We start from the raw sequence: 144,179 nt of genomic DNA on the forward strand, positions 1-144,179 counted from the left end.
TTATCTGAGTCTAGTCTCAAATGACAAAACTATAGTCCCTTTAAGATTCTCCTAATTCTACTTCTAAAGAACCCCAAACCTGGCATTTATTATGTTAAAGGTGATTTGAATCTCTTCGGTTTTTATATATAAAGACTAGAGGCCCGGTGCACAGATTCATGCACCGGTGGGGTCCCTTGGCCTGGCCTGTGGGGATCCCGCCGAAACCGGTTCTCCAACATCCCCAGAGGGGTCCCAGATTGTGAGAGGGCGGTTCTTGGGTGACATACCCTGGAATCAGGCTGCCTCTTCTCTGGTTCCGGATGCGTCACCCGAGAACCACTCCTGTGTTGAGCATCTGCCCCTTGGTAGTCAGTGTCCGTCATAGCTACCAGTCGGAGCATCTGCCCCCTGATGGTCAGTGCGCGTCATAGCTACCAGCCGGTCAGCCTGTCGTTAGGCTTTTATATATATACTAGAGGCCCGGTGCACAAAAATTTGTGCACTCGGGGGGAAGGGGGGTCCCTAAGCCCGGCCTGTGCCCTCTCGCAGTCTGGGACCCCTCGGGAGATAACGACCTGCTGGCTTAGGCCTGCTCCCGGGTGGCAGAGGGCAGGCCCAATCCCTAGGTGCAGCCCCTGGTTGGGCTCAGAGCAGGGCTGATTGGGGAGTTGGGGTGTCGCCCGTCATGCACAGAGCAGGGCAGATCGGGAGGTTGCGATGCCACCCTCAGTCACGCTCAGGGTAGGGCCGATTGGGGGTTTGGGGCACCACCCCCTGTCACACTCAAGGCAGGGTCGATGGGCAGATTTCGGCGCCACCATCACGCACAGAGCAGGGCCAATCATGGGGGTTGGGGCCCTGTACCCTGTCACGCACAGAGCAGGGTTGATCAGGGGGTTGGGGAGCTCCCCCCTGTCACTCACAGAGCAGGGCCCATCAGGGGGGTTGGGGCTCCGTACCCTGTCACACAGAGCAGGGTCGATCAGGGGGTTGGGGAGCTCCCCCTTGTCACTCACAGAGTAGGGCCGATAGGGGAGTTGGGGCACCGCCCCGTCACACACAGAGCAGGGTGGATCAGGGGGTTGGGGCACCACCACTGTCACACTCAGGGCAGGGCCGATGGGGAGGTTATGGCTCTACCCTGTCACACACAGAGCAGGGCCCGTTGGGGGGAGGGGGGGGTTGGGGCACCGCATCCTGTCACACACAGAGCCGCAGGGCGATCAGGGGGTTGGGGAGCTCCCCCCATCAGGCACAGAGGAGGGCTGATCAGGGGGTTGTGGCGCTTTCCTCTGTCACGAACAGAGCAGGGCAGATAGGGAGGTTGTAGCCCCGCCCCGTCACACACACAGCCGCAGGGCAATCAGGGGGTTTGGGCGCTGCCCCCTGTCACACTGATCCCGGTGCTGGGAGGTATATTACCCTTTTACTATATAGGATAGAGGCCTGGTGCATGGGTGGGGCTGGCTGGTTTGCCCTGAAGGGTGTCCTGGATCAGGGTGGGGGTCCCCACTGGGGTGCCTGGCCAGTCTGGGTGAGGGGCTGAGGGCTGTTTTCAGGCTGGCAGGTGACTGAAGCTCCCAACAGCTCCTTTTTTTCTTTTTTTTTTTATTCTGGGCCAGCTTTAGCTCTGAGGCTCCAGCTCTTAGGCCTCCGCTGCTGAAAGCAGGTTTCTGGCCTTTGTTTACCTTCTGTATTTGAAACAATGTTGCGATCCTCCTGGCTGAAGCCCGGCGACTAAAGCAGGTTTCTGGGGTTTTGTTTAGCTTCTATATTTGTAACATAGTTGCTTAGAGTTGCAGCTCAGAGACCAGCAGCGGCAGGCGCGAAACGTTGGAGTCCTCCGTCACTGAAGCAAGCAAGCCTCATGTTCGCTTTAAGCTGCCTGGCTGCCGGCCTCCATCTTGGCTGGCAGTTAATTTGCATATCGCCCTGATTAGCCAATGAGAAGGGTAGCGGTCGTATGCTAATTACCATGGTTCTCTTTTATTAGATAGGATAGAGCCCCAAATTTTAAGCTTTTTCTTAAAAGAAGTACATGTGTGTTCATGTTTTCCATTAATCCTTATATACTGAAAACCTTTCATGACTGTGCATCATATATAAAATAAAAACTAGTTCAAAAATTTTAATGTGGCCTTTGTTTGCCTAATTTAGCCTAACTTCATACCCCTGTGACCTTTTGACCTTAAGATCCCAGCGTGTCCTTACCTCAGAACATCCCACAATCTATTATGTTGGCCTGGATGTTCTTGTCTTTCATTTCATGCTGGGGTCCAACCCCAGCAGGTCCAGGGGTTCCCAAAGGTGTAGATGGAGTTGGCGAAGAAGGAATGACACAGAGACAGCGTTCAGTTGATCAGCAGCCTAGCCAGGATCTCTAGCCAAGTTCTGTTCAGGATCTCCAGCGAAGTTCTGGTTAGGATCTCCAGCCAGGTTCTGTGTCCATGTTCTCTTGCTAGGTTCTCCAGCCAGGTTCTCCAGGTTCTCCAGCCAGGTTCTGTCCAGATTCTCCAGCCAGGTTCAGTCACCAGGTTCTAGTCAGGCTCTCTTGCCATGTTCTATCCAGGTTCTGTAGCCAGGTTCTGTCTCTAGGATCTTCAGCCAGGTTCTCTCACTAGGTTCTGTCTCCAGGTTCTGTGGCCAGTTTCTGTCCAGGATCTTTTGCCATGTTCTCTCGCTAGGTTCTGACTCTAGGTTCTGTCTCCAGTTTCTGTGTCCTGTTGTCTCGTTACATCTGTATTTATACCAGTTGATTCCAATCCTATCAATCTCTATTCCAAAGGTTAGGGCGTTTCTTATCTCCATTCCAGGGAGTAAAGATTATGTAGCTTAAGCATGATTGTTCGTAGTTAAAGTGATTAATTACCCACCTGGCACTTAGTTAAGGGGTTTTATTCCCTCCCTAACTTCAGGGGAAAATCCCTACCTGGGGAAACAACCTTTCTCAGAGAGGTGACCTTGGTTAAAACACATAGTTCCAAGAAGGTGAGCAAACATATTAAGAACAGTATGCCATATATGCCAGGTCCCTTGAAACAGCAAGGATGGACCGGCTCCTGGCAATTTCACATGGCTAACTTCTACTTATTACTTACTCTTCTTAATTATTTAAATATCATATCCTTAAAGAAGCCATGCTTGGACCTTTCTAGTCTAAATTATTACAAAGATTCATATTTTCCTCTATTTTCTTTCAAAATACCTGTAATTATACATTTTTTCCTATATGATTATTTGTTAAATGTCCTTCTTGTATATTATGCTGTAAGTTCCATGGCAGACATGTCTTTTTTTGTCCACCACTGTATTCTCAGCAAGTATGTCTGAAATAGAGGAGAACTTCAGTAAACATTTGTTGAACAATGAATTGGAAAGACTGAATAAAGTGCAAGAGTTGAAAACATAAGGGAGTAACTATGAAAGGAGGCCATAGGGGATTAAATTCAGAGCATTAAATAGAAGATAAAGTGTATGTATATTAAAAAAGTAAAATGATAGGTGATTACATCATAGCCATAGAAAGTCAAAGGCTTGTTAGAATGTATGTCTTGAGAGCATATTAAATTGAGGTGGCTAAGAATGATTTCAAAGAAGTTCAGTAATTGATGTGTGGCTGGTTAATTCAGTGGTTAGAGTGCTGGCCCATTGACCTAGGAGTCGTGGGTTCAATTCCTGGTCAAGAGCACATGCCTCGGTTGTGGGGTTGTGGCTTTGATCCCGGCCCCAGTTGGGGCGAGTGCATTGATATTTCTCTCTCTCTCTCCCCCTCCACCCTCCCTTCCATGCTCTCTACAAATGAATGGAAAAAATATCCTTAGGTGAGGATTAAAATAATAAGTAATTGAGCCAGAAGGGATGGCTAAATTTTACTATTAACTATAATTTTTTAAATTCATAAACATAGAAAGAATCATGATTTAACTTGTGCTATAGGTGGGGAGCAGATGTTGAGATAGAGTTAGAATTACAAAAGATTTACTGGAGAGTAACACTTGTGAAAGGAAAAGGGAGAAAGAAGTATTAAGTAGGGGAGCCATCAGTTTGCAGGTTTGACAAAGCTTCTATCATTCCAGTGTTAAGTAGATCCTTATATCATTCCTTGCTCATTCTTGGCTGAGGAAGGACATGGGGGGTGGGGGCGGGGGGAGAGATTGCCCTGAAAATAGTCTAACTTTAGCTTGAAAGCTGAGAGAGCCCAGAAGGAGTTTACAGCTAAAGGCTGTCAACTAACTACATGCCTTGCAGTTGAGCAGTGAGTTATTTCTTGAAGGTATGTCTGAGCAGTGCACCTTGGTGACTGCCATACATTATAGGATGTCAACTTAATCCAAATTAACCTATAAATTTAATGAAGGATTTTTTGACAAGCTCAACAAGCTTTTTCTAATTATTTGGATAACGAAAGTTTCACATTTAGCTAAGTTAAGGATTTGCTCTATTATATATTAGAGGGCTAGTGCACAGATACGTGCATGGGTGGGGTCCCTAGGCCTGGCAGGTGATCAGGGCCAATCAGGGCCAATCAGGGCCGTCTTGCCCAGTCCTGATAGGGGCTGGCCGCCGGCCAGGGAGGGGTTGGGGGGGATTGGCCGCCAGCCCGGGAGGGACCACGGGAGGGCTCCAGGATGTGTCTGGCCCTTTCACCCAGTCCTGATTGGCCGGACCCCAGCAGCAAGCTAACCTACTGGTTGGAGTGTCTGCCCCCTGGTGGTCAATGCATATCACAGCGACTGGTCAAGTGATCAACCGGTCCGATACTTAGCATATTACGCTTTTACTAGTATTATATAGGATTAAGACAGTCTATAAGATGATGGTATATAAAAACATGGCACTGGTGTAGTCATAGACAGAGACCAATTGAAGAGGTCAGAACTAGAGCCACATATAAATGAAAATATGAAGATATGATAATGGTGACACCCATCAAATATCAATGGGGGACGGAAGTAGAATTATAGAGAAAAATTAGTTTGTCACTTGGAGAAAAAGTAAGCTAGACTCCCACCTTACAACATAAATATGAATGTATTCCAAAGAAAATAAAGACCTAAATGTGATTCTCTGGAGAGAATAATAAACTGAAAAACAAAGAGAAGAAAACATAAGAGTATCTTTGTGATGTTGAAATACAAACTGAATTTTTAAACAAGACCCCCAAAGCACCATTGAGAGTAACCCATAAGGTTTGGCTCAGTGGATAGAGTATCAGCCTGTGGACTGATGGGTCCTGGGTTTGGGTTCTATTCTGGTCAAGGGCACATGCCTGGGTTGCGGGCTCGATCCCCAGTAGGGAATGTGCAGTAGGCAGCCGATCTATGATTCTCCTTCATCATTGATGTTTCTATCTCTCCCTCTCCCTTCCTCTCTGAAATCAATAAAAATATATTTAAAAGAGAGAGAGAGAGAAACAAGATTATATCCATCAGCTAGGAGAGATAAATGGAAGAACCTGAGGAATTAAGTACACTCTGAAGAATATTTCTAGGTCAGGGCAGCTAAGTAAACCATAAGGATATATATAGGTTTGTTAGGAGATATATCATTATAACTTACCTATTCAAAATATTTTCTCCTGTGTCTACTTTCCTTCATTTAAAATGAAGTACATATCTTTCAATAAATATTTTTTTAGTTCCAGACATTGTACTCAGTGAAGGAAGTATAAAGAGAAATAAGCTTGGGTCCTGGTCTTTAAAGAACTCATAATCTAGGTAGAGAGACAGATGAGAAAACTAAATAAAATGTTTTAATTCCTATTCTACAGGTAGTAGCCAAGAGGCAACTACCTTCATTGCTCAGGTATTTGAGCAATGAAGAAAGTCATTCCAGGCCAAGGGAACAGCACTAACAAAGTCACAGGGTTTTAAAGAGTATGGTGTGTTGGAAAATGTTAAGTCAGTGACCTAATACGGGACATTCTGAAATGTTTGTTACTGAATAGAGAAAGTAGCCTATTGGGTTTATTTTAGTCTTTCCTTAATAGCACTGATTATATTAACTAATTATCACCCTTGAAGATAAAACCAAAGAAGATGAAGCACTGAAATGATGAGGGATACATGTTAATGGTTAAGGAAGAGAAGCGTGCTAGGCAGCACTGACTAACTTTGGAGCGATAACAAACACTGACAGTATCATCGATAGAGGAAGAGGTTGCAATCAGCTACATTGGTCAGGGAAGATTTCATGGAAGTGGTAGGGCTCCACGTGGTCATTCAAAAAATAGAGAACTGAGAACTGACTCTACACATCAGGGCTGTGCTTGGAGCAGGAGATTCAAAACTATTGTCTACTAAGGAACAGATAATTAGGTAATTGCAAAAATAAAGTAATGGATGCTATAATAGAAGCTAGCACAGGCTGATATGAGAAAACCTCAGAGAGACTTTTGCTTTAGAGCAGGGAGGTCAGGGATGGACTTCCAAAGGTACTGCACTGACTTTGATGGATTAGTAAGATTCCGTCAAGTGAAAGGGAGGGAAACACATTTTGCAATGCCTCACTTTAAAGAGAACACAGCTCTTCTAAGGAACATGAAATAGTTCAGGATGCTGGATCAAAGGCTGGGAGGCACTGAAAGAAGTCTCTAAGGCAAATAGGAAGGGGTGATTGTGAAAAGTCTTTTACAGGATGTTAAAGAATTTGGATTTTTATCCTGAAGACAACGTGGAAGTTAATGAAGATTTTAAGCAGGGATGCGACATGATTTAGATTCAAGTTTTGCAAAGATGTTAAAGGCAACGATGATGGCCCTGGCTGGTGTGGCTCAGTTGGTTTAGCACTGTTCCGTGCATGCATTAAAAGGTCACCGGTTCAGCCTCCCGTATGCAGCCCGACCAGATATGGAACCTGAAACGCTTTAGTATAAGAGTTGATGCTCCAACGAACTGAACCACCTGATGAGCTCACTCTCAATTTTTAACTGTAAACTATCTATATATATAAAAGCCTAAGTGGCCGTCCGACCAGTAGCTATGATGTACAATGACCATCAGCGGGCAGATGCCCCAACCAGTAGAGGAGGGAGCCCGATTCCTCATGGATTAGACTGTGGGTCAGGTTGCTGCTGTGGCACTGTTGGCCCTGAATCTGCTTCACCTGCACCCCAGACCCAGAGATCAGTTTTGGCCCGATCCCCGCAGGCCAGGCCGAGGGACCGCCAGTTAAAGATATTTAAGAAGGTACAAAACAAAACAAAATAAAAATATAAAATAAAAGGTTACCGGTTCAATTCCCAGTCAGGACACATGCTGGGGTTGGTTCGGGTCCCTGGTCAGGGTGCATACAGGAGGCAAATGAACGACGTTTCTTCCCCCCCCCCCCCCTTTATCTCTCTCCCTCTCCCTTTATCTCTCTCTAAAATAAATAAAAACATATTTTTTAAAAAAAGGCAATGATGATGAAGGTAACTGAATATGAACTGATATGGGTGCAACCTAAGAGGCAGAGAGATTAAAAGGCTGTTGCTGCTGTTTAGAGAAAATAAGAGAAGATTTCCAACCAACACTAGTAGTGGTATTAAGAGAGAAGTATGTGTAAGGTTTGAGCTACCAGAGAAAGAAGTAAGTAAAAACATTTCCTGTGGAAATGATGTGAATAAATATTTGGAAAAGTGGAGGATAAGCATACCTGTTTACCTGGAGTATACAGTATTTGACAGTAGAATGAGTAGCTTTGGCCGTAGGGAATGAATGGCCAGAGCTATGGAACAGTGAAGTGATGAGGTTGAAAACATTGGTGGAGTCCGCCAATGACAAGGCTATTACACAAATAGGATATTACTTTTTCCCTAATAACATTAAATGTATAAATTATTTTTATTGCAGTAAAATATTCATATAAAATGTGTCATTTTAACTATGTTTGAGTGTGCAGTTCAACGGCATTAAGTACATTCACATTGTTGTGAACCGTCAACACAGCCTATCTCCAGATCCTTCTCATTAACCCAAACGAAACTTTTTACCAATTAAAAAACAACTCCCCGATTCCTCCCCACACCCCACACCCCACGCAACTACTCTTCTTGTTGTCTCTAGGAGTCTGGCTACGCTCGGTGGCACCTCGCAGAAGTGGAGTCCTACACTGTTTGTTCTTCGGTGCTTGGCTTACTTCACCGAGCTAAACTGCTTTACTCAACACCCTGGTTATTCCGTAGCTGGGTTTTAATGTGTATCCCATACTATATGCTGTATTTGAAAACAAATATCCAGCTTTTCTTACTTGATAATTTTTTCCACTTACTGCTTTGGGGCACTTCACTGCAGGAAATTACAAACTGAGCATTCTTAACGACAACTTAGGGTCTGTCATAAATAACTTTTTACTGGTCTACTTACTCCAAGTGTCTATATTGTGGATTGTTTTCATTGTTTACGGGCACCTGACCTTTTGTAGAATCCCACCCAGCACATTAATGGTAATATGCAATAGCACAGAACAACTCGGGCAGAAATGAAACTTACTTAAACTCAGGAGACAGGGACGTTTATTCGGGATGCTGACATGAAGGCTCTGTCTTCTGAAGCTATGCAATTTCCCTATCTGGGACTGAATCGCTCTCCATGAAAAGCATTAAAGACGCACACACTTTTCTTATCGTCAGCTAGGGATAAGCCCCGACGTTTCGGATGGCGGGAAACTATTTGCGAACTGTCAGGGTTGTCTCACCTTTCCTTTGAAGCATCCCTAGGTTATCAGTGCTCTGCCAACGAGTCGAGTAATTTTGGACAAGACACTAATCCTCTGGAGGTCTCAGTGGGTGAGATCAGACCAGCCTGTGCTTCCCAAACCACAGCACAGCACACGGAGAACGTGGTCGTGCAGGGCACAGGTGCCCCGAGGAGACACCCGCGCAGCACAGGGGGAACCCCGCACACACCGGCGGGGAGGCTCCCGCGGAGCGCTCCAGGCCCCGCGTTAGTTCCAGCGGACGCGCCACGGCCGTTTCAGAAGACGAGCTCCCCGCTCCTGCTGTTTCTGAAATCATCGATCTTTCCCTCCCAGTAAAAAAATAAAATAAAATCTTTATTCCTTAAGAGGGCCGAAGTGTAAAAAGGCACAAAAGCCTCAAACACGCAAAAGCTCGAACTACGGCACTCCCTACAGTTCGCTCTCCGCGAATCCTACGTGTCTTCCCAGCAGGCTCCGGGTCATCGCGAGACTTTCTTAATTCTCGCGAGAGTTGCCGGCAGCCATCTTCTTGGGGGTGCTGGGAGCCGGGAAGACCCCCCGAATCGTTCCCATTGAGCTGCTCTTCGTCTTCGCTTTCTTCATTTTGCCTCTTCTGCGTTACCGACAAGCAACTGGTCCCGCGGCCGAGAGAAAGCCCGGGTCTAGGCGCGTGTCGCGTTCCCGGTTCCGAACGATTGGCTGGGGTGGAGGGAAGGGGGAGGGCTCAGGCAAGCCGTTGCTGCCTCAGCCCGGGCCGGGGTCCGGGGAGGGGGAAGCTCCTGGCACCCCGTGGACTCGCGGCCTGCGGCGGTCCCCGCGGAGCTGTTCACCGAGCCGGCTCGCGGGAACCTGCCACCGGCGCCTCCCACCGCGGCCCACGCGGGCGGCGCGCGGAGGAGGGGGCGGGGGCAGCGGCGGCTGTAGCGGCCGCGACCTGGGCGGGCGGAGGAGAGTGACGGGCCTGGGGGCCGCGGTGGATGGTTTCTAAAATGATCATTGAAAACTTCGAGGCACTGAAGTCCTGGCTCAGCAAGACTCTCGAGCCCATGTGAGTACCCGGGGCTTTCTCCTTGCAGGGAGGGAGGTGGGCGATTGGCGGGCGCCGATCAATGCAGTTGCCCAGATGCATGCGGTGGAGGCCGAAGCGGTGGACGGAGGTCTCGGGGCTCTTGTATTTTCTCCTCCGCTTCTGTCCTCGTCCCCAGGTTTTGCATATCCTGGAGGGCCTTCATCTTACCGCTGAGTTGGTCCTTGAACCGCTGTCTCCTGTTCTTGTCTTCACGTTATAGGTAGACTGATCCCCAACCTACACACATACACACACTTTGTGTGTTTCCTGAAGGTCCCCAAATCGGCTTCTTTCTCTTTTCTTTTTCTTTCTTTCTTTTTTTTTTTTTTTTTTTTTTTTTTTAGCGAATCCGAGCATAATCTTCTGCCTACAGACTATCATGCTTATTTAAACGAACTGAATGGCCCTTATTAAAGATTTGGATAGTTCTAAGCCACTCAGGTTTTACCTAAATGCTATCCCTGCAGGAAAAGCCACGTCTCCCATGTGCCGGCTAGCTCAGCGGCCCCTCTCTTAGCTGGTTGAAGATGTAACAGGTGCTGAGATGCTCAGTAAAATTCCCCTTTTGCCACCTACACGGTCGTTGGCTTGTAGAGGAGGAAGAAATGCAGTCCATCCATATGGAATTTTTAGCAGTTTTAAGTGGGGTGTTGTAGATGGGCTGTGTGTTTTGGGGGAGGGGGTTCAGAGTGCTGAAACGCTTTGGATTGGAAAAAATGAGTGTTTTAAGGATTTATCTCTGACTACATAAAAATATATAACGGGCCAAGTGCTTTATAAAGTTGGTTGATTTACAATAAACTTAAAGTGCATTGGGGAAAATTCACTCATTCAATAAATTTATTAAGCACCTACTTGGTACTATGGGAAGTGTTGGGGATGGAGCTTTCAAGTTCCAAAATTGACAAGGCATAGTAAGCAAATACGATACCTTCAGGCAATAATAAGAATAGTGACGGTTGTAATAATGGATGTAAAAGACTGATTAGAAGGCCTCTCAGAGGAGGTGGCATTTGAGCAACATCATGGGGGAAGAAGGAACCATCTGTGAAAGTCTGAAAAAGAATGTTTCTTGTGGCAGGAACAGCAAGTGCAATGGCTCTTAGCAGAAGTGATCATAGTGTGTTCTCTGGAGAGAAAGAAGATAGTTACGGCTCCAAGGAACCCAAGGAACCCTGTGGTGGGGGAGAGAATGGAAGGACATGAAGTTGTAGAAATAGGGGCCAAGTCATGGAGCATCTTGGAGGACATGTTCAAGAGCTAGGATTTTATTTAAATTATAATGGAATACGTTAGATGATTTAAAGCAAGCAAAGACTGATTTGATTTTGTTTTTAACTTAGTTAGGCTGCTTTGTAGAGATTAAGGGGGCAAAAATGGAAGCAAGGAGACCATTGTGAAGGGCATTGTAGGCAGAGATGTAGGTAATTTGCATTAGAGTGATAATGGAGACAGAACTAAATATATTTTATAAGTTAGATTTGATAGGACTTGCTGATGGATTTTATGTGGGAGATGTGGGAAAGTCAAGTCAAGGATGATGACTAAGAAGTTAGCCTAAGCAACTGGATGGGTGATGGTAGAGAAGGATGGAAGAAAAAAGGTTGAGGGAAAGAGGGTAAGATGGTTGGTTACATCTAAGTGAGATGTCAAGTAGGTAGTTGGGTCTGTGACTAGAGCTTAGGCCAGGACTAGAGAAATTTGGAGTCACGTAGATGATATTTAAAGCCATGGAACTGTGAGAGATTTCCTAGAAAAATGGGTAGATATGCAAGAGAAGAGAGCCCCGGTCTGTGGTAGGGAGAAAATGGGATATATGTCACTAAGGGGATATATGACAAGAGGCAAGTTGTGAACTTAATGGGATGCTGCAGAATGGGTGAAAAAGATGGCAGTAGATATGTGACGCTTTGATCTGGCAAGGTAGATGTCATTGGTGACCTTAGCAAAAATAGTTTTACTGAAGAGGGATGGTACAGATTGAAGCCCTATTTCAGGGATTTGGGAAGACAGTGAGCATCAGTGTTGTATCGTAATTGAGAGGGAGAACTCGGGAGCTAGAATGGCTGGATTTGAGTTCTGCCTCTGGCACTTACCAGCTGTATAATATTGAGCAAGTTGCTTAATTCAGTGCCTCTTTCTTCACCTCTAAATTGGAGAAAATAATGAATATGTGTTAAGCAAATCTTTGAGTGCTGCCTGGTTTATAATTAACACTGTTTTAGATGAACAGAAAACTTTAAAAAATGTTATGAGTCAAAATAAAATAGTATTCTTCTTTTTAAGCCTCCAATTTTTGAATTACTTATCAACTTTACTGCCATTTCTCTTTTTTCCCCACTAAGCTAAAATTATATATAGTTACTTAGTGTTTATGCTTATAATTTTTCTTTTTAAAAAATATTTTTTATTGATTTCAGAGAGAAAGGGAGAGGGAGAGAGAGAAATATCAATGATGAGAGAATTGATCGGCTGCCTCCTGCACGCCCCCCTACTGGGCATGTGCCCTTGCCCAGAATTGAACCTGGGACCCTTCAGTCCACAGTCCGACGCTCTGTCTATTGAGCCAAACCAGCCAAGGCTATAATTTTTCTTTAGTTTTAACAAAGCATATTCCAGGTATCATGTAGCCTACTCAGATAACTAGCCCTGCAGTCATTACTTTTGGGATAAATAAGGCACTACATTAGTAGTAGGAATTGGGATTGGTCCTTCTATAATGTACATTGGTGTGGTAAAATTAATGGGATGCTGCAGAATGGGTGAGACTTATCCAAGTTTCTGCTCCTTTAATTGCATTTCAGGTGAATTCTTTTAGATGATGAGTTTTAAAGCTCCAATTATTTAAGATCTGTGGTTTCTAACCTTGGTTTTGTGAAACTTTAGAATGGGCTCATTATCTGGAGGAATTTTTTTTGCTTTACTTTAAAGTTGTATAATTGCCAAATAGCACCTATTTGAGGGAGGAACATCTGAAGAAGAGCTAAGAGTAAGATATAACTCAAATTTGTATAGAACTTTTTAGGTACTTGTACTAGTAAGGCATCTCATGGTTTTGGACTTTGCCCCACATTTTGAATGTATTCATCCAGGAAACATTTATTGATTATTTAATCTCCTCTGTGCTAAACAGTGTGTTAGATATTGGGAAAATAGTAGGAAACAAGACATGAAATGACCATCTTCATATTGTTTACCAGTTAGCAGAGAAGACAAGTGTTAAACAAGTAATTACAAGTGTTGTGAAGTCCAGAATGTTGTCAAAATATATGTCTGGGAGGTCAGGAAAGGCTTTCCTGGCATAACATTTGATCTCAGTCTGCAAGAATGAAAGGCAGTTTGCTGGGGCAAAAGGATGGGAATGGAGATGTATGAGAGCATTCTAGGTTTTGGAGAGCAGATTGGATGAGGCCCTAAAGCAGTGGTTGTCCACCTTCCTAATGCCGATACCCTTTAATACAGTTTCTCATGTTGTGGTGACCCCCAATTTCATTGTTACAAATTGAACATAATTAAAGCATAGTGATTAATCACAAAAACAATATGTAATTATATATGTGTTTTCCGATGGTCTTAGGCGACCCCTGTGAAAGGGTCATTCGACACCCCCCCCTCGCCCCCCCCCCCCACGCCCAAAGGGGTCGAGACCCACAGGTTGAGAACCGCTGCCCTAAAGTGAAAGAAAATGTGTCTTGGAGGAAATTGAAAAAAGAGCAAGAATAGCAGCATTGGATAGCACCAGAGAGAGGAGCCAGATCACATGACTTTGTTGAGTCATGTTAAGGATTTTGGATGTCACTGAAGGATAATAGGAAACCAGTGGTGGGTTTTAGGGCAGGAGAGTTTTCAGATTGATATTTAAAACAAAAATAGCCTGGTTGCAGTTTCAGCATGAAATAAAATTCAGTAAAGCTGTATTTTATTTGATTATAGTTCTGTAGGTATATCAGAAATCTGAGTTAATTTTTCATTATTGAAAGTGTAGGTGTTAAAATTGACCTTGAAATACTTAAAATTGATGTTTTGTTCTCTCAAACATTTGCTTAATTATACTTGCTAATAACATAAAATTAGATATTGGTCTTTCCTTTGATAATGTGAAGAAAAATCTGTGTTCTTTTTTTCAAGTTTTCTCTTTTAGTTTTTAAACAGAAAAGGTTTTCTGCTGTTTTAAAACTTTTGTGAGTTTACATATCACTAAATGTGGCACTTTTATAAAATCATGAACTTTTTTGGCTGAAGGGAAACCTCAAGATCTAATCAAACTCAATTTTTCAGAAAATAAAGTTGAAAGGCATTTAATGATGTACCCAGATTTTGCGAGTTTAGTAGTAAAGAACAGAATGCCTAAATTTGTGCTCCTGCTGCTAATGCTAAGTACTCCTCTGAAGATAGTGTGTTGTGTGGTGAAAAGAAAATAAGTTTTGAGTCCACATACACCAGTGTTCAAATCTTAGTTCTGCCACTTACTAACTGATTTCCTTATTAGTATAATAGGGAGAATTATACTTGTTTCCTTCTGTAGTTGAAAGGATTGAAGGAGGCACATTTTTTTAGAGCCTACTCCTTTCTTCCTTCCTTAAGTACTGGTTGATTAAACACAAATAGGTTACATTTCTATTGTTACTGTTACTATTATCACTATCATTGCTACTGCCACTACCACCTAACATTTGTATTCATTGATATGTTTTCTATTACTACCCAGTTCTATGAGGTAAGCATTGTTACCTCCATTTTGCAAGTGATGGCACTCAGGCCCTGAAGCATAAAGTCAAGATAACTTGCCTAGAGTCACAGAGTTAGCTATAGCTTGTAACTAAACAATGATTTAAACAAAAGCTTTTAGACTTGGGAGTCGTGTGTGTGTGTGTGTGTGTGTGTGTGTGTGTGTGTGTGTGTGTGTTTGAGTCATGTTTTTAAATTACTACTATACTTTCCTATTACTGTTTTCTCTTTTTTATTATAACATTTTCATAGTGATAGCTGCTATTGTAAGGGAACAGGTTCTGAGGCGTCATGGTTATCAGTGCTTTACAGTTTTAAGAAATAAACCTTTTAGGAATTTTTGTAATCTTTCCACCTTCACCCACACTTGTTACGGTACCTTTCTCACCACATTAAAATACATTTTTGTTCCTGTTTTACAGGAAGAACTGAAAGGTGATCATTTTACTCCTGAACTTTACCCCTGTTTCCTTCCTTTGATCTTTTCCTTTCTACAGACTCTTCTGGGCATAGAAAATCTAATCTTTCATTCTTTAAGGAAGAAAAACTCAGCAACAATAGCAGCAAAAACAAAACAAAATATAAATCATATTTTTCCTCTAGTCACTTGCATCCTCGCTTTCTTTTCTTTTTAGAGGTGAATCTTGAGAAATAGTAGTCTTTAATTTTTCACACTTTTGCCTCCAACCATTTATTTCTTAATGCTTTACAATATAGCTTCTTTCTGCTTATGTTCAACCAGAATTGCTTACTTCAGTGTTACCAATGATTTATGTTTACTAAATATAAAGATCTTATATAAACTTTATGTTCTTTGACCTGTATTTATAACATTAGACAATGTTGATGCTGCCCTTTTTTTTTTTTTTTTAACTTTTGAGGTATTGATTCCCTAATACTTTGGTTCTCTTTTTTCTCAAATCCATTCTAGTCCCTTTAGTTCTTTTCTTGCCTTTTAATTGTATTTTGTAAGTTCTGTTTTCATGACTTTTTTTTCCTCAACCATTTCTCCTGCTACCTCATTCACATTCATTTCCATGGATGGTTTCTATTATAATTTGTGCCGGTGGTTCTTAAAGTTTTTTTGTGTGTATTGTACATTCTTTGAAAGTTAAAGAGTTCCTTCTTAGGATGTTGCATATCTTTCATACATATTTACTTTGAATTTCAGAGCTTTTCAAAGAGAGCCTCTACTTTATGCAATTATTTCTCATATTTATGTTTTACTTAACCACTGACCACTCTTCAAAGCCTTAAGCTCTTATTTCCAATTTTAGCTGCTTATCTACCTAGTTCTCTTATCTGAACTTCAAACTATATTTCTGAAAATAAATGTTATCTGAATTCAATTATTTTCATTTCATTTTTCCAAATTATTCAAGTGTTAACATAAGGAACATCCAAACCTCTGGATAATTTTTATTTTTAAAAGAGTTTGAGTCAAACCAATGACATTGCCAGGAAGCAAGATCTGAAATGCTCTGAGGATAACAGTTTTGCAGTTTCTTTTATACATGAGGAATAAGAGAGAGAATGGAAGGACGATCACATAAAAGTGGGTAAAAGCAAGGTGTGAGGTAGTCAAGATTCTGTGCTCCCTTGAGGGTGGTTTTTCAGGAGCCTGGAAAAGAGGACTAAGGTGTGTTAACCTAGATCAGTGGTTCTCAACCTTCCTAATGCCTTGACCCTTTAATACAGTTCCTCATGTTGTGGTGACCCCAATTTCATTGTTACAAATTGAACATAATTAAAGCATAGTGATTAATCACAAAAACAATATGTAATTATATATGTGTTTTCCGATGGTCTTAGGCGACCCCTGTGAAAGGGTCGTTCAACCCCCAAAGGGGTTGCGACCCATAGGTTGAGAACCGCTGACTTAGATGCACAAGAATAATGAACAGGGCTTGCTTAAAAACTTTTTACTAATGAAGTTCTATGGACAGATGTGACTACCCACCATGACCTGCCCAGTTAGGAATTTATGATTAGATAAATCTGTGAATTTACTTTTCATCACTGAACTTGTCCGTTTTATTTTAGAACCCCCCTTTTGTCCACAGTTTCCCAATTTGGTTATCAGTCCAAAGGATGCATTGATGACCAGCCTTTTGGTCAGATTGTGTACTAGGAAGGCTCATTCCTAAGGAAGTCTCAGTACCTATGTCATCTTGTTGAAATGGTGAATTGTTGGGGATGGGACAATATTCTAAGCATGGGATATGAGCTGAGGCTGTGTTTTCTCAAAAGAGAAGAGTAGGTAAATGGAAGGCAGTCAGGTCTTATGGCCTTTGTTGTGAAAAACACCCTGCAATATTTTTGTCCTGTGTAATAACATGATCTGAATTTTTGCCATCTGTCTCATTTTTCTGTATTTTGCATCTAGTATAACATTTACATAAGCCATAAAAAGACTATTAAAAATTATCTTCTACATCTTTGGTAATCATGAACAGTTGGAGTATATAGAAAAAGCCAAAGGACAACTATAACTATTATTATGATTAATGTTATTAGCAGACAGGTAAAGACAGTCAAACAAAATGGTTTCAGAGTTCAATATCAGTCTGTAGGTATATATGCCTGTTGATATCTTGGGATAGCTGTCTACCTCTAATGTCAGTGGCTTGCATCTTAGAGGAGTTTTTGATATTCATTGTAGGCAGAGATGAGTGTTAGAGACAGGGATAGATGTACATTCATGATTAGGTACCTGATAAGGTCCCATCCAAAGGTTAGAGAGTCTTTGATGTCCTTTCCAATAAATAAAATCTCCAGGTGGTAGAAAATGACTTTTTGTGTGTATATGTGTGTGTTAATCCTATCTATTGATTTTTAGAAGGAGTGGGGGAGAGACAGAGAGAGAAACATTGATGTGAGAGAGACACATCAATTGGTTGCTTCTCACATATGCCCTTGACCAAGGCCGGGGATTGAACCTGCAACTGAGGTATGTGCCATTTACTAAAATCAAACCTGCAATCCTTTGGTTCGTGGGCTGACACTCTAACCACTGAGCAAAACTGGCCAGGGCTCCAATAAGTTTTTGATTTCTTCCTCTCTTCTCCTTCGAGCACTCCCATGATGCCAATGTTGGTACCCTTGAAATTGATACCCAGAAGCTCCTTACACTACCTTCATTTTTAAAAAAAATATTTTATTGATTTTTTTACAGAGAGGGATAGAAAGTTAGAAACATCAATGAGAGAGAAACAGATCAGCTGCCTCCTGCACACCCCCTAGTTGGGATGTGCCAGCAACCAAGGTACATGCCCTTGACCAGAATCAAACCTGGGACCCTTCACTCCCCAGGCCAACACTCTTTCCACTGAGCCAAACCGATTAGGGCTACCTTCATATTTTTATATTCTTTTTTTTTTGCTGCTGTTATGATTGGATGTTTTTTGCTTCCTTATAGTCCAAATTCTTGATTTGGTTCTTCACATCCTCTATTCTGCTGTTAATCCCCTGTAATTATTTATTTCAGTTAGTATATGTTTCATTTCTGACTGGTCCTTTTTTATGTTAATGTTATCACTATAGGAAGTTCTCATTAAGTTCCTTGAGCATCCTTATAACCATTGCTTTGAACTCCTGTATCTGGTAGTTTTCTTGCGTCTATTTCATTTAGTTCTTTTTCTGGAGATTTCTCCTCTTCTTTGATTTGTGACATGTGTCTTTGTCTCTGCATTTTGACTACTTCCCTGTATTTGTTTCTATGTATTAGGTAGATTTGCTATGTCTCCTGGACTTGGTAGAGTTGCCTTGTGTATGTAGTAGGTGTCCTGTAGGGCTCAGTGGCTCAGCCTCCCCAGCCACCTGAGCTGGGCATTCCCGTTGTGTCCTTGTGTGAGCTGTGTGTGCTGTCCTATTGTAGTTGAGCTTTGATTTATGCTGGCGTCTTTGGGAGGGCTTAACTCCCAAGTCAGTTGGTTGCTAGGATCAGCTGCAGCTATAACTGAAGAGCAGGAGCCCACCCTATAGAGCTCCTTGGTACCCTTGAAATTGGTACCCAGAGGCTCCTTACACTTACTTCAGTGGCGCTTTGGGGCTCAACGAATCCTCCTCGTGAGTGTGTCACTCATGGAGGTGGTAGTATTGTAATCCAACGTGATTGAAGTTGACCACTTGGTACCCTGGAGAGGATGGTGCAAGGTCAGCTTTTACCTGTGCCCTTGCCTGGGACTACCCAGCATGAGCTACAAGCAATCTGCACATGGCTGCTGCTTGTGTTGAGCTTGAAGGTACTGAGGAGAGGCCAACCTGTGAACCAAGGCTGCCTGCTGCTAGTGCTGGGCCTGGGGCCACCTATTGAGAGGTATGGGGTATGTAGATACTAGCTGTTGCTTGAGAGATTGCAGTGTTTTTATCTGCTATTGGAATCAGGATAATGCTGGCTTCATAAAGTGAACTTGGGAGTGTTTTCTGCTCTTGGGTTTTTTGAAATAGTTTAGAATAGGTGTTCTTCTTTGAATGTTTGGTAAAATTCACCTCTGAAGCCATCCAGGCCAGGACTTCTGTTTTTGGGGAAATTTTTTTTTTTTTAGATACAGCCTTAATTTTATTAGTTGTAATCTGTCTATTCAGATTTTCTGATTCTTCCTGATTTATTTCTGGAAGATTGTATGGTTTCTGGGAATTTATTTAATCCATATTGTCTAATTTGTTGGCATTAGTTCTTTGTAATATTTTTAATCCTCACCTGAGGATATTTTTCCATTGATTTTATTTTTAGAGAGAGTGGAAGAGAGGGAGAGACAGAGAGAAATGTCAATGTGAAAGAAACACATAGATTGGTTGCCTCCTGCACGTGCCCTGACCAGGGCCCAGGCTGGGAGGAGCCTACAACCGAGGTAAGTGCCCTTAACCGAATGGAACCCAGAACCCTTTGGTCTGTAGGCCGATGCTCTATCCACTGAGCCAAACCAAATAGGGCTATACTCTGTTTCAATTATTTCTGCTCTGATCTTTATTTCCTTTCTTCTGTTCACTTTGAGCTTGGTTTTTAGTTCTTTTTCTTATTTTAAATGTAAAGTTAGATTGTTTTAGTTTTTTCTAGTTTTTTAGAAATGCTATGAATTTCCCTCTTAGGACTGCTTTTGCCATGTCCCATAGATTTTGGGTGGTTGTGTTCTTATTTTTATTAGTTTCAAGGTATCTTTTTATTTCTTCCTTAATCTCATTGTTAACTCTTTCAGTGTTTACTAACATTTATTTACTTCCATGCCTTGTGTGTTTTTCAGTTTTTTTCTCATGATTGATTTTTAGTTTCATACAATTATGGTCAGAGAAGATGTATGCTTGATGTGATTTCATTCTTGTTTTTGTTGAGAAATCAGCTGTTGGAATTATGGTAGTTACCCTTGTAGGTAACTGTCTCTCTCTTGTTGCTTTTACGATTCTCTGTCTTTAACTTGTGCCATTTTAATTATGGTGTGGGCCTCTTTGAGTTCTTCTTTGGGGCTCTCTATGGTTCCTGAACTTGTGTGACTTTTTCCTTCACTAGGTTAGGGAAGTTTTCAGTCATTATTTCTTCAAATGCGTGGTTGATCCCTTGTTCTTGCTCTTCCCCTATGTTGAGGATGTTGTTATGCTGTATGTTGTCCCAAAGGTCCCTTAAACTATCCTCATTTATTTAAATACTTTTTAATTTTTGTTGCTCTGAATAGGTGTTTTCTGCTTCCATTTCTTCTAAAGAGCTGATATGATTTTCTTCTTCATCCAACCTACTGTTTAGTTCTTCTAGTCTATTGTTCATTTCAGATATTGTATTCTTGATTTCTCACTGGTTCTTTTTTATTATTTCCATGTGTGGTTTTTTTTTTTCATTCTGTTGTTCTCACTAAGTTCCTTGAGCATCCTTATAACCATATTTTTGAACTCTATATCTCATAAATTGCTTGCCTTCATTTCATTTCTTTTTCTAGAGATTTCTCCTGTTTTTCACTAGGCATGTTACTTTGTTTTCCCATTTTGGCTGCCTCTTTGTGTTTTATTCTGTGTATTAGGTGGATCTGCTGTGACTCCCAGTTTTGATAGGCTGTCCTTATGTAGTAGGGATGCAGTGGCACAGTCTCTTTGATCACCTGAATTAAGTGCTCTTCCCCTTTCATATTTTTGATGTGACAAAATGCTGTGATTTTGTTACTAAGTTGTAGTAGCTGTAGCTATGTTTTTGTGTGTGTGTGTGTTGTTGATCCTCACCTGAAGATATTTTTCCATTGATTTTTAGAGAGTGGGAGAGGGAGAGACAGAAACTTTGATGTGAGAGAGACAACACGGATTGGTTGCCTCCCGCATGCACCCTGACCAGGGCCAGGGATAGCGCCTATACCGAGGTATGTGCCCTTGACTGGAGTCAAACCTGGGACCCTTCAGTCCACAGGCCAATGTTTTTTATCCACTGAGCCAAACTGGCTAGGGCAACTGTAACTGTTTTTACTACTCTTTAACATTTATGCTATAGTTAATAGATTAATATGCTATTTTAAAACAATTACCATATTCTTATTCGGTTAATCAGAGTTATGTGTACTTTTGTCTTTTTATTTCAGCTTGAAAATCTCCTTTTTATCATTTTTTTTTTTGTAAGGCAGTTCTAGTGGTGGTGAACTCCTTCAGCTCTTGTTTGTCTAGGAAAGCCTTTATTTCTCCTTCAAATCTAAAGGATAACTTTGCGAGAGAGCATATTAGAGGCTGGAAGTTTTACCTTTCAATAATTTCAGTACAGTCATGTGTTGCTTAATAATGGAGATATGTTCTAGAAATGCATCATTAAGAGATTTTGTCATCAAGTGAACATCATGAGAGTACATTTATACAAACCTAGATGGTATAGCCTTCTATACAACTTGACTCATGGTAGCCTATCACTCTGGCTACAGCTTGTTACTGTACTGAATACTTAGGCAATTATAACAATGATATTTGTGTATCTACACATATCTAAATAAATATTAAAAAGGTACAATAAAAATACACAATAAAAGGTAAAAAATGGTAAACTTTATAGGGCCCTTATGAATAGAGCTTGCAGGACTGGAAGTTGCCTTGCATGAGTCAGTGAATGAGTGGTGAAGTGAATGCGAAGGTCTAGGATAATACTATACATTACTGTAGACTTTATAAACATTGTACACTTAAGTTACATTAAACTTCTAAAAAATACATTTTTTTCTATGATAAATCTTACCTTACTGTATCTTTTTCACTATATAAACTTCAATTTTTTTTTAACTTATTGGCTTCTATCTAATAATACTTAGCATAATACACTAATACAATTTATAGAATTCTTTCTTTATATCTATGTTTTATTATTATTATTGTTATTATTGCATTTTAAGCTTTTTTGTTAAAAACTAAGACACGGATACACATATTAGTCTAGGCCAGGGGTGGGTAACCCCTGGCATGCGTGCCAAACATGGCACACCAGTAACTTTTGCTGGCATGAGAAACCTTCTCTTACAATCTTCCATTTACAATTTTTTTCTTAATACTGACTTTTTTATTTTTCAAATAAATTCAGTGTAGGTGCATCTTAGGTAAATAAATAATTTTACATAACAAGTTATCTTAAAGACCATAGACAGGGATTGACGAGAGAGGGGAAGAGCAATTTCTATGCCTCTGCCTTAACTCTCCCTGCCTTCCTAGATCCAACCAGTGTTTTGGTTTCATCCACATACACTTGGGAATCTTTGTTCTCAGTGATGAATTTTGTTAAGTGTCGCAATAGGAGTAGCCTGACGGATGAAAGTAGTAGCTCGTGCATATCTCTGAAGGTCACGAAATATAAACCTGATGTAAAATCTCTGTCATCAGTGATGCAGCAGCAAAAGTCCCACTGATAATATCAAACAGAGTCATAAAGTTTTCTGTTGGAGTATCAGTGTACATGTATACATTAAAAAATAAATGTATTTTTCATCATCATATACTGTGTTTTTGTCGCTCGAATGAATTTTATTATTTCTTCAAGGTTCTTCACATACGTACACCTTAAAAGATATCAAGTAGGCATAACATGGTCTCAAAAAATAAGGGTTGGCACGCAGAAGAATTTTGAGTCAGAGATTTTGCTGGTTTTGGCATGCACTCACAAAAAGGTTGCCCACCCCTGGCCTAGGCCTACACATGGTTTGGATCATCAGTACCACTGTCTTCCACCTCTACTTATTATCCCACTAAAAGGTCTTCAGGGGAAATAATCATGGAGCTGTCATCTCTATTATAGCAATGCCTTCTTCTGGAATACCTCCTGAAGATCCTGCCTAAATCGTGTTGAGGAGGTCTTACTGTTTTCAGAAATGTTTGTGATGGTTTGCTTGCTTTTTGTTGTTTTCCATCATAGATTTGCTTGTAAGCAAATAATGTGCCATGAACATTCCTTTCTATTAATGATAACCTTTCACTGTTGGGGCTCCATAAGGAGCTTGTAGGGGTCTGGAAAAACTTATGCTAAACCCTTCACTGAATTTTCTTGAGGGTTCATCTTTTTGTTTTTGAAGTTTTTCTATTCTCTTGCCTCTTTATGCATTCCTGTTCAATTTCCAGTAATTCCTCTTTAGTCAGTTCTTCAGGAACCACTTCTAGGAACGCCTTAATGCCATCCTCTTTCACATCTAAGTTAAAGTTGTTTGCCATCTCAAAAACAGCCTTGTTGAATTTTGCAAACTTTTTTTTTTTTTTTTTTTAAACTAGAGGGCTGATGCACGAAATTCGTGCAAGGGGCTTGGCCCTCATAGCCCCTTGCAGCCCCAGCCGGCCCTTGTAGCCTCTTGCAGGCCCAACTTCGTCCGGAAGGTCATCCGGCTGTTTGGTCTAATTAGCATATTAGCTTTTTATTATATAGGAAGGATTATATAGGATAATAGGAAGCTTATTTAGAAAGTTACAGAAGTAGAAATGAGCTGTTGAAGAAATGGGCTCAAGAAACAAGTGACAGAGGCAAAAGGAGGAACCCTTGGAATTTAACAGAAAGATGGGGATGGGGGGTGTGGAGAAGGAGCTGGCATGCTTCCAAGAGGGAGAGCTGAATTTTGCAACCTTTGTCCTTTGATGTTATAGCTACAGTGTCACTAGGCAATAGACATTTTTCAGCTCTGTTACAATCTTATGGGGTTACCATTGTATATGTAGTTCATCACTGACCAGACATTATTGTGGTGGCTGACTGTGTGTCATTCTACCCTCTCCTGGCCTGTAGAGTTTCTGCTGAGAAATCTGCTAATAGCCTAGTTGCAGTGCCTTTGTAGGTTATTATCTTTTTTTCCCCTGACTGCCTTTAAAATTCATCTGTATCATTGGCTTTTGACAGTTTTAATATGATGTGTCTTGCAGAAGTTCTTTTTGTGTTGAGATAATAAGGTGTTCTTTTACCTTCGTGGACTTGTATATCCAATTTCTTCCTCAGGTTTGGAAGTTCTCAATTATTATTTCTTTATTTTCTTTTCATTATTATTTCTTTAAGTATACTGTCTGCTCTCTTCTCCTTCTGGGGTACCTATTAGTCTTATGTTGGCTTTTCTAATGGAGTGATATTTCTCAAAGTTTCTTCACTTAAAAAATGTTCTCTCTCCTCTTTCACATGAATCATTCCTATATTTCTATCCTCCAGCTTACTAATTCTCTTTTCCATATGATATGTCCTATTTCTAATGCATTCTAATGTATTTTTAAATCTCATTCATTTGAGTTCTTCAGCTCCAGAAACAAATTTCTGTTTGTTTCTCAGAATTTCAATCTCTTTGTTAAAGTACTTCTTCTGTGCATTACTTTTATTCCTGAGATCATTGTATTGCCTTTTGGAGTTTTCTTTTAGCTAGTTGAATTTCTTCAAACAGCTAATGTCTTTCTTTTTATTTTTTTGTAACAGCTTTCTTTTATCAGTTAGATTGCAGTATTTCATGTCTTTGGGTTTGCTTGCTGGAAAAATATTTTCTTTATGTGAATACCGTATTACCGTGACTTACGGTGTTTGATGGGAAGCGCCTTTGTTGCTGCATTTGAACTAGTGAACACTTTTCTTGTTTAGGCACGACCTGTGTAGTTTGATTCTAACAGTTCAAACAGGTTGGTGCTTAGGAGCCTTCCTTTTGTTTTCTAGAGAGTGGCGCTATAAGAAGTTAGTATTTTTTTTCTCACTGGAGCTGACTTGCTTCTAAGTTTGGGAGTGGGTACATTTAAAAAAAAAAAAGGGTGGTGGCAAACCCCAGGGGAGGAGTGTCTTTAGCACTTGGGGCTTCTAATGTACCTACAACTCAGTAGGGGGATCATCAAGTGGAGGGGTCCCAGAGATCCGTGAATAGTCTTCTTGCTTCTTGGGGCAGATAATGGGGAGACAGTTTCCTTCAGTTCTCTTTGTCTGCCTACTTTCCTTTCCCTCCCCTGTCACTGCAGTCTTCCTTCAGGGAGAGCAACTGGTCCCTCCAGCTATAGTGCTCATGGCCATGCAGCTTTTACCCTCCACTTCTCTGCCAGAAAGGTTATTGTGGCTCACAGCTGTACTGGCCAGCACCTTCCCTGCTATCAGTGACGGGTTGGGCCTGAGCTGGCAGTCAGACATCTGTCTTGCAGTCTGGGGCTCTCGCAGTCCCGCACCACTTGCTCCTTATCGCTGTCCTGCAGTGGAGGAGGAAGAGGCTCCCACCACTGCCACTGCGCTCGCCAGCTGTGAGCCTGGCTTCTGGCTGAGCAGTGCTCCCCCTCTGGGAGTGCACTGACCACAGGGGGCAGCTCCTGCATTGAGTGTCTGCCCATAGTGGTCAGCACGCGTCATAGCTAGCAGTTGTTCTGCCATTTGGTCAATTTGCATGTTAGGGTTTTATTATATAGGATAGGATTATGGTTAGGAAGAGGTTTTTAAATCCAGCTAGCTTTTGTTGGATTATGACGTTAAAAGAGGTTTTATTGTCATGCCGAAGTATTTGGACATTTTGTGGAGTAAGTTATGGACAGCGGGGAAGATCATTAAAGCAAGGAAGCAACTTGATCAGATCTCTAAGAATGATACTATGGTATGCAGAGGTTTGGTTAGATAGCATTTTGGAGACAAGGAAGATTAGTGGTGTTTATTTGTTTGTTTTAACCCTCAATTTGTTTCCTAGATCATCTGAGGTTCTGTGTTCCTTATCCATTCTGATCCTTTTCAAAGGCTAGACAGGCAGGCAGGCCTCTATGGTCACCATTTTGGCTTCTGTTGTGCATGTCTCAGAGTAGAAGCACCTTTCTCTGCACCATCTTGACTTATATTGCACATGTGCTTACCTCCCCTTTCTTGTTCTCTCTCTTCTCCCAGTAATTTGTGGCAAAGGACTGGTGATTCCCTGGGGAGTTTGTGAAGCTGTAGCTTTCTAGTGAAGTAAGCAGGCTTATTAGATTCAGCTCCCTGGTTTATTAGGCTTAACAATATCAGATTCCCTTTGCTCCCTTCCTTTATTAATATCTTACTACCTATGCTAATGTGTTTCTCCCCTAAAGAACTTTGGGCTTTATAATCTTACAAGGGTAAATGAATGAAGGTCTCATTTTCTGTAGCTTCTTGCTATCAAGTGGCATAGTCCTTCCTATGCCCAGGCCAAGAAATTCTTCCTATCTGCCAAAGGAATAAAGGAGTTAAAGGGAAGGGGGAGTCTTCTCTCAGGGAAAAGGGATTTTGCAAAGTCCAGGTCAAGTGAGGCTGTCCTAGGGAGGTGGCATGTGCGATGACAAATTCATGGTGATGCTGGACAAACTGGCATTCTTGTATAGGTGACAAATTTGACAAGAAAGTTAAAAAGACATGGTCCAAAAATGAGAATTATAGCAACTAAAGGTGAGAGGCAAAAATAAAGTGATAGAGCGAGGACTAACTTTACAGTGTCCCAGATTAGATTGAGGGGGGCTTTTGTGGGGTAAGGTATGTCACACCTATCTGAAGCCCTCTTGTTTACTGTACTTAATTCAAATTAGGCTGAGGGGAACATGCTAAGATTTCTCTCCTGAATATCCTTGGGCATTTTATGTCTGAATTACTTGGGCAGAAAAGGGAAAGCAGTTTTAGGTGAAGCCTATAGATCGCTCCATACTTCACCAACTCAACCATTTAGTTCTGACAACAATTCAATCCAGCCAGACTGCTGAATCTCATTTTCGGAGGGGGTGATGCAGATGGGCTTCTAATGTAAGGTCTATACTGTATAAACAAGCAATCTATAGTAATAAAAGAGTCATATGCTAATTAGACTGGGTCGACTGGACATCTTCCGGATGTCCAACTTCCTTTTGGAAAGTTAGGGGGTGACCAGGCCGGTAGGGGGGCAGTTAGGCAACCAGGCTGGCAGGGGACCAGTTAGGGGGCTATCAGGCTGGCAAGCAGAGGCAGTTAGGGTTTATCAGGCAGGCAGGCAAGTGGTTAGGGGCAATCAAAGCAGGCAGGCGAGCAGTTAGGAGCCAGCGGTCCCAGTTGGAGAGGGTGCAGGCCAGGCTGAGGGATCAGCTCCCCCCCCCCCCCCCCACACACGAATTTCATGCACTGGGCCTCTAGTCAGGTAAATATACACCCTATGAAAACCAAAGGAAAAATCCCCACAAAGGTTAATGAACACAGCAGATCATAAACCAGTTTCTGAGTCCATAAGACTGTCAGTTGGGAAGACTTCCAAATGCATGGCTTTTGCTGGAATGAAAGTAAAGCAGTTACAGTCTGATAGATCCTCTTTGTCTGCAGTTTCAACGTTTCTGGTGATGCCATCAGGTGTTCAGGTAAATTCTATGTGGCATATACATACACAGCCTTAGGAAAAAAGTTTAGCTCTCAATAATTCTTAGAGGATATATGGTTGGGGAAAAAAGATGAACATAGCCTTAGAGGGTTGAAGAAAACTAGAATAGTTCCGGAACCAGTTCAGTTTATAGGTAAACAAAATTTTGAAGACAATTAATTGCACTAGAGTCAAAGTATCCACAACTGGGCATTGTGATTTCTACTGAAACAAATTTTTAAAAAAATTTATTTTTATTGATTCCAGAGAGGAAGGGAGAGGGAGAGAGAGATAGAAACATCGATGATGAGAGAGAATTATCGATCGGCTGCCTCCTGCATGCTCCACACTGGGGATCTAGCTCATAACTGGGCATGTGCCCTGACCGAGAATTGAACCCCGACCTCCTGGTTCATAGGTTGCTGCTCAACCACTGAGCTATGCTGGCCGCTATTGAAGGCCGCTATTGAAACACATTTTTTCTCCTAAAGTTTTCCTCACTTTTATTAAAGAGACTGCATTAAGTCTAGTCTTAATTTGGCTTGATTATTTGCATAAATACAAGAATAGCAATTGGTCACACAGGCTTTTTAAATCTGCTTTACTGAAATTTGATAAGGAATGTTTAGACTGAGCTTTAATCAGCCCCTCAGGGCAAAGTAGTCAGTCCACACAGTTTCCATCAAGCTTTGCCTGCCATACCTATAGGTTTGCGTAAATTCCTCAAAAATATCTTGAGGTTCCTTTCTTGCCATCTTCTCAGGAAAGCAACCTTCCTTCCTTACCTGGAAGGACTGCCATGAACCATGTGAATAAGCAAGGTACTGGGCTATTTCTCTAATGCAGTGGTTCTCAACCTTCCTAATACCGTGACCCTTTAATACAGTTCCTCATGTTGTGGTGACCCCCAACCATAAAATTATTTTCGTTACTACTTCATAACTGTAATTTTGCTACTGTTATGAATCATAATATAAATATCTGATTTGCAGGATGTATTTTCATTGTTACAAATTGAACATAATTAAAGCATAGTGATTAATCACAAAAACAATATGTAATTATATATGTTTTTTCCGATGGTCTTAGGCAACCCCAAAGGGGTCGCGACCCACAGGTTGAGAACTACTGCTCTGATGGGTTTGTATTAGCTTCTAAAGTCAAATCTTGATTCCTTAAGGCTTTCTGGTGACATCCAGAGTCCAGGCATGTCTCTCAGACATGACATTCCAGTCAAACTCTTGGTTACTAAAACCACAACTAGAAACTGGTCTTATTGGATCCATGCAAAAAAGTGTATTGCCTTAACTCATTCATTTAGAATTGCCAAATTCTGGAGGGATTAGGTTGAGAAAAATATAAAGCAAAAGAAAAAGTTCTTGTCCTCTTAATGTATTGAAAAGGACCCAACTTTAACTGTATTAGACATTTAAAAAGTAAGCAATTAGCATTCTTTAGATTGGAAAATACATTTTATAGCTTCTAGAAATATAGGCTCCTTTATTGGCAAACACACACTTTTAAAAAAATATATATTTTATTGATTTTTTACAGAGAGGAAGGGAGAGGGCTAGGGAGTCAGAAACATCGATGAGAGAGAAACATCGACCAGCTGCCTCCTGCACACCCCCTACTGGGGATGTGCCCGCAACCAAGGTACATGCCCTTAACCAGAATTGAACCTGGGACCTTTCAGTCTGCAGGCCAACGCTCTATCCACTGAGCCAAACCAGTTAGGGTGGCAAACACACACTTTTAAGATACATACTTTTCTGAGACAGATATTATAAAGCAAAACTCATTGATCTAGAAAGGAACAGTTGAAATTAAATTGATTTGCTGAAATGTCTAAGGTTTTTCTCTTAAGATTTACCTCCCAGGAATTTGCATTTTAAAAAATGGTGCAGATAAGAGTTCTTCGAGATCAGATATTTGCATCTCAAAGGTACAGACTTCAGTTTTATAATGCCAACTATACTCCCTTTCCTTGAGGGACCCAGATTTAAATTTCTGCTAGTTGGCGAGTATGCATCCTGAAAGTGATCTTTTGGGGGCACTGTGGATGGAAGTGATACATCCTATTTTCTTTGTGGAGAGACAATTTTCTTCCTTGTAAAAGAGGGAGTAATTGGTTATCCAAGTGAGGCGTGAGTGACCTCCATGCTTCCTAGCCCCATGTCACATGACCAAGGCCCTTGCCTCACTTCTCACCTGAAGAGGAGGAGATCTCAAAGATTTCAGGTGTAGAGCATTAGCAACACTCACAGTGGTGACCAGGCACTGTTGGTTTTATTTAACTCCACAAGGTGTTTTTGATGGCCTCTGGCCTTAACTAGCCTTACTGGAGATCCTCACCCTCAAGGAATCTCTCTTTATATAAAAGGCTAATATGCAAAGTGTCCCCTTGGGAGTTTGATTGCTTGCTGTGACGTGCGCTGACCACCAGGGTACCACGCGGTGGTGGTGTGCTGGTGGCGAAGGAAGGGGGAGACAGGGAACCTGATCAGCCCTGAGTGCTGGCTAGGCCTAGGGACCCTACCGTGCACAAATTTTGCGCACTGGGCCTCTAGTGTTTAATTAACTTACACTGCCTTGGGCTTACCACTCTGGGGCCAGCTAGGCAGAGATAGCAGTTGTCCTTCTTTAAGGAAGATCATAAATTGCTGGGCCCCCCGGGGTATGAGAAGGCCAAAAGTTTTGGGAGAGATTAACAAACATTCAGTCAATCTTCAGATTATTTTAATATAAAATTTCCCATTTTTATATTTGCATCTGAGGCTTTTTACTTGTATACCTGTGGGAGATTTAATGAGGACTGGGATTTGGGAATTTTCAGCTTTGGAGTCATGATTTCCCATGTTTACCCGGGGCTATGGACATGAACACAGCATCCTGTGCCCACAATCGAATAGAAAGCTCTGGCTGGCAGCTTCTGCAACCAGGCTGTGATTGCTTGGCTGGCCTGGGCCTCCCTGTATTGGGTGATCGCTGGCCGGTTCTGCACACCCACCGCAGCGTTACTGGCGTTGCTGGCCTGGCCCTCGCTCTGTGGGGCAATTGACCTCGGAGTGGCCCCCAGATAGATTGCCCTGCAGAGGGAGGCCCCACCCACCTGCCGCAGCGCTGCCAGCCAGGTGGCCTGGGCCTCCCTTTGTGGCCGCTGGCTGGCTGGCTGGGTGGCTGGCTGGGTGGCTTGGGCCTCCCTCTGTGGGGTGATCGATTGCTGCGCAGAAGGAGTCCCCGCCCACCTGCTGCAGTGCTGCTGGCCAGGTAGCCTGGGTCTCCCTCTTTGGGGTGATTGTGACAACCCACCCCCACTCTGATTGATCGCCCTGCCAGCCGGTGGCCTGGGCCTTCCTCTGCGGGATGATCGTGGGGCGATGCGGGGCCCCCTGACCAATCTCATCGCATTGCACTTGCCTTGGCTGGCTTGGCGCCAGTGTGTGTCATAGCATGGTCATCCGGAAGGTCATTCAGTTGGTCGTTCTGTGTTGTTTGGTTGTTCAGTCGATTTGCATATTACGCTTTTATTATTATAGATGTATTGTGATAACTTTTTCAGTGATAAGAACTGGTTTGTGTGATTCTCATGGGTTGATATGCTTATTTTGTGGTGGTGATTTTATTTTGTGAAATTAAGTGGGTGTGATTATTCTCAATGAGTAACCTCTGCTGTAACTAACTGCTACATACAAATAGTATATTTTTGCCTTAATTTGAATTGAATGAAGTTATAATAAACTATGGCAAGCATTTTTTAATGTATATGTTATATTTGTCGCAATGGAATTCGAAATTTTGAAAGAGTAGTCTAAGTACAGAATAATAGAACCATGGCTGATGCAAATGAGATATTTTTCCTGAATATAAAGTGGAAATTTTGTTGGAACAGATGTGGGCGTATGCATGTTCTGAAGTTACTGAGTTAACATATTTGAATTTAATTTTAAATTCCCACTGCCACCTCTAGCTCCTCTCAAGATTACTGAAAATAGAAGCTTGGGTTAAATTTTAACAGTTATCTTCCTCTGAATTTCTAAAGCCTCTAAGAAACTTGAGCAAAACAAAATAGTTTTTTAAAACATTGTACTGGAATGTTAGCTTTTTAATTTTTAATTTTTTACTTTACTGTTTTGTTACTATTTTGAAAGTTCTAAATTAAAAAGTAAAAATTAATATGATGAGTGTATTAAGAATAATTTTAACATTTATATTAGGGCTTATTTGATTTGTGTTATTTAGAGTATTAAGAAAATTTATTTTGCGGGAGAGACTTAATAACATTTGATTTTTGCATTGCTTTGGCTTCTCCAACTTATTTAGTGTGTGTACTAACAGTTGGAAGAGAATGACCCTCTTAGATTGTCACCCCTATGCATTTCAAGGCCATTATTATTAGTTGTATCCTTAACACAGCATATTCAGAGATTGATAAAATTTTATATTTATGCCTTCAAAATCATTGATTTGAATGACTTCATAGCAATCTGGACATTACATTTGTCAAAGCTCATTGAAGCCATTAATTTTTAATCCTAACAGAGAAGAGAAATTAGAAATTCAAATGTTTTTGAATGCCCACTTTGCCCAATCCCACTGAACTGTTGTTCCTCATGTATCAAGTAGGCACCCACGTCAAGCCTTTTCTGTAGGGTGCCTTGGCCTAAGTTACCCTTGCACTCCATTTTGATCCCTGTTTAAATGTCATTTCATCAGGGACCTTTATTGATGATCTTACCTAAGATATATTCATTCATTTATTCTCTCTTCTTTTCTTCCTCCTTCCTTCCCTTCATTCTTTTTCTTCTATACTCTGTCCCTTTACATTGTATTATTTTTCTTTAGAGCACTTGTCTACATGACATTACATTATTTATATGTATGTATGCATTGTCTGTCTCCTCCTTATACTTACCCCTAAATTCCTTGAGGACAGGAACTTTATTTTTTTTAAAGTTGTATCCTTAAGATGTAGAACAGTGTCTGACATAGTAGGTGCTTATTAAATACTTTTGAAAGATAAATGCGGTATTTAGAAGATAATAAATGTATTTACTTATTCTGTCTCAGGTACTGTGTTAGGCCCAGAGGCTACACTCATGAGTAAAAAGTTCTATTTTTAGATTTTGATATTTTTGATAAAACTGCCTTACATAAGGTGTACTTTATAGTGTTGTATAACTTTAAACATGTTACTAATATTTATAGATTAGTAATTAAAAAGAATACTGCATTATCTTATATTTTATATAGCTGCACAATATCCCAGGAACAAAATTAACCTAGGGATTATGCTCTCTCAGATTTGTGAGGGATTTACTATCCAATCTAGTCCTTATCTGCCAGGGGCTATTCAGCCGATGTTTGAAACCATTCTAATGATGGAGAACTCACTTTCTCTCAGACAGTTTATTCTGCCTGTGGGAGGCCTCTGATTATTGTTTTTTAAAGTCTGTCTCTATTTTAAGCCAAAAATGGTTGCTTTCATTTACTAGTTCTAATTATATCCCATGGAGGATATAGTGAATAAATGTAATCCTTTCTTGTGATAGCCCCTCAATTATTTGAAAGCCTACAAAACTCTCTCTGACATTTCAATTTTCCTGAGAATCCCTACGTAAGCTATCTGACCATTTACCATTCTGGTCTTTTTCTATGAATCTGTTTGAATTTGTTATATATTTATAAAAGTTGGCACTGGTAAGTGAAAGCACTCCCTGCTGCAAAAGAGAACTGCACTGCACTGTTTTCTTGGAAGTTCTCAGTGTTCTCTTTTATTGCATCTTTATGATTTAAGTTTTCTCCCAACCATTTCACACCTTGTCTCACTTGACTTACTATTAACTAAAATACTTAGTTGCTCCCCCCTGCACCTCACCTGCCACAAATGCTATTGTTATGTCATGTCTCATGCCTGCCTTATTTTGCAGTTTCTGGTTTTCTTTATGTTTTCCCCACCTCCCCTCACCTCCAACCCCCCCTGCCCCCCAAATACACACACACACACACACACACACACACACACACACACACTACTCTGAGTTAGACTCATGCTTTATTGGCAGATTATGTTTTTGCTGGGCTAAGTGCTTATGAAATATAGAATCAGTGGGAATTTGGCATGCTTTCTGAGGTGGGAATGCAGTTTGCCACTCTTTCAGTATTCCTTTGTCCTTAAGCATTTTCAAATCTGATTTTTTTGGTCTCTTTCTCTGATCTGAAAGAAGATTTCAGCCCCCCCTCCTCCCCTTTTTTCTTTCACATGTTTCCAGAATGGTAGCAGTGTAGAAGAGGGTAAAGTGTAGCTCTGACAAGATATGTATCATTCACACCACAAACCTATTGTCAGTAGCAGCTAGTTTAGTAAAGTACTTAATGAACAATCAATCTTGCCATGGAGACAATTTTAAAAAGTAACTAACCCCTTATTATGTGAATGTGATTCTTTTCATTAGGTTATTTAGACTTTTGTTTTACATCATTTATTTTGCATTGTAGGTTATCATTGCTAGATGTTGATATGATGCAGCATTGGCACTTTTAATTAAGACAAATAGAAAAGAGAACACATTTTGCATGTTCCTGATACATACCATTTTGGTATATTATTAAATATTCATAGTTCAGATTATTTTTTACTAAGCTATAATTTGCAAGCACATACCTTTTTTTGTCAACAATAAAGATAAAAAACACACAAAAAAACCCAAAATAATTGAAATACAAATAAAATGCTTTCTTATAAGACTTAAGAAAAATTGCCTATCAAATACAGATTTACCTGTTTTGCTGTTAAGTGTGAAATTACAAATCTTCTAGTTTATAATTTGCAATCTAACAAATTTTAAAAGGCAGTCTGCCTTTCAGGCTATCTCAGGTACTTAAATTTTTTTGTGTATAATAGTTGATTTGTTATGGTTGTGACTTTTATTCTAAATTTTATTCAAAGTTGTTGAGCAAAGATTGTTTGGGAATTTTGTCTTACTATTTTATAAAACTGTAGTCTATAGACCATAGTAATTATAAAAATCACAAAGGTCTTTCTCCAGATTTTTAGATGCTGACATATTAATCCTTTGAAAACAGGGTGGGAATAGAATAGATTTGGTGTTCAGTTTAGAGAAATGTAAACTGACAGTTACATTATTAGAAAGGCATTATTAAATTGAAAATTCACAACAAACCAGTTTTGAATCAAATTATAGCATTTAGATTCAATGTAGAGACTGAATTTTTTATTAACAGCAACTGCAATAAAACAGTATAACATTGTGATATAGTATTAGTGATTTCTAGTAAACTGAAGCATGTTTAGCTTGATGTCTAGTTAGGTTAATGCTTAGTTGATTGTGTTTATTCAAGTTACCTAACATGCATAAGTGTTGTTTCATGGTTTCTCATGCAGTAATACCAGATTGCCAGATATAAGTATATCTATAAATACTTCATGAGGTGGTTGTCACATTTCTTCATGCTTATTGTATCACAGATCTAAATATTTCTGTGCTCATTATAATTAAATGGGAAAATATTAATTTATCATAAATTATTTTGTCTGCATTTAAAAAACATTGGTATAAGTAACTATATTGAAGTAAATTATGAAGAAAAAGTTTTTTAAAATCTCTCATGTAACATTGAAATAATATTTTTCCCCCTTGTTTTTTGTTTAGGTTATAACTTACTTCAAGTCTTTGCAAATAAATAGTAGTAGATCTATGAGAAGGTGACTTATGATAAGTAACAAATTACCCTGAAAATGAACTTAGTAGCACAGCAGACATTTATCATCTCACTAGAGGCATAGTGCACAAAATTTGTGCACAGAGGGGGAGGGGTCCCCTCAACCCAGCCTGCACCCTCTGCAATCTCAGACTCCTCGGGGGATGTCCGAATGCTGGGATCAAGTCTAAAACGGCAGTCAGACATCCTTCTCGCAATCCAGGACCACTGGCTCCTAACCACTCACCTTGCCTGCCTGTCTAATGCCCCCAGCTGCCCTCCCCTGCTGGCCTGGTCACCCCAACTGCCCTCCTTTGCCAGCCTGATCTCACCCCTAACCCCTTGCCACCCTGATCTTGCCCCTAACTGCCTTTGCCTTGGCCCCCACCACCATGGTTTTGTCTGGAAGGAAGTCAGACATCTGGAAGATGGCTGGTTGACCTGGTCTAATTAGCGTATTACCCTTTTATTATCATAGATAACATTTATCATTCCTTTAGGTCAGGCATTTAGGTACAGGTAGCTTAGTTCATCTCATCTTTATTGATTTTAATGCCACCATTATAAAATCTAAAATACTATGTATGTTTGGGTCTGTTTCCAGACTTTCTTGTCTGTTGTTAAAACAATATATCGAGCAACAGATATTGAAGTTTCTCTTTATTGTGCTCTTCCAGTATTCTCTTAGCTATTATTCATCTACTTCTGAGAGGAAAAAACCTTTTGATATTTTTATCATACCATACTAATTCTGTTAGTTTTTAATGTTTTGCAATTGTTTTTACTTTGTTTTAATTTATCTTTTTTGATAATAATAAAGACTACTGAGTTTTCAACACATAAATTAGTATATATTTGGAAGGATACTAAATAATGACTGTACAAATTATGTAAAGTATAATAATGTAAAGCAGAACTTATATGTCTTTATTGCCTTCCATGAGCCAGGTTCTTTTTATGTTAATTCATGTCACTATTGATTATGCTGACTAAGTCCACTTGTAACTGGAATTTGTAGAATATGCAATTATTTATGGCTAAATTTCCTTCAACACTGTTTTTTTTCTTCAGCTGTGATGCAGATCCATCAGCCCTAGCAAAATATGTACTTGCTTTGGTAAAAAAAGACAAAAGTGAAAAAGAATTAAAGGCATTATGTATTGATCAACTGGATGTATTTCTTCAAAAAGGTAAGATCTTTGGTTTAAGAATACTATTTTATTTTAATGTTATTTAAATAAGATTATCTAGCTGTTCTTTTTTTTAAATATATTTTTTATTAAGATATTACATATGTGTCCTTGTCCCCACGTTACCCTCTACCCCCCCCCATGCCCTCACACCCCCCCCCCCCCCCCCCCCCCCCCCCCCGCTGTCCGTGTCCATTGGTTAGGCCTATATGCTTGCCTATAAGTCCTTTGGTTGATCTTTCCCCCTTACCCCCACCCTCCCCTACCTTCCCTCCAAGGCCCGACAGTCCAATCAATGCCTCTCCGTCTCTGGATCAGTCCTTGTTCATCAGTTTATGTTGTTCATTATATTCCACAAATGAGTGAGATCATGTGGTATTTATCCGCTCTCCAGTTCCATCCATGCTGTGGCAAATGGTAAGAGTTCCTTTTTCTTCTTCCTCTTCTTAAAGAATACCTTTCAGCATTTCATATAATGATGGTTTGGTGGTAATGAACTCCTTTAGCTTTTTCTTATCCATGAAGCTCTTTATCTCACCTTCTATTCTGAATGATAGCTTTGCTGGATAAAGTAATCTTGGTTGCAGGTTCTTGCTATTCATCACTTTGAATATTTCTTGCCACTCTCTTCTGGCCTGCATGGTTTCTGTTGAGAAATCAGCTGACAGTCGTATGGGTACTCCCTTGTAGGTAACTGACTGTCTTTCTCTTGCTGCTTTTAAGATTCTCTCTTTATCTTTTGCTCTTGGCATTTTAATTATGATGTGTCTTGGTGTGGTCCTCTTTGGATTCCTTTTGTTTGGGGCTCTCTGCGCTTCCTGGACTTGTAAGTCTATTTCTTTCACCAGGTAGGGGAAGTTTTCTGTCTTTATTTCTTCAAATAGGTTTTCAATATCTTGCCCTCTCTCTTCTTCTGGTACCCCTATAATTCTGATATTGGCTTGAAGTTGTCCCAGAGGCTCCTTACACTATCTTCATATTTTTGGAATCTCTTTTCTTTTTTCTTTTTCTGTTGGGTATTTTTTGTTTCTTTGTATTTCAAATCTTTGACTTGATTCTTGGGATCCTCTTGTCTGCTGTTGGATCTCTGTAAATTATTCTTTATTTCAGTCAGTGTATGCTTAATTTCTATTTGGTCCTTTTTCATGTCCTCCAGGGTCTCACTATACTTATTGAGGGACTCACTAAATTTATCGGCGGTTTCCATAAAATTCTTGAAAAACCTTATAAACGTGGCCTTGAACTCTATATCCAGTCATTTGCTTTCCTCCATTTCTGCCATTTGTGACCTGTTTCTTTGTCTCCGCATTTTGGCTGCTTCCCTGTGTTGATAGAGTGGCTTTGTGTGCTAGGTGTCCTGTAGGGCCCAGTGTCTCAGCCTCCCCAGTTACCTGAGGTGGACACTCTTGGTGCACCCCCTTGTGGGCTTTGTGCACAGTCTTGTTGTAGTTATGCCTTGGTTGTTGTAGGATCACTGGGAGGAATTGACCTCCAGGCCAATTGGCAGTGAGAATCAGCTGTGTCTGCAGTGGGAGAACTTCTGTGCTGGAGACACCCTTCTGGGGCAAGACTTGCTTCAGTGGGGTTTTGGTGCTCACTGAGTCTGCACCCTGAGTGTGTCCCTTATGGATCTGAGGAGTTGTGATCTGGATGGTCCCCCTCTGACCACTGGGTACAGTGCTCTTGGATCTAAGGAGGTGCTAATTTAGCCTCTGCCTGAGGTTACACAGCAGGAGCTACGAAGAGAACTGCAGATTCCCCTTCCTTTTTTGGGGTTTGGAGGTGCCCTGATGAGGCTCAGCTGTGAAGCAATGCAAGCTGCTGTGGGGCCTTGGGCCTTCTCTTGGAAGTTCTGGGTCTGTCTGGCCCGGCTGCAGTTAGGTAATTATCAGGTTGCAAAGGGCTGGGGCATTCATATGCAAAAGCCTCTGCTGCAGCCTGGGTGGGGCGGGGTCTCAAGGAATCAAAGGGTGGAGTAAGCAGCTATGGCGGATCCTTAGCCCTGCCCTAAGGAGTCGCGGGTCTCAGTGTCCCGTAACGGCTGCAAGCACCTCTGAGAGAAAGCCGCCCTCAAGTTCGCCCGCTGCCAGACAGTCCAGTTTCTCCCCGTATGAGTCCTGGGTCCCCAGAGACTTCCCGGAACTGGAGTTCAGAGCCGTCTGGAGCTTGTGACTCCCTCCAGATTCAAAAAGACAGCCACGTCCTCAGGTGCCAGCCCCTTTCCGCGCGCGCGAGCCCCCGTACCTCTGCACTTTACTTCCGCAGCTCCTCTGGCTCTCAGTGTGCTTTTCTTTCCTTCTAGTTGTAGAATTTACACTCAGCCAGCCTTCCTGTAGTTCTGGATGATGTCCGTTTTGTGTTCCTAGAAGATTTTTCAATTGTTGTGGGAGGCAGCAATTTCCCGGTGTTTATCTATGCCGCCATCTTAGTTTCTCTAAGTCTATCTAGCTGTTCTTGAAAGAAGTCTGAGGTGACCTCTGAAAATGGTTCGCTATTCACTTGACCAGAAGACCTCACAAAATCATGCAAATCAAGAGGTTCAGATCTTCATGTTCACTTTAAGAAGACTTGTGAAACTGTCCAGGCCATCAAGGGTATGCATATCTGAAAAGCCACCAGGTATCTGAAGGGAGTCACTTTACAGAAGCAGTGTGTGCCATTCCGTTGTTATAGTATTAGAATTGGTAGGTGTGCCCAGGCCAAACAGTGTGCTGGACACAGGGTCGGTTGCCCAAAGAGTGCTGAATTTTGCTGCATATGCTTACAAATGCAGAGTAACGCTGAACTTAAGGGTTTAGATGTAGATTCTCTGGTCATTGAGCACATCCAAGTGAACAAAGCTCCCAAGATGTGGTGCAGAATTTACAGAGTTTATGGGTAGATTAACCAATACATTAGCTTTCCCTGCCACATTGAGATGATCCTTACTGAAAAAGAGCAGATTATTCCATCCCAGTCAGTGTGGTTGAGCATCGATCCATGAACCAAGAGGTCACCAGTTTGATTCCATATTAGAGCACATGTCTGGTTGCTGGCTAGCTCCCCAGAAGGGTGTGTGCATGAGGCAGCTGATTGATGTCTCTCTGTCATTGATGTTTCTCTCTCTCTATCCCTCTCCCTTCCTTTCTCTCTAAGAAATCAATAAAAACATTTAAAAAATTAAAGAAAAGCAGATTATTCCTAAACCAGAAGAACCAGAAGAGGAGGTTGCACAAAAGAAAACTATCCCAGAAGAAACTGAAGAAACAAAAACTTATGGTGTAGGAGTAAAATCAACATAAAGTAAACACTAATAAAAGTTTAAAAAAGAAAGTATCTGTAGTATTAAGGGAACTCAGTAAGAGACAGGCTCTAATTGTAACGAAGATCAACAATCAATATTATTGCTGATTTATATCCACAGCTCATTACTGATTATATCCATAGCTTATTTATAAAGACTTTTTTTCTTGTTACCATTCTTAAGCTTTTTCTTAAATCATGCTGTCATTTTTTCTTTGAAGATTAAGAAAATGACTGTATGCTTGTTTATTTAAAGATAGTACTCCTTAGGGATCTACTTTGAATGTTGTCTAGCACAGTGCTGTTCAGCTTTTTCACTTGCCAACGTCTAGATCAGTGGTTCTCAATCTTCCTAATGCAGTGGCCCTTTAATACAGTTCCTCATGTTGTGGTGACCCCCAACCATAAAATTATTTTCATTGCTACTTCATAACTGTATTTTGCTACTGTTATGAATCGTAATGTAAATATCTGATATGCAGGATGTATTTTCATTGTTACAAATTGAACATAATTAAAGCATAGTGATTAATCACAAAACAATATGTAATTATATGTGTTTTCCGATGGACTAGGCGGACCCTGTGAAAGGGTCATTCGACCCCCAAAGTGGTCGCGACTCATAGGTTGAGAACCGGTGATCTAGATGATGGTAGTATTTGTATTTGCGCACTGATAGGGTACATGGAGACTGGTCATGGCTGGAAGTGACTGGCCCAGAAACTGGCTGTTCCAGCCCTCATCACCCTGAAAACTGAATATATTGGTGTTACCATGGGACTGTGCCATGGCACACTGGTTAGGAAGGTTTTAAGTGGAGAATAATATCTTAGCAAATGGCTTTTAATATGTGGGATTTTTTGGTTTGTTTTATTTTTAGAGACACAGATATTTGTGGAAAAACTTTTTGATGCTGTGAATACAAAGAGTTACCTACCTCCCCCAGAGCAGCCATCATCAGGAAGCTTAAAGGTGGAATTTTTTCAGCACCAAGAAAAAGATATAAAAAAAGACGAGGTAAGAATTTGTGTTAAACCTTACATTTTCTTTGAAAACATATAAGGGATAATTAAACTGAGTTGTATTTTCTGTATCTGTGTCAGGAGCCTGCAAGACCACCCCCAAGTTCAATGATTTCACTAGGAGCACTCACAGGACTTCGCATATAATCATTCTCACAGTTATGATTTCTTACAGTGAAAGGATACAAAGCAAAATCAGCAAAGGGAAAACAGTGTATGGTGCAAAGTCTAGGGGGATGCAGGCGCAAGCTTTCAGAGTTCTCTCCCAGTGGAGTCACCTAAGATGTGCTTAAGGAGTAGTGACAGTATGTGTGAACCAGGGAAGCTTGTTAAAGACTCAGTGTCCAGGACTCTTACTTAGGTTTGGCCACCTGGGTACCTTCTCCCTAGTATGTTCTAGATTCCTAGGAGGAAAGCAGGTGTTCGCCATGAACCATATTGCATACACAGACAATTTAGGCATAAGTGAGCTGTTATTTTTATTTTTTTTAATATATTTTATTGATTTTTTACAGAGAGGAAGGGAGAGAGATAGAGAGTTAGAAACATTGATGAGAGAGAAACATCAATCAGCTGCCTCCTGCACATCTCCTACTGGGGATATGCCCGCAACCCAGGTACATGCCCTTGACCGGAATCGAACCTGGGACCTTTCAGTCCACAGGCCGACGCTCTATCCACTGAGCCAAAACGGTTTCAGCGTAAGTGAGCTGTTATTATCAGGCAATGATGGGAACCCTCCAGAAATCAAAGTTCACAGATGCCAGCCAAGGATCTACCTTACATGCAGGCCTTTAGCTTTTCTGCATAGCATCTATGGACGCTTATTACCTATGTTCTGTGAAAATAATTAGATTGACAGTAAATCTGTTTGTTTCTGTCCCACAAGCATTTTGTAAGGAACTATTTTTAAGGTAGTTAAATAAAATGACCTTCACAGGGCAATAGAAATGACCTCATAATTTAAGAGTTTTTATGGGGAAACTCCAGAGCAGCCATGTTTTATACAAGATTACCATTTTTGTTTAATAATCATATAATAATTAAGATCTCAATTTGATATTTAAGGATTGTAATTCCACCAAAAATAATTGACAATTAAAAGTTGGCTTTAACAGTCACTGCTTTGTGACCTTGAAAACATGACTTTTTCCAGCCATAGTTTACTCAGCTGTGAAATGGAAATATTATGGGTTTATTGTGAGGTAGTTAAATAATATCTAGAAAGCACCCAGTATATATGTGGTACATAGTAGGTTTTTTAATAAATGGTAATTACTATTAGTATTGAGAGATTGTTGTGTGAAAGATGTGGTTGTGACTTTTGGGTTTTTTACCCCTCATAAACCTTTTTTTTTCTTCTTCAGATTATATAACTAAGACATGTTTATTATGCAATTACAAATACATATATATATATATATATATACACACACACATATATATGTATATACACACACACACACACACACACACACACATAATGTTACATAATAATTCTTAAATATATGTTTATGCCTCTATACCTAAACATATTTATACACATGCATTTGTACATAATTACACAGACAGACACACATAAAACAACCTTGTTAAAGATATTTATCCCTTTAAGAACTGTCAGAATGTCAGATGGCAATCTAGATAAAAAATGCTATGGGTGTAGTAAAAGTTCACTGTTGATCATGTACTATGGGGTATGATGATCTGTCAATACAGATTACTCCCAAGTGTGCATTGAGGCAAATAGAAAGGAAAAAGTGTCTTAGAGTTTTATTTGTACCCAGTATTTTTGGTGGGGGAGGGTTGATATGGGTGGCAAGAGAATAAAAGTATTAATAAGGGGGGGGGAAAGGGCAGACTGTTATAAAATTTTTAAGCAGTGTCAGAGTTTGGTCTGTTGGTAGAATATCCATATTTAACTTATCATACAACTTGAGGCCTGGTGCACGAAATTGTGCACTCGCGACGGGGAAGGGGTCCCTCAGCCCAGCCTGCACCCTCTCACAGTCCGGGAGCCCCCAGGGGAGGCCCACTGACGCTTCCTGCAGGGAGCGGGCCTAAGCCGGCAGTCGAACATCCTTAGCGCTGCTGCAGAGGAGGGAGAGGCTCCCGCCACTGCCGCTGCATTCACCAGCCATGAGCCCGACTTCTCGCTTAGTGGCGCTCCCCCTGTGGGAGTGCACTGACCACCAGGGAGCAGCTCCTGCATTGAGCGTCTGCCCCATGGTGGTCAGTGCGTGTCATAGTGACAGGTCATTCTGCTGTTGGGTCAATTTGCACATTACCCTTTTATTATATAGGATGGGGACACACTTGACAGTGAGAGGCTTTCACCCAAAGGGATGCTGGAGCAACTGGCATAAACTAGAACATGTTTTTATATTATCTGTAGACTACCTACATCAGAATATCTTAGGGTTCTTATAAAAATGCAAATCTTAATGCCTATCATATTTCTAGAAGCCACACGTTCAATATTTTCTGAATTTATCTTCTAAATCCTTTTCTTTCTAGTAACATCTATTAATGTGCTATGGAAACAGTGTTCTGGGCAGTACAGCATGGAAAATTCTGGCCTAAACAAAGTAGCATTGAACAAGGGAATGTTTTTCAGGGCTGCTTTCTATTAATTATATAATGTGAATGGAGGCCTTTTGTAGGAAAGAGGAATATATAGCTGCCATACTACCATGAGAAACTGAAGAACTATTTTATCTTGTATGTTATTTTCTCAAATGTTCTATTTTTTTATGATTTGGTTAGTTCTAATGTATGCTCATATATTCCCTAATGTGTTCAGTACCAGACCAATTCCACGAACCAAAACATGAGCGTATGTTGGACTTTTGAAAGAGGAATAAAGTTGGGCTTTCACTAATAATTTTTAAATGAGGACACTTGCTTAAAATTTTTTTTTTGCTCCACTAATTATTATCTAAGATAAGCATTTATGAGTTTCTTTGGGTTCACTGTAACTTTCAGCATGCCGGTCTTTTGTGATTAAACTAAATGTATTTTGTTTAAATAGCAATTTTGCTTTTATATTTTATTATCAGTTAAGTCATTGAAATAGTAACATGGTAAGGAATGACTGTTGCTAAATCTTCTACACCTTTTATTTTTGGTATGTCAGATCATAAAAGAGGAAGAACGAGAGAAGAAGTTTTCCAGAAGGCTAAATCACAGTCCTCCCCAGTCAAGCTCCCGATACAGAGAAAATAGGTGATTAATTAATTGAACCATGTTTGGTGATTAGACATTGGTTATCTTTTACATAAAAGATACACAAAGCTGTAAAATCTTTTACACGGGGGCAAGTAATATCTATTTTGATACTGGTTTAAGAAAGTGTAACTCAGTCCTTTTTTACCATGTATTAGTTATTCTTATTTTTATTCTTCAAATTCCAGTGAAATCTTGAGACCTTTTCTTGCCTGAAGTTTTGCTTTAATAAGAATTTGATTTTTTTAAATTAAATCTTTATTGTTCAGATAATTACAGTTGTTCCTCTTTTTTCCCTTCATAGCTGCCCTCCACCCAGTTCTCACCTCACCTTCTTCACTGTCCTCATCCATAGGTGTATGATTTTTGTCCAGTCTCTTCCCGCACTCCCCACACCCCTTACCCCCTGAGAATTGTCAGTCCACTCCCTTTCTATGTCCCTGATTCTATTATATTCACCAGTTTATTCTGTTTATCAAATTATTTATCTTCTTAAAGGATACCTTTCAGCATTTCATATAATACTGGTTTGGTGGTGTTGAACTCCTTTAGCTTTTTCTTATCTGTGAAGCTCTTTATCTGACCTTCAATTCTGAATGATAGCTTTGCTGGATAAAGTAATCTTGGTTGTAGGTTCTTGCTATTCATCATTTTGAATATTTCTTGCCACTCCCTTCTGGCTTGCATAGTTTCTGTTGAGAAATCCGCTGACAGTCGTATGGGTACTCCCGTGTAGGTAACTAACTGGTTTTCTATTGCTGCTTTTAAGATTCTCTCTTTGTCTTTTGCTCTTGGCATTTTAATTATGATGTGTCTTGGTGTGGTCCTCTTTGGATTCCTTTTGTTTGGGGTTCTCTGCGCATCTTGGACTTGTAAGTCTATTTCTTTCACCAGGTAGGGGAAGTTTTCTGTCATTATTTCTTCAAATAGGTTTTCAATATCTTGCTCTCTTCTTCTGGCACCCCTATAATTTGGATGTTGGTATGTTTGAAGTTGTCCCATAGGCTTCTTACACTATCTTCATATTTTTGGATCCTTTTTTCTTTTTGTTTTTCCGGTTAGGTGTTTTTTGCTTCTTCGTATTTCAAATCTTTGACTTGATTCTTGGGATCCTCTAGTATGCTGTTGGGTCTCTGTATAATATTTTTTATTTCAGTCAGTGTATGCTTAATTTCTAGTTGGTCCTTTTTCATATTCTTGAGGGTCTTACTAAATTATCGGCGGTTTCCATAAAATTCTTGAAAAACCTTATAACCGTGGTTTTGAACTCTATATCCAGTAGTTTGCTTTCCTCCATTTCTGTCATTTGTGACCTGTTTTTTTGTCTCCACATTTTGGCTGCTTCCCTGTGTTGGTAGAGTGGCTTTCTGTGCTGTGTGTCCTATAGGGCCCAGTGGCTCAGCCTCCCCAATTATCTGAGGTGGACACTCTTGGTGCACCCCTTTGTGGGCTTTGTGCACAGTCTTGTTGTAGTTAAGCCTTGATTGGTATAGGTATCACTGGGAGGAATTGACCTCCAGGCCAATTGGCTGTGAGAATCAGCTGTGTCTGCAGTGGGAGAACTTCTGTGCTGGAGACACCCTTCTGGGGCAAGACTTGCTTCAGTGGGGCTTTGGTGCTCACTGAGTCTGCACCCTGAGTGTGTCCCTTACGGATCTGAGGAGTTGTAATCTGGATGGTCCCACTCTGACCACTGGGTACACTGGCTCTTGGATCTCTAAGGAGGTGCTAATTTAGCCTCTGCCTGAGGCTACCCAGCAGGAGCTATGGAGAGATCTGCAGATTCCTCTTCTTTGTTTGGGGTTTTGAGGTGCCCAGATGAGGCCCAGCTGTGAAGCAATGCAAGCTGCTGTGGGACCTTGGGCCTTCTTTTTGGATGAGCTGGGTCTCTGACCCAGCTGTAGTTTGTTAGGTAATTTTAGATTGCAAAGGGCCAGGTCATTCATACGCAAAAGCCTCTGCGCACAGCTTGGGTGGTGCGGGGTCTCAGGGAATCAACAGGGCAGAGCAAACAGCTATGGCTGATCCTCAGCCCTGCCCTAAGAAGCCCCAGGTCTCAGTGTCCCGGGGTAATCTCTGCAAGCACCTCTGAGAGAAAGCCGCCCTCGAGTTCTGCCCGATGCCAGACAGTCCAGTTTCTCCCCGTATGAGTCTGGGTCCCCAGAGACTCACCCGGAACAGCAGTTCAGAGCCATGGGGAGCTTGAGACTCCCTCCTGATTGAAAAAGACAGCGGTGTCCTCAGTTGCGAGCCCTTTCCCCGTGCGCCTTCATACCTCTGCACTTTACTTCTGCACCTCCTCTGAGTCTCAGTGTGCTTTTCTCTTTCCTTCTAGTTATAGAATTTCCACTCGGCCAGCCTTTCTGTGGTTCTGGATGATATCCGTTTAGTCTTTTAGTTGTTTTTTTGAAGTAGTTGTGTGAGGCAGCAATTTCTGGTGTTTACCTATGCTGCCATCTTGGTTTTCCCTCAAGAATTTATGATTTTTTTTTCATTAAGGTTTCAAAGGCATTTAGAATGCAGTGCATGTGATACATGCCTATGAGATATGTGTTCATATGCATAAGTATATTTATGTACAGATATTATTTACTATAAGACATATGTATAGATAACCTAAATGTATATATGCCTTTTTGTGTAAGACTAAGAATTAAGACTTTTAGAGATTTTTCCTTAAAGGAGTTTTAGAGTACTTGTTCTGCAGAACATGCTCAGTTTGGTATTGTTCGATTTATTTATTGTTTCATTTTCCTACGTTTGTATTCTGATGGTACAAAAAAGAATCATGATATTATAAGAATTAAATATAACTTTTGCATTTAGAGTTTTCCCTGTATCTACTTAAAAGTTATTTACATGAAAGTAAAGTGATCATATATTTCTTTAGAAGTCGTGATGAGAGGAAAAAAGATGATCGTTCTCGCAAAAGAGATTATGATCGAAACCCTCCTCGAAGAGATTCATACAGAGACCGGTACAATAGAAGACGAGGGCGGAGTCGCAGTTACAGCAGGAGTCGGAGTCGAAGTTGGAGTAAAGAGAGGCTTCGTGACAGGGATAGGGATAGAAGCAGGACCAGAAGCAGGAGCAGAACACGAAGCAGGGGTAAATCATATATGTGTATATTTTTGTTGGCATTCTCTTATTGGGAAAATACTTCTTAACTTAAAGACCATAAAGCTTGTTTTAATTATATATCAGTTATACTTCAAAACTATAAAAACAGTTAAAAGTTTTCAGATGTGTGTAATTGCAAGACCATGTCATTTCCAACATGTATAATATTTCTTGCAATGTGCATTATTAAAAGGGAGATATTATGACCAATAAAACAAACATCTTTGAGTAAAACACCTTTACTTAAGCTTTGATATTAGCTACCCTTGCAAACTTTATTGTATAGCCATCTTTATTTAGTGTAGGAAGTTATTTTGTAGCCTTTGTATAAGCCCTGCACTTCTCTGTTATTCTTCTTTTAGAGTTTTTCCCCCTTTGATCTATACTAGGCCTCTCTGCACCTTGCTTCACTTAACAAATCTCCTTAATACCTATTCTTTTCCTTGGGACCATATACAGCCCAGTTAATTTCTTTGTTTATGTTTAATATGAACTCCTTTTTCTTCCTCTGCTCATCCATTCTCATCGTCAAATGGTGTTCACTGTAAAAGGCATGCTAAGATTTTTAGAAGGATGACAAATATTCATTGCAGAAAAAATAACCATAGTTTTATTATAATACATATTATGCTTTTTGGGGGGTAAGATTACAGTGAAGAAAAACTAAAAATCTCTTTTCTGTAAATAGAACTTCAAGAAATTTTAAACTCATTAAGTACAGCAAATTTATGTGTGGTTTTATAGTTTAGGTCAGCCGTGGGCAAACTACGGCCCGCGGGCCGGATTCGGCCTGTTTTAAATGAATAAAACTAAAAAAAAAAAAAGACCGTACCCTTTTATGTAATGATGTTTACTTTGAATTTATATTAGTTCACACAAACACTCCATCCATGCTTTTGTTCCGGCCCTCCGGTCCAGTTTAAGAACCCATTGTGGCCCTTGAGTCAAAAAGTTTACCCACCCCTGGTTTAGGTCATATTGAAAAGAAATAGCTTTTCTTGGGCCATTGTGTATTCATTGTTTTCAAAAGAAAAAGAGGGTTGTCTAAAATGTGGACAGTTTCTGTTTAGTGAAAATAGTACTATTTCTGCATCTGGGGCATAGTTTTTAAAACAAATAGTTTTATAAGTCATTTATATTTTGTTGCAGAAAGAGATCTGGTAAAACCCAAATATGACCTGGATAGAACAGATCCACTAGAAAACAATTATACTCCAGTTTCTTCGGTACCTAACATTTCATCTGGTCACTACCCTGTACCTACTTTGAGCAGCACCATAACAGTAATTGCTCCTACACATCATGGTAATAACACTACCGAAAGTTGGTCTGAATTTCATGAAGACCAAGTGGACCATAACTCATATGTCAGACCACCAATGCCAAAAAAACGGTGTAGAGACTATGATGGTAAGTAAGAGTTTTAACTGTTTCATTACATATTGAATTAATATATCCAACTGACTAAATTCTGTAAGTTTAGGTTACACACAGTTATTCAAAGACTTAACCTATTGGAAATAGTGGGAAATTAATATTAACCCTTTGCGGTCGTTTGTCTACTCTCAGCAACCACAGCAAGGAACCGTACGAATCTTAACTCTATTCATTCATGTATCAGTTCATAATTTCTCTGAAAGCTCTTAAGTGTCTAAGCGACCTTGTCACGAACCAAAACATTGCCCTGACAAATCGGAGATATCGAAACTCAATATAAACAAACGCGGTCGTTCCACACTTGCCATGCAAAACACCGTGGCGAGTCAGTCGCCTTTTGAGAGTGAAGAAATTGACAAGCTTCTGAGATATTTCGCAGAATTTCAAATAAAGCTTTACAAATTACGTTTAACTGTAATTAGGCATTCTCGCTTGTTAAGATATTTCAGAATAATACTCCAAAATGGCAAAAAGAAAGTTACCGAAAGAAGTGTACTGCGAATCTGAAAGTAACGATGAAGAGTTTTATTTTGGCACCTTGAATACTGACTCTGACATAGAAAGTGATAACGTTTGTAGTGATTCTACTAGTAGTGACGTAGTTCCAAAAAAGAATTAATAAATCTTGTTTATCCTTCATAATCTTGCATGTTATATATCACTGCTCTTTCAATGGAAATTAATCCCGACCAGTACGACACCCATGTCCAAATTTAATACGACCGCAAAAGGTTAAGCACTCACGAATTTCTCAATATTATTGAAAACTTCATTAATCACTACTAACTATTGAATATCAATTTAAATATATTATTTGCATGTAAGTCTTAAGATATATTTGGAATTTATCCAACAAGACTAATATTTATAGAGTTACTTGTGAGGGAATCTGCTACTGAAACATTTTCTTCAAAGTTTATGTTTTTAAAAATGAATGGTTATTGTCATGTTAAGTGGAACCAGAAATGTGAATATCACCTATTTAAGAATTTATAAATGAAGACTCTTAAGCTTTTATTGTAAAAATTTTACAAACTTATGAAAGCTATAGTTGCAGTGTTTATAAAGTTATATGTGAGATTTAAATATAGGAAGTGTTTCTAATAACAAATATATATATATATATACACACACACACACACACACACACACACATACATACATATATATATGTTTTATACCATCTTACTAGTTAGGTGTACTCACTTTAATTTGGTGATGTATTTTCTAGTGTATGGGTTATCTTTATTATGACTTATTTTTAAATTACTGGAATTAGTAAGGTAGCTCTTGTGATATGGTTAATTACACTTGCCCTATATTAAAAAATATTTCTGTTTTTAAATATCTTACTTTTGTTAACTTAGAGAAAATTTTAATGTCCAGCACTTTTCATATTTCTCTTTTTCCTCACAGAAAAGGGTTTCTGCATGAGAGGAGACATGTGCCCTTTTGATCATGGAAGTGACCCAGTAGTTGTAGAAGATGTGAATCTTCCTGGTATGCTGCCTTTCCCAGCACAGCCTCCTGTTGTTGAAGGACCACCTCCTCCTGGACTCCCCCCACCCCCACCAATTCTTACACCCCCACCTGTGAATCTGAGACCCCCAGTGCCACCACCAGGCCCATTACCACCCAGTCTACCACCTGTCACAGGTAAGTAAATATGTTTGTTTGCCTCTACTTAATATCTGTCCATTTGGAGTCTTTTTAAAAAGTTAATAGTTTGATGCTTGCTTTTATTAAAAGTATCTAAAGTAATTTTGTAGATGCTGGAAACTAAGAGCAAGATATCCCCATTTAGACTATACCCCTACTTTACTTGACTATGCCAAACCTATGATTTACTATGGTTTGGAGTAAGCTCTGAATTATGCACAATCTCTGATAATTTTCAGCTGCCTATAATATTTTATAGCTTAAGAGAAACCTGTTTTAGAAACATTGAAAGGCTATTTACCCTAGAAAACTAAAATAGTTATAAAAGCTTGATGTTTGTTGATATTATAGTTTGATGAATGAGAATATCATGTTTGGATATACAAATAACTTATTTTATTTGTTTGCTTTCAGATGATATTTCTTATTCTTTGGTTTTGACAGGACCACCACCACCACTTCCTCCTCTGCAGCCATCTGGCATGGATGCTCCCCCAAACTCTGCAACCAGTTCTGTTCCTACTGTAGTAACAACAGGCATTCATCACCAGCCTCCTCCTGCTCCACCTTCTCTTTTTACTGCAGGTGCAGTTTTGGCCCTCTCTATATTTATGAATATAGCTTTAGATAAGGAATTTTAAAATGTTTATAAAGTGAATTACTCTAGCAGGTCTATTTTTCTCACTACAATTATATAGAATAAAAATGTAGACATGGTGAATGTACATTAAATGTAAGTCTTCAGCTATGTTTTTTTAAAACTGTTACATTTTCTTTTAAATTATTTTTATAAAACTAAATTTTCTTTTTAATGCATATAAAATATGTTAGCTTTGTATTAGTAACATATTATAGTTTACTTTTTCTATTACCAATATAGAAAATTATAAAATGGAGTTTTACAATTGTTTTTTAATTACAGTTTTTGTATTACCAGATACATATGACACAGATGGCTATAATCCTGAGGCCCCAAGCATAACAAACACTTCCAGACCTATGTATAGACACAGAGTGCATGCACAAAGGCCTAACTTGATAGGATTGACATCAGGGGATATGGATTTGCCACCCAGAGGTACTATGATTAATCTTTTCTTATAGTTTTTATAATATCAAGCGTGACAAACATTTATAAAGAACAGTTGGGCCTGTATTTATAGGTTGAGTAAAGGATAGTGTTTATGTTTGTTTCTTCAGTCCTTTGGTCTCTCATGAGAGAAAAGGTAATAATGTATTTCTCTATTTATGGTGTTTCCAAGAGGAAAGAAATTTTAGAAAAGTACATGTTTTCTAATGTAGCTTTTGTTGGGTATTTTCTATCATTTGCAGTCTTAATAGGTTTATTTACACTCTTTAGAGTAATGCTTTAATTCCTAAAGATAGATTCTGTCATAGTTAATGAAATTAGCTGTACAAATTATGCTTGATGTGTATTTTACTTTTGATGTTAGAATTTGAAATTCGTTTGCTTATAATATTTTAAGCAAAAGGAATTATGTTTCAGGAAGCGACTAATTAGCTTTTACATTTTTCTTAGAGGTGACAGACTTTTTGATAAAAGTTCTAAATGGGAGAAGATAGAGTTTAGACTGATACAGTCACAAACTGAGGCAGCAAGACTCCTATTCTAGAGGTACAACTGGATATGGAGAGTCAGAGGAGGTGTAGAGCTTACATTAATTTGAAAGATTTGCTACAGATAATTGATATAGGGAAGTGAGGGATTGTTAGACATAATAAAAAATATAATGTACGCCAATAAGTGTCTTTTTCCCTATTTCAACTAGTTTTTAGATGCCATTTTCTTTCCAGTTTTTCCCCAATGTCTTTTTCTCTAGTATGTCATGTCTCATCAAGCGTGAATAAAACTCGAACTTAATTAACAGTCAGTAACTATTGTGGTTTAGTAAAATTGTGATTACTTATACTTTGATTTATTTTGTTGTTGTTATTTATTGAAAACTCTCAGATCCTGAGCATCTAGATACCTTGAGTATTCAAAGACCTTTTTGTGATGAAGATGTGAAGATCATTTTAATTTATACCCAATTTAATTTGCGATCACAGGACATTTCATGTGGATGCCCACCTTTTAAATTCTTCTTGCAGCATTCTAATAACTCTCATTAACAACAACAGCAGTAAAAAAGATTATTTTCTTATGAAAAAAATTTTTTTTAACAGTTTCTTGTAATTGAAAAGTAGCCACTTGTGGCTGTTTATCCTCCAAGTCTCTTCTACCTAGCCAGTTCAGAGAAAACTTCTTTAGGTCACTATTTAGTACTTATTTTCTTTTTATCAGGTACATATTCCTTGCTCTTGCTAGAACTCCAACATCAGGTCATCTCTTATCTTGCTCTTTTGGAATGGCATAACTATACGCTGCTACAGATCAGTATTTATTAGACCCATTCCAGTGCCAGGTCAATTTTTTGTTGGTGATGAGAGAAGGAAGAGGAATCAAACCTCTTACATATAAATCTTAATCATATAGAAGTTGGAGTGGTGGTAATTTCAGCTCCACATGCTTGTAAGTTACATGAATGGATCTATTGCGAGATAAGTGTCTGGTGTGCCTAGGAATTTGAACGCCTTTTCTCATGGAATCATACGTGGTAACTGCTTTAATACTGTTCTTTAGAAACATTATGTGCTATTTCTGTGAGCTGGTTTAGGAATATACTCTTTATTAATAACACTTTTTTTATGCGTCAAAACTGATTTACCAACCCATTTATATTGAGTGTTACCTATACTTCTGTTTCCTTTTTTTGGTCCCCGTTCCCCAAAATGTTTTCATCTGTTGCCTGTTTGGTTTGAAACTTAATGTCCTGGATTGTGATAGATACTTAAAAGCCTATGATACTGTTAATTATATAATTATTATATATTTCTAATAGCCTATAGATGGCCTTAATTTAAATTTGTCTTAGACTATTATGTGATAATCATATTTTTATGCTTCATACTTTAAATTTACAAATGAAAATAATGTAGGTCCTTTGATGCCTTGGAATTCCGAATATTAATGTAACTTGGAAGCTTTGATAATTGTCCTTCCCATATTTCTAAGGAGGTGGGAAATTTGATAGATGCTACTTGATTGAATATATGTAGGACTTGATTGAATATAGGTAGGAAGAAGGGCTAAGTTTCCATTTGCTGTCAATAAAACCAGTGCTGAAAATTTTAAGCAAAAAAATAATTTATTAAAATGGATATTGGGGGAAAAACACAATACATATAGGTAATACGCACATTTGGTAATTGTATACCCAGAGGAACTTGCTTCTTTTTTTTAACTCTCTTTTTAAAATAAATAACAAAAATATGAGTGAGAGAATACAGATGAATTAGAGCAAACACATCACAAATACTGAGGAAAAACACATTACTGCCTCTTAGTGAACCTTTAGGTAAATAACATATTAAAGAAAAAAGGATATTGGATAGCTCAAAGACCTCTCCAAAAGAGCCAGTGAACCAGGCTTGTGAGGCAGGAATAAGGCCAAAAATCCCATTGCAGAACTGATCCTGCAAAGATAAACTGGGCAAAGAAATTGCGGCTTGCACTGTGAACATCACCCATGCTAAGTACTGGATATTTCTACCTAATCTGCTGTAGACATTAGGCTAAGTCAAAGGTATCCAGTGAAAGGATCTAGATAAAGTGTATACACTCTAAAATACTTTTTAGAACCTGGAAAAATTTTGCGACTGGGAGAGAAGGGAGTAAGGGATGTGGAGGGATATAAGAGGCCAATTAAAGGGATTTGAAGAATTCTAGAGAAGAGATGATAGTTGCTGGACTGTGGTAGTAACAGTGGGAAGTGAAAGATTTAAGGTTAGTGGAAAGGGTTGACAACACATGTAACTTATTGGACTTAGAATGGGATTAATGGAGAAGGTGAAAAAGACACCAGGTTTCTGCTCTGGAAATTGGGCAGATGAAAAAAGCATGTAGAACAATCTTCTGTGTCTTTAGTAATAGTGAGAAGCAAAGAAAGATGGAAGGAGGCATACCCAAGTCTGCGAGCCTGACTGACATACTAGTAGGTTCCAAATACACTCCCCTTCCTTCTTGAGAATCACTACATTGATGAATGAAGCCATGGCCGTAGATAAGATGTTTTAGGGAGGTTGTGTAGAGTGAGATTAGAAAGTCCTAGTAAATAACCTGGAGGATGCCTACACTGAAACAGTGGACAAAGAAAGAGGAGCTTACATAAGGCACTGAGAAAATGAATCCAAAAAGGCAGAGAAGAAAGCAGAAAGTGTGGAGACATGAAAATCAAGGGAGAAGAATAAGAAGGAGGGGAAGATGATGAGAAGAATTAAATGCTCTCAAGAGGTCAAGTAAGAGAAAGATTGGGATGAATTCATAAGCTTAAGCAACAAGTGAGGACAGCGATTTTAGCAAGAGCAAGTTAAGTGCAATAATGGGAGCAGCTGCCAGTTTTCAGAGAATTAGTGAATGCCTGGGTTGTAAGGAAGCAAACTTAGCTAGTGTAGACAGCTCTTCGGAAATAGCTGTTAGGATAAGGAGTGAGAGAATGCTGGAGCTGGCGGGGAAAGTGGTCTCAAGAGGTTTCTTTTTAAAATGGAATAATGTTGATGGGAGACATCAATATGGAGTTTCCTCAAAAGATTAAATATGGACCTGCCTTCTGACACAGTGATTCTACTTCTGGGAATTTATTTGAAGAAATCCCAAAACACTGATTCTCTAGGGATTTATCTGGAGAAATCCCAACACACTAATTCAAAAGAATATATGCACCCTTATGTTCATTGCAGTATTTATAATGGCCAAACTATGGAAGAAACCCAAGTGCCCATCAGTAGACAACTGGATAAAAAAAGCTGTGGTTCATATATACAATGGACTATTAAAAAAGAATGAAATCTTAAACCATTTGCGACAGCATGGATGGACCTAGCGGTTCTGCTGCTCAGTAAAATAAGTCAGTCAGAGAAAGGCAAATACCATATGATTTCACTTATACGTGAAATTGGGAAGAACAAAATAAATGAACAAACAAGACTGAAACAGACTCAGATAGAACTGGTGGTTTCAGAGGGGAGGGCAGGTTGTGGCACTGGTCAAAAGAGGTGAAGAGACTAAAGCACAAATTAGTGGCTACAAAATAGTCATAGGAAGTAAGTAAATCATAGGAAATATAGTCAATAATATTGTGATAACAATGTATGGTGCCAGTTGGGGTACTGGAAATATCGAGGGAACACTATGTAAAGAATATGGTTGTCTAACTAAGCTAAACACCCAAAATCAATATATATATAAAAAAATGTCAAAAAAAAAAATGTCGATGGGAAGTGTCAGTTTAGAGGGAGAGGTTGGAGATGGAAGAAAACAGCACTTATATTGGTAGATCTCTATATAGGATAAATCAGTGGTAGGAGAATCTAGAAGCATAAGCTCAGGACAGTAGACTAGGTGAAAAGTAATGCAAGTTTGTATCAAGGTTTTCTCAGTGGGAATTGAGAGGAAATACATGCAAGGTGAATTGAAGGGATGTGGGCAGAGTTAGAAATCAAATATGATTTGGGATATGGTAGTTTCATTAATTTAAATGTTTAATATTTAAAAAGTACATTGATATGAAGGTAATTTATGTTTTGTACATAGTTTTAGGATACCCATGGGATTTCCAGAAGAAGATGGCCAGAGAAAACCCAGAAGTTAGAAATTTAGGACTGGTCCTCAGAGCAGAGTTCACGAGTGATAAATTGATATGATCTACTGCATAGAGATTAGAGAGAGTTGTAGCCCTGAGAGAGATTGTGCTGAAACAGATCCCAAGTTCTTTTGGTTAGTTATGTGTTTAGAAATACTAAGAATAGGATTTTTACAACAATTTTTAAATCTATCTTTAAAAAAGGGAATTTTAAAATTATATATTTTATATGGATTAAGGTTTGCATGTCATTTGGGAATAATAGGTTAAAAAAACTGTATCAAACCCTAAGTAAATGTAAAGTGTTGATAGTAGATATTCAATAGATCTTTGGCACTGCATTTCAATCTTGAATATTTATTTACCTTTTAAAATTATGTATGTTCTAATTATATTAATATGTTGGTGTTTAAATAAGCAACTCACTTCAATCACAACTCTTTAAGTTATCAATTCTTAAAGGTCGTATTTGTGGTGAGGGTGATGGTAAAGGGGAACAGTGACATAGATTTCTACCCCCCACCTGTAGAAGTTGTCCACAGAGTAATATTTATTTATTTACTTTATTTCAATAAAGCCCCCCCCTTTTTTTTAAATCTTCATCTAAGGATATATTTATTGATATTTAGAGAGGAAGAGAGAGACAGACAAAGACAGAGACAGAGAAACATTGATTGGTTGCCTCTCGTATGCACCCTGACTGGGGATTGAATCTGCAACTTATGTATGTGCCCCAACCAGGAATCAACCTGAAACCTTTTGGTCTACTGGATGATGCTCCAATCAACTGAACCACTTGGCCAGGGCCAGAGTCATATTTTAATTTGACATGTGAGAATTACTAATTCTTTAGTTAGGTTGAAGTGAATTAGAAATAAATTAAAATCTCTTAGATTACTACTATAATTGAATGTACATTTATTTCTATTTCTTCTAAAATATATACTTGGACAAAGTGCCAGAACTTTGTTTTCAATATGAATTAAAGGAAGTGTAGCAAGGATAAACAAAATATTAATCTATTTTCTTTTATTTTCTTTTCAAACAGAAAAGCCTCCTAATAAAAGCAGTATGAGGATAGTAGTGGATTCAGAGTCAAGGAAAAGAACGATTGGTTCTGGGGAGCCTGGAGTTACTACAAAGAAGACTTGGTTTGATAAGTAAGCTGTCAGGGGAAATTGAGGAATTTTTGTACACAGTAATTTTTAGGGTAGTTGGAGTATTATTATGACAGTATGGTACTATTTTTCAAAATAAAATTTATATAATTTTGTTTTGTAGGCATTACCCCACTAAAATGTAAATTTTCTAAAAATTTGTTATTCAGTTGTCTGGTACATGGAAGGCATTTTTATGTAGAAATGGTATAGTGGTTGAGAACACAATTTTTCCACCTCCCCCACCTACAACATACTCCTTATGTTGGAGATATCATTGAATACTACCCATATAAAGGATAGTCATGAGCTTATTATTAGGGAAGAAAGTGTGGGTCAGATCTGAGAAGAGGCATTAGCCTGGAAGCAGTTCCTGTTAAGAGCTAGAAAGGGATTTTTGGGGAGTTGGGGGAGGGACTGAAGTTGTCAAGGAAGGGCTTCAGTGAAAGAGGTAAGGAATCAGAATGTTGGGGTGTTTATGATGATTCAGTTATAAACTTTCATGTTTGAGGCGAGATTAGGAACACACATTTTTAGAGCTTTATAACATCATTTAAAGGTGAATAATTTCTAGTTATGGCTCTGCCTTTAATTCTGTGATTTAAGGCAAGCATTGTAACCTCTCAGGGCCATAGTTTTATCCTTTTTTTCCAAGTGTCAAATGTGCGGTCTACAGTTCTGAGTGTTGTTTTTTTTTAGGTTGAGAAGCAGTTGAGATAGTCATCCCTACCTTTTGATCAAGGTTTTAAAATAGGATACATTTCATTAAGCTAGCTTTTGCAGAAATGGAACAAAGGTTATATATGCAAATTGACTGAAATAGGGTGCTAGGACCTTTCAAGAATTTTAAGTAGGAGTAGATTGAAAGTGCCAAGTACAAGTGATATTGAAGAGCCCTTCTCAGTTGGCTTCCTTGAAACATGCGAACATTTACTAATTTGGAGACTTTATTTTTTTTAAAAGAAAATTTAAATTTCCATAATCAACCAGTAATTTCAATTTTAAAAAATAGAACTTAATAAAATTTTATTTCTTTGTACTTGATAAGGGGATTTATATATTAATTAATATATAAATGAATGTATTAATTAACTTGATTTTTGTTACAGACCAAATTTTAATAGAACAAACAGCCCAGGCTTCCAGAAAAAGGTTCAGTTTGGAAATGAAAACACCAAACTTGAACTTAGAAAAGTTCCACCAGAATTAAATAATATCAGCAAACTTAATGAGCATTTTAGTCGATTTGGAACTTTGGTTAACTTACAGGTAAGAGCTATGAAGTGATTCTGTTGTCTTTGCTTAATTATTTAGGGAGATAACAATATAATAAGAAAAATATTTTATAAGGAATTATGAAAAATTTGGTAACCTAAATTTGAAAAATTGGATATGAAATGAAATTTTGTATATTTTAGATGTATGATTTTTAATAACTTTTGTGCTCTGAAAAGGCAGGAGTTTTGATCATATTACATACGTTTTACCTAGAAGAGGTTATCATAAAATTATAGCAAAGTTAAATAATCACACTGGTAAACTCTAATCTTGTAGTTTTCATTTCCCCAGTTTCTTAAAGTCATTACAATAAGATGCTTTAGTCAGATTATTTTTGCTGCCTCTGTGATGGGATACATTTAACAGATGGGGCCCAGAGACCATGTAATACATAATTAGCTGAAACATTTGCTTTTTCCTGTACCATTTTTTGAATATTTTTCAAGATAAATATCAGTGTAGTTTGTATTTGACTTCACCCTAAGTTAGACCTTGGCTTTGGATATAACTTGTAAGGTTATTTAGTATTGAACTTACATTGTGTAATATGTAAAAGTGTTGAAATAATATTGGGCTTTCTTTTTTTCAGTTTTTTTTTCAATCAGAATTATTTGTCATCACCTGATAAAAATAATAAGTTTTAGAGAGTACAGCTTAAGTTGATTAATTTGGAAAATTTTGTTTTATTCCCATTTAAAAATAATGTAAAGGAAATAGATGAAAATCGCATGCTTGGTTGTGGCAGGACAATAGAACTTGATATAGAATTAAAACAAATGTTTCTATGTTAACTCTTTGTGTCCCTTACATTTCTCTTCCCATATATCCCCATAATACAGTTACATCGTTGTTAACAATTTACCATGTATTATTCTAGATTTTTTTGTTTTGTATTTCTTTATCTATATCTGCTTATCAGTCAATCAACACACACACTTAAAAATGTATATATTTGAAAATTATGGACCCATCTTATACATATTACCCTGTAGTTATTTGTGAATATCTTTTTATGGCTATTTAATTGATCTGTCACATTTAGATTTAGACAAAAAAGCTTCTGGAATATTTTTTCTCACACAATTAACTACACTGGTAATATTAAATGTAAAAGAATTTTCAAAACCAAAAGATCAAAAAATTTGAAGTGAAAAGCCTTGTATCTGCTACTTACTAATATGAGTCTGCAGAATCATATACTCTTTGAATTCAGTTTACTTATGTGTAAAATTTATTTATTTCTTAAATTTTCTTGCACTCTTTTGTTTGTTTGTTTTGTCAATCCTCACCTGAGGATATTTTTCCATTGATTTCTAGAGAGAGTGGAAGAGAAGGGGAAAGACAGAGAGAGAGAGAAACATCATTTTAAGCGAGACACATCGATTGGTTGCCTCCTGCATTCTTCTGGAGTGAAAGTAGGTTATGGTAATAGTCTATATTTAAGGAAGTATAAAGATAGAATCTTACATAGGAGGACCAATATTTTATTTGTTGAAGAATTTTACTATATTCATTTGGAAATTCACTGTTCTTAATATTTGACACCTTAGGTTGCCTATAATGGTGATCCTGAAGGTGCCCTTATCCAATTTGCAACATATGAAGAAGCAAAGAAAGCAATATCAAGTACAGAAGCAGTGCTAAACAATCGCTTTATTAAGGTTTATTGGCACAGAGAAGGAGGCACCCAGCAATTACAAACTACTTCTCCAAAGGTAAGAGAAATTTATGTGAAATTAAATGCTCATAGAACACGCTTAGAAAGCATAGTATTTAAGAGCAGAGGCATTACAGTCAGGTAGACTTTTGAGTTTAGATCCTGCCTCAACCACTTTTAAATATATAGACTTGAGGAAGTTATTTAATCTCTCTTTTATTTTATTGTGAAGTTAAGCCCTAGTTTATTAGATAATTATAGGTATGTGTAAAGCATATAGAAAAAATTCCCAGGTACATCAGAGACACTTAGTACATGATAGCTTTACATATTCCACAAAGTCAGACTATGGGTTCATTTTGGAAATCCTCTCCCTTCCTCACTTCTTTCCCTCCCTCCCTCCCTCCCTCCCTTTCTCCTTTTCTCCCTCTCACTTTCAATCAGTGAATCAGTCAATATGTAATGTTAGATTAATTGCTCGTAGAGGTGTCTTACAGCAGTTTGTTTCTTTAACTTTCTACTGTTCATTAAAATAAAGAAAGAAGGTAGTGAAGTGTAGATTTTAATTTTTTTCTCTACTTTATAAATAAGCTCTTATATGCAGAGGAAAACGTGAAGAAATTTGGAAGGTGGCTAGGTTTTGATTATAAGCTGCACTTTTAAGACTTTCTCTGCATGAGCAATTTAGCAACAAAATAACAAAGGTTATTTTCGATGCTTGTGAATGTTTAACATTTTTTTCTTATTCTGAGGTAATGCAGCCTTTAGTCCAGCAGCCCATTTTGCCTGTTGTGAAGCAGTCTGTCAAAGAGCGGTTGGGTCCAGTACCTACAAGTACTATTGAACCAGCAGAAGCCCAGAGTGCCAGTTCAGACCTTCCTCAGGTGAATGAAAAGTCGTCTTATTGTGTCTGTCACATAGTAGGTTCTGAGTAAATTAGTTTCCCTTGGTGATTTGAATTATAGTTAATTGTATGTATTTTATACAGAAATAGGATAGTTTATACATATTTTTGTTACTATTATAACATTTTCACATTCTACTTTTTCTATACTATTTGAATATTAAATTCTTCTCTCTAGTTAATACCTATTTAAAAGAAAGAACTCTCTTTCACTTTGTGGAGGAGGTATTTTTCAGCAAATCTGCCTGAAAAGTGAAGTTCAGTATACTAAATCTTATTTTTTCCCATCATCTTTGACTTAACTGGAATTCTATTTCAGAAATAATTATGCAGTAGCCCGAACTGAAAGCTGTTGGGACAGGAAGGCTTAAACCATCCAGTTGTAACATGCTTAATATACTGATTCAAGTTACTTATTACGCTCTCAGAACTTTGCATCACTTATTCCTGACTCTTGGATTTTCTTTTCCATATGTCATTCCCTTCCCACTCCCTTCCATACTTGAGTGGCAATTTCTTATTTCTATACCTTCAGTCTCTAAAATTTAGCTTTTCTTTGTCTCCAGATGTTTCAGCATTTGTATAAAATAATGATACACTATCCTACTTAGCTAATGGATGACACCTTATTCCAGTAGTCTTCCTGAAAAATAATATATTGAGATTCTATTTAAAAAATAATAGATTGAGATTCTGTTAAAATAAACGTGCAGAATGTAAATTGGTAAATTATTATTTACTTAAAAACCCCCCACCTAATCCTATTATTCCAAATCATCAGCAAATGCAATGTATTTGGCTATAAAATAAAACATACTTTAGGAAAGAATGACTTTTATTTTTAAGCTCAAGAAGCAGGCACATCCTTTATTTACTCAAACCTAATATTTACAATGTTCAAACTTTCTATTGGTCAACATAGGATTCTAAGAATTTATGGTTCTGTATCAATGGAGGGGACTTTAGTAACCACCTGGCTTAGACATCTTATTTTACATCATAGTTTTTCATGATTAATATTACATACTGTTTGTTTTTCCATACACATTTTCTTTCTGTCTCTCTTTGAAAAAAGATCCAGGTTTTGTGATTAACATCAGTATACCTACAAAGTCAGTATATGTTAGTAGAATCAGAATGTTCATAATCCCTTCAGACATATATGTTTAGGGAAACACTGAATATGTCCATTTTAATTTTTTTAGAATGTAACTAAATTATCTGTGAAGGACAGGTTGGGTTTTGTATCAAAGCCATCTGTTTCAGCAACTGAAAAGGTAAGAAGAAGCATGATGTGTTTGTCTTGGCTTCATACATGTTTTCAGATGGCATCTTAATTTTTTAATTTTTTCATAGTTTCAAACTTTTGCTTCTTAATAGTATCTATATCTCTAATTCCTACCATTTTGCTTTCCATTTGCTGAAAAGAAAAATATTTGCTTCCCTTTTTTTACTTTTTGCATCAGCATTTTAATACTTGCTGCTCACTATAATTTCCATGTGCTTCATTTATTCTTTTTCTTTGTATTTACTATGTTTTCTTTAGAGATATTTTTTACATTTTATTTTGAAAACTCTGGCAGCCTAAAAGAAAGGGCCATGAACTAGGAATTGTACTTGAGTTTGAGCTTTGACTCTCTATTTACTAACTGCATGATATTGGGCAGTGCTATTAAACTTTCTTCATCATAATATGGTGATGGTAATATTTATATTGCTCATAAAGTTTTTGAGGGATTAAGTAAAGTTATTTAAAAATATTTTGTAAACTGGAAAAGATGATGTAAATATAGTATTTTTATTTATAATTAATAACTATTGTATATAGCCTGACAATACATCTAGTCTTTTTTTTTTTTTTAAATAAAGAGACAAATGCTGATTAAATTAAGATAATTTATGGACCTATCTTCTAGTTTTGTGTAGATGGGGCTTTTTTTTTCTTCCTGGTTAGGTATGAGTGAATGTCCTGATCTTTAGTCTTATTTGAGGTATATGGAAACACAGTATATTAGGATTAGATAATCTTTCCCATTTTTATACCCTCACCATACAGGAAGATAAGGCCCAGATAGTGTTTTGGTTGATCAATACACTTGAGTTACTTGAATCTGGATCTCCTATTTTAGTCCATTATGAAGGTTACATGGGTAATTAATTTCATGAACACCCCATGAGATAGCTGACCTGCTTTCTGTACTGCTTCTTCAGTATATTGTTTTCCTTACTTCCTCTGTAAAACTTTGGCAGTTCTAGATATTTGAATATGAATTTCATTCGCTAAATCAGATTTCCCTCTTGGACACCTCAGCATTACTTCAAGCATAACATGCCTAACGTGATTCATTATTTCCCACAGAAATTAATTTCTCCTAGCCTTACCTCTGGAAGTTATACCACCAGTTTCCAGTTTGTATAGTCTAAAAGCCTTTAGAGTCATTGCTTGTGTTTGCATTCCAAGTCTCTTTCTCTATCACCTTCAGGCCCCTGGCCTATGGATGCAGTTCAGAGCTGCCATACCTTCATCTAGTGTACTCTGCCACCATCCTACTTTCAGACTTATTTTAATGTTAGTTGCTTAAAGAAACCTTCATTTCCTCAGCTAAATGACTTAGCTTGGTTCACAGGTTATCATACCTCAATTATTCTGGTTCTGTTAGTACGTCTGCATTACACCTTTCTTTTCTAAGGAGTCTTTTTCTGCTATTGCCTGCCTCTTTTTTATTTTTTTGGTGGTGATTTTTCTGAAGTACATTTCCCTCTGCCTAACTGAATTCTAGTCATTCTTTTAAAGAGTGAAAAAATCACTAACCTCTTCTATGAAACCTCTACATTTTTTCATATGATATCCCCCATTCTCTAAATTTATGTCCCTTAGTCTGTGCTACTAAATTTAGCAATATGTAAATATTTACTTTGATTAGATTTATTTTTCTTGATAAGTAGCTGAGGAATAAATGAACAATATAAGTCTTTTATTCTTAGCAGTTCTGGGGATGAATACAAAGCTGATGGATGATGTTTAGGATCTGTTTATGTCGACATTTGGATTTGTACAAATTTGAAGTGTACCGATTATAGCTTTTACAAAATCTTTCTATTATTTTTTTGGTACTGTTTTCATTTTTTTTTTTTAGCATGTTTTATATAGCTTTAGGCTAAAAGGGGGACATTCTTGGAAATGATAGTATAATTTATTAATATAGTTACCACTAATTTAATTTATGAAAAATCACTAATGGCAGTGGGCTATTTATGGAGGAAATTACTTGTAAAGAATGTTTTCTGGAAAGCAATTATTTCTAAAATATAACTTTCAGTCAACTTCAGTGAACCTGTTTAAAGAATAGCATTTTAGTTTTGTTCTCTCTCCCTAGTCCATAGTGATTTTTGCTGCAGAATCCTTAGAGGTCAGTGATTCAGAGAAGTCTTAGGAAAAATAGAAGATTGCTCATCATCAAATATTACTAAAAAAAATATTTTTTTTATTGAAGGCAGGGAAAATCTCAATACTAATATCCATCTAGTATCTTCTGTCATTTTTAAAGCAAATAAATACACAAATGTAAAATTTTTATCCCTTTCTTGTAAATAACATTGAGTAAACCCTTTAGTGATTTTTCTTCTAAGTTTCCATTTTTGTGAGAGGACTAATAGAGAGGAAACTTAAAACCTGATTCATATAGCTAAATATTAAGATATTGCAATAGCTATTAAATAGGTATTATTTGAATAGAGTGATCAGTCAGATGATGTTTGAGTGCTTCTGCTTACCTTAGGGAGATTTATGAAGAATAAAGGCTGCCGAAACCGGTTTGGCTCAGTGGATAGAGCGTCAGCCTGCGGACTGAAAGGTCCCAGGTTCGATTCCGGTCAAGGGCATGTACCTGGGTTGCGGGCACATCTCCAGTAGGAGATGTGCAGGAGGCAGCTAATCGATGTTTCTCTCTCATCGATGTTTCTAACTCTCTATCTCTCTCCCTTCCTCTCTGTAAAAAATCAATAAAATATATTTAAAAAAAAAAAAAAAAAAAAAAAAAAGAATAAAGGCATCTGCGTACACCATCCTGGTTAGTTTTTTAAAAAGATTTAGGCTGTTCACATTATCTCCTTAAAACTCTTGTAAATTCTTTGTATGTATTATATAAGTTATAGCATTCTGGGGTTTTATTTTATTTTATTTAGAAGCTAGCATTCTTGAATAATAGGCATAGTGATGAGTTACCTAAGCTTTGTGATGTTCCCTAATCTATTCCATGATAAAAGATTATAATGCAGTGTCCAGATTGCTACTTCTCTGGTATCCAGATATTTACATTTTAGTAGCTAGAGAGCAAGGTTTTTTTTCTCATTGATACTCTCCTATTAATGTCTTTTTAGATCATGAACTCCTTTAAGACTTGGGAAGCTATGTTTTTTCCTCTGGAAAGTTACATTCTTCATATATATGGTTTAATTTTTTGTTTTTATATAGTAGTCACAGATTTCTCTGAAGGAATTCCTAGACTCCTTTCCAAGACCCAGTAACGAATCACCCCATGGAACTTGCAACTTTTTGCTTTTGAAGGATAAAGTAGCCCATACAGTTCTCTTAACTTGACCTTTGTGTAGAAAAGGTTGTCCACTTGGATTTATCATCATTTCAGTTTAATTTAGTGCAAATTGTTTATTGAGTATTTAGAATGTGTGCTGGAACTGTTCTTGGCACTGAAGATATAGCAATGAAGCAAGCCAAAAAATCTCTACTCTCCTGGGTTGGTTAAGGACATTAGATATCATCAAGATGAACTTCCTCATTTTATGGAAAAACAAACTGAAGCCTGAAAAGTACTTGAACTTACCCAGGGTCTTATAATTAACTAGAGGCCCGATGCACGAATTTGTGCATGGGTGGGGTTCAGCCAGCCCGCCCCAGTTGGGCCAGCCAGAGGGAGGGGCCGTGGGCGTTTCACCAGCCGGCCCTGCCCCCTGGTTGAACTCCCGGTTGAACCCCTGGTTGAGGGGACAATTTGCATATTTGCCTTTTATTATATAGGATTAGTAGCAAGGATTGGGTATTTGGAGAAAGAGCAAAGAGGAGAAAGGCACGCTTTTTGTTTCAAGGACCTTACAGTGTAGACAGGGAAAGAAACAATAAATCATCAGATCATTTTTACTAAATAATTTAATAGCTGTAGGAATAAAATTTCATAGAAGGACCTGGGTAAAAAAAAAAAAAATGATTAGGACTTTGTGGAAGTCTTGGCTGCTTGTGTTGAACTTGAGCTGGGTTTAAAGGTAAAGGTCACTTGTAGCAGAAGGAGCAATGCTAGCAAAAGGATGGAGAAAGAAAGCAACAAAGTTAATTTCCAAACTATAAGTTGCAAATGATCTTAAGAGACAAACAATTGCAAATTGTTGGAGGGACAACATCCAGTTTTTTTCCTGTGCCATGCTCTTAAGTACAGATTTTGTTTTAGTTAATAGGAATACTAGCGCAGGTATTCAGCAACTAATATTTTCTCAGTGATATAGTAATGACTGCTTTTTCTTGAAGTTTTTATGTTTGTTTTTACTTTTTTCCTATAAATATATTAATTAAATTTTTTTATTTCATAGTTTATTCATTTTTCATAGTCTTCTTTTCAAATCAATACATTTAGTTCACTGTACTAAATTTTAACAGAAGTGCTTTAATGTTATTTCATAAGAAAACAGGACTCAGAAAATCATGAATGCCTGATACATTTTTTTTTTACAAAATTGAATTTTTATTGGTAGGTGTTATCTACATCTACTGGCCTAACAAAAACAGTGTATAATCCAGCTGCTTTGAAGGCTGCACAAAAAACCTTACTTGTTTCCCCCTCTGCAGTTGATAATAATGAAGCACAGAAAAAAAAACAGGTAAGTACAACTATTATTATACAAAATTTGCATGTAGAAAAGCTCTTCTGCATGTATCTCTTTTTTCAGTGCTCATAACAAAATGAAATTTAAAAGGAGTATGTTGGCTGCCTCTGAACTTTTATTTTCCATAGTGTAGCAGTAACTATTAATATTTTTCTTGGAATGAAAGATTCTCCTGATCTTTTAAAACTTGCATATATATTTCAGTGTCACATAGGAAACGTTTGCATTTAATTTTTGTTGCCAAGCTTCTGCAGTTATAGCCATTTCTGTCCTCTTAAATCACTTCGTTTATTGGAATAATAAACGGTCAATATTCTAATGATATTTTTGGTCCTTTCCCCTAGGAGGCACTGAAACTTCAGCAGGATGTAAGGAAAAGAAAACAAGAAATTCTAGAAAAGCACATTGAAACACAGAAGGTAAAATATTAATTAGATTTGGCAAAATATATTTATAAATGTTACAGCTTTGAGTGAACTTAATCTTACACTATATAGATATTACTGAGAAACATTTACTGTAACTGATATGGTAAAACTAAGATATTACCAATGATAAAGTATATTATCAGTTGATAAATATTGGACATCAAGAGCATACATTGAATGGTGGACTGGGAATTGGAGTTGTTTAAATGGAACTATGGTTTTCAAATTTGAAATGAAAATAAGGAGTATTTATCCAAGTATATTGCTGTGTAGTCCTTTATTCAACAGATAGTGAAATGGAACCTTTTTCTTAATATTGAGATGGACCTTTATTTAATTGCCATATCTGACTATTATTTACTTAAAATGTGTCTAGTCCAAGTTGAGATGTGCTGTCAGTGTAAAAAATATTTCTCCAGATTTCAAAGATGTAGTATGAATAAAAAAAGCAAAAACCTCTCAATTTTTGTTGAAATGTAACATTTTGAATACTTTTTGTTAAATAGAATATATTATTAAATTAGTTTTACTGTATCTCTTATCTTTTTAAAGTGACTGCTAGAAAATTAAAAATTACTTATGTAGCTTACAGTATTTCTTTATGTCTCTTGTTTATGACATTAATTAGTGTAAGTTCTTGAATCATATCTGGTAATAAAGGTTATGACATTTCCAAATACTGAAAATACAAAAAGTATAGAAAAAGTATACAAAATGTATGTCATTTATAATTTAAAGTTGGATATGCTTGATAAAGAGAAATCATAGTGCTTTATACCAAAAACTGAAACCATCATGACTCAGAGAACCTATAATGTGTTGTATCTTATATCCCATAATACCCTGTTTCTCTTCTTGTTCCCTGTCCATGGTGGGAATATCATTCCTAGGCTAGCCAGGTAGTTTCCTTATGACAAAGAAAGTAATTAAACTTTTCATTTCCTAAACCTCATTATATGAAGGGAAAGCAGAATTTCTCCTGTGATTCATTCTCGGTTATAGATTCCATTTGGATCAGGAGTACTTAGAGGCAGTAATATCAACAAATGATTAGAAAGTAAAATTGTTAATACTATTTCAAATTGACAGCTTTTCAGGGATTGAATTGAATTTCTTGTGTTCTAAGAGACAGACCCAAAGAGTAATACTATAGTTCTTTATAAAGTAAACCAAGATTAAGGCTTGAATTGAGATAGTTAGCATCACCAATCTGATATTTTAGTGGTTATAATCCTTGTTATGAATGTACAAACTAAAAGTAGTACTTATTTTTATACTTGGTTTGTTATGTTTGTTTTATTAATAATAGTAGGAATAAGTATCTTCTATTTTTCTCTTTTAAAAAATCTGGCAGATGTTAATTTCGAAACTGGAGAAAAACAAAGCAATGAAGTCTGAAGATAAAGCAGAAATAATGAAAACTTTAGAGGTTTTGACAAAAAATATTACCAAGTTGAAAGATGAGGTCAAAGCTACTTCTCCTGGACGCTGTCTTCCAAAAAGTATAAAAACCAAGACTCAGGTATTTTTATTTGTGTTGTTTTTCATATTACTTCTTTAAAAAAAACACATTAAAAACACTACATTGTTTAAAGTTCTTTTCCTTTTAGATTATATCCTTTGCTTAAAATCTGACCATTGTATGCTACGATTTCTTCTCTTCCTTCATTAATTAATAAGTAAATAAACACAAACAAGTAAACTCTACTAATCTTTTGAATTCTGTGGATTATAGTGGGAAAGTTAGTAATTAGGAAAATAGTTATGGATAATCCTGAAAAGGTAACTTGAAGACAAAATGATGATAGTTACTTAAATGCTTGACTGAGGATTTTGAGCTTTATTTTATAAGGTGTTTGTGGTATAAAACATTAACAAACAGAGAAGTAACATTCTGACCACACTTTACAGAATGTATTTATTGAACCAGGGGAAAATTTATTAGATAACAAATAAGTGAGCAAGTTAATTTCAGTTGATAATAAGTGCTTAAGAAACAAACAAACCAGTGTTATATACAATATTTATACTTGGTGTGTGTGTACATGTATAAAATCATTAGTTCCTATTGAAATTTCTGATTCTAATCCAACATAATGGGGTTCTTCCTTTCTTCATTTCCTTATTTTATCTCCCTGTTCCCATATGATAACTTGGTTTCCACTATCGTCAACACAGCATTCATTTATTTGCTCAGTCCTGTAATACATTCCAAATAGTCTCATAATTGTTACAACAATACCACTTCCAACAACTAACTATACAATTTAGAATTTATTTTCATTCTTTATAACCTCACAATATATTCCCTAAAGGTATTGAATCAGAACTGTGGCGTAGGATTACTTTTTGCGTGGTTATATTATTAATTTGAAAAAGTTGGGTGTATTTCTGTATGTATTATTCAGTTTTGGATCCCCCTCATTCTTGATGATTTAATTTTATTTTTTTTGAATATGTGAAACATTAACATGACTCAAAGTTAAACTATGAAAAGGTATATATAGAAGACCTTTCCCCTTTGATTCCTGACACTATTCCCTACTCTTCCCTCTTTGGTGTGTGTGTGCATGGATTCTTTTCTACATAAAAGCATACTATATATTGCTTGTTAATACTGTGGTATTTTGCTTTTCTTTCAGTTATTTCCTGAAAATTACTTAATATCAGTCCATTAAAATCCCAGGGTTTTTTAAATAGAAAGTGAATTATAGGGAAATCAGTAGGAATAGGAACAAGTTAGGCAGCTAGCAATATTGTAGACTATAGGTGATTGCTGGCTTGGACTAGGATGGTAGGACTGATGATAGAAAAGAAATGTACAGATTAAATGGGAATGTGTAAAAGTTTTTTGTAAAATGTTTTGTTTAAATGCAGGATATTAATTGTCACCAAAAATATTAATTACTATTTTCTAGATGCAGAAAGAATTACTTGACACAGAGCTGGATTTATATAAGAAGATGCAAGCTGGAGAAGAAGTCACTGAACTTAGGAGAAAATATACAGAATTACAGCTGGAAGTATGTTTCATCATAGCTACACAGTGTGCTAAAGAGGAGTGAATGTAGTTATGGTGGTTAATTTGAAAACACAATCCCCTCATTCTAGTCAACAATTGTGGGCAGTCTCTGGCATACATATTGGGAGTTGATATAGGAAAGAGGGAAGAAGTTAACAAAATTTTCAGAGCTAGTAGAGAAATCTGTTATATAATAAGTGAGGGGTGGCAACAGTTCTACCTATGTACCTGAGTCCTTCCACTTCTATTGAATTTTATTACTTTTCTAGTTTTGGTTTTCAGGCATTCTTTCAGAGATACCCTATGCACAAATAGGTTTATAATATTAAGTTCTACAGATTAGACTTCTAGTGGTAGAACTATATCAAAGAACATGCTTAAGTTTTGCCTATAGGTGGTGCTGTGGATGTTTATAAAAGAGAAAATAAACTATATTCTTAATAGTCATATGATTATATAAGAAAAATAAAGTGAAATTGATTTCTGTGTATGAGAATTTTTAACATTTAGCAAAATGATGTTTAAAAATCAGAATTACATTTTAAGTATGGAGATGTTAATGTCATTAATTGGTACTTGTCTATATTTATTGTTTAATGTCACAATTTAATTTTATGTTTTTGATCATTACTTTTGCTTAATCTGATAATAATACTTTTTTCCAAATTTGTTAGCAACTTGATCATCTTTTTCTGACACAGTACAAATCTGTGTTGGGTACTGGCATCCAGGTATCAAAGAATTAATATTTAGCAGCCACTGTGTTTGTCTTAAGGTGCTGTCTTATCTAGCAGTCATAGGAAGCCATAAGATGATGTCCTAAACTTGCACACTTTTCATTCTCTGGAAACTTGATATGGTCACCTGTGTGTCCTGCCCAAAATAACAGGTTTTAGAGAAGATAGATTTCTTTATGTTAATATAGAAATTGTGTTTTCTCCATTCTAGAGATGTGATGCCTGTGTTGGTGGGATTTTAAAAACCAAATTATCATTTCAAAAGTTTTGCTCATAATTTTAGTAAATAAACAGTAGTAGTATCAGTATTTTTCTAGGTATGTTTTTATTGATTTCAGAGAGAGGAAGGGAGAGGGAGAGCTAGAAACATCAATGATGAGAGATGTGCCTCTTGCACACCCCCTACTGGGGATTGAGCCCAAAACCCAGGCATGTGCCCTGACTGGGCATTGAACCTTGACCTCATTGAACCTCCACCTCCTGGTTCATGGGTTGATGCTCAACCACTGAGCCATACCAGCCAGTATATTATCAGTATTTTTTAAAACTCTTTTGTTGAAAGTATTACATATGTTCCCTTTCTTCCACTGCTGGTCCCTTCTAGGCCCCTCCACCCCCCTGCCCAGGCCTTCACCACTATTGTTTGTGTCCGTGGGTTATGCATTTATAATGCATACAAATTCTTTGGTTAATCTCTTCCTACCCACCCCTGCCCTGCCTTTCCTCTGAGATTTTACAGTCTGTTCGATGCTTCCGTGTCTCTGTATCTATTTTTTTCATTAGTTTATTTTCTTCATTAGATTTCAAATATGAGTGAGATCATGTGATACTTGTATCAGTATTTTTATTAGTGTGTGTCAGGGGTCCTCAAACTTTTTAAACAGGTGGCCAGTTCACTGTCCCTCAGACCGTTGGAGGGCTGGACTATAGTTAAAAAACAAACAAACTATGAACAAATTCCTATGCACACTGCACATATCTTATTTTGAAGTAAAAAAACAAAACAGGAACAAATACAATATTTGTATTTGCATGTCGCCCGCGGACCGTAGTTTGAGGACCCCTGTTCTGTGTTTTAGTTCATATGTTGACATAGCTAAACACTGAATAATATTTTCTGTGTTTTTAAAAAAATATATTTTATTGATTTTTTTACAGAGAGGAAGAGAGGGATAGAGAGAAACATCGATCAGCTGCCTCCTACACACCCTGTACTGGGGATGTGCCCGCAGCCAAGGTACATGCCCTTGACTGGAATTGAACCTGGGACCCTTCAGTCCGCAGGCCAACGCTCTATCCTCTGAGCCAAACCAGTTAGGGCTGTTTTGTTTCATATAATGGCTAAACTAGTTTGCAGTTAGTATATGCGGTAATTCAGTGTTTCCGAGAGTGTGGTCATTCACTGCATCAATTCCATTTTTTGTTAAAAGATATTAGTGAAAAAAACTCCAAGGCCAAATAAATTTGGAAAAGGTTATATTAAACATGATTTTTAGCTGTTGGGTTTTTTAGAGGCTATTTTAATTTGTAAATCTCCAAAAAGACATTAAATATTCAGTATTGCTTAAACTTATTTGTCCAAGGACTCACTTTTTCATGGAGCACTTTGTTCTTCAGAATACACTTTTGTATATGCTGCTCTATTATTAACATTAATCCTTGATCTTTGAAGATTATTTGGATTTTGGATTATTTTAGCTAATGTTAAGATTTACTGTCTTAAGGTGAAAAACTGAAATATTTATACTTGCAGAGATTTGGCAATGGTCCGTTCTTGACATTTCCATTTGAATCCTCAGACTCAACAAGTTCAAAATTGTGCTTACTTTGCCCCTAAACTCCATCTGTACAATTACCCAAACCAAAAATCTGAGCATCTTCATTGACTCCTTCCTTTCCTTCAGTATTCATATCCAATTAATTACCATGTTTTCTATGTTACTTCCAAATATGTTTTAAATCTGTTTGCTTCTTTATCTCCATTGCCACCACTGTACACCAGCTGTCTTCAGTAGCTGGGATTACTATAGTAGACTACTGCCTGGTATCCAGGCTTGTTCTCTTCTTCCTTCTCCTCTGTTCTTAAGACTCTAACCAGAATAACATTTTACACCCTGATTTGATTACATCACTCTACTACTCTGCTTTAAATACATATTTTTAAAGATAATTCTTGTGTTGTAAAAACATGTTTTCATTGATATTTAGACAGAGGGGAAGGTGAAGAAGGAGAGAGGAAGGGGGGAGAGAGAGAGAGAGAGAGAGAGAGAGAGAAAAGCATAGAGAGAGAGAGAGAGAAAGAAAAGCATAGACAAAGAGAGAGAGAGAGAGAGAGAAACATTGATCGGCTGCCTTCTGCCTTCTGCGTGCTCCCTACTGGGGATCAAGCCCCCCAGCCTGGGCATTTGCCCCAACTGGGAATTGAACCAGCAACCTCTTGGTTCATAGGATGATGCTCATCCAACTAAGCCACACCTACCAGGACTCTGCTTTAAATATTTTATTTTATTTTCATGGCTCTTGGGATAAAATTAAAATCCCTAATGTGGTCCTTTAAAGTTATTCATGATTTGGCTCTGCCTAGTTCCCCAGCTTCATCTCCATCTCATGTGGTCCAGCTGCACTAGATTTTATTTGTTCTTTGAAGTACTATGTTCCTTTCAGCGTTGGTTTCTTTGTTCAAGCTATAACTCCCACCCCTTACTTGTGTCTTGCTTGTTCTTTGTTCTTTCTTTGATTCATTGAACAAATATTAAGTATCTACAATCTGCCAGCTACTAATATACATGCAAGGGATAAAGTAGAGGATGAAACTGGGGGAGGGGAGATACTCATGAAACTTTGTTCTTTTTTTTTTTTTTTTAGTCACTTCATTAATATATAATATAAACTTAGTTGCTTAATATCTTTTTACCCCTCTATGATTTGAGTTTCATGAGGGTAAGGACTTGTACATAGGAAGTATTCATTAAATATTTGTGGAATGAAAGAATGGTGTGCTCTTCATATAGACTGATGTGGTGAAATATAAGTTACTATGCAACATTGGTTGTATAATGTTACTGTAAGTGATTAAAGTGATGAATTTGAGATAACTACCTACTGAAGTGAACAGGGAAACAAATAGAAACACTGTATTTGAAAGTCACAAATGAGAAAATACATTTATTGTATATGTAGGTATTTTATATCTATGTATTAAACTGACTTCTAAATTCACACTTTACACTGTATTATTTGGAAATCAAGAATTACTAGCCTTTTTCTGATGTCTTGGAGAGTAAGAACTTAGAAAAAAGCACATTTGATAATTTCAAAACATTGCTTAAATTAATGTTATTTTGTTTTCTAAATTTATTAGCTACATAAATTTGCTTACACTTTAAAAACTAAAATTTCAACTTAAAATTTTGAGATTTTTTTCTTAGGGCATTATTTGAATATGATGTCAAATTATATAAAAGTTTGACTCACCTGGCAAAGTATAACACTTGGCTTGTGTTAGTTATTGTGGTCTTTAACTTGTGTCTAATTTCCTCTAGGCTGCCAAACGAGGGATTCTTTCATCTGGTCGGGGCAGAGGAATTCATTCAAGAGGTCGAGGTGCAGCTCATGGCAGAGGCAGGGGTCGGGGCCGAGGTCGAGGTCGAGGTCGAGGTGTACCTGGTCATGCTGTGGTAGATCACCGTCCAAGGGCATTGGAGATTTCTGCATTTACAGAGAGTGATAGAGAAGATCTTCTTCCTCATTTTGCGGTACTTTCTTACTGAGCAACAAAGCAAATATAATCATTGTTGGGGATAATAGATATATTAAAGGGGAAATTATGAAAATGACATGAGTAATTTTAAACCCATTAATTTGACCAAAGAGTTTGATTACTTTATAAGTCTTATTAATTATTTAAAAAATAAGCTGTAGAGGTTTTTTTGTTTGTTTAATTATCTGGAAGATATGTTGCAATTCTTACACTTAGTGAGCCTTGAGGTATTGTGAAATGAGTGATTTAAACTATTGCTGTAGAGAGGGAAATCCTGTAGTTTACTTTCATTTGATACTTTTAAGGAAAAATTTAACATGTTGCTCGAGTCATCCAGATTTTTAAAATTAAGACGGAATTTTATGTGTTAATATTGTATTTTAGGTCTACCCAACCTAGAAAGGAAACTGCTACTGGTCCCAGTAGATAAAAATTATAGCTTAAAACTTATAAGCACTTCTTTTTTTGGGAAATGTTATTCTGAGTGCCTTATATAACTCACTATGTTTTGAATTATCTTGACAGCTCTAAGAGATAGGTACCTTTATTGTGCTTCGTTTTAGAGATGAGGAAAATGAAGCATGAAGAGATTAAGTAACTTACTCATATTTACACAGCTTTTAACTGACAGAACTTGGATCTGACTGATTCTAAAGTTCATTCTCTTTACAGAATTTTTCTGTATAGGTGCATGTGCATTTAATGAAATCGTGTTTATAATTTTATTTTTGTGTAAGAAAGAAGGAAGGTATTAGTAATGATAAATAAAGGACTAGAATTTTTTTTAAAATCCTTACCTAAGGATATTTTTTCCATTGATTTTTAAAGAGAGTAGAAGGGAGATAGAGTAAGGAGGGAGAGAGAAAGAGAGAGAGTGAGGGAGACAGAAATATCAATATGTAAGTGGGAAACATACCAATCGGTTGCCTCCTGCACATGCCCCAGTTGGGGCTGGGGATCGAACCTGCAACCCAGGTATGTGCCCTTGACCATGAGTTAAACCCCCAACCTTCAGTGCGTGGGCCAACACTTTAATCATGAGCAACACCGGCTGGGCCGTGGACTAGAATTTTATATGATAAAAGTTGCTGTTTGTAACAAAGTCTTCCTTCACTTGTAAAAAATCCAACATACGAAACAAGCATAATTTCATATGTTTAGCTTTCAAATGTCTGAAAAGGTAGTGTGTGTGGTCTACAGGAGTCTGTAGTAAGAGTGAAATCAGGATCAAAAGATATGGACTCTTATCCTTGTAATTTACTTAATTACTTGGGGGGGGGGATTACTTAAATTCTCTTAATCTTTTTCACCCCCATCTTTAAATTGGGCATGATACTAAAAAAACAAAACAAAAAACCCCAAAACACTAAGAATATTCTGAGGATTAAATATTCTGCTTTAGAAAGAATTTAACATATTCTGGAATGAAAATAATGAGTATAAAAGGAAAGACAATAAGGAAGCTCAATTTTGGTCATTGTTTCCTTTATTTAAAGAATAGTTCAATGAAGTATAAGTTTCCTTAATTTTAGAAAGTGTAAAATTATAAATTGTTATTTGGAAGATAGGACCACCCTCTATCTTACAATATTAAGTACTAAAATGAATTATTCACCATTTTTTTCTGTTAATAACCATGAATTGTTATGTATTTTGGGTTATATGATATTTTAACATTTTACAAAACCACTAGGATTTTGGATATTTCAAAATATTTATTTGGAGGAAATACTTGTTTTTAATTTAAAGCAATATGGTGAAATTGAAGATTGTCAGATTGATGACTCTTCACTTCATGCAGTAATTACATTCAAGACAAGAGCAGAAGCTGAAGCAGTAAGTATTATAAATAATCTGATTTACTGAAAATTCAGATTTAAATATTTTATAAATCTTGCTTTTAAGTTTTAATATAAATGAATTTTTTAAACTTACTACATAACTACACTTTGAGAATAGATAGAACATATCAGTAGAATTCATGGCCACAAAAAAATGTCATCGATATATATAAAAGGCACATATGAAAAGTGTCTCCTCGGGTGTTCAATCGGGAGACCCGGAGTTTGATCACTTGCTATAATGTGTGCTGACCACAAGGGGGCGGAGCGGAACGAAGGAAGGGCCCCAGCTGGTAGCCAGAAGGCGCTGATCACCCCTGATTGCCGGCCAGGCCTAGGGACCCTACTGGTGCATGAATTTTGTGCACCAGTCCTCTAGTATGTAACATGTTATAATTAGAATACATAGTCACCAAGTTGAATGCCAAGTTATATTGTTTCAAGACGTCAGGAATTGTTTCTTTTCTTTCACTCCACTTTCCATTATCCTTTTTCTGAGATGGCCTAGAATGAAGTCTTCTTTGGCAGACTGCCCTTCTTAATCATCCTTCATCTGCTGCTTCTTAATACCTTTTGACTGAAACCTAAAGAAGTTTCCATAATCAGTATATGCCCAACTAAACCTCTACAACTTTTTGCCCAAGACATGATACCAAGTTCTAGCTTTTAGGGTCCTTTTAGTACAGTTGTCTTAAACTATTTTGAATTGTCTTTCCAATGAAAGACCAGAAGTATATGCAACCTTGTCTTTCTTCTGGGTTTAAAAGATTAAAAGAGAAAAATGGGTATGAGATGTGGGGGATTTATAGGAACCTTATGTGTTTTTTGTTTAGTCTTGTAGAGAAATAGATGCACCATTTTGTCCTTAGAAAAAATGCATTAAATGTTCTAAACAGTTAATTTAATGTGAATGAATTATTGGATGGTTTTCAGAAGTTTTAAGTTGATTGTGGTCTAAATAAGTTTTAAAATACCTTCTAAATATTGATTCATCCTTTTTGTAGTAAATATTCCCTGCCAGCAAAATGGTACATTGTTGGGGCTTACTAGATGGGGGTTGCTCTTGGGGCATTGTACTCAATAAAAGATTGTGGGTCTCATAAGTAGCAGAAAAGTATTCAGCTGAGCCTGTAATAACCTAGTTTCTAGGTACTGGGGTGGGGATTCCTTATCATAGAGTTCTATTTTTATAAATCTAGTTCTTTTTTTTTTTTAATTAAATCTTTATTGTTTAGATTATTACAATTGTCCCTCTTTTTTCCCCCATAGCTTTCCTCCACCCGGTTCTCACCCCACCCTCTGCCCTTAACCCTCTTCCCCCACTGTCCTCATCCATAGGTGTACGATTTTTGTCCACTCTCTTCCTGCACCCCCCCACACCTCTTTCCCCCCCCCCCCCCCGAGAACTGTCCACTCCCTTTCTATGCCCCTTATTCTGTTATATTCACAGATTTATTCTGTTCATCAGATTTTTTATTCACTTGATTTTTAGGTTCATTTGTTGATAGATATGTGCTTGTTGTTCATAATTTTTATCTTTACCTTTTTCTTCTTCTTCCTCTTCTTAAAGAATATCTTTCAGCATTTCATATATTACTGGTTTGGTGGTGATGAACTCCTTTAGCTTTTTCTTATCTGTGAAGCTCTTTATCTGACCTTTAATTCTACATGATAGCTTTTCTGGGTAGAGTAATCTTGGTTGTAGGTTCTTGCTATTCATCTCTTTGAATATTTCTTGCCACTCCCTTCTGGCCTGCATAGTTTCTGTTGAGAAATCAGCTGACAATCTCATGTGTACTCCCTTGTAGGTAACTAACTGTTTTTCTCTTGCTGCTTTTAAGATTCTCTCTTTGTCTTTAGCCCTTGGTATTTTAATTATGATGTGTCTTGGTGTGTTCCTCTTTGGATTCCTTTTGTTTGGGGTTCTCTGCGCTTCCTGGACTTGTAAGTCTATTTCTTTCACCAGGTAGGGGAAGTTTTCTGTCATTATTTCTTCAAATAAGTTTTCAATATCTTGCTCTCTCTCTTCTTCTGGCACCCCTATAATTTGGATGTTGGTTTGCTTGAAGTTGTCCCAGAGGCTTCTTACACTATCTTCGTATTTTTGTATGCTTTTTTCTTTTTGCTTTTCCGGTTGGGTGTTTTTTACTTCTTCATATTTCAAGTCTTTGACTTGATTCTTTGGATCCTCTAGTCTGCTGTTGGGAGTTTGTATAATATTCTTTATTTCAGTCAGTGTATGCTTAATTTCTATTTGGTCCCTTTTCATATCCTCGAAGGTCTCACTAGATTTATTGAGGGTCTCACTAAATTTATCGGCAATTTCTAGAATATTCTTGAAAACCTTATAACCGTGGTTTTGAACTCTATATCCAGTAGTTTGCTTTCCTCCATTTCTGTCATTTGTGACCTGTTTCTTTGTCTCTGCATTTTGGCTGCTTCCCTGTGTTGATGGCGTGGCTTTCTGTGCTGTGTGTCCTATAGGGCCCAGTGGCTCAGCCTCCCCAATTACCTGAGTTGGACACTCTTGGTGCACCCCTTTGTGGGCTGTGTGCACAGTCTTGTTGTAGTTAAGCCTTGATTGTAGTTGGTATCACTGGGAGGAATTGACCTGCAGGCCGATTGGCTGTGAGAATCAGCTGTGTCTATGGTGGGAGAACTTCTGTGCTGAAGACACCCTTCTGGGGCAAGACTTGCTTCAGTGGGGCTTTGGTGCTCACTGAGTCTGCCCCCTGAGTGTGTCCCTTATGGACCTGAGGAGTTGTAATCTGGATGGTTCCACTCTGAACAATGGGTACACTGGCTCTTGGATCTCTAAGGAGGTGCTAATTTAGCCTCTGCCTGAGGCTACCCAGCAGGAGCTACGGAGAGATCTGCTGATTCTTCTTCTTTGTTTGGGGTTTTGAGGTGCCCAGATGAGGCCCAGCTGTGAAGCAATGCAAGCTGCTTGGGGCTTTGGGACTTCTTTTGGGTTCTGGGTCTCTCTGATCCAGCTGCAGTTTGTTAGGTAATTTTAGATTGCAAAGGGCCAGGTCATTCATATGCAAAAGCCTCTGTGCACAGCTTGGGTGGGGGCGTGGGGTTTTAGGGAATCAACAGGGCTGGGCAAACATCTATGGCTGATCCTCAGTCTTCCCCTAAGAGGCCCCAGTAATCACTGCAAGCACCTGTGAGAGCAAGCCGCCCTTGAGTTCCACCCGCTGCCAGACAGCCCAGTTTTTCCCCGTATGTGTCTAGGTCCCCAGAGCTCGCCCGGAACTGGAGTTCAGAGCCGTCAGGAGCTCTGACTCCCTGCTGATTGAAAAAGACAGCCGCGTCCTCAGTTGCGAGCTCTTTCCGCGTGCGCCTCCGTACCTCTGCACTTTACTTCCGCACCTCCTCTGAGTCTCAGTGTGCTTTTCTCTTTCCTTCTAGTTGTAGAATTTCCACTCAGCCAGCCTTCCTGTGGTTCTGGATGATATCCGTTTTGTCTTTTAGTTGTATTTTTGAAGTGGTTGTGCGAGGCAGCAATTTCTGGTGTTTACCTATGCCGCCATCTTGGTTTCTCCTCTATAAATCTAGTTTTGAGCAATCTTTTATTTAATGATTTTCCATTAAATAATGGCTTCAGTTATAATTTTCAATGTAATATTAGATAAGTAGCTGAGTTCTATTTGCTTCTAGGAAGTAGTCACAGATAGTTATTGTACAGATGGTTGCAATAATGTGTTACCAAGTTTGTGGATTTAGTAATAGTTTAAAAAATACATACTACTTTTTTCTGCTTATGTGGCTGAGGGTGGTTGGGGGGAAAGACCTAATTTTGGGAAGTTTTGCCCTTGCTAAGACTTTTAACATCTGCCTTTTTTCTTGAGTCTTGATTTTTCCTTCTTGGATATCTGTGTGTGTGTGTGTGTGTGTGTGTGTGTGTGTGTGTGCGTGTGTCCCCTAGTGAATTGAAAAGATCAGGGATTAATGTATAAGAAAGACTTTAGCACTGAATAAGTGACAAAATAACCTAGGTTAAGTTAGATCTAATGAGAGTTACCTTTTCAGGGTAAATACTATTGCTGTGACAAACATTTAGAATTAAGATATAGAAGTTGTTAAACCATAAACTATTCCTTAAGCCAGCGGTTCTCAACCTGTGGGTTGCGACCCCTTTGGGGGTCGAACGACCCTTTCACAGGGGTCGCCTAAGACCATCGGAAAACACATATGTAATTACATACTGTTTTTGTGATTAATCACTATGCTTTAATTATGTTCAATTTGTAACAATGAAATTGGGGGTCACCACAACATGAGGAACTGTATTAAAGGATCCTGGCATTAGGGAGGTTGAGAACCACTGCCTTAAGCCATAAAATTTCTTTAAATTTTGTAACATTCTATTTTAAAAGAGACTAGAAAATTAAGTTGAAGTTTTATCTTATACAGGCAGAGTATAGGCTAAAGAAGTGGTTTTTTAAAGATCTGGATTTCAGTAAACATTAGGCTTAGTAATTTAAAAATTAGTGTGTTTGACATAAGGATGCTAATTTTTAATTTTGTCAAGGAAGAATGCTTAAAAAGTACAAAAGATTGCATTTATCACCACCATCATTGTGTAAAATAAGGAAATTTAATACCAAAATGTAGATAAAGTCAAGATAAAGGATAGGCTTTCTCAAGAAACTTGTCAACCTTTGCTAATATTTATTCATTTTTCTTATTTTCTGAACTCTTATTGTAGATTTATGAATGAATGTCTCTTTACATTCTATAATCAATAGATGCATAGTATTTCAAAGTGAAAGTACAAGAATAAGGTAATTGAGACATCTATATATATAAAAGCCTAAGCGACCAGAACGACCGTCACTATGACATGCACTGACCACCAGGGGCCAGATGCTCAATGCAGAAGCTGCCTCCGGGTGGTCAGTGCGCGCCCACAGCCAACTTCCCCTGGCCGGCCAACCTCCCATGGTCCCTCCCCCAGGCCCTGATCACTTGATCGGGGCCGGCCCTCGGGTTGGGACGGGGAACCGGGGATGGGTGGTGGCAGATGTGGCCCCTTTCCCAGGGAGGCCGAGGGCCGGCTCCCTCCTTGGGGCTGGCGCCCAACCTCCTGTGTCCCATCCCTGCGCCTTGCTGGTAGGCCTTGATCAGCCTTCCGCCCGCCCGCCCTCCCGCTTTAGTGGTAGCGCGGCAGCAAGGGAAGGGGGGGGGTGGAGGCGGGTACCCATGTGGTGGCGGGGCACCTGTGATGGCAGTGTTGGCATCTAGTGTCCATTCCTTCCGCACCTGGTCTGGCAACAGTCGCCTCCTCTCCAGCCTGCCCCTGATCGGCCTGGCCCCAATTGGCCCTGATCGCTAACCAGGCCCAGGGACCCCACCCATGCACAAATTTCATGCACTGGGCCTCTAGTTCAAATATAACAACTTGAAAAGGGAGAAATTTTCCCTAGGAAAAAAGATAAAAATATTTTAAGGAATAATAGTATAAACAGAACACTTTTAACTTTAGTCTAAGATAGTTATAATTTGATTTAGTTAGTTAGAAGATGGTTCCTGCTGTTGTATTTTCTATTTTCCTATCACCACCCTATGTACTAAAGTTGGATAAGTACCCAAACAGGATAGAAAAATGTAGTTTCTTCTCATGACTGATTAGAATGTTATTTTTCCTACTTTGAATTATTCCTATACCTCTGTAAGGTACAAGGATCCAATTTTAGTAAAGGAACAGTTAAGTTCCTATTTTATAAGAATCAGTTCTAAACACAAGAGGTGTATAACTTTTTATATCAAAAGGAAAGTGAATCTTGTTCTATGAGTGCATTTTTTCACACCCATGCCTCAAACTGTTTTCAACAGATTATCTTGTGTTTCTCTCCTTAAAGTTACTGTTTTACTCTTTATTTAATCATACAGTTGGGCATTGTGTGGTGTGGTAAGGTAGCTTCAAAGAAATTTTTCTCTAGAGAATGGTGAGGATTTACTAATTCAAAACTTACAAAGTTACCTAGAACAATGCCTGGGGACATAGTAAACCTTCTTAATTCTGGCTATAATGTTAGCTATTATTAATATCACTATGGGTTTCTTTTCAGAATGAGAAATGATTGGAAACTGAATAGAGACAAGAAAGAGTAAATTACTTCAAAATTCTCATTCTTTAGACCTGAAGGTAGAAATATAAAATTGTGTTCATAAAAGATAGTGCAGCATAAGCAGTTAGCAGTTGATCGGGCTGACTGAATAAATACTAAATTAATAGCAGGAACAATATATGTAAGTGGATTCAATTAAGAGAAATCAAATCATGTGTATAGAAGAACCTTTTGTGTATGTTTTACTGATTTACTTAAGAGTTACTAAGTACTGCCATATGATGGGCAGTGTGCTACCAGAATTAGTAAATCTGTCTAAAACTTGTTGGAAAGTGGCCATGGGTTTGAACTCAGGAGTTAAAGGAATGAAAGAATTCCTTCCCTGTAAGTTCTAAAAAATTAGAATTTACTTTCTTTTTAAATTTGTGGTCCTTTAATGTAACTCCTGCATAAACATTGTATACTGTGGTTATTACAAACATTCATAAACTTGGTTTTAGCCTTCTTTTAAAAATTAGCTTTAATCATATGGTACGTAAGGTACGCTAGGATAGGATTGCAGCTTTAACTCTCATGACCTTAGGTCAGTTTTCCCACACTGTTTTTACAGAACACTGATTCTACAAGAGCTTCCCTAGCAAAGAATTCTTTTGTCAGATAAGTTTGTGAAAAGCTGCATTTTGTATATTTTATTTAGATTCACAACCTAAGTTGACTTGTAAAGGCAGAAGGTAAACACTTCTGTTTAATTTTGTTTAACCCCATTTTTTCAAAATGTTAATTATTTCCAGAACCATTTTCCAGGTAAGATATTGAATCCATCACATACTGGTAACTACTTTCCATACTTTTTTCTTCCTCCATCATTTGTCAGATTTTAAGGCTTTTTTTCCTTCTGTGCTGTGTATGACTGCAAACTTTGACGATGTGCAAGAATAAATAGGCAAAGGGCTAGAGCAAGCCTATGAATAAAATGCTTGAGCTTTTAAATATAGTTTTTCTTTACATTTCATAATGTGAAAATTAGAGAGACTTGTGAAATGAACCCCCATATTACTCATCATAAACTTTTAGTGAGTACCCACTTGCAGCCCATCTTATTTTGTCTATATCTCACCCACTGTAATCCTCCTTGTCTTTATTTTAGAGCCACTGTCAGTAATCATATCATTTCACCTGTAAACATTTTAGTGTGTCTCTCAATGTTAGAATCTTAAAAAAATAAAACACAATACTCTTACTAGACCTAAAAAATGATTGATATTTCCTAGGCATTATTAAATACCCAGTTAAGGTTTACATTTCCCTGGTTTTCTTAAAATTTTTTTACTCATTTAAGGATCCAAAATAAGATTTATATTTTGAGATAGCTTGATTGGTATTATACCATCATAACTTATAGCTTGAAACATATTATGGATATTGGTCCATTGTTCTCAGTTATTTATGTACTAGAGGCCCAGTGCACAAAATTCGTGCACTTGGGCTGGGGGTTCCCCAGCCTGGCCTGTGCCCTCTCACAGTGCGGGAGCCCCGCGATGGATCTCCCCAAAGAGGTAGGCCCGCCCTGCCCACCCATCTGGGGCTCCTCGATGGATTGCCCCAAAGAGGTAGGCCGGAGCCGGTGGTCCTGCCTCTGCACCACACAGAGCCACTTGACCCTGCTTCCGCGGCTCTGCGTGGAGCCGCCGGAACCCGCCTCCGGGCCACACACACACAGCGTCAAGTCCCCGCCCACCCATGCACCTCGCTGCCCACGCAGCCCCGCACATCCTTGCACACCCACTGCACACGCTGCCTCCTGGTGATGGATTGTTATGGCGTGAGGGCATCATGGTGTGAGGGTGTGATGACCACATAGTCTTTTATTAGTATAGATTATCCCATTTTTGTGGCCAGTATACAAGTTTGTTAACAGTCCTTTTGACTGGATCCTGATGGGTTATGATGGTGTTTTTGCTTTCAGGTATGAAAAGTGTTTTGAGTTGATCTTATACATTTTCTCTTCAAGACCTGAAAGCTGGCCATTTCTCTGAGGAGCTCTGATTGTTTTTACAGAGCAAAGGTTTTTTGAAACCACAGTATAAGTACTACAGATGCTTATTACTACTGCGTACATTACAGTCACTAATTCTTTTCAGTGATCGTAGCTGGGAGTGAAAAAAATATACATACATTCATACACACATGTACACATATACACATATTCACATATACCCTGTACAAATAAAATAAATTCAAAGCAACTACTGATATGTTCCATTTAATTCTGAACATTAGTTTTATGCACACATGCATATACACACATATATGTATACATAGAGAGGTAGGTAGGTAGGAAGAAAGAAAGCCTTTACTAATACTTGTAAATTAATTCTGGATTATAAGGGTTTTACTTAATCTCAGGGGTCTTCGTAGCTCTATCTTCTTTTTTCATGCTGAAAACTCAACATTTCACTGACACCAACATAATTAGTTATGTGCTCTATATGTAAGTCTGAAAATAAAAATGCCACCTTTACCACAAATAATATAATTTCTGGGAATAAAAGTTTAATATTCTGAGTTCCTTTTTCCTTATAGTATACTAGAGGCCCAGTGCATGAAATTTGTGCATTCGGGGGGTCCCTCAGCCCGCTCTGCACCCTCTCACAGTCTGGGAGTCCTTGGGGGATGTCTGACTGAGTGGGCCTAAGCTGGCAGTTGAACATCCTTAGTCCTGCCACAAAGGTGGGAGAGGCTCCTGCTACCACCGCTGCGCTCGCCAGCCTTGAGCCCAGTTTCTGGCTGAGCAACGCTCCCCCTGTGGGAATGCACTGACCACCAGGGGGCAGCTCCTGCGTTAGCATCTGCCCCCTGGTGGTCAGTGCGTGTTACAGTGACTGGTTGTTCTGCCATTTGGTTGATTTGCATATTAGCCTTTTTTATATACAATGTAATAGCTACAGCTTGAAAAATTACAAATTGTTTCTGGACTTAAATCTCATATGTAAGTACTTTAAAAATTTTTAGTTATATGACATTGTGAGGAGGCCATGGACTAAAAACTCCTGAGCTGCATTTTATTAGACATGGAATCCTATAGATTTGTCACAAATTTATATGTGCAGATTTAAAATTTATACCTGGGGACTTTAATGTCACACAACTCATGGTCAGATGTCATTGAACGTGTAATTGTTTCTACATTTCACATTGTACTGTACTTTGAGATTGTGCTATAAATCTTTTGTGACTATGAGTTATTTTGGTATGTTGCTTACATTGATTTATGTTAGTTCATGTTACTTTAATTTGAATCCACTATTTCCAAAGCAGCCAGTTAATGCAGCAAGTATTTAGACTTTACTATTTACTAATAAGTTTTATATGCAATTCTGGAAGCTTTGTAGAAACTACTTTATAGAAAAGTTGCATATTTTTCCTTCATTGAGATATTTATATTTTATAATAGTGATATATCAATTTGTGATCATGTGATATAATATAAAAATAATGTGATAATTTATGCATGCAAAATTATTTTAATTCTATTAAAAATTTCTAGTTTATAGTTACTATATATGTCATTTATAAGAATTAAAATGCAAAAAAATACATTTAGCCTGTTGATTCTAACTTAGACTTTGATTCAGGATCTTGAAGTACTTTGAGACTATTGCCTTAAATGGCAATTATTATATTGTAAACATGTAGACATAGTTTTTCTAGTCAAATAATGGCGAGTACTGAATTAGCTCTGATCAATTGTGAGAAATTGTTCTTGTTTTCTTTTTAAAGGAATTTCCAATTCCTAGGCTAATTTTAGAAATAACCATATAAAGCAAATTATTATAAGTAGTAAATAGTTATTCAGTAAATAACCACAAATCAAATTAATAGACAGCTGTCTTCACTGTGTTTAGGTGAGTTAATTTAAATATTAGGTGCTATAATATTTTTTTCTTCAGAAATTATTAATGTTCTATATTCCACTGTTCTTAATTATTTTAGGCTGCAGTTCATGGAGCTCGTTTCAAAGGGCAGGATCTAAAACTGGCATGGAATAAACCAATAACTAATCTTTCAGCTGTTGAAACAGAAGAAGTTGAACCTGATGAAGAGGAAGTATGTTTGTTTTTTTCACTTGGTTTTGCCCTTAAATGTTCACATTTTTATATAAATTGTGATTTTATGGCTGTGATTTTTAACATAAAACTTTTATTCCTGAGCCATATTTTAGGCAGGGGATATCAGATAAATGCAGACAACTTTAAATTTTCTGGATTATTGAAATCTGTGGATTGCTAATCCAAAAAGAATATATGCAAATCACACACACACACACACACACACACACACACACACACTCAGTTTTCATTTATTCTTAAAAGAATAATTATTTGTTAGATTTTTTATCCATAGGAAATCTTGTAATATTTCAAGTTTTAAAGTATATATTCTCAATTGCTTTATTAACATTTCAGGTACTTTTTATTTTAATTCATATTGTTTTAGTTCATTAGAATGAATACCTGGTATATGGTAGATACTGTGATAGGCATAAAAATGAATAAGACACGGTCCCTATCATCAAGGAGCTTATAAACTGGAAAGGGGGGTGGTGCTGACAGACACATAAGAAACAAATTATAATAAAAGGCAAACTGATATGCTGAATAAAGATTTGAACAATATGCTGTTGGAATCCAAAGGAAAGAGTGATTATTTCTGTCCATAAGAATCTTGAAGGAGTTGGTGACCTTTGAACTGAACCCTAAGTGATAATAAAACTTTCCATAAACCAAGAGCTTGGACGGGGAATATAGTTGAGAGGCATATTTGAGCAGAGGGATAATTGTAGAGACTACATTTTTCTTGGGTAACAGCAGTTAGTCTGAGACTTGTGAGCATAAAGACCAGTGAGCCCTTTGAACAGCCCCAGACTTAAAAATAAGCAACTCTATTTGTTTAATCATGAAATAGGCTGTAGGAGAAAGTTGAGGAAGTTAAAAAATAAAGATAAGGTAGGGACACTAAACAAACACATGTTTTATCTCTGTTAGCTTATCAGTGTCACTTCATTTTGTTTGAAGAGCATTCAAGGCTGTTAACACATATCCATAGTCAAATGCAAGAATAAATTGTGTGTTTTGAAACTCATATACATGATTTGTCATTTTATATTTTAGATTATACCTTTGTCCTTCCATGAGTTTGAATTGAATGGGGAGAAAAGCAGGAGAGCTCCTGGTATTAGGTATTTTGAAAAGCAGTCTGAGAAGCTTTTATGAAAGGAATGGAGAAAAGGAATGCTATAAAGAAAATGTTTGTTTACGTACAGTAGAAAATCTGGATAGACTTTTATACAACTTATTGGTTGATTTAGTGTCCAGCATTAGGGTAAGTCAGAGAAGACTTACTGATGTTTTCTTTAAAAAAAAGATAATAAACAATGTTTTGTAGGTATAGAGAAGATAGCATTATTTGGTAAAGAGAGGCAGGAGAAACAGCATGTACAAAGGCTTACTTTGATAATTCTTTAGTGCCTGTTTGATGCAAGCAATAGAATAGATACTGTAGAGAAAGCATTGAGTCAGTAAAGGTTGCTTTTTATTTCTTGAATGTCCTAGCTATAGCAATACCTTTTGTATTCGACTCTGTTGAGAGAAATCAGTATTTAAAAGTGTCACCTTTTTTCTTTTCTTTTTTTTGGGTAAATTCCTAAATGCATTTTAACCTAAAGTTTCAGGAAGAGTCTATGGTGGATGACTCATTACTTCAAGATGATGATGAAGAAGAAGAGGACAATGAATCTCGTTCTTGGAGAAGATGATTTGACTGATCATTGATCTGCACATGCTAGAACTCTACCTGTGTTTCATTAGTATTATCTAATGTACTTTTACATATTTGTAAAAACAATTTTTGGTAAATGTGATGAAGATGGATTTCACAAATAGAAGAAAAGAAAACTACCTTCTGATCCTGTATTTTGAAAGATTGATGTTTGCATTTTATTTCAGTAAACAATTGCTAAAGACATCACACTAGAAACATGCAATGTTTTTATTACATACTTCTACTGAACAATACAGAATTCTTCAGGTTCTTTGTAATTTAATGAATAGGTCTGAAAACTTATGACCAATACTTGTAATAATTTAGAGAAATTTGTTTTACTCCAAATAAGGAATGAATTTGCATTTAAAATCTTAATGAATGTTTTCAAAAATGAATAGATAACATAGTACTCTAACTAAAGTCTCCAAGTATGTATTCATAATATTACATAGTAGTATGCTTAGGCTTTACTATGTATTAGCCTTTTGTTGGACTTGTGTATGTATTTTACCATATGGGTTTCAATGATAATGGTGTATGACTGCTTTGCATATGACTCTCCTTATGCATTCAGATGTTTAAAATAAAGTGGAATGGTCTTTTAAAAAGAAAAGAAAAGAAAAAAAAAAGCAATGACAAAAAAACAACAACACACAACCAAGACGATGTTCTTTGATTTAAAAAAAAAAAAAAAAAAAAAAAAGATAAAAAGAAAGAAAAAAAAAGTTAAAATAGACCATTCCTGATGATGATCTACCCTTTCCCCCAATTATCACAAAAGGAGCTATAATCACTAACTTATTTTTAGTAATAATGGTTACTGATACCTTTATAATAATGTACAATCCAATGTTTAAAATTTATACCACTTCGGTTTGGTTTGATCCTATAAATTTTCAACAGATGTCTTAAAATTTAAAAGCAGGCTGATTAGTTTGGAACCAGACTTCAAGTAGAGCTAACATTTGGTGAATAAGAAAACCATCACATTACATTTTGGATGTATGAAAGAAAACTTGACCATTTGAAGATGTATGAATAAAGAAATGTACTATAGATACTACTTTAGGAAAACAGTTTGGTAAGTGTTTCAGTCTGATATTTTAAGTGTGCGTTTCCTATATTTGTATAAAAATACTTGACATTTACAACATTGTGATTTTTAAGTGGATTTCTCTGGCAAGTGAACATGATCACTTAAAGTTGATACAGGATATAAATGCATTCTTTGTAGAATGAAGGGGTGGGAGGATACATATTTATATTTTTAAATTCATCATTTAGTTTACAAGTATTTCTGCCCCTCCTGAGATTATAGTGATTATATTAAAAGTCACATCAAAAACATCACTTTCTTTTCATACTGTGGTCCTCACAATCACAAACTGTAATTCCACCACCCACACTCTTCTACCAGTGGAGTGACTAGTGGATTTTTTCCACACTTAGGGTTAAAGTTATATAATGTTCTTGATGGTAGTACTATTTCATAGGAATGTTTTGACTTGCAATTAGTGCATATGTTTATATTTAAAATTTACAAGTCAGATTTCTTTTGTCCAAATAGTGACTTTACTCAAAAACTTCTTCTTAGAACTATATTTCTAAACTATACTTCTTCAAAAACTATACTTAGATCTAAGATAGATTTTTGTGTAGTCTCTTCTATGTTGACTATATACTATTTTGATTTGTTAGGTAAGTTTGTTTTCTTTTCTTTTTAGTAGTCGTGAAAGGTGCCAAATTGGCAGAGGCTCACGTTTCTTCTTTTTACACCAAACAGGTATTATAAAGAAAAAAAATATTTCAAAGGCCAGTTAAATCTCCATGCTGATTTTTGGCTTTATAATTTGATTAGTAAATTTTAGCCTGATATTTTAAAAATTACTGTAAAATCCCTTATTATGTAACTGAAATTACCTATTATTTAAATTCACAAATAGGTAATTACTCTTCCTAGTTTTACATTCTCTAGTAACCTAAAATTAAAATGTTTTAAGCCATTTTGCTGTGAATGAATCAGAAGACAAGTATATATCAGTTTGGTCCAGAAGTATGGGGATTAAATATTAGCAACATTCATTAGATTCACAATTATATTTTTAGCAATGATTTTAATTGTAAATATTACTTAGATTTTCATTGCTATTGAGTTTTTAAAATTAATATGTTTATAAGTACTAGTAGTCTACATCTACATCTAAGTACTTTCATCTATTCTCATTCAAAACTGAAGCTATCCCTTTAAATCAGCTGTTAAATTTCCATTTTACAGATAAGGAAATTTGGAATAATAGAGATGGAATGACTTCTCCAAAGTCACTGCTAGAATTGAATGCACTCATTCTGATTTCAGTGCCAGCTATAGTTTTTTAAAAACTATATTGCTACCTCCTTTCTAATTGATTGAGCATGAAATCGTGTGCAATAAATGTGTAGTTCTTGCACAATATTAGTGGACTTCTTGGTCATTAGCCAGTTCATAACTTTACCCTCCCTTTTAATACAGCACTTTGTTCATATCTCTGTTACAAGTACTTATATTGCAATATAATTTATCTGGTTTATATGTCTGTCTTCCCCATTAGATTACAAGCTCCTCTAGGAAGGGGACCATGTCTTATTCATCTTTTTATCTCTAGTGATTATCACAAAGCCTGGCTCAGAGTGGGCACTAAGATGTTTGTTGGATGAATTAATGAATGAATGCACATTTGAATCTCCAATAATGGAGTGACAATTACCTCCCTTGTCAATTCTTATCAATTTTTTAAAATATCTCCTGAAGCTCTTCTCAGTCATTGGGACCGTTTTGCTAAAAAATTGCTACAGTTAGGTATTGCACCACTGGGGTTACAAATGCTGATGGAGGAATACACAGGTAGTCTGTGGAATTTCCATAAACAGCCATTAATATTTTTAGAGAGTTAAGTGTTGTAGTCAGTTTCAGAAGTAAAATGGCCTTTTGGTTTCTATTAGTATGTAAGAACAGAAATGGCAAGGGTCACTAATCTAGTCCATCCCACTGTTTTTTATGTCTAGTCCATTCCCTAGTTTAGAGTACTGGAAAAGGGTTAAGAGATTTAGCTTTTGGTCCCAGCTCTATAACTCACTCTGTGGCCTTAGATAAGTCTCTTAACTTATCCAGGGCAGTTTCCTTGTCTGTAAAATGAAAGTGGTTGGACTAGATGATCTCTAAGTTTCCTTTCACATTTATAGCTTCCCTGGTGTATTATTAGCATTTAATCTAAAACAATTTAATATATCTATACCAATTCTACATACTTGTTGCTACTGTTTCTGTCTTATCAATTGAAACAATTTCAATTTGGTTATGATAATTCATATTATGTGTCTTAGCACAGTTTTATATAAGTATTCTCAAATGCTTGCCTTTGCTGGTACAAATTTCATTTAGCCTATGAAGTATGGATTAACTTCTGTATTCACTAGCACTTTTCCTTTCTGCTTATAACTCTTCCATTCACTTCTGAATTCAAAGTTAAAACTCTTCCCTATTACAATATGCTACCTAAAACTTGAAACACATTTTTAAATACAGTTCTCTTATTAAGTATAGATCTGGGCCTAATTGGGAGTGAAAAAAGGATTGAGAATAATGTAGTTAACTACTGCTTACAGGAAAAAAATTAAGGAAAATTATGTATTATTGGATAAAAGATTGATTAGGATTACTTCAAGGGATGGTTGAATTGTCATTTTACATATTTCAGTATTTTATGTCTCTACCTAAGCAGAGTTGTTTTAAATGTTATTGGATAATTGTAACATTTTAAACTTTAATTTTAGTATTTAACCAATGCCCAAGCATTTATTGAAATCATGTTGTAGGAATGGGAGAGTATTGCATAGTGCTTGTTTTATTGCAATATGATCAAATGTATCAATTAGTAGTTTACTATGAAGACAAGACTTCACTGTGTTAGCTGATTATCTAGAAAAAAAATGGCTGAGTTTAATTGAAGGACATTTCCTGTTACTAGAACTGTTTTATGAAGAGTGTATTTCCAATCTTAATTGGAACACTAATCATTGACTCTAAAGGTTATATAGAAAGGAAGCAAACAGTTGCTTGTTTGGTTATGTTAAAATATCAATGGTTATCTTACAGTATTATCAAACCTTATCATCTATATTTTCATTTTCCCCTTACCTACAGTGTGAACTAATTATAGAATTTTTTTTTTTACTTCTTCTAGAATTTATATAAAAATTTCAGCTTTTTTTTTTTTTTTAAATCCTTTATAAAAATATTTTAGCCTTTTAAAACAAAAAATATCCTGCATGAAATTCTGGGTAATTAAGTAATTTCACTTTTTGGTCTTTCAGGGTTTTTCTTACTCTTCTAAAACCCTATAAATTAAAAGTGGAAATTTAACCTAGTATTAAATCATGAGTGTATAACATTTGTCAGGCAGAAAGAAAAATGTCCTTTTCCCAGACTCAGGAACTACCTTGTTCTTGTTAACTTCTTGAACTGGCTAGTTGCTCTAAGGTATGTACGCAGGCTTTTAGAGAAGAGTAGTTTTCTCTCTCTCTCTGATTATCAGATGACAGCAGATAATTTCCAAAATAGCTACCAGAAAAATTCTCAGAAACAAATTTTGGTGAACATGACTGCCATGCTCAGTAATTTCTAATGAAAACATTGTTTAGTTGAAAAATGTCTAATTTGGTAAATAATTTTCTTTCAGTTTATAAGTATTATGTTATTCATTACTTAGTGTAATTGAAAGCATTTTTTATTTTACTTTTCTGGAATCAGTTTATTATAGTTGTTCCTATCCCTGTTTCCTTGTTACTTCATTTCATCTACCTACCCCTCTCCCCATCATACAAATTAGCCTTCTTGTGTATACCAAGCACTGCCTCATTTTGATGTGTTCCTTTTATTTATTTTTGTTAATCATTGTGCTTAGCATAGAATTTTCTGTCATATAGTGTGACTAAAGAATGACATGATTATCATGTGGAGTTTAAGGTAATTAGATGTACCCTGCAACTACTTTGAAATTTTGGGGAAACTTAAGATAATTGTTTTTGCTTTCATTTTTATATGTAATACCTTGGAATTTGCTCATGATTTTTTCAAATTACTTTGCCTACCTATACCTCTATAAAATTTGGTATCTGGCCAGTTACTACATTTCCTAACCATAATTTTTAGATGGTAGACATGTTGTAGAGCTGTGATCTTTGCAGCTTAATGTTTTAAGGAAGCATAATGCACCTCAGAGGTTTCATTAAAAAATCAAGCTGATTTTTAAAATAGATCTGTCTACAACTTTGATTTTGATCCTTTCTCAAGTAGATTTTTTTTAAGCTTAGAAAAATTGGAGATCAATTTATGGTGTGATTCAATGTTTAGACCATTTATGATTTTCAGAGTTTTTTTTTAATAGTCTTCTCTTTTTCCAGCAGAGAGAGATCATCATTGCCTGAATTTAGCTTTGTGACTACAACAGCAAGATCTGTTCCTGTCTGGAGACGACTGTTATAATAACTCTATTATTTTATGTTTGCCTTTTATCAATTTGAATAGATGTTTACATGTACTATAATTAGCATTTTATCTTTACAGTTCTCTAAGGGTACATTTGAGTCCAGAAGTATATCTGAGTGTGTGCTTTGTCTGACCTTATTCTTAAATGTTTTCTCCCCTTTACTTCCTTTTTTTTTTTTTTTTTTTTTCACCATAAGAAGACAAAAGACCTCTTGGTTTCCTAGTATGACATAAGTTCAGTCTCAGTCAACTTCAGAATTGTGTCTAGGAAATCTATAAAGCCATGATGCTGTGTTAATTAACACAAACACTTTAGAAGAAAATGATTGAAAAGTTAAGCATGGGTATACTTTTAAATTTTCTGGGTTTTAAAAGGTTATATTTCTGGGGTTAGAATAGTCAGTTAAATATTTTGGACAGATGGTAAAATATTTTTTTTAACACACACTTGCCTATTTCTTCTAAATATATTTACTCAAGTTGTTCCCAAGACCACTTATCTGAATAATTTTAAAGTCCTTAGCTCTTTAAAACCAACAAGGAGACTATTTTTCTTTCTTTTCAAGTATTGCAGGATGATGACCTGTGGAGTATAAATATTGAAAAATATCTATTAAATGTCTAGTTTACAAGTTTTTCCATATTTTCCTCTCAGTCAAGACATCAAAGACAATCTTGAAAGCAAGGGGAAAGAATTTTGTGTGTCTTACATTGTTAAAGACACTAATTTTCCTATTTTAAAAGGCATATGCCCATATTATTTATTAGTAAGCAATTATTAATATTACTAGTGTTAATATGGCATAGAGTTATTTATAGAACATGATTTAATTTAACCCAGGTATTTACCAAAAACACTCCTTTTATAATGGGTGCCATTAAAAAAGCTTTCAACATCAGTTTTTGAATATTTCTTCAAATTCTCATGAGACATTTGAGAAGTTATTCTTGGTACAAACTCTTTATTAGGAAAGTCCAAACTACACTTGATTCTGTTCACCCTTGTCCATGCTATATTTTCACTTTTTTTTACGTGCAAAGTTGACTATTCTGTAAACACTTTATTGAGTGTGCATTGCCTCTGTCTTCATGAAAAATAAAAAGAATGAACACATCTATCGTAATGTAAATGATCTATTTTGATCCACATTAGTTGGAGACAGCATGATTAATAATATTAGGCTTGGTTTGAAGGAAAAGTACAGACTTTGGAAGGTATTCAAACATAATTATGACCTACTAGTATACAAGGCCTTTTTAAAATTAAAAACTTTAGTTTTAATTTGCAAACTATCATATAGCGAGTTTGTAAATATTTTTTCAGATTAATTCAGTATTTTTTCAAGGAAAGATGCTCTGCCCATCTAATAGTGGTTTCCATGCTAGGTGAAACCTAAAGAATGTTTTCTGAGACCATATTTGCTGTGAACAGTTCTAGTTGGTTAATGGATGTGGACCACATACTACTGCCCTCAACTTTATTTTGTCATCTTCCTGTTTTCCCCTTGCCTTTAAATTAAAAACAAAATAAAGCAAAACAAAATGAACTACCATTTGAATCAGAGTCAAGGTGATTTGATTCTCATTAAGATCATTGCGCTTTTTGGAAATTGCTGTGAGATCCAGTAGATTAGTTAAGTAGTTAAATTCCCATATGTTGATTAATTAAAGAAGGATTTTTATTTCATTTTCCTGAATAAGATTCTCATGAAGCTATGTGTAGATAACTGTACAGAATCACTTGTGTAATTGAATGATGCAGTTTACTGCTGCATGATTGCATTATGGAAACCTTTTATATATCTATATTTTTAATATACTTGGATTTTACACTATTAGCTGTTCTAGTCATGCTATATTTGTTTTTTAAAATAGAGTTTATAAATATCTCAAAATACAAATTGATTGAATATTTTGGTCTTGTTTACAAGATAAATAAGTGATGCAGCCCCAAAGTGTCTTAGGAAAAAGTCATTGGTGCTATAAAACCTTTCAATATCATTTTTGAATCTGTTGTTTGGACTGCTAGGCTTTCATCTATGATTGCTTTTGACTTATTTTCTTCTAACAGCGTAAGTAGAAAAGTGGTCTGTGGTGAGTAAAGAGCCCAGTCCATTAGAAAATACCCCATAATTTAAAGATAAGCAGAATGACGTACTTATTTTTGCCCAGCTTCCCCAAAAGAATTTGCTTCTTCAGCTTATCATTGGCTCTTTTGATGGGAGGAACTGTGTTAACCTGGCTAGAATTAAAAAATGAAACAATTCAGCATGGCTCAGTTTTCCTATATTTCAAATAGAAAACTTTTCTAGTCTGAAAATATGGTGTAATCCTGCTCTGCTTTAAATTCCCATTTGTCTTTTACTCAACAGGAGGCAGGGTAATTCTTAAATATTTATAGAACATTTGATGAGTTGGAAAGGGATGTATTATTTACATTGTACAAGTTTTGTGTTAATGCGTAGATTGTTTTCTCCATCTACAAAACTTTATTCCAGCACCTTAGTGAATGTTCTTAAGATACAATTTTTTAAGTATCAGCAAAGCATTCGTAGGTGTTTATTTTTTATTCTTAGAATCCTGAACCTGTTCTGGGTGTGATAGAACATGTCTGGCACAAGATTTCCTTTAATAAGTGGTTTAATTTAACGCAACTTCTGTGGATTGTTGAACTTAAAACACCAAAGGAATCTTTTCTTGTCTGGAGACTGGATTGTTCCAGTTTTTAATACCTGTGCCCATAAGTATCCATTTCATGAATGCGTGTTGGCATGGGGAAAAATTCCCTGCTCTTTGAGTGGAGCGAAAGAAATTGGTTAAGCTGTAGCAGCTTTTTTTTAATTTAAGTATGAAAACTTGAACTTGAAAAAAGTAAAACTTGAACTAGAAAACTCTTGTATGCTTAGAATGTTTATAGTATTACATGTTTATGTGGGGTTGTCAACATTTTTATTTATAGTTGAATTATGTTTTGTTAAATATCCATAATGTTTATTATTTTTATATTTTGAAAAAATTTTAAATAAAATAGTCTTACTTAAAAGCAGTTGTTAACTTTTTAAAATTGTTCTTCATGTTGCATCAATAGAAAGAAAAATGTGCAGCCCTCAGGCATTGCACAATTGAGAATTCTGGAAATGTTTAAATAAAGAAATGGCTTCACATTGCCTCTTTCCCTCTTTGCCCTCCATTCTCACTTTAAATTGTTCTAAGTCACCTTTGGTACCAATCTGTTTTTTGGCCTAATGGCTTTTTTTTCTCATACATATACAAATCTTATATACTCTTATTCTCCCTAATTCCTGCCTCTGCTGCCAGAAATTAGCTCTTTATTCCATTTGGGGACCAAAATAAGCATGAAAATATGTCAAAGAAGGACTGCCATAGATTCTAAAGTGGAATTTGATGTAAAGTACTTACATTGTCAACCTTTGCAAGTTCGTAGAACTTACATAATTATCAGTTTTCATTTGAAACATTTCTCCTCATTTAATTTACTTTTCCAGCATTCAGCATATTCATTTTATATTTTATTCTATCAAGTGATAAAATATTTTTTCATTACAGATATACCTTCTATCATCTATAGTCTGGGTTAAAAAAGCTTGATAATAAACTTTTCCACTAGTGGCACTGCTTTTATGAGAATACATTGTCTCCAAGTGCATATGTCTTGATAAAAATCTAGTTAGATCTAGTTGTGAAGTAGGAGAGGACTTTGGGTAATAATGACACACTTGATAAAGTTATTTAAAATAATTATATATTTTACATTTAAATAATTATATATAGCCAGCCCCCATGGAATATTTGCAGATTGAGCATGTTGTCAGCTTTCACTTAACCTGAAAAATGTTTCTGTATAATGTATGAATGCATTTGGTCTTTTTAAATCCTTTTTCAAAATCACACGTATGTTACAACTAGACATTGAAAATAAAAAGACAAAGGTAGGATGATAGAAAGCCTCTCATCTATAAATGATCACTAGACATTTTTAAGTGGGGTTATATAATATATATTATTCTGTTGTCTTTTCATTTATAACAGATTCATACCATTTTCAAAACTCCTCCATTTGTAGATGAATCAATGTATTGGATCAATCCTCATTTTGGGCACTTAGGGCCTTCCCATTTTTTAATTTTAATATAAATGGTGCTATATCCCTGAACATCTTTGATTATTCTTTCAAGATATATTCTCAGAACTGCTGGGTCAAAGTACACTTGTTTTTAAAATCTGTGATGCATTTTGAATTTGATCTTTTACAAAGCACATTAAGTATAAACACCTAGCTTTGGAAAACAGCATAAATTATTTGCACACGTTAGAACTTACTGGATTTATTCTATATTCATATAACAGGAACAAAACTATGTCTAAAATAGTAGTTCTGGTGCAATAGTTATATTGATATTTTCCACAATATATAGTTGCCAGGATTTTATATACTAGTTTCTTAAATAGCTAAGTTTGCAAACCTTTTTCTTGGAATTACAGATTTTTATAACTTTTAATAGCATTTTTAAATTTTTAAGAACTATTATAATCTCAATTAGTCTGTTGAAAGGTAAGGCAGATTATCTTTGTAAAATGAAAATGGCAGGATCGGGGTATGAAGGTTCATTTCTTAATACCATATCTACTACAAGAATACACAAAGTTACCAAATAATTTATAGCAACAACATACTCCCCCATATTTTGTTTCTCAACTCTTCAAACTGCTTTTCTTCAGCAAAATATATTTTCCCCATGAAGTTCATGAGCATTTGTTACTGAAATTTATGAAGCATGAAATAAACTATGAAAGAAGAATATAAGTATGGGAAGATAGTGAATTCCATGTATTTTGCTCCTATGTCATAAATAGAAAAGTCCACTTTTGAAAAGATAATCCATTTTGTTGGGAAGAATAAAGTTGCAAACTGAACATTTTCCTGACCTATCCATGGAATGATCATGTTTTATCTACGCAATAGTATATTACATTAATTCCAGTATTTGAGGGTTTGCAGTGTTATGTCCATTTTCTTTCATTGTCAACCTTCCATTCACTTTATAGATTTAAAATAGGTATTGAAGTGTGCAAGAATACATTTTGTGTTCAGTGATATGAGGATCATGATTCTGATTGAAATATAGTACTCAGTGTGATTTTGAATTTAGGACTTGGAGTTAATGAAAAGACCAAATTCCTACTTCTGATTTCAAGGATGATAGAATATAAATTACATACAAAAGTATTTAACATTCTTGAGACATTCATGTTAAAATGTTATTTATCCCAAAGCTCTCATTTAAATAAAAATTTTCTGTGATATTACCAACCTATTTTTTAAAAAAGGAATATCTATGACAAGACTTCAAGACTTTAGAAGTCAGTGTTAGGAAGAAATATGTAGAAGTCATAGATGTTTGCAGTTTTGGAGTTAGAAATGGATAGCGGTCAAATCTGTACTAAGTTTATTGCAGTATTTAGGTGGTGGTGGTTTTGTTTTTTTTAACTCTAGTAGGTAATATCCCAGTTTTACTTTTTATATTTTTGTCAAGTCAATATTCACAGAAAATTAATGAATGATAAGAGGCTCTCTGGCATTTAGCAGTTGCCATGTATGAATGAGCTGAGAATATAAAAACTAAATAGGTACCTTGACAAAAATATTCTTTGAGCACTGCTCAGATTATTAGTCATGATAACCCTCATACATTTCATACTTGTAATACTACATAGATGAAAACTACATATGTTAAAAATATAATCCTAACCACCATTCTTCGGTTAACCTGAAGGAGTGAATTTTCAAATTTTGTTAAGATCTGCAGTGAAAAAAGGGAGAATCTCCAAATAAGAGTGCTCACAAAAGAAGACCCATCTAAGATGACAAGGCTGGAAAGAGATGGATTACAGACTTAGTCCTGCACTTGTTCACAATGAAAGCAGCCTCAAAGCAAGAACATCCCTCCGCCCCCCCCCCCCCCAATCCCTGCCCCAAAAGCATCAAAGGACATGAAAATTTTATAGAAATGCTTACAGCCAAGAGCACATTTACTCAGGGAGTCCCTTGTGTTCCTCATGGGAAACACTCAAGGTAGAGATGATGACAGCAACCTGAATGGGTTCTCCCCCAAAGAACACCCATTTGTCACAAGGGCACCTCAGCACAATTTACTAGTATCGCATGAAGCCACCACATCATTGAGACTTCAATGTCCAGGTTCATTGTTTCAAGATAATTACTTTGTTAAACTTAGGAAACTGCCTCTGACTTCTCTTGCCCAGTGGGACTTGAGAATTTTCCAGATGTGAACACGTAGGCCTCCCGTGTGCATTTCTGGCTATGGCTTACCACAAACATACAATAATCATATTTCTATATACTATCATTGAACACTTGGAGACTGAAATTAAAGACAATGTCAATTAGAAGCACTGATGGAAAAAAGACAGGTGTAAATCTAACAAATAATGTACAGGACTTGTCTGCTGAAAACTACAAAGTGCTATTAAAGGAAATTAAGGAAGCCTTAAATAATTGGAGAGAGATGTTCATGGGCTGGAAAATCCAACAAAGTATATGTATTAAAATCAGACTTTTTTGTAGATACAAAATTATCCTAAAATTATTATGGAAAGGCAAAATAACTAGAATAAAATAATTTTGAAGAAAGACTAAAGTGAGAAAAACCAGTCTATCCAATTTCAAGACATTTTATAGCTACAGTAATAAAAACTGTTCTTGATGAAGGGATTTTAAGAGGGACTGACACATAGATCAGTGGAACAGATACAGATCTCACACAAATATGCCCAACCGATTTTTGATAAGAGCAAAAGCAATTGAATGCCGGGGTCCAGCCCCAGCAGGTCCAGGGGTCCCCAAAGGTGTGGACGGAGTCGGCGAATAAGGAATGACACGAAGACAGCGTTCAGTTGATCAGCAGCCTATCCAGGATCTCTAGCCAGGATCTTCAGCCAAGTTCTGGTCTGGATCTCCAGCGAAGTTCTGGTTTGGATCTCCAGCCAGGTTCTGTGTCCATGTTCTCTTGCTAGATTCTCCAGGTTCTCCAGCCAGGTTCTGTAGCCATGTTCCCTTGCTAGGTTCTTCAGCCAGGTTCAGTCACCAGGTTTTAGTCAGGTTCTCTTGCCAATTTCTGTAGTCAGGTTCAGTCCAGGATCTTTTGCCATGTTCTCTCCAGCGAAGTTCTTCTGTCTCTAGAGAACGTTCTGTGTAGGTTCTGTGCCTCCTGGTTCTGTCTTCTTCTAAGTTCTGACTTGTTACATCTGTATTTATACCACTTGATTCCAATCCTATCAATCTCTATTCCAAAGGTTAGGGCGTTTCTTATCTCCATTCCAGGGAGTAAATGATTATGTAGCTTAAGCATGATTGTTCGTGGTTAAAGTGATTAATTACCCACCTGGCACTTAGTTAAGAGGTTTTATTCCCTCCCTAACTTCAGGGGAAAATCCTTACCTGGGGAAACAACCTTTCTCAGAGAGGTGACCTTGGTTAAAACACATAGTGCCAAGAAGGTGAGCAAACGTATTAAGAACAGTATGCCATATATGCCAGGTCCCTTGAAACAGCAAGCATGTACCGGCTCCCGGCAATTGAATGAAGGAAATACAAACTTTTCCACAAGTGATCTTGGAATAATTGGACATTATTTAAAGACAAAAAAGACAAAAGAACCAAACTCAAAACAATGAACTAAAACATGAATTACAGACAGATGTAGGACTATAACACTTTTAGAAAAAAAAAAGTATCTTTGGGATCTAGGGCTAGGCAAAAAGTCCTTAAATTTAACACCAAAAGCATGATCCATAACAGCTTGATATATTGGACTTTATCAAAATTTAAAATTTTTGAATCTGTTAGAGGATGAAAAGATAAGCTAGAAAAGAATTGTAAAGCACACTACTATGTGTCAGCACTGGTATCTAGAATATATACATAACTCAAACCTCAATGATAAAAAAAGCAATCTAATCAGAACATGGGCGAGAGACAAGAATTTCATCAAAGATAATATTTGGATGGCAAATAAGCACATGAAAATATTCAACCTCCTTCACCACTAGGGAAATGAAAATTAAAACCACAATGCCTATCAGAAATGGCCAAAGAACAAACAGGGACACTAAATGCTGGCAAGGATGCAGAGAAAGGATCACTCAGACACGCTGGTGAAACTGTTCTTCTGGAAAACTGATAGTTGTATAGTCACTCTAGAAACCAGTGTGGTAGTTTCTTAAATAGTTAAGTTTGCAAATGTCATATGAACCAGCAATTATACTCCAGGTATTTAAATTTTTTCACACAAATACTGTACACAAAAATGTTCACAGAAGCTTTATTCATAATAGTCAAAAATCTGGAAATAACCTGTATGTTTTTCAATGGGTTGAATGGTTAAACATTCATTTCATGAAAGATTAGCAGTAAAAAAATAAATGATTGATACATACCACCCCTGATGAATTACCAGAAATTATAATAAGTGAAAAAAGCCAACCCTAAAAGGCAACTGTGGTTCCACTTATAGAACATTCTTGAAATAACAAAATTATAAAGATGAGGAAGAGCACAGTTGTTGACAGAGGTTTTTGGAGGAGGTGGGGTGAGTGTAACTGTAAAAGGGCAGTGTGAGGAATTCTTATGGTGATGGAAATGTGTATCTTGACTGTCAATATCAGCAAGCTGGTTGTGATATTGTATTACAGTTTTGCAAAGTATTATCATTGGGGAAAATTTGGTAAAAGGTACATGGAGTCTTTCTCATCTTACAACTGCATGTGAATTTAAATGATCTCAAAATAAAAAGTTTAATGTAAGAAGTAAAGGCAGAGTAACAGTTGCCTAATTCCATTCTAGGGCCCAGTCTTGAGAAATGTCTCAGAAGAATGTGTGCTCACCAAAAACAGTGAGGTCTTGAGAGCAAGTATGTGATGTACATAAAAGGAGTAAATTGAGTTTGCATGCTTGAGAATTTCTGGAAGTACTGCAGACTTATTTCTTCCACTGGTTCCACCACAACCAGTGCGAGTAGTCCTACATACATGGTGACTCTCATTTTCCCCATCAGCATTGCTGCCTGAAAGGGACTTCAGACTGAGAAATGGCAGAATTTACCTATCTATGGAAAGGTAGGTGAGGGTTAAAACAACTGATGCTTACCTTGGTCTCCCTGCCCAGGGTTGAAGTCATGCAAAAGGGGAAGGAATCATAGGACAAAAACAGAATTATAAATTAAATGCTCTGAAGGAAAGGAACAGTTACACTGAGTGGCCAGATTATTATGACCACCTGACGTTTGTAGGCAAATTAGCTATAATTTCGCGCTGAAGTTGCTAGAGGGCCAGACCATTATAAACGTCTGAGTAGCACAACATACCTAAGTATCGTTGCTGATCAAGTTCATCCTATCATGTTGATGGCATATCCTAATAGAGATGGCTTTTTCCAACAAGACAATGCGCCATGCCACAGTGCTCGTATTATGCAGGAGTGGTTTCAAGAACATGCGGGAGACTTTACCTTGCTTAGGTGGCCTCCACAATCACCAGATCTCAATCCAATTGAGCATTTGTGGGACGAAGTTAAAAGAGCCATCAGGCAGCTGGTTCCACAACCATCAAATCTCACAGAACTGGGCAGTGCTATTCATCAGACATGGTGTCAGATTCCTCGCATCACCTTTCAACATCTCGTGGAGTCAATGCCAAGAAGAATCGCTGCACTATTGAAGGCAAAAGATGGCCCAACGAAGTACTGATGGGGTGGTCATAATAATCTGGCCAGTCATAATAATCTGGCCACTCAGTGTATATGGAAATATAAAAGCTATGATGTCAGGAAAGGCTCCCTTTAAAAAGTGATCTTCAGTTGAGCTCTGAAAGCTGAGCAGGAGTTTGCTAATGAGGAGCATTTTCTTTTTTTCTAAAAAATATATTATTATTGATTTCAGAGAGAGAGAGAGAAATTTCAATGATAAGAGAGAATCATTGATCAGCTGACTCCTGCATGCCCCCTATTGGGGCATGTGCCCTGACCTGGAATCGAACTGTGAGCTCCTGGTTCATAGGCCAATGCTCAACCACTGAGCACACCAGTCAGGTGGGGAGCATTTTCTTGAGGGAATTGACAGTTTTATGCAAAACTTACTATAGAGGTACCGAATATGGCACATGTGGAGAATAGAAAGAAGCTCAGTGTGGTTGCAATGGTAACTAATTTTAGAATTAGTACAGAAGTTTTCATCAATGTGTGAGGATGAAATTCCTAGAAATCAAGTACAGAATGAGGAAATCTACATTGAATCCAGGTAAAGTAGGCAGTTTCTGCAAAGGAGGATTAGAAGGGACTGTTGAAGGAAAAATAGGGATAAGAGTTATAAGTAGAGGCCAAGGGAAAAAAAAAATGTTTTAGAAAGAAGGGAGTGATAAACAATATCAAATATTGCAAGGTAAAGTAAAGATGAAATGTGAAAATGTCCACTGGATTTTAGGTTAAGGCAGTGGTTGGCAAACTCATTAGTCAACAGAGCCAAATATCAACAGTACAACTATTGAAATTTCTTTTGAGAGCCAAATTTTTTAAATTTAAACTATATAGATAGATACATTGTTGTTAACTTAATTAGGGTACTCCTAAGCTGGCCTTTGCTAAAAATGTCCTCAACCTGATTGAGGTATGTTTGCTGAGGTCGACCCCTTCCAACTCTCCCATCCACACTCGCCTTGTATACTTGTTTCAGATAGATGAGTGTGGATGGGAGAGTTGGAAGGGGTCGACCTCAGCAATCGTACATCAAAACAATGTACCTCCCCCGCGCTGCGTATCCCGCGGCAGCCTGCGCAGCGTCTCTCATCGCCCGACTGACACCCCCCACTTCTAATGCCACTTCTTCAAAATAGACTCGCCCAGGCTGAAAACTGACTTCTGCGCATGGGCCACGAAATTTCAATCGCACTGTATGTGCGGGCCTGCACGTCGTATGTTGTGGAAGAACCACACTCAAGGAGCCAAAGAGCCGCGTGTGGCTCGCGAGCCACGGTTTGCCGACCACTGGGTTAAGGAAGTAATTGATGACCCTGGAATGTGTTTTTGTTTGGTTTCTTTTGTTTGTTTTAAAGAGGAACATGTTGCCCTAACTGGTTTGGCTCAGTGGATAGAGTGTTGGCCTGCGGACAGAAAGGTCCCAGGTTCGAGTCTGGTCAAGGTCATGTACCTTGGTTGCGGGCACATCCCCAGTGGGAGGTGTGAAAGAGGCAGCTGATCGATGTTTCTCTCTCATCGATATTTCTAACTCTCTATCCCTCTCTCTTCCTCTCTGTAAAAAATCAATAAAATATGTTTAAAAAAAATAAAGAGGGACATGGGAACCAAATGAATAGGCTAAAGAGTAAAAGGAAGGTAAGGATATAGAGACAGAGTATAGGCTGCAGGTTTTGTTGAGAAGGTAGAATGGAGATACATTAGTAGTTTGCGAGGCAGGTGGGATAAAGGGAAGCCAGATACTTAATCATGTTTAAATCGGTACAGAAAGGAGTTCTAACAAGAAGGTGGTAATACTGACAGCTGCCTTTAGTTAGTAATAGAGATACCTCCTCCATTGTAACTGGAGGCAAGGAGAGGGAGAAAAGCTCATTATGCTTTTAGGTTTGGTAGTGGAATTCAAAGAATTCCCATCAAATGGCTTTAGTTTTCTCTGCAACTAGTAGGAAAATCATTTGCTGCATAGCCCCCACCTGTATAGCTGCTAAATAGCACCTCCCCCCTCAACTTTACCATCTTTCCCAGTTGTACCTGAGAATCCCTTAAATATCTAGTCTTAATTAGTCCTCTCACATTCTTCCATACCAGCTCACCTGGACCCTTCACCATAGCCTCTACTGCAGTGGTTCTCAACCTTCTGGCCCTTTAAATACAGTTCCTCATGTTGTTTCCCAACCATAAAATTATTTTCGTTGCTACTTCATAACTGTAATGATGCTACTGTTATGAATCGTAATGTAAATATCTGATATGGAGGATGGTCTTAGGCGACCCCTGTGAAAGGGTCGTTCAACCACCAAAGCGGTTGCAACCCACAGGTTGAGAACCGCTACTCTACTGCCAGCCATAGTAGCCTCTGTTAAAACATTGCTTCCCTCTCCCCTACCCATGCCACACCTTCAGGGCACCAAAACTGCACTGTGGTCTGAGCAATGCGTCTGTCAGTCATTGTACCTGGGATGCAGTGCATAGCATCTTCTCAGAGCCTGTCTTTTTGGAACACAACTCTCATTTCCTTCCCTAAACTTCTCAAGCCAGTAAATAAACAAACAAACAATCATCATGCCATTCCTTCCATAATTCTTTTCTGCTCTATCCATTCTCTTTCCTGATACCTAACTTGGAGGGTAAAAGGTTCCCATATAAATATCAATTAATGAAAACAAGTACTCAGAGAAGTGGCAAGGAACATGAAGTAATTAGAATGTAAAGAACTTTAAGAAAAATAGAAGTTAGATAGGAGTCTGGAAAGAAACAAGGGTCAGAAAATGTTAAGAACTTTGAACTTCATTCTGAGGTGTTGGGAGGCCACTGAAAGTTTTGAAAATTGGAAGAAAAAAGGAGATGGAATGGAAGGAAGACAGTGATGAGGGTAGGGGAGTGTGAAATGATTATAATTTATTTTTGATTATAGATAATTTTTGCAATGGTGAGGATGATGAATTGGAGGCAGGGAGGACATCCTATCTAATAAAAGAGAAACATGGTAATTAGCATACGTCCACTACCCTTCCCATTGGCTAATCAGGGAAATATGCAAATTAACTGCCAACCAAGATGGCGGCCGACAGCCAGGCAGCTGGAAACTAACATGAGGCTTGCTTGCTTCAGTGATGGAGGAAACCAACATTCCCTGCCTGCCTTGCCAGCCTCTGAGCTTGCAGTTTGAAACATTGTAACAAATATAGAAGCTAAACAAAACCCCAGAAGCCTGCTTTCAGCCAGCCAGGATATCAGAGCCAGAGTTGAAACAGTGTTTCAATTATAGAACCCAAACAAACCAGATACCTGCTTTCAGCTGGAGCTAAGCCTCAGAGCTAAACCTGGCCCAGAATAAAAAAAAAGAAAAAAAGGAGCAGTTGGGAGCTTCAGTCACCCGCCAGCCTGAAAACAGCCATCAGCCCCTCACCCAGGCTGGCCAGGCACCAAAGCGGGACCCCCACCCTGATCCAGGACACCCTTCAGGGCAAACCAGCTGGCCCCCACCTGTGCACCAGGCCTCTATCCTATATAGTAAAAGGGTAATATGCCTCCCAGCACCAGAATCAGTGGAGCTGAGAGGCCTCCTGGCACCGGGATCAGTGTGACAGGGGGCAGCGCCCAAACCCCCTGATCGCCCTGCGGCTCTGTGTTGACAGGGGGCGGGGCCACAACCTCCCTATCCGCCCTGCTCTGTTCGTGACAGGGGAAGGCGCCCCAACCCCCTGATCAGCCCTGCTCTGTGCCTGATAGGGGGGAGGTCCCCAACCCCCTGATGGCCCTGCGGCTCTGTGTGTGACAGGGTGCAGCACCCCAACCCCCTGATCGGCCCTGCTCTGTGTGTGACAGGGTGCGTCGCCCCAACACCCCCCACCCCCATGGGCCCTGCTCTGTGTGTGACGAGGTAGAGCCATAACCTCCCCATCGGCCCTGCCCTGAGTGTGAGAGTGGCGGCACCCCAACCCCCTGATCGGCCCTGCTCTGTGGGTGATAGAGGGCAGCGCCCCAACCCCCCCTCCACAGGCCCTGCTCTGTGTGTGATGGGGTAGAGCCATAACCTCCCCATCAGCCCTGTCCTGAGTGTGACAGGGTATGGAGCCCCAACCCGCCTGATGGGCCCTACCCTGAGCGTGACAGGGGGTGGTGCTGCAACCTCCCCATCGACCCTGCCTTGAGTGTGACAGGGGGCGGTGCCCCAACCCCCCAATCGGCCCTACCCTGAGTGTGACTGAGGGTGGCATCACAATCTCCCGATCCGTCCTGCTCTGTGCATGACAGGGGGAGGCGCCCCAACTCCCCAATCGGCCCTGCTCTGAGCCCGACCAGGGGCTGCACCTAGGGATTGGGCCTGCCCTCTGCCACCCGGGAGCAGGCCTAAGCCAGCGGGTCGTTATCTCCCGAGGGGTTCCAGACTGCGAGAGGGCACAGGCCGGGCTGAGGGACCCCCCCACCCCCCCGAGTACACAAATTTTTGTGCACCAGGCCTCTAGTCTACACTAATAAAAGACAAAGATGCTAATTGACCATACCTTTGCTACACCCACCAGCCAATCAGAAGAGTATGCAAATTAACCCAACAAAGATGGCCGTTAAATTTGCATACTGTAGTTGGGGCGAGCAGTGCCAGATGCTGCCTGCAGGATCTGGGCTGCAGATCGTGGACTGGGGATGCGGGGAGGACAGTGCCAGACGCCACCTGGGGAGGCGGAGCTGACGATCATCCCGGCCAGAAGCCTGAGGCCTGGACAGGGGTGGAGCCAGCTATCGCCTGTGGCTGGGGATCCCCTGCCTAGGCCTAAGGCCCCAGCCTGAGGACTTAGGCCTGGACAGGTGATCGGAGTGAACTGGGCATCCCCTGCCCAGGCCTAACGCTCCTCTGGCCTTGGCAGGGGCAGAGCCTACTATCGGAGCGGGCTGGAGGTCCCCTGCCCAGGCCTAACACCCCAGCCAGAGGCCTGAGGCCTGGGCAGGGGTGGAGCCAGTGATTGGTGTCAACTACAGAGGAAACACCTTTTCTGACCACTCATTGGCTAAGCCCCTGTTTGCCACTGGTAATATTCTTAGTAACTTGGGTAATAAGAATCCAAGAAGGTGATGTAGAGTTTTTCCACCTCACTCCTGGAGAAAAAAACGAAGGTCTGCTGTTAGAGGGGCTAAGAAATGTCATATCCTGCCCTAGCCGGTTTGCCTCAGTGGATAATGCCTCGGCCTGCCTACCACAGTGTCTGGGTTCAATTCTGACCAAGGGCATGTACCTAGGTTGCAGGCTCTTCCCTGGCTGGGGCCCAGGTCAGCGCTCATGCAGGAGGCAACCAATCAAAGTGTTCCTCTCACTTTGATGTTACTCTCTGTCTTTCCCTTTCTCTTCCACATTCTCTAAAAATCAATGGAAACATATTTTCATGTGAGGATAAAAAAATAATAAAGAAATGTCACATCCTATGAAAGACACATCTTGAAAATGCCTAAAGAAAGTTGTCATTTTTTCATGGTGAAGGGACTAGAGTTCGTGTTGATGAAAACACCTTGGTGGCTGCGGTGACTGGCAGTGGCTGCAGCAGCGGGGTGATGGGGCTGGTGCCTTCTCCTGATCAGCCCAGTTGCCTCCCACAAAGGGAGGCCAGACTGCAGCTTAGGCCCGCTCCCTAAGGGGAGCAGGGAGCGGGCCTAAGCCATCAGTAGGACATCTCCTTAGGGCCCCCAGTATGTGAGAGGGGGCAGGCTGGGCTGAGGCCCCCCCCCCCAAGTGCACGAATTTCCTGCACCGAGCCCCTAGTCCTATATAATAAAAGGCTAATATGCAAATAGACTGAACGGTGGAACAATCAAACAACCAAACAACCGAACAACCGGTTGCTATGATGTGCACTGACCACCAGGGGGCATGTGTGGAATATGGCAGGTGTCAGCCACGGTGGGATGGTGCAGCAGGTGAGTGCAGTGCCAGACCAAGGAAGGGCACCAGTCACTGTTATGGGGGCAAGCCTCTGGTGGTTACTGAAAATTCTTTGCTCCCACGTGCTGTGGTCCCACCCATTGCTCACACCTGCTGCCGGTGCCTGGCGGTGGTCCTGATCACTCGGTGCCATCAGCGGGTGCGAGTGGTGGCTGCCAGCCCTGATCGCCCCTGAGGGTTTCTCCACCTCCCGCTACTTCTAAGGGGCAATTGGGGCAGCAGTTGCCGCTTGCACCTGCTGATGGCTGTGGCTCTGCTTGCATCCGCTGCTGGCGCCAGCCCCAATTGCTCCGTGCTGTCAGTGGGTGTGAGTGGGGCCGGTGCTGTCAATGTGTGGGAGCAGCAGCGGCAGGAGCAGGGCTGCCAGCAGACAGGGGATGGGGGTGGAGGGGTGGGGTGTGGTGGGAGGGGCTTGGCGAGGGCACAGAGGATGGGCTGAGACCCGCTCCTGTGCCTAACGCAGCCTCGCGGCCCATAGTTCCTTTCAAGGTGCATGAATTTGTGCACTGTGCCCCTAGTTGGATATAAAGGCAAAGAGACCCCAAATTTCTGGGTTAAGCAACAAAGTTGATGGTCATGTCATAGTCTGAAATAGGATGTGTGAGATTGGGAGCACGGACAAGAAAAGAAGTTGAATTCATTTCTGACATACTCTGTAGGCAGATATCTGCTATCTGAAGCACATGAGAGAAGTCTGGGGTGCCACTATAGGCCTGGGAACCACATACATGAGTGAAATCTCCCAGCATGCAACGAGGGAAGACTAAAGATGGTGAGCCCTAATATTTGCAAAGGCTGGGGAAGAAGGTACCCATAATAATATAAATAACTCTAGGCAGTCATTGCTTTAGATCAGGGGTCCTCAAACTTTTTAAACAGGGGGCCAGTTCACTGTCCCTCAGACCTTTGGAGGGCCGGACTATAGTTTAAAAAAAACTATGAACAAATTCCTATGCACACTGCACATATCTTATTTTGAAGTAAAAAAACAAAATGGAAACAAATACAATATTTGTATTTGCATGTGGCCCGCAGGCCATAGTTTGAGGACCTCTGCTTTAGATCATTCTTTTTTTTTTTTTTTTTTATATATATTTTATTGATTTTTTACAGAGAGGAAGGGAGAGAGATAGAGAGTTAGAAACATCGATGAGAGAGAAACATCGATCAGCTGCCTCCTGCACATCTACTGGGGATGTGCCCACAACCCAGGTACATGCCCCCGACCGGAATCGAACCTGGGACCCTTCAGTCCGCAGGCTGACGCTCTATCCACTGAGCCAAACCGGTTTCGGCTAGATCATTCTTATGTGCATGAATTTTAGTTATGACTGGTCCCCTAACACCATGATTCAAAATCAATTGCCATGGTATATTAACTGTGATTTTTTTCAAATGCAAACTTCGCCATAGCTATTAAGTCCACAAGTCACTCTGTAAATAAGAGATGTGCATGATTATTTCAAATTCTGTTGTGATTTGTCCTGTGCACCTTTTATTCAGTTTACACACACATAGCAATGTATATAGTTGTATTGCCTTCTTGTCTCTCAGTAATAAACTCATCTAACATCTTATGAAAATAGATAATAAAGTGTTAGTTAACAACAGATTAAAAGAGATGGAGGTGGTCGCTGCCTTCTCCAGAGCAAAGACTAGAAGGGAACAGAGAGTTGTTATGGAAGAGGAAACAACTGACAGGGGCTATCTGGACTTCCAAGGGAATCACACAGCTAATTCTGAAAGTAATAAAAGATGCTGAAGGGATGCACACAAGAGCTGGAAGTGATCTAGGAATATATCCCAAGAAACCAGAAACACCAATCAGAAAGGACACATGCACCCCTATGTTCATAGAAGCACAATTTACAATAGCTAAGATTTGGAAACAGCCCAAGTGCCCCAAAACAGATGAGTGGATAAAAAAACTGTGGTACATCTACACAATGGAATACTATGCTGCTGTGAAAAAGAAATAACTCTTACTATTTGCAACAGCATAGATCAGGGGTGGGCAAACTTTTTGACCCGAGGGCCACAATGGGTTCTTAAACTGGACCGGAGGGCCGGAACAAAAGTATGGATGGAGTGTTTGTGTGAACTAATACATGTTAACACTGCTGCTGGTGAAGGAGCAGAGGGGAGAGCAAGAGAACCCTCCGCTCTTTCGGGTCCGCGGGCCAGATAGAACAGCCGAGCAGGTCGGATCCGGCCCGCGGGCCGTAGTTTGCCCACGGCTGGCATAGATGGACATGGAGAGCATTACGCTAAGTGAAATAAGCCAGTCGGAGAAAGATAAATATCACATGATCTCACTCATTTGTGAAATATCATGAACAACATAAACTGATGAACAAAAATAGATCCAGAAACAGAGAAGCATCGAATAGACTGTCAAACTTCAGAGGGAAGGCAGGGGAGGGTAGGAGTGGAGGGTAAGAGATCAACCAAAGGACTTGTATGCATGCATATAAGCATAACCAATGGACACAGACACTGGGGGAGGGGGGCTCTAAGGTCGTGTGCTGGGCGTTTGGGGTGGCCGGGGAGAGGTCAATGGGGAAAAAAAATAAGACATATGTTTAATTCTTTAAACAATTAAGAAATAAAAAAAAAAGCTGGAAGTGGGAGCATCTTTTCAACCTTTGTTTCCTCTTAATGCAGCATTTCTCAACCTGTGGGTCGCTACCCCTTTGGGGGTCTAACGAACCTTTTACAGGGGTCACCTAAGACCATCAGAAAACACATATAATTACATATTGTTTTTGTGATTAATAACTATGTTTTAATTATGTTCAATTTGTAACAATGAAATTGGGGGTCACCACAACATGAGGAACTGTAATAAAGGGTCGAAGCATTAGGAAGGTCAAGAACCACTGCCTTATAGTCTCCCAACAGTGCCTCCCACTGGCAGTTATTCTGGGAAATGTAGTTTGAAGATACCCAGTGTTGCAGAAACAGATATAGAAGGGTTGGATTGGGTCTGAGAGGCAGTAGTTACCATCACCATTTCTCCCAGAATTGTCAGAAAAAGAGGATTGTTAATGCCTTGCTTTGATACCCCAGGTCTCCAAAGAGCCATGTCTACAGGATCACTGTCATAAATATGCTACTCATGCACTGAAGTAAATGGACACATGTTGCTCAATATCAACCAGAGGTCAGTTACAACTACTTTTTCTTGGTCAATGAAAATCAGATATCCCCCCTCCCCCAAAGGCTATCATTGTTATTCACTAACAGTTTATTTCATTTCTTATCATCAAATGGCTAACCTTTGAGTGATTCCATGCCCAAGAACTTGGTTTGCCTTCTTTTATCTATTTTCAGGCTGTGGGTTTGCTTTTTCTTTCCCCCCTTTCTTATTTGCCTCCTTATTTCTGGTAATGAGGTATCTTGGGTGTTGATTCTTTGAGAATATTTTTCAGTTTGCTACTCAAAGAAAAAGAGGCTGAGGAATCTGAGATTTTAATTTATTTCAACTTTCTCTGTTTCTTTCTTCATCTGCTGGCCCACTGGGAAGAAACAAGCCCATCCTTTTGGAGAATTTTAAGTTTATGCACTGGAAAACACTTTCTTGCACTGCTTAATATATTTCTTGTTTTCTTTTACATGCATTCTTTTACACATAAGCATTTGTGTGTAATAAAGATAGACACCTACAGCATTTGTACTATAAGACAATTCTGGGGTCCTCCCTGACACCCACTTGTACTGGTGGAAAATGGAAAAGGATAATGAGAATATACTGAAAAGTTAATAAATATTACTAACTGAACACCCAATTGAAAATATAATATATATGATCAGTCTTGCTTATATTCTAATTTCCATAGCTATTTTTAAAAAATATATTATTGATATACTAAGAAACTAGCCATAAGATACCAAACAGTTAAACTGACCAGTACTTTTTTCTTCCATTGCATTTTTTGTGTGTTTTACTACTTTTTATGGCAAACTTTTAGAGGCACCTCACTTTGATTTGACTTAATTTTTTAAAATATGTTTTTATGGATTTTTAGAATGAGAGGAAGGGAGGGGGGTAGAAAGGTAGAAAAATTGATGAGAGAGAAACATCATCAATTGGCTGCCTCCTGCATGCCCCCTACTGGGTATTGAGCCCACAACCTGGGCATGTGCCCTGACTGAGAATTGGACAGGTGACTTCTTGGTTCATGGGGTTGACACTCAACCACTGAGCAACACTGGCAGGGCTCACTTTGGTTTAAAAAATATTGGTATGTTTGTTCCAGAATGCTGGGCCAAGCTGCAGTCAGTTTTGAAAAATTATGCCTCCATGGCTTTAAGGGAAAATTGGCTTGGAATGACAAAGCAATGAGGTCTTTATGATACATTGGTCTGCTGACACCATTGGTTGAGACATAGTAAGTAAAGGTTCCAAATTATTATATATTTATTATATAACACATATACAGGGGTGGGCAAAAGTAGGTTAAATTACTAGCCATCTCTCTATGTATAAAAGCCTAAGTGACCGTCCAACCATCTGACTGGTAGCTATGACATGCACTGACCACCAGGAGGCAGATGCTCAATGCAGGAGCTGCTGAGCAATAGCAACTTTGCAGGGTGCCCTCTCACACTGTGGGACTCCTTGGGGGTTGTGGTACTGCCGGTTATGGCCCTATCCCCGCAGGGTAAGCCGAGGGACCCCACCTGCTGGAGGGATCCCACTTACTCTGCAGACACCCATTGAGCCCCGGCGCCTCCCTGGTGCGGCCAGCTGGGGAGGGACCACGAGAGGTTGGCTCCAGGGAATGTCCAACCCTTCTTGTTCAGTCCTGCCCTGCCAGCCACCTTCTAATTAACTTCCTTTCAATGTCACAAACCCGTGCACTGGGCCTCTAGTCAGTATATAAAAGATAAAATAAGGCTATAGTAATAACTAATAATGATAAGACAAGTAATGCAAATAAATAAGATAATAATGAACAAATAAATAAGGCGATAATAAACTTTCAAGTACTCATAACTATAAACCTACTTTTGATCACCCTGAACAAAACTAACATGTTCTATGATGTATTCATTTCTGTGCATTAATAATCTATAAAAAAAAAAGTGTATTCTAGAAGAAAGAGCCTTAGGTGACCAAGGTTCTAGTTCAGGCTCTATTACTAATTAGCTCTATGAACTAGGCAAAACTATTCAATCTCTCTGGACCTCACTTTGTTTATCTGTAATAAGAGAAAGTAAACTAGACCAGGAGTGACAACAGGATTCATCTTGACCACCAACTCCAGAAAGCAGCCTGTTAAGTGCTGAGTTAAGATTTTTAAGGCTGAATCTGAGAAGGATTGCCATGATTGATTAGTGCTGTCTGCTATGGGTGTAGGAGGTGAAGATCAGCAACCAAGAGTGCTGTATATTTGCTGTCTCCTTAGACTAGTAGATTACGTCCGAGGTCACTGTGCTATGCCATATAACTCAAGTTATTCATCATTTAAATTTAAATTTATAAATATAAAGCAAACTGGAAAAATAAACCTGAGGCTCCCTGATTTAAGTACGGATTTTGGGGAAACTCACTTTTTTTTTTTCCTTTTGGACATAGGAGTGAAAAAAGAAATTTCTGCCTGAACTTTTTTGAAGGAGTTTTAAATTAATGTAGATTTAATCTCCTTTCACTCTTTCATTCGTTCATGAAATATTTATTAACTACCAACTTTGAAATGGACACAATTCTGGGTGTTGAATATTTGCTGATTTGAATTGAAATGGGGGGATGCAAAGATGAAATAGTCACAGCCTTTGCCCATGTGGAGTTCATGGTCCAGTGGGGAAGGCAGGCATTCTCTCAGGTAATTCCAATACTACATGTTAAACACTAGAATGGTCTTGTGAAGCTTAAAAAATGAAATGAATAACTTTGTCTAAGGAGTTGCTGCAGGTACCACAGAGATGACATCGCAGCTTAGTGTTAAAGGATGAATAAAAATTTGTCTGGTGGAGAAAGATGGCTTAGGTATGTGTTATACAAAATGATTCCTGGTACTTAATGTGACCAACACCATCCTTCTCAGCCAGCTGACCTCCAGTCATCACAGGAAAGGCTGCCCCTATCACCTGTGGGGAATGTTTGTGTGTAGAAAAGTGGGCCCATTAAGTTGTGTTGTGCTTGTGTTCTACAGCTCTTAACAAGCACGTGCCATGTGGCCAGAAGTCACCTATGTTAGCACAGCCTGCTTAGCTACATATTTATGAGGCTTTTGTCTCTTTTCACTGGAGAGGTTGACTGTCCTGCTGCCTCTGAAGCCTGTTTGTATATTCCCTTAATCAACTCTTTTTTTAAAATTAATCTTTATTGTTCAGATGATTACAGATGTTCCTCTCCCCCCCCCCATAGTTCCCCTCCACCTGGTTCCCCCCCCCCCCATGCCCTTACCCCCTGTCACTGTCCTCATCCATAGGTGTAAGATTTTTGTCCAGTCTCTTCCCGCACCCCCCACACCTCCTTCCCTCCAAGAATTGTCAGTCCACTCCCTTTCTATGCCCCTGCTTCTATTATATTCACCAGTTTATTCTGACTTAATTTTTAGGTTCACTTGTTGATAGATATTTATTTGTTGTCACTTTGTTGTTCATAATTTTTATCTTTACCTTTTTCTTCTTCTTCCTCTTCTTAAAGAATATCCTTCAGCATTTCATATAATCCTGGTTTGGTGGTGATGAACTCCTTTAGTTTTTTCTTGTCTGTGAAGCTCTTTATCTGACCTTCAATTCTACATGATAGCTTTGCTGGGTAGAGTAATCTTGGTTGTAGGTTCTTACTATTCATCTCTTTGAATATTTCTTGCCACTCCCTCTGGCCTACATGGTTTCGGTTGAGAAATCAGCAGACAGTCATATGGGTACTCCCTTGTAGGTAACTAACTGTTTTTTTCTTGCTGCTTTTAAGATTCTCTCTTTGTCTTTAGCCCTTGGCATTTTAATTATGATGTGTCTTGGTGTGGTCCTCTTTGGATTTCTCTTATTTGGGGTTCTCTTTGCTTCCTGGACTTGTAAGTCTAATTCTTTCATCAGATAGGAGAAGTTTTCTGTCATGATTTCTTCTAATAGGCTTTCAGTATCTTGCTCTCTCCCTTCTTCTGGCACCCCGATAATTTGGATGTTGGTATGTTTGATGTTGTCCCAGAGGCTCCTTACACTATCTTCATATTTTTGGATTCTTTTTTCATTTAGCTTTTCTGGATGGGTGTTTTTTGCTTCTTTGTATTTCAAATCTTTGGCTTGATTCTTGGGATCCTCTAGTCTGCTGTTGGATCTCTGTATATTATTTTTAATTTCAGTCAGTGTATGTTTAATTTCTGACTGGTCCTTTTCCATTTTTTGGCATTCTCATTAAGATCTTTGAAGGTCTCACTAAGATCCTTGAAGGTCTCACTAAGTTCCTCGGAGGTTCATAGAAGATTCTTGAGTAACCTTATAACTGTGGTTTTGAACTCTATGTCCTCCATTAGTTTGCTTTCCTCCATTTCTTTCATTATTGACATGTTTTTTTGTCTCTGCATTTTTGGCTAACTGCGAGGACCCACTGTGTCTACAGTGGAAGAACTGCTGTGCTGGAGACACCCTTATGGGGTAGGACTTACTTCAGTGGGGCTTTGGTGCTCACTGAGTCTGCTTCTTGAGTGTGTCCCTTATGGATGTGAGGAGTGGAAATCTAGTATCTGACCAGGAGTACGCTGGCTCCTGGATCTCCAAGTCAATCACTGTGTGAGTCCATCCAGCAGGGGCTACAGCAATATCAGCAGATTTCTCCTCTTTGTTTGGAGTTTGGAAGTTTTGGCGCTCTCTGACCCAGCTGCAGTTTGTGAGGCTGCAAAAGCACAGGTGATTGCTTTGTGCTGCTGTGCACCTCTTTGGTGGGGATGTAAATTGAGTGGGGCGGGGTCTCAGAGAATCACCAGGGCGGAGCAAACAGCAATGGCTGTCATCAGCCGTCTCCGTAGACTCCGCATTTCTCCCACAGCAACAATGATCCCTGCGAGCAGCTCTGTGAGAAAGTCATCCTCGCTTTCCTACCCGCTGCAAGGCAGCGTAGTTTCTCCCCGTAGGAGTCTGGGACCCCAGAGTCTTGCCGTAAATGAGTTCAGTGCATTCGAGGGCTTGTATCCCCTTCGGATAGAAAAAACCACGCACCCAGGTGCAGCCGCCTCACGCGCGTGCCTCTGTACCTCTGTTCTTGGCACCTCTGCACCTCCTACTCGGTCTCAATGTGCTTTTTTCTTTCCTTCTAGTTGTAGAACTTCCACTCGGTCAGCTTTCCCATGGTTCTGGATGATAGCTGTTTTGTCTTATAGTTGTATTTTTAATGTTGTTGTGGGGGACAGCACATACAGGTTTGTACCTTATGCCGCCATCTTGGTTCCTCCTCATCTCCCTTAATCAACTCTTGATGTGATTCTTGAGTTATCAGCCTCTTTCCTTGGTCTCTAAGCCCCAGGAAATTTCCCCAACAATTGGCAAGCCAGCCAGGAGACCAGAGAAATGGGAGAGGGAAAAGGAGTTTCTGTGGGGCAAATCCCGAGTTAGCCATCGACCTCTATGTGGGAAGGGGTGGTCCATCTGTTAGATGCTTGTGGCCCACTGTGTGAGCATTTGTTTGCCAAGTACTGTCTTGTCCATTAGGTGAGGAAGAGTGCGAATGGTCACTACAGTGGGCTGGCCACTTTTATGGGTAGTTTGGTTTGCCAATGACATTCCTTTGATGGCTGATGTGAAGGTTGGGAAACTAGGAAGGAAACCCCAAACAGAAAATGATGCTTATGTACTTAGCCAAGAAGGTTGAAGAATAAGATACCAAAATATAAACCTTATCTTGCTGCTTTATAAAATTAGGAGGAAAAAAATTACAGAGGCACAGGATATGGGCAATAGTCATGAAGCCAGAATGGATGCAAACCTTGGAACCAATAGGACAAAGACAAAGAGAATGAAGACATAGAGGTTGTGGAAGACCTGTCCTTGCCTTGGGATGAACATTATGATACCCGGCCATTAATGCAGACCAAAGCTAAGGCACAAAAAATGCAGGTGGGCCAACGGGGGTGGGGTAGTCAGGTGAACAAGGGGAGTCAGTTGTCAGAAGAAAGCTTATATGGAACCCAGGGAGGGACAAGCTGACTGTGTACTAGTGGGTGAAAACTTTGTTTTTAATATGTGACCCCCCCCAAAAAAAAAACAAAACCCCACACAATAAAAAAAAAACCCCACTCTGTGGACCTTGATGGTTTCTGGGGAAAGGTGGGGGAAACTCTCAGACCAGGAGCCTTCTTAGAAGGAAAGATCCAGATCCAGATCTCAACTCCTTCTCCCTACGAGCTACTGAAAACTGCGGGTAGAAGTGAGCGTGGAGCTGGCTGCACAATTCCTGACAGACTCTGTGTAGTTTGGAGGCTTGGTTGCTGATGTCTGAGTTGTGTAGGCATGACTGGTAGATGGAGTTAGCAAATGGATGTACCTCTTCAGCTGCATGTAGCCATTGGGGCTGCAGATGAGCCTTATTGGTATGATGATGGGCTAATAGTGTTGTCCAGGCCCTCACCGACATGAGACTAGCTGTGAGGGTGAACAGTGAGGTCTCTCCATTTACCTACTGAAAAAGCACATTGAGAGCCTAAAAGTACAACAGGCCTTTTGTTGTTATAAAAGGATAAAATCAGATGTGTTAGATAAATAAAAACATGGTTCATGTTCTGAGTAATATGGAACGGGTCCTGTGTCTGCCACATAGTGCTGGGATTTGTGGGCAGATGTATCTGGCTTTAGTCAGTCAGCACACTTTTGGAGAAGTCACTCAATGAACTGATCATTCTCCAGTACATTTAACAAAATCCTTAAGTGCTAGAGTTGGCAGGATTAGGAGAAATCAACATTCAGGTTTCAATTTAGGCGCATTATTTTGTGGCTGAGAATTGTATGTGTGGGGTGTGTATTTGATTTTGGTTAATTTTATTTTTGTAACCTAAAACAAAATTTCACAGGTATACTGAGATTTCCTTAATATATAAAAAGTGCTTTGTTGCCCTGGCCTGAGGCGCTCAGTAGTGAGAGTGTAAGCCTGCTTACCATAGGGTCACAGGTTCAATCTCTGGTCAAGGGCATGTTTCTCAGTTGCAGGTTCCATCCCTGGCCCCAGCTGAGGAGCATTGGGAGGCAACCAATCGATGTGTCTCTCTCACACTGTTTCTCTCTCAATCTCTCTCTCTCTCTCTCTTTTTCCCTCCCTCCTTTCCACTCTCTCTAAAAATCAGTGGGAAAAATATACTCGGATGAGGATTAACAAAATAATAAAAAGTGCTTGGTTCCACTTTAGAAAACTATTAGGCAGAACTAAAGGTATATATATCCATATTAAAATATATGTGTACATTCAATAATCCAGCAATCCCACCCCTAGGTATATACTTCATAGAAATGAAAATATATGCACCAGAGTTAATGTACAAGAATATTCATGGCAGCAAAGCAAGTGTTCATAAATGGCAGAATATTCTATACATACAATGGAATATTATACAACAAAAAAGCACAAACCACTGTTACACAGTACAAATAAATGTCATAAACAGAAAATTGAGTGAAGAAGCCAGACACTGCCACTTCCCCGCAAAGAAGTCAGACCACAAAAGAGTAAATTTTGTATGATTCAATTTATATGAATTTCAAAAATGGGCAAAATCAAGCTGTGCTGACAGAATTTCTAAAAGTGGTTACATTTGGCCTGGCTGCCATGGCTCAGTGAATGAGCGTTGACCTATGAACCAGGAGGCCTTAGATTCCCTGTCAGGGCACATGCCTGGGTTGGGGGAATCAATCCCCAGTGGGCTGATTGATGATTCTCTCTCATCATTGACGTTTCTGTCTCTCTCCCTCTCCCTTCCTCTCTGAAATCAATAAAAGTATGTATTTTTTTAAAGTGGTTACATTTAAAGGGTTAATGACTGAAAAGGGGCATTCAGGGGCTGCTGTGGCCTTAGGAGTACTCCATTTCTTGATCCAGATGGTGGTCATTTTTTAAAATGTCTTTGATATATGTACTTATGACTTGTGCACATCTATTTTTACTTCTAAAAAATTTAAGAAGGGGTTTGTCTAGTAACAGACATTTTATTTATGATGTTATTTATAGTCTTATGAAGGTGAGTTTAATTTTTCCTATAGCATAGTATCTTTTGCACAGAAATTGCTATTTTTATTTTAAATACATATGTGTACCATTAATATTTTCTGAATTTTATGACACTCTATAATAGTCAATCCTGTGATAAATGATAATGAATTTTAAGAGAAGGACTAAGGTAACAAATTATATCAAAGTTTACTATAGAGCAGGAAAATTTCTATTGGCTTATAGCACCAATTGATTGGAACAAATTATACCTTAACATTTATGTGCTTGCTTGCATATGAGTATTCTCTAGCTCATTTGAACATGGTTTGCCTTTGTTACCATCTGCATGCTCTGCATCTCTTTATATTGTATGTCACTGCTTGATATCCTCCCTTTTTATAAAAAGAATTTAAGATTACGTTCTCCCTTTATGCATATATATTCATCCATAAAATACATGTGTGGAATTTTCCCATCTTTTTGTCTAGAATCATTGATGTCTTCCCAGAAAGATAGGTGTGTGTGTAATGATAAAAGAGAAATTGTAGAGTCCGATGTTGAAAGGAACTGAGGACAATGGTTCATATCCCTGTTTTCAGACAGAAGACTTTACCCTCTGAAAGATTTAATGTAAAACATTCCATTAAGAACGTGTTAGAGACAATCTATACTAATAAAAGGGTAATGTGCTAATTAGACCGGATAGACAAGACATCTTCTGGTTGTCTGGTCCTCCTTCTGGACAAAGCCACAGTGGTAGGGGCCGAGGCAGAGGCAGTTAGGGGCAATCAGGCAGGCAGGCAGAGGGGTTAGGGGTGGTCAGGCAGGCAGGCAGGTAGGCAAGCGGTTAGGAGCCAGCGGTCCTGGATTGTGAGAGGGATGTCTGACTGCCGGTTTAGGCTCTATCCCTCTGGGCAGTTGGACATCCCCTGAGGGGTCCTGGATTGGAGAGGGTGCAGGCTGGGCTGAGGGACCCCCCGTCCATGCACGAATTTCATGCACCGGGCCTCTAGTAAAATTATAAGACCAGGTAGAGCAAGCCTGATAACAAGCCCTAGTGTTCTTTTGTCCTTTGGCTCCATAGAATCACAGACCATTAGTGCCAGTTGGGACAGAGTACAGACACCCCAACATTCATGGAAATGGTCTCTCAGTCTCCTAGGTACTGGTGCTGGTGCTCCAATGCCCCAGAGGCATAGGAGGGGCCACCTGAACCCAAACCTCTTGGCAGAGATACATTTGAAGATGAACTGACTGCGCCAACTTTGCAGAGGGGCCTTTCCTTGCTGGGGATGGAAGCCCTTTAAGAAGAAAGCTGCGATGTCTTGGATTTCTAGCCATTGCGCTTCTCTTAAAAATGTTTAAACGTTGCTTCAGTCCCAAGGCGTCTGGTCTAAGAACACAGCTTTCCAATCTTATCTATTTTTCAATGTAGGATAAACATGTTGGGTTTAGTTAAATTATGAATGCTGATAATATTCATTTGGTACAATTTATATTCTTCTGTTATCTTTTTATTTTTGACAGTTTAGGCTGGGGCATAAAGCATAATTATGTTCTTGGCATCCTCCCTCAGAAGTTTTAAATCAGTTCATGAGGCTTTCAGCGCCACTCCTGTCATTTATCCATCAGCATTCAGTCCATTTAATCCCGGCCTCTCAGCCCAGCAGCCCTAGCCCCTGTTGTGAGTGATTGGCCTGCTCCAGTGCTCCCAGCTTCTCCTGTCACATCGCATTTGCATAAAAGAGGACAGATAACCAAATTTGAGCACACAAATGAAAATGCTAAGCGCTAAACCTGTCACAGTTGTTGTTCAACTAATTGTGAAAAATTTGATTTGCTCGCCTTTCACTGTTTGTCATGCGGACCCCCTTCTCAAATGTGCCGTGGCTTCTGCCTCTGTGTGGGGAGCTTTTAAACTCCTGAGCACAAGCAGCCCACCCTGGGGATTACTTACCTCTCCGACCAGCTTTTAATGTTGGCTCATCTTCTTGACTAAATTAGGCCACCATGGCAAACAAACACATAATTAAAAACCCAGGAAAGACAACTGCAGTTGCACTTCTTAAATCGATTTTTAGAATGCTGGTGTAAGCCTCTGTGCACGCTTCCATTTGGTAATCGTATGGCTTTATATAACCTTTTTGGTAAGAGAAAATTAAAGATGGGCATAGTAGCAAGCTTTATGTTATTTTATTATTTTATTTTTTTAAAAATATATTTTATTGATTTTTTTACATAGAGGAAGGGAGAGGGATAGAGAGTTAGAAACATCGATGAGAGAGAAACATCAATCAGTTGCCTCCTGCATGCCCCCTACTGGGGATGTGCCTGCAACCAAGGTACATGCCCTTGACCGGAATCGAACCTGGGACCCTTCAGTCCGCAGACCCACGCTTTATCCATTGAGCCAAACCAGTTAGGGCAGGGCTATTATTTTATTTTTTAAAAAAATATATATTTTATTGATTTTTTACAGAGAGGAAGGGAGAGGGATAGAGAGTTAGAAACATCGATGAGAGAGAAACATCTATCAGCTGCCTCCTGCACACCCCCTACTGGGGAAGTGCCCGCAACCAAGGTACATGCCCTTGACCAGAATTGTACCTGGGACCTTTCAGTCCTCAGGCCGATGCTCTATCCACTGAGCCAAACCAGTTAGGGTGCTTTATGTTATTTTAAAACCTATGTGTTGCTTTGGTTCTTACTTTCTGTTCCTTAAATAACAAAAACTGTATAATGGGTCTTAAAAAGCACATTTCTATTTCCTAATACTTTACCTGACATACCAGTATACATTTTTAATCAAGTTTTCAAAAAGAATCCATTTGAAATAGTATTAGAAACAATGGATAAAATTCCTCTGCTTATAATACTGAACCTCATGAGCTCTGTTTAACTGGTATATAATATGGGTGTTTTGAAAATTTGTATGTGTACGATGTACAACCTGGTTCAGTATTTGTTATGAAGAGGCTTTAACTGTTCTTTATTTTTACAGGGAGTAGGTTGGTAATTTCTTGATGCCTATTTAAACAATGCATATGGTGTGTCTATAAAGTAAAAAAAAAACAACACACCTTGTTTTCCAGGAGATGCACAAGAAAATCTCTCTCTTGTTTATAACAATGCCTCTGCTTGCTTTACTGCATTAATTTGTCCCTAATAGTTGAGGTATGTAATGTTTAAACAACAAGGATGGTGGCAACTAAAGTTGAAACCTTTAAGGTTGAATACAGCTTATATTACCTTAGAGATTTAGAGGGTTATACTCTTGAAACTGGGTTGAAATGGAACATGACATTACAGTGACAGTTTGTGGTTTACAAAAGTTGGATGTAACGTCATTCATTGCAGTATTCTTTGGGGATTTAATTTTAGTAGATCATATGAAATGGATTAATTGAAGAAATAGTTGAATTTATATAATTTTATACAGTAATATTCTAAAGAAACAATCTCTTTCTCTTTGTCACAGATTGCTAAAATGCTGACAGATTAAATCTAACTTGAAAAATTGGGTGCACACTAATCTCTTTACAATGTTTAATAACATTTTAGTTCAAAGAAGTTAGATTGGGATATGAAGTGTTCATTACTTTAAAAGTGTAATATATTTAAGAGTTGAACTTTTTTTTGACAGATAGAGGAATAATTTTCTTCCTATTATATTTTGTTTATACTTTACTATTTTTTGTTATTATAATTTCTTATTTTGTGGATGAAAGTCTCTATGAGCCTGTATGTATAAATTTCAAATAGACATGGCTAGTTACATATGAACAATATTAATTATGAGATATTTTAATGTCTCTAAACTGAAAATCTGGAAAGAACCACAAAAAAATAATTTAACACTCCAGAAAGAATTGAATGAAGCCATTATCAGAGAAATCTTTTATTACAACAATTAGTACAGGGCCTAGATAGAGTAGGAACAAAATAAATTAATGTCTAATCTGGTCTACTGGCTACTTTCAAGGAGTGCTAATTGCTCTGCAGTAATCCTCTTTATCCATATAAGCTGTTTCATTTTTGCAGTGGCTTAATTATGGGTCATATAATTATGGAGCCACCATTAACACTGGTCAATAACTGGGGGCTTTAGGGCCAGACTACATTGGTTGGAATCCTGTCTCATGCTCTCAGTAGCTGTGTGATCTTGGGTGTAACTCATTGTTAACCTCAGATTTCTCTTCTATGTAATGGAGATGATGATAACACCTTCCTCACAGAGTAGTTATTAGGATAAATTAATTAATACCTGTGATGCTTTTAGATCAGAATATAGTGAGTGCTCTAAAATAATAGCTATTATAGTGCATACAAGAGTAATGCTTTACTTTGGCCTTTGACCTATTTTTAATACTTTTGTAAGGTCTCTAAGTAATCACTTAACATTTTAATGGGTTTATATGGTCTTCCATAGTTTACCCATTATTTCCCCAACTATTGAATATTTGTATTATTTATTTATTTTTTTAAAATATGTTTTTATTGATTTCAGAGAGAGGAAAGGAGAGGGAGAAAGTTAGAAACATCAATGATGACTGCTTCCTCCACGCTCCCTATTGGGGATCAGGCAGCAACCCAGGCATGTTCCCTGTCAGGGAATTAAACCAGGAACCTCTTGGTTCATGAGTTGATGCTCAACCACTGAGCCACACCGGCAGGGTGGATATTCATATTTTTATAGTAGTTTTTTTCTTTTATAAATAAACACAGCTATCTGTATCTCTGTTCACTCAGCCTCCTCTTCCCGGTGCCCCTGCTTTTTGTATTATTTCAAGTTTCCAGAGGTGAGATTCCTGTTTCATGTGGTATAAACATTTTATGGGTATTGAACTGCATTGCAAAATTGTCATCCAAAAAGCCTGAACCCCTTCACAATGTCAACTGCAAGCTTTGCCTGCAGCAGGGTTGGTCCTGCTCACATCTGCCTTTGAGTGTCCCTCACCTCAAGGTCACAGCCCAGGTCAAGTCTATTCCTAACTATTGTGATGGTCTTTTCTTGCAATCCTTGGCCTGGTGCCCCTTCTTCATTTCACATTAGAATAATTCTTCCTAACCCTTGTTTATCTTCTGGCACTATTAGAGTTATTCTTCTGTGGCTTCTTCTTTTTAAATAAATTTAAAAGTTTTTATTAGTTAAAAATAAACTATTTAACCAATTGTCATCTATTTGGCCTACTATTTCTATTTCATTCTGTTAGTAGACTGTGCAGCCTAGTTCCACGAATGTACTAGTAGGCTTTAAGTCAGACAGATCCTGGTTTGAATCCTGATGCTAACCTCAGGTAAATCTTAAGAACTTTTAATTCCTCATTTAGGATAAAAAACACATTACCAACCTCATGTGATATGGTTTCTGTGATATCAGGCCTGTGAAATCTTGGCTGGCATTATTAGGCATTCAATAAGTATTGACTCTTTACAATCACTACTATATTCCTGCTCTTGCTATTTTCTCAAAATAATTCCTGCAAATATTTTTCCTCTTCCATTTCCAAATTATTATAAACACTGAAATTTTGTTTTCATCTTCTCTGGCGAATTTTGATATTCTTTTTCTTTGAAGTCATTTTTACTCATTTTTCCATATTGGACCTACCTGCTTCTGCTACTTCTTTAATTTGAAATTTGAAGGGCTCTCAAATGTATGCTTTAATTTTTTTTCTTTTTTAACAGTCCTTAATGAAAGTTGTATATAAGATTTCTTTATTTCTGCATCTTCTCAATTGTTTCTTTCTTGTCTTTGCCCTTTTCCTTTGCTACTTGGAGAGATTTGCTTTACGCTCAACGATCTTTTTGCAGTCTTTGTCCGGCTTTATTCTAATGATAGCACCTTGCTGGGGTGAGTGCCCCCATGGACAGTTGTACCATTAGCTTTCTCCCACTGCACCCATTCAGTGTGGATGGCACGTTTCTTCCTGTAAACCTGGACTGCGCTGCAATTTGCTGTCCTTTGTAACGTCCTCACACAACTTGAACTTCATCATCCTTTAGATGGGCATGGATGGAACACTGTACTTCTGTTTCAGCTCTTTGGAAAGAGGAGAAGACAAAACTTTCCCAGCAAATGTGGGAAGGTGCATCGAAATGCCTCTTACGGTTCTTGCTCCTATCAGAAGTCACAAAGGGCCAGACCTTCATTTTGACCATCTACGTTTCAGTGATGGCTGCCAAAGGGCAGAGTCCAAAAAGATGCTTCTTACATAGTTAATGAGTTCTTTCTTAAATATTAACTTAAATTGGGATAAAATGTGGAAGAAGAAATCCATGAATTAATAAGAAAATAAAAGTTGTCAGTTGGGTAGGGAAGAAGGAAAAGAGGAGAAAAACTTTTTATGAAATCATTTATCTTCCCCACTAAGTAAAGCCTTTTGGTTCCGGAATGGCTCAAGATATCCTCTTGGTCTTGCTACTGCAGGACTTATGATAAAAGAGACATAGCACTCAATAACATTTTGGCTAATTATGTTTACAAAGTGCTTTTTACTCATCTTGCCCTATTTAAATTTCTAATTGTATAAAAGCATTTCCCTAACCTTATGAAACATACACATTAGTTGGAAAAATAAGGCATATGTTTTTAAAATCACATGTTAAGATTATGAAATAAATAATGGCACCAGCATGAAAAACCATGGACCCAGGGGTTTCAAACTCAAGCGCTAAGGCAATTGAAGAGCGTATGTGGTCCCTAAAGGTATTAAAATCTAGTTTAACAATAGCAACAACACCATGTTGGCCAAACAAAATTCATCTGAGTGGCACTTTGTGACAGGCTGCTTTCTGATTTGTTCACAAATTATGTTGCATTTACAGAGCCAACCATGGTTCAAAAGAGTTTATGAAGGCATTTATTTCAGGTTGTAAATGTCAAGAGGGATTTGGAGATGGGAGGCCACATGCTAGGTAGAAGAGATGGATGGAAAAAGGCAGAGAAAGAAAGTAGATGATCTTTCCTAAGGTCAGTGAGTGTTTTTTATTTTATTTGGTAGAAAATTTTTGCTTAAGACAAAAGCTCCAATCAGGAAAAGGAGTTGGTGTTTAATACTGTATGCAGTGGCAAATTATAGAAGGGTCCTCTCCCTCTCCCTCTGGAGATTAACCTAAAAGAGGTAATGTTTTAGGATGACTGTGCAGGCTGACGCTTAAGTCAGGAGATGGAAAAGCCTGGAGAAAGGGGGAGGAGTTAGAAGATGATTTCAATGGTCCAGGTGTGAGGTACCAAGTCCTGGTGGTGAAAACTGGAAAGGGAAACAAAGATTTCATAAAAAGAATTAATAGGCCTTGAGACCAGATAAAATTGGGGGCTGAGAAAGATAAAGAAATCAGAGTTCATTGACATCACAAACTTGGGCAGAAAATTAACTAAAATAATGCAACAGAGATGGCTGGCTTTGGGGGAGATATTCTGAGTGTGTTTCTAGATTTGTGAAGTAAGATATTCAAGTGATCTAGTGTGTATGTAGCTGGGGTGATCAAGATTATGGGTGCAGATTTGGTGATGAAGTCTGGAAGTTCCATGGAAGGAGGAAATGGAAAATAATGAACAAAAACTTGGGATATAATTTGATATAATTTGTTTCAGTAGTTGGACAGTGAGAGATAAAAAGGGAGCTAGTTTGAGCAAATAGAATTACAGAAGTTTTTATTTTACAAGAAAAGGAAGGGAAATTGGAAGGAGTTGATAAGGTGGAGACACCCCTTTCCCATGGGGAAGTGATTTTCCGTAAATTGTTCTCCTGCCTAAAACAAGCAATATGATCATATTGATCAAAATCCAAACCCCATGTTAGATTGCTCATGGGACAGCAAAGAAAGGGAGTTCCCTTTCTTCTAGCATAAAATAAGATCAGAGTTTAGAGTGGGAAAAGAAGCTAAAATTGTGTGTGAATTAAAAACGTTTTATTAGGATTCTTCTCTCATGACCCTTAATATCTGCTTAGGAATTTGTTGTGTTGCAACAATAGCTTTTTATTAAGAGTTTTGAGGATTGTAATTGCCAGGACCCAGTCCCTGGGTGAGTGAATGTTAGGATCATTCACAATCCTGGCAGGCATTACCACTCCTCTTCAGTGTGTGGTTCTTCTTCATCTTCAGGCAGGTGGGTGGGTGGCCTTTCCCCACCGGCTGCCTTAAGGGTGGGTATGCTATGCAATTTGCTTTGGTGAAAGCATGTGCGTGGAAGTACTTAGAGTGACTGAGTTTGCAGCCTGCTTGCTCCTCCCACTGAGATTGATCATGGACATGCATGTTGATATAGAGATGCCCTAAAACTCAAGCTCCCGGGGATGAACTGCCCTGGAGTGTTGTCTGCAATGGGGAGAGTGAGAGAAAAACTTTTGTTGGACTTTTAAACAAACAAATAAACAAACAAAAACAGCTAATTTATCTTGGTTAATGAAACAACTGAATTGAAAAAATAAAATAAAAAGGCATTATAGGATGCCTAAAGTCTCTCTTCAGTTACCTGAAATGTTTATAGTGATTCAGAGCTTAAATCTTTATACTTAGAATGTAAAGTTTTATAATCACAATAATCAAGTGTACAAAGGAGAATAATAACAGCTAACTTTTTAAAAAATATTTTTAAAATTGATTTTTAGAGGGAGAGGGAGAGAGAGAAACACTGATGTCTCCTGCATGCCCCCTACAGGGAATCAAGCCCACAACCCAGGCATGAGCCCTGATTGGGAATTGAACTAGTGATCTCTTGGTGTATGAGACGACACTCAACCAATTGAGCCACACTGGCCAGGGCATCATAGCTAACACTTAATAAGCTCTTACTGTGTATCAGGAACTATTCTAACCCCATCTAAGCCCTGTGCATTCTCTGGATTAACCCTTTTGACAATTCTAAGAGGAGATTGCTGTTAATAGGGCCATAATACAGATGAGGACACTAAGAGCACAGAGGTTTAGTAACTTGTCTACAGTGGATTCAAGGTTCAAACCCATGTGCCTCTAATTTTTAGATTCTGTATGCTTAACCACTACAAAATGGCTTCCTAGCATGTCCATGAAAAGTGAACAGTAATTAACATTCCAAATGTCTGAATGTCCTGGGTCTTGTGCTTTTGGATTTGTAAAAGCCAGCTTTTGCTTCTATTATAATTATATGCCCCTAACTTTCAAACCTCAGATCCTTTCTGCTACTAATTAATAAATTTTCTAACTAAAAGACACATACAGATTATTTTGAAGAATGATAGTTTGTAAAGATAAGAACCCTCAATTAGCCTATGGGTGGGAATTAGGCAATGCCTGGCCAAAATGATTTATAGTCACATCCTGAGAAGTAATTCAACTGATTGGTGAATTCTATACATGAAGGGATGGAAAACGGATATCACAGATAAGGTGAAAAACCTTTGGTTATTCAGGTCACTTGATGTTTTTAGTACCTCTGATGTGCATAAAACACCAGTATCTGTTATGAGGATTCAGAGATGAATGAACATGATACCTTAAGGAACTCATAATCTAGAAATTATGTGACATCAAAAATAATAATAACATTTAATATTTCTGAGCATGAAAAATGTGCCTGTATACTAAAAACGATTGAATTGAATACTGAAAATGCGTGCCAGGCATTTCACCTACATTTCTTGTTTTATCTTCAAATTAATCTTATGTAATAGTTCTCTATCTTATAAAATATGAGGCTTAGAGAGATCAGGTAACTTACCTCAGGACACACAGGTGGTGGAGCTGGGATTCAAATAGGATTTTGTTGGACACTAAGACTATGCCTTTCTTTTCTTTACTAGTGTTTCTAAAGGGGCATTAGGTTTACACTGGCGGTACATCAGAGGTTTTAATGTGGTACGTAAATATGTACCTTCTTTAGAGAGCCATCGTTTCTGCAGTTCTACTTACTAGAAGTGATACTGGTTTTCTACTTACAATAGTGACAATATGGTTTTATTTATTTATTTTTTATTGATTTTAGAGAGAGGAAGGGAGGGGAGAGATAGAAACATCAATGATGAGAGAGAATCATTGATTGGCTGCCTCCTACACGCCCCCTACTGGGGATGGAACCATGATATCCTGGTTCATGGGGCGACACTCAACTACTTTGCCATACCTGCCAGTCTGCAGTTTTATTTTTAAACTAGAAGTTTTAGGTAGATAAAATTAAATTGGTTTAAATAAATATAGTATTTAGATATGTAAAAAATTATGAAGATAGCACGAGTGCTTAAATGTGGAAAACATTGCTCTAGGCCACACTGGACTGTGGCTGTCGGAGGGCTAAGGGCAAGGAGAGGCTATGCTGCTGTAACAAGCTCCCTGAATTCAGGAGCTTAAGAAAAATGTTTTATTTATTTATTTATGGCTCACATTGTATATCCAACATGACTGGAGGGAACGAACAGTGGTGAGGGTGGAAGTGTCTCTGTTCCATGTAGTCACTCAGGAACCGAGGCTGTCAGGGCTCCCACTATTTTATGTCACTCAGTGGGAGGCTGGAGGATTAAGCAGAGACCAGATCCATGAAAGGTTAAAGAGTTTGGACCTTATTCTGAGGGCAGGTGGGATTAGTGCTTCTAATGCCTTTCGTTCTGTTCATTGCAAGCGCAGTATAAAGGCCTAAAGAAGACAATACAATGGGTTGCCTGGGGATCTATCACTAAGATTTTTGAGATTCAAACCTAATATATGAAAACCCAGGCTTATACTGCAAATAAACATGGGGATTGTTTACATCGAAACAGGGTCTTTTACTTAAATAAAGGATTAATTGCAGGGAGCTCTTTAAGAGTAAGTGTCCTCCAGTATGGGCTATGTAAAATGATTATTTAATTCTGTGTAAACCCAACTTTTTAGAAGCTCTTCTGGGATGTGGAGTTTCACCTGGATCACAATGAAGGTAACAAGTGTAACTATTTAAAATGTGAAGATTGCTTCCATTAATATAAAAAGCAACATGGAATATTTTCCCCATGTGAATGCAATGAAAGCAAGTGTAATTTAGATTCTAAGCATCTCAACAGACAGAATTTTGAGAGGCAGGGATATTTCTTCAGTGATTATTTGGGCTCCCAAACTAGTAGTGTGTTTCTGTCACAGCCCTTGCGGGCTCTCATGGCTGTCTTCTTCACCAGCTCCTTGAGGGCAGGAGCTGTCCATTTGTCTTTCCAGCACCTGACACAGGTCCCGGCTCCAAGTAGGTGCTCAATAAATATTCGCTGAGTGACTAAATAAACACCTTCTTTCATTTATCAAATCAAGTTCTAATGCAGAAGGCTTTCCCAGTCAGTCTCACCTCTGCCAACCATGACTCTCTTTTTAATCCATCAGTCCTTACCTTGCTTCAGAGTGTGCTCGTGTTGGAGATAACAGCTCAATCTTTAAGTAATCCCAGATAAATAAGAAATACACTTCAAGAGAGCCAGTGCTTTTTTAAAACTGTTGATTCCTGTGACTGAGTGAGAAAAATGAGTGCATCTGCGTAGTTAAGAAATAGATTCTAGGCACCTTAGTGTAGTTGTGTAATGCTGAAACATTAAGGCCAATTTATCAGCCATTTCACTCTCGTTAAGTGCTAATCAAGTTTATGTTTCCCCTCCAAGCTAAGTAATAGAGGAGAACTCTGATTGCAGGGGAACACTAAAACCAACTATTATGCGGCCTTGAAATGCTTGTGACTTTAATTTCTGTGAAGAGAATATGTTTATTGTGCTTAAATGTCACTTTCACAAAGGCCATGCATCTCAGGTGGGACAGTCAAGTCACTGAGACATGATTTGCAAAAAATTGAGTTCTTGCTTTGTCACTTCCCACTTTGCAAGCATTTACTTCCCTCTTTTAGGCAAATTTCTAATCCGTCTCATGTTCCTTGAAGCGGATTCCAAATTCCGTACCACTTGTGCCTTCGAGAGCTCTAGTGCTCAGATGATCTCCATTCGCTCTCTCAAGCTGAAGCATCATTTGTTATCCTTGAAATTCATGTGACAGGCCAGAACCGTGGCCACGTATGCATGTGCTGCTGAGAGCGCCCAACTGACAAAGAGTAGAGGTAGAAAGCAGATGCGCTCAAGGCTCAGATTAGCACTTGAGCGCAGTAATAAAGGACCTGCCAGTAATGAAACCACCTTGGAATAATGAAATGATTGTACACAGGGCTGAGGGAGGCCTGCCATCCAAATGCCCGCCATAGCTGAAGGAAAGAAAGGAGGACCTGGGCTTAAAGGATGAAGCATTGACCTGCCAGATGCTCTCTTTTGCTATTTGTGAAACATGACGTTGTTCAGAGGCCTTAAATCTGCATCTCTGTTTAGAAGAAATACAATGCGGGGCTCACCATATAGTTGTACTTTCTTTATGTCTTAGAGCTTCTATGTCTGGGGACCAAAAATTTTGGAGTCGTTAATCAGAGAGGCAATATGTGTGTAAACGGGAACACATTTCCTAGGGGTGGGGACCAGCCATTGTCTACAGCAGGCAGCATGAGTCCCCTCGCTCACATCATTGTAGTTTCAGTTCAGAAGGCAACACTTACAGCTATTTAGATGGAGGAGAGTGAATAGGGATGAAGAGACCAATTACCCAATTTTTCTTGGCCTTTTCTCACACATAGACGCATTCTGTACAGCACCCCAGTGTTGATGTATTATTTTAATTAATCCCAGTCTTTTGATTCCTGCGGAAAGAAGGTTAGCGACTGTAACAATGCTAGGGAGTTTCTTTATCGTAAAAGACACATAATTTCAAGCATTTAATAAGGTAGATTTATTCTGGGTAGTTCAGCTTGCACATTCACTCAAACAGCCCTCCCCAAAGACAACATTAAAAATGTGATTAGTTAGCTGCCATCAATAACACAAAATAGGAAAATGCTCTCTGAAGGGACAGCTTTGTGGAGGGCACTGCACAGTGTGTAGTAAAAATATATGGCCTAATAAGTTTACATTTGCAGGCTCATTTGTTAAAACTCTTGAATTTCTAATTTGTGTCGGAAAGATAAATGGATGGAGCCACAGTAAAGTGTGAGATTAATACTGATGGATGGGGATTCAGTTTTTTGCTAGCCTCTTACTTCCTCACAACCCAGTAGGCAGTTTATAGGAAAACCAAATGCAAATAAAAAGAAAAATGTTACCGACTCTGGTTGAGACCACTTTATCAGTTTTTTTGTTTTCAAAAAAGGCTTTCAACCCTACAGTTAAGGAAATTTCTGTATAATTTAATTATTATATTTCAGTAATCAAAAGGCCTACAATTTATAATTTGATGTTTCTAAGATTGACCCCTAGAAGATCTACTATGTGAGGAGCAGTTAGGGATAATCTTTCTCATTGCATTGCACAAAGTATTTCCTCGGTCAGATTGTCCCTAAAAAAATTTCTAGGTACAACATGGGAACAAGATGTGGGTTCTGAGGAAAAGCAGAAAAATAGTGGGAAAAGCAGAAAAATCTTCCCAGTTGAAGATTTAGTAAAACAAAAGGTGACTAGTAGCAAAGGAAATTGGTAGCAGAAGGTAAATTAATGCCTCTTTTTGCCATCTTAACCTCCCTCCCCCAGGACACATCACCCGAAGCCCTACGCAGCTCCTGGCATGGAGTTTCCTAAAGCCTCAGGAATTCCCCACCTCTCTGTCACTGATGGCCATCAGATCAGAAATGGCAGTGGTCGATGGCAGACAGAAAGATAATTAGTGGCCAAAACACGTAGTTTGTCAAAAGTCACTCTAAAATCATGAACGAGTGCTCAACACATTTGTAACTCTCGCTGTTTTGACTTAAACTAGACATATTTCTAATTAAGAAACATGCTTTAAATTTTGTGCCAATAGGTCATAAGGTCTACTTGGAGGGGTGGAAATCAGCAAGTTAAATTTCCCTCCCCTCCTCTTCTTTCTCTCCCTCCTTCCCTCCTCAGTGTCTTACTCTCTCTCCAGCAGGGAGTCACGTCTCCGAAAGCAGTCTCCAGAAAGCAGTCTCCATGCTCCCCGAGGTTCTCACTGCATCCACTGGTCTCAGCGAGCAGGAGGTAGTGCGGCTCAGGGGAGGGAGCTCTGGCCGAGGAAACAGAAAAGTCTGGGAGGCGGCACTGGCTCCACTACTTAAAACCTACATGATGGGCCAGTTACTTACCTTCTCAGAGTCTCATTTTCCTCATCTCTGGAATGGGGACAGTATTATTATTCCAAGGGCTATGTGTGAGCTAAACATATAATAGTGTCTTAGGAAGCAGTTCAGTGCTCTCTCATTAATTAAGATGAAAAATAACCCTGAGATATTAAAAACTGTAAAGGAGAATTAAAGAAAAATCAATGTAGAGTAATTGTGTGGTCATACCTGTAGATACTGATGTTATCCATAGAGCCTCCATCAACGTGATGCCTGGGGTCATTGTTAACAGGTGTTGGCAGAGGAGGTGCGTCCGGGGTTGACACCTGGGGTAGGAGCTGGCCTCTGCTTCTACTGCTTCTCTACAACAGAAGCAGCCCAGGCTGTAACTGTGACGTGCGCTGGCCTCAGGCCAGTGACCTTCATGCTTGGACTGGACTCTCCTGAGCAATTGTTCGCCTGGAGAGATTTCTGAATAAACTACATCTGTCCATCTGGCACGGTGCACTTGCTCTTCAAGGAGCCATCCCTCACCGGCAGTTTAGAGAAGGCTGATTCCAGTGCTGATTGGCTGTGTGTGCTCTGGTTAGATCAGTCCTGGGAAATGTGGGCTTGTCTGGAGATCTGCTGCTCCTCTAATCTGCTTAGAAATTAGGAGGAGGCACTCACAAGTCTAGCAGTCAGCATTTACTGAGCACTTACTATGTTTTCATAGGAATACAAGAAAATGGCCTTCGCCCATGTGTAAGAGGTGACCCAGAGTCATGTCTTTGCACCTGACAGTGAGTGCGATGGACTGGGGTCATTGTCAGGACACAGAACCACAAATTGTATTGGTGAAAGGGCAAAAGAATCCAGCTGTATTGAAATTTTTTATTGGGAAACTCTGGTCCTAAAAAACGAAGCAATATATCGAACAAAGATGAGAGGCTTCTGAGTTTTCTTCAGTGAATATTATTTGTAGAAGACCCGAAGCTGCAGATTACTTTAGGAAATTCTAGGAATAGATTTAGCATGCACTTAAGGCCCCCTTGCTTCAGGCTAAGCGGAATTAGAGGGGGTATAAAACACACAGAAAAGATGTATTCTCTCCTTTTATGGGCTCTTGATCTAAGGCCACTAGGGGAATTTGAGTTGGTGAGTGAATCCTCCTATCAACTCTAAAATGGAGATAAGAGCATTTTCAGTCTTCTAAGGTGAATTTGTGGTAAAAGATGGAGAGGCAGATTAATTTTGAAACTTCTAGGACTATATTCTCTTAAAAATTCTGAATGGTTCCCTATTCACTACAAGACAAAAATCCAAGCTCCTTCGCTCAGCGTACAAGACCCTTTGTAAATTATTCCTAAAACTTGTCTTTGCAGCCTCATCTCCTTACATTCTCTACCAGTGCATTCCGGCCTCAGTTACATGGAACTCATTTATAGGTCTCTGAGAGCACTCTGCTTGTTGGCAATGCTGTGCTATTTAAATGCTGTTCCCTACACTGGAATACTGCCCTTGGCCCCTGTTGGTACCCCTGCTTCACGAGCCTTCAAGCTCACACACATATGCTGCCTCAAATGCAGCAGAGTGAGCACCTTCCCTCCCTGCTCCCTCATGCTTACTTCTCTCTTAGTGCTCAGCTTTTATCTGGCAATTTCTGCTTGGCTGCTGTTTCTGCACATAAACATGAGCCCTCCACAGGGAGAAACCTGTGCTATTGTCCTCACCATGTGGTGTAAGGACATAGGCGCGACGAGTCTGAAGGGGAGCCGTTGTTCCCAATGAGCAAGGGCCTTGGTGCTTTGTACCTGGGAGCAACACAAGATGGGTTGGCAGGGTGGTGGCTGGAAGCAGCCAGTCATGTGTGTCATGGCTTAACACCTTTACAGATACCTTTTATAGTGTGTGTGTTGGGGTGACAAAGGTTGGCTAAGCCAAGAAAGCAAGGGCACATTAAAGTGCTTGGCAGGAGTGACCGGTATGGAGGTCTGGGATAACATTTCCCGTCATTATTCTAAAAGGCTTATGTGTTTTCAAGGGCTTTTTGGACTCATGACTGAGCATGTCTGTGGCCTTTGCTCTTTAATGTGATAACAGGAATACAGCTCTGCAGGTGAGAGCTCTCAGTCTGTTCGAGGTCGGAGGCGACTATATCACGTTAATATGAATAAAGCACACTGTAAATGTCGCTTATTGGGAGGTCACACACGTTCAAATCTGAAATTTCATTCTTTAAAACAATAAAGAACACCAGTGACTATGTCTATAATCAGTAACTTGAATCCCCCCAAATCAAGTCCCTTGCTAAATCAGAATTTTAGGAAGGATTAGTTCTGTACTGAATCCTGTAAGTTTGCTTTCAATCTTCTCTGTGTTGATATCCTTGCATATGCGTATCCACATTTGGATCTCAGTGGGAAGGCATATTTGACATTTCAAAGACAAAGAAATGTGATCTAGAAAATAAACACTGCTGTAGTAATTTTGAGGGTTGATCATCTGTTTAATGTAATGTCAGTTAACTGTGACACTGTAAATTAGCTGGTTTGATTTGTTATCAATTTTCAGTGTTGTTTAGCATTTTGAACAAAAAACAACAACAACAACAAAAACAAAATCCTATAAGATCTAGGGAGAATGGGGGTACGGGTAGGTTTTTATCTCTATGGGAAGGACTGCAGCTATTTTCCAGCATCTGAATTTAGGTTGCTTTGATTAGTTCTAAGACACAAAAGACATTTTATGGACTCACAGTTTAGGAAATTATATTCTAGGCAATGGACCTATTGCTTTATTCTTTATTTTATTTCACGATATTGGTGAACTCCCTTCCATGGAGAGAACCAAGGCCTCTCTTTTAGGTTGTATTGATTCATAAAAATAATGTTTTATGGAATTCTGTAAATAAATGTTTGCTGAGTTTTCTGCTTGTATGACATTATGGCTTTTGTTAAAATGCTCCATTAAAAAAATATATTACAATGCTTTTATGTCATACAGACCTTGATTTAGAATTGAAGTTGTCAGATCCTGTTTTTGAGGAAAACTTACTTGGAATATAGAAACTTTTATATCTAACTTTTATGTCTCTTGAAAATAAAGATAGGAATTTAAGAATCTCATATGTAAAATAAATCTAATCCAGCTCAACAAACATTTGGTGTGTGCTACTGAAATAACCAATGTGAGTATTGCCTTTCTGCCCTGTGTTATTCATTATAAGGGTACTAGAGGCTTGGTGCATGAAATTCATGCAGGAGGCGGGAGTCCTCTCAGCCCAGCCTGCACCCTCTCCAATCCAGGATCCCTCTCACAATCCCGGACTACTGGCTCCTAACTGCTCAAATGCCTGCCTGCCTGACCACCCCTAACTGCCCCCCTCGCTTGCCTTGTCTCCCCCAACGCCCCACCCTTCCGGCCTGGTTGCCCCAACTGCCCCCACCCCCGCCGACCTGGTCGCCCCTAACTGCCCCCCCCACCAGCCTGGTTGCCCCTTACTAGCCCCCCTGCCAGCCTAGTCACCCCCAACTGCCTCCCCTGCCAGCCTGGTTGCCCCTCACTGCCCCCCTTGCCAGATTAATCACCTCCAACTGCCCCCCTGCCGGCCTGGTCACCCCCAACTACCAATCCATGCCAGCCTGTTCGCCCCTCACTAACCCCCCTGCCGGCCTGGTTGCCCCACGCAGCCTGGTGCTCAGTCGTTTGGTTGCCCCTGCTGGCCTGGTTGCCCCATGCAGCCTGGTGCTCAGTCATTTGGTTGCCCCTCACTAACCCCCTTGCTGGCCTGGTTGCCCCATGCAGCCTGGTGCTCAGTCCTTTGGTTGCCCCTCACTAACCCCCTTGCTGGCCTGGTTGCCCCATGCAGCCTGGTGCTCAGTCGTTTGGTTGTCCCTCACTAACCCCCCTGCCGGCCTGGTTGCCCCACGCAGCCTGGTGCTCAGTCGTTTGGTTGCCCCTCACTAACCCCCTTGCTGGCCTGGTTGCCCCATGCAGCCTGGTGCTCAGTCGTTTGGTTGCCCCTCACTAACCCCCCTGCCGGCCTGGTTGCCCCATGCAGCCTGGTGCTCAGTCGTTTGGTTGTCCCTCACTAACCCCCCTGCTGGCCTGGTTGCCCCATGCAGCCTGGTGCTCAGTCATTTGGTTGCCCCTCACTAACCCCCTTGCTGGCCTGGTTGCCCCATGCAGCCTGGTGCTCAGTCATTTGGTTGACCCTCACTAACCCCCTTGCTGGCCTGGTTGCCCCATGCAGCCTGGTGCTCAGTCGTTTGGTTGTCCCTCACTAACCCCCCTGCCGGCCTGGTTGCCCCACGCAGCCTGGTGCTCAGTCGTTTGGTTGTCCCTCACTAACCCCCTTGCTGGCCTGGTTGCCCCATGCAGCCTGGTGCTCAGTCGTTTGGTTGCCCCTCACTAACCCCCTTGCTGGCCTGGTTGCCCCATGCAGCCTGGTGCTCAGTCGTTTGGTTGCCCCTCACTAACCCCCTTGCTGGCCTGGTTGCCCCATGCAGCCTGGTGCTCAGTCATTTGGTTGCCCCTCACTAACCCCCTTGCTGGCCTGGTTGCCCCACACAGCCTGGTGCTCAGTCGTTTGGTTGCCCCTCACTAACCCCCCTGCTGGCCTGGTTGCCCCCTGCAGCCTGGTGCTCAGTCGTTTGGTTGTCCCTCACTAACCCCCTTGCTGGCCTGGTTGCCCCATGCAGCCTGGTGCTCAGTCATTTGGTTGCCCCTCACTAACCCCCTTGCTGGCCTGGTTGCCCCACACAGCCTGGTGCTCAGTCGTTTGGTTGCCCCTCACTACTCCCCTGCTGGTCTGGTCGCCTCACTCATCCTGTTCAGTCGTCCATTCGGTTGTTTCGGTTGTGAGGGCCCCTGTTTCTTTATATATATGGATGTGTCAATGGGTGTTTAGAATTTAAGAGAAGGAATGAAGGAAAGAATGAAATCTAAAAAAAACATAATCTCAAAAACTTATTTTCTAGTTTTATCAAAATAGCACATATACTAGTATAATTTAAAAGCCAAGACTTTTAATGAAGGCTAAGTGAAACCCACAGCCCTCTGCCCTGTTCTTTCTAGCCCCTCAGACTTGCTCCCCAGAGACAACTACCTCCAAGCCTTTAGTTGCTCCTTATGGCCTTTGCCTCTGTATTTCTAGATAATATGCGTACACTGCTATTTACTTAAATTGATTTAATCAACTTTAAACTAATTTATCAAATTTAGAAACATCTGTTGACTTGCTGTTGTGGTAGACAAAGATATAGACCCTTTCCCCATATAATGTAAATTTAAAAAAATTTTTTGAGCAAAGTAATGCACTATGACAATTTTTTTCCAAGGAAAGACATTTTCCTGGTGTTAATAATTGCCAGTTTGTTCCTTGCAAATTTTTCTGTTATTTTCATGAATTCTTCTAATCCGATCAACACCCTCTCAATACTATTTAAAAAACACACCACATATTTTTATTGATTTCAGAGAAGAAGAGAGAGGGAGAGAGAGAGATAGAAACATCAATGATGAGAGAATATCATTGAATGGCTGCCTCCTGCACACCCCCTACTCGGGATGGAGCCGGAAACCTGGGCATGTGCCCTTGACCAGAATTGAACCTGGGACATTTCAATCCACAGGTTGTTGCTCTGTGCACTGAGCCAAACCAGCTAGGGCTCAATACAATTTTGAAAGTGATCAAATGTATTAGATCATCTAGCAAGTCTTTCACCCCCTTGCCTCAGTTCTGACATTCATCCTGCATTCCTTCCTTCACTTAACTCCAATTTAGAAATTCTCTAATCCTGATAAATGCTGTCACCTTGAGTCCTCCCTTTTCACCTTGAAATTAAAATAAAAAATTGTCCTATGTTTGATCCTCTGATTCTTGGACCCCAGGTCTTCTTTCTTGATTTACTCTCTTTCACTTTAGTAAAAAGTATATCAGTAACTTATGAGAAAAGGTACATGGGCAACAAATTATTGGGAAGTTGTATGGCTGAAGTAGTTCCATCTACTCACACACTTGTTTGATAGTTTGCCTGGGTATGTAATTTGAGGTTGCAAGCAATTGTTCCTTAGAATTTTAAAGCTATTACTCCATTATTTATAGTTTCTAACTTTATGATTCAGAACCCTAGTGCATTTTGATGCTTGTTTCTTTGTATGTAAGTGGTCTTTGTGGAAGCTTTTAGAATGCACTGCTTTCTCAGGTATAGACCCAACTATGCCTTCCTCCTCCATGGACCTCCTAATTTGTGAGAGGTCTTTTTCATTTATTGTGCTAGGTTCTTGTTGGCCTCTTACATCTAAAGATTTATGTTTTTAGTTCTGAGAAATGAACCTTAATTATTTCTTTGATAATTTCATTCTCTTTATCGACTTTGTTTTCTCTCTTCAGAATTTCATTGTATGGTTTGAGTGGCTTCCTAGACTGATCTTACAGTTTTAAAAATATTTAATTTCTTCTGTCTCACTACCTATCCCTTTGATTTTTCTTAGTTTTTTTTAAAAAAAATATTACTTCAACGTTGTCTCCCAATTATTTTATTTATGTTTATTTATGTACTCACAGCTTAATTTAGTAGGGTGCTTTCATGTTACCCGAGTGTCTCCTCCTTATCTGTATAAAAAAATAGTATCTTGTTCTTGTTTTATAGGTGCAACCTCCTCTTTCTATGCCTCTAAGCCAGTGGTTCTCAACCTGTGGGTCGCGACCCCTTTGGCGGTCAAACGACCCTTTCACAGGGGTCGCCTAAGACCATCCTGCATATCAGATATTTACATTACGATTCATAACAGTAGCAACATTACAGTTATAAAGTAGCAACGAAAATAATTTTATGGTTGGGTCACAACAGGAGGAACTGTATTTAAAGGGCCAGAAGGTTGAGAACCACTGCTCTAAGAGAACTGAGTGGTTCTTTCTTGGATTCTTGTCCAGGTGGATTTGAAGAATGAAGCCACGGATAAAAGGTGGTAGATGAAAAGGGTAGAAATTTATTGGAAGCAAATACAGACTCCCACGCAGGGAGGGGTCCCCAAGGAGGTGACCCCTAAGCCCCCTTTTCTGAGGTTTATAAAGGCTGCAGTTCTTTGTTTCCTCATATTCCCTTCTGATTGGTCACTGTATCAGCTTCAAAGCCCAACCCCCCCCCCCCCCCGTGGTGCCCCCCTTTTCCTCTCCCCCTTCAGTGGTAGAATTCCCTATCCCCTGTGAAAATCTGTTTTCCTCTTTCTCCCATTTGTCAGCATTTCTCTATCCCCTGTGAAAGTTTGTTTCCTCTTTCTCCCCCTACCCTGTGGCTTTTCTCTATCTCCTGTGAATGGATGTCTTCCTCTCCCCTTATCCTGTGGCACCTTTTGTTCTTGAATGTATAGTTTTTGGCAGCTCCAAACCCCTGACCAGCTATGCCTTCCTCCTCCATGGACCCCCTAATTCGTAAAACTCCCTAAACCTGCCTATTTTACCCCTAAAAATTCCTTTCATAAGGATGTTCGTTTCCCTCCCTCTCACCTTCTCTCCTTCCCTCCCTTCCTTCCCTTCTTTAAATTCTTCTGTTCCCAGTAAGGCCTCTGCTTCTACAACCCCACATCCCTTTTTTTGTTTATATTTCAGGTTTAACTTTGAATGACTTTCTAAAATTAATGATAATCTTTTGATATATGTTTTTATTTTGGAGTTAATAAGTTCTGAGTATGAGCAGGGCTTGTCAAATAGTGAACTTTTCTTAGAGTGAGTTCGTGGCTAGCCTATGTATTTTTCAGCAATGTTGTTAAATATCAGCATCTATGGGTCTTTTCTTTGGAGCATTTTATTTTCTCAGAAAAAAAAATTCTTGAATTTCTTATGTTGGAGCAGAGTATGGAGTAGAAACTTGGTTACCAGAGATCTGGAAGCTGAGGGATTGAAGGTTTGTTGAAGGACTGGGTCTCCTTATTTTCAGTGTGATATCTCACCTCTACCTGTCCCTAGTGCTTGTAGCCTCTCTGACTAAATTTCCCCAGATCTCAAATTCTCTAATAAACTGTCCTGAGGGACTGGCCATTTGGTATCACATAGTAGAGATAGATTATTTGGGCATTTCAACCATTGCAATTTTTTTTAAACAATGACTCTGTTTCTTATATAGGCACAGTGTTAAACACAGAAGGGATACTCAATGTGTGCTTTAAAAAGATATGGAATTATGTTCCAGTAAAGAAAAACATAACTAGGCATCTCCAATGCAATGGGTACATATGGTACACTAGTAATACAAAGTCTAACAAGTGTTACACTAGTCATATACAGTAATATGAAATAGTGAAAAGATAGAAAACAAAGAAGTTTCATCTGGTGATAAAAATAACTAGCAGGGTCTGATGGACAGATATTTATTTACGTAGAGAAAGGAGAAAGGGTGGATTACTCTCTAAAATAAAGTAACAGCCTGAAAGAAAGCAATTGAAAAGATAATGACAAATATTTTTACAACGTTTTAGAATTTACAGTGTTTTTCATACATATTAGTTCATGCATTGTTCCTAAAAACCCTACAGGTGTAACGTGTGTGTTTTGGTGCTGTTTTAAGCATATTTTACTTAGAGAATACTTGGAGCTCTCTTGGTTTGCAAAACTGAAATTATAGATTCAAAAGCCTGTTTTTACTTAATTTGTAATATTCAATTTATAATTATACTGTTCTATTTATAAATATAGCAAGGTTTTTACGATCATTATTAAGTTATCCATTGCATCTTTTATCAGCCCCATGTCTAACCACCAGTTTATGTATATTACTAAGGGGGTGGTTCCACAGCCCAGCCTGCACCCTCTTGCAACCCAGGACCCCTCGGGGGATGTCCGACTGCTGGTTTAGGCCTGATCCAGGGATCAGGCCTAAACCAGCAGTCGGACATCCCCCTTGCAATCTGGGACCATGGGCTCCTAACTGCTCACCTGCCTGCCTGCTTGATCACCCCTAACCACTCTGCCTGTCTGCCTCATTGCCCCTAACCACTTGCCTGCCTGCCTAATTGCCCCTAACTGCTTGCCTGCCTGACTGATCACCCCTAACTACTTGCCTGCCTGCCTAATCACCCCTAACCACTCTGTTTGCCTGCCTGATGCCCCTAACTGCTCACCTGCCTGCCTAATCAACCCTAACCACCTCTGCCTTGGCCCCCGCTGTGGCAGCTTTGTCTGGAAGGACGTCCAGAAGGATGTTCGGAAGGTCATTTGGCTGCCTGGTCTAATTAGCATATGACGCTCTTATTATTATTGATCAGTGATAGCGAACCTTTTGAGCTCAATGTGTCAGCATTTTGAAAAACCCTAACTTAACTCTGGTGCCGTGTCACATATAGAAATTTTTTGATATTTGCAACCATAGTAAAACAAAGACTTATATTTTTGATATTTATTTTATATATTTAAATGCCATTTAACAAAGAAAAATCAACCAAAAAAATGAGTTTGCATGTCACCTCTGACACGCATGTCATAGGTTCGCCATCACTGTTATAGATACTTGATATCTTCAGTTATCAACCTTCTGGGGCTCTATGACTGGCAGAGCTTGCTTCTTGTTGGAAAACA

General features: G+C 38.7%; 1 protein-coding gene and 1 pseudogene across 18 annotated transcripts; one reads left to right on the top strand and one right to left on the bottom strand.

Annotated features, from left to right (window-relative positions):
• Positions 1-9,507: 9,507 nt before the first annotated feature.
• On the top strand, positions 9,508-96,825 carry RBM26 (RNA binding motif protein 26). Of its 18 annotated transcripts, none has more exons than XR_004965776.1 (24): positions 9,508-9,709; positions 35,998-36,116; positions 40,279-40,415; positions 43,557-43,645; positions 46,536-46,753; positions 47,915-48,175; positions 49,619-49,858; positions 50,276-50,446; positions 50,784-50,939; positions 56,612-56,723; positions 57,830-57,989; positions 59,549-59,713; positions 60,408-60,539; positions 61,765-61,836; positions 66,320-66,445; positions 66,796-66,870; positions 68,234-68,401; positions 69,798-69,902; positions 74,181-74,393; positions 76,148-76,234; positions 86,310-86,423; positions 88,042-89,220; positions 89,864-89,922; positions 93,579-96,825. XR_004965776.1 is itself a non-coding variant. In XM_036297370.1 (22 exons), the coding sequence occupies exons 1-22, from the start codon at positions 9,639-9,641 to the stop codon at positions 93,600-93,602; spliced, it is 3,015 nt and encodes a 1,004-aa protein (XP_036153263.1). In that variant the 5' UTR covers positions 9,508-9,638; the 3' UTR covers positions 93,603-96,825. The 18 variants fall into 18 exon arrangements, 2 of the variants coding, with proteins under 2 accessions (XP_036153263.1, XP_036153262.1); XR_004965777.1 differs by having other exon boundaries at positions 93,582-96,825; XR_004965775.1 differs by lacking the exon at positions 89,864-89,922.
• A 29,421-nt stretch (positions 96,826-126,246) lies between these two features.
• Positions 126,247-126,681, bottom strand: LOC118649706 (annotated as a pseudogene).
• Between the last annotated feature and the right edge of the window lie 17,498 nt (positions 126,682-144,179).

Source organism: Myotis myotis, unplaced genomic scaffold (assembly GCF_014108235.1).
Source record: "Myotis myotis isolate mMyoMyo1 unplaced genomic scaffold, mMyoMyo1.p scaffold_m19_p_3, whole genome shotgun sequence".
Classification (NCBI taxonomy): Eukaryota; Metazoa; Chordata; class Mammalia; order Chiroptera; family Vespertilionidae; genus Myotis; species Myotis myotis.

Bases quoted from the DNA above. Each gene is read 5' to 3' on its own strand.
- RBM26 (XM_036297369.1), top strand. From the start codon at position 9,639: ATGGTTTCTAAAATGATCATTGAAAACTTCGAGGCACTGAAGTCCTGG. The intron at 46,754-47,914 runs GTAAATCATATA...ATTTTGTTGCAG, and splicing joins GAGCAGAACACGAAGCAGGG to AAAGAGATCTGGTAAAACCC. The intron at 76,235-86,309 runs GTAAGTATTATA...TAATTATTTTAG, and splicing joins CAAGAGCAGAAGCTGAAGCA to GCTGCAGTTCATGGAGCTCG.